The 121,896-nt window shown below is 40.0% G+C and overlaps 2 protein-coding genes across 2 annotated transcripts; both read right to left on the bottom strand.

Moving 5' to 3' along the window:
- Positions 1-722: 722 nt before the first annotated feature.
- On the bottom strand, positions 723-50,624 carry LOC126416174 (leucine-rich repeat-containing protein 1-like). The gene is made up of 5 exons (XM_050083747.1): positions 50,432-50,624; positions 50,134-50,347; positions 9,710-9,950; positions 6,296-6,486; positions 723-1,045 (listed from the first exon to the last, which is right to left on the bottom strand). Exons 1-5 carry the CDS (start codon positions 50,573-50,575, stop codon positions 786-788), a joined length of 1,050 nt encoding a protein of 349 aa, XP_049939704.1. The 5' UTR covers positions 50,576-50,624; the 3' UTR covers positions 723-785.
- A 7,740-nt stretch (positions 50,625-58,364) lies between these two features.
- LOC126416370 (cleft lip and palate transmembrane protein 1 homolog) lies at positions 58,365-104,093 on the bottom strand. Its single transcript, XM_050084051.1, has 11 exons — positions 103,930-104,093; positions 103,478-103,696; positions 89,646-89,804; positions 88,450-88,647; positions 69,247-69,364; positions 68,599-68,701; positions 65,903-66,135; positions 62,798-62,973; positions 61,850-62,096; positions 61,140-61,307; positions 58,365-60,681 (listed from the first exon to the last, which is right to left on the bottom strand). The coding sequence occupies exons 1-11, from the start codon at positions 104,038-104,040 to the stop codon at positions 60,497-60,499; spliced, it is 1,917 nt and encodes a 638-aa protein (XP_049940008.1). The 5' UTR covers positions 104,041-104,093; the 3' UTR covers positions 58,365-60,496.
- Between the last annotated feature and the right edge of the window lie 17,803 nt (positions 104,094-121,896).

Raw genomic sequence — 121,896 nt, 5'->3', positions numbered from 1 at the left:
CTCAGATATGTAAAACTGTATACTTAGCAAAATGAAAAAGAGTCACAGTTGGAATCTGTGAATTCATGCAAATACGTGGGTGGAAACATTTGAAGGGATATGAAATAGAGTTATCTCATAGTCTCATTAATAGATGAAGCAAGTGGCAGACTTCATGCCATTGGTAGAATACTGGGAAAATGCAATCAGCCTACAAATGAGATTGCTTACAAAATGTTTGTTTGACCTGTTCTAGAATGTTACACAAATGTGTAGGATCTATATGAAATAGGACTAAAGGGAGTATTGGATGTATACAAACAAGGCACTAAGTGCGACTAGTGTGTTTAACTCACAGAAGGAAGTTATGGAGATGCTGAAAAACCAGAATTATTGTATGAAAACATGCTTGCAAAGTGTCAAGATCCATTATTAAGTGACAAATCTCAGAATATATCACAATCTCTTACTTACCACTCCTGTAGGTGCTATGAGGAGAGTTAACTAATTACAATATGCATAGGGGTGTTTAAACAGTCATTGCTCCTGAACTCCATATGCAAATAATATAAACATAGTATTTCTCTCTGTATGACAACTCTGTATTCTTGAGAAATATAAGAATGTTATCATGATTTTAAACATGGCTGCAGCAGCAACTGTTAAAATTATTCACAATAAAGGATGACAGCCAAAAACAGTTGCAACTGTTTTTGGCTGTCATCCTTTATTGTGATGTTATCATGACTTTATTTATCTGTGAAATTCCTGTGCACAACACCAAATGTATCACCACTGTATTCATTTTAAAAGTGTTGTATGATGTTTCTTGAAAAGCAGTCACAATTTTTAGGATATCCTGTGTAAGTACAGCATTGAAAATTAAGTTCTGGGGTTAATATTGTGCTGCATGAGCGTGCACAGTATACACTACAGTGAAGCTCCATCACCAGCAAAGGCTCCACGTCACTGCACAGCCAGATTCGTGCTGCTCCAACTAGATAAACAGGGACACCACAGTGGGCACATAAGGCTGCAGGCTCTGAGAGTCTGGAACCCTCCACATCTGCAAATACAGGTGGATGACTTTACTTTTGGTGTAATGTGTCAGTAATATACTAAAATGTACTAATGAAAGGCAAGCAATAGGTCTACTTAAATCAAGAAAGACAACACCAGTTTCACAACTATCATTTAAAGAGGGGCAATTTATGAGTTTTTTGAAATGGATAGTTCTTTGCCTGAAATGGATTCTAACCCTTTCATTGTTGTGGGTGTGCATACATGCCCTGCTACTCCGTTCCCCAGGTGTGTGGATGTGAATACATACACTGCTTGTGTTTTCTTACAGTGCTATGGATACCTGTATGGATCCTGAGCCACTGACATCTCACTTCTGCAGATGACTTGCTTCTATATCATATATATAAAAAATTGAATTATTTATTGTGTAACATACACTTTCATATTTGCTATCATTTGCAAAAAGACCTTGTTTCGATATCTTGAATTGTTTATGAACTATAATGATTGTTATGACAATATGATTCGCAGTGAGCAAGGGATCCTGGACAGGATAAATGCTAGGGGGAAGAAGAACTGATTTCAGCTGTCACTACATCATACTGGAGAAAGAGCAGCAAAACTTGAAACTCTGAGCGCATTTGGCTGTTACAAAGGCTGAGTTAGCACAGTTGTGAGCTACAATTTGCAGTAATAGCAATTACATACACAACACAGTAAGTGTAGAGGCATGTGGACGGTGCAAGGCATGAGAAGTAAGATAAGTTTAGAAAGAAAATGGTTAAGAAGACCACAAATGTTGTAGTTCTAAGTAATAATTGTGGGAGAGAAATGCCATATCTGGTGCAGATGTCATTGGTTGATAATTACCAGGTCACTGGTATTCCAAGCCAAGCACTGGGCTCATCATTGTTACCTGTAATTTAGTTAATGAATGTCCTTAGGGTACTGGGAACAGTTTGGACCACAACCTCAAGCATGCTCTGAGGTTGACATCAAGTTCATTGCTTATGATGATCTTCACACTAATGTGAAATCATATCACTCTTTAAGTGGTACACAAAGCCCTGAATGAAGTTTTCTGTGCCATATGTCAAATGAAGTTGGACAGTCACTCGAAGCAGGAGGGTCAGGAGATGTGGTGTTTAAACAACATGGGTGTGACTAATGAGTCACCCCACATTTAAAAAGGAGACCATTCTTACTTGTGATCACAGATTTCACCAGATTTGTGGTATATGCAGTGCTGGGGCTGAACAGAAAGTAAGAAAATTAGAAACTCCAGATAGCTAAGCATTTAGAAAAAATTGCATTTTTGGCGCAGACCTGGCAAGGCATGTGCCGTTTATGTTTTCGTAGTTAACAGGTGGTGGTTGGCGCACCAGGAAGAGCACAGAATGGTAATCTGATTGTCATGAGTTGCAGTCATCTTGTAGAAATGTTTTTATTTTCAATTTTTATGTTACTTACAATGCAAATAGATCAAAATAATGCTCAATATATTGTATTTATTAATATTGTCATACAAGAAAAGCAAAGGAAAATTTGGGATTGCACATAAAATTCAAGAAAGGGATTGTAAGCCGTACATGAGAACTTCATATATAAAATTAGATACTTTTATTATTTTACAATGTAAGGTTTACACATACTGAGGGACATTCAGCATAAAAACTGGGAAAGCGATAATTTGCTTGGTATCTTGCACACATGTTAAACATCACGTTTTTAAAATTATATGGTTGATCTCAAGTTTCTATTCAACAATAAACTTGGTTTACATTTGTAAAAGATTCTCTCTCATCACACAGTTTGGCAGCAAATCATATTTATGTATCATTTCGTCAAATACTGGTGTGGATAGCTGGTGATGTACACTGCTCAACAAAAGTCTGGAATACTATTGTAAAATGTGGTCTAGATACTTAGAGGTCTCATTGACCTAGGCACTTCATGGATTATCCTCTAATATTGGACAGTGTTTACTACTGGCATACTTTGTAGCCATTTCCCAGTCTCATAAACTTACCACTGCCACAGCAGCACACTACGAGCAGTCCAGTGTCAACAACTTCATTCACTTTCTGTTCAGCACTGTGGTAACATGCCATGTACAGGCATACAACACTTTGACAGAGTCACGATAATGGCTTTTCAGCAGGTCATACACAGCAAGATGTTGCCAATCTGTTACATGTCACTCAAAGTGGTGTGTCTAAGGTGTGGAGTACAGAGAGATGGAAAATGTGAACAATAGATCTCACAGTGGTCTTCCTCGTGTGATAACACCAATGCAGGATCATTTCCTCCAAATGTTGGCCCACAGGCATCCAACATCAACTGCCAGAAATATTGGAAATGACTTCTCCCAGGCAATGGGAATTCATATCTCAGACCGAATAGGACATAGGTGATTGCAATGGGGTGGTCTTCATTCCAGAAGAGCATTGAAAAGTTTTGCACAGAACCCATGGAACCGGTGCAAAGGACCTGGGCTCTTGCACATCAACATTGGACCATTGCGGAACAGAGTAATGTCATGTTTTCTGACAAGAACAGGATTGGTTTGCGACCTGACACTATACGAGTTAAGAGTTTGGAGAAATGCTGGACAACACCAGGGACATTGATATGTTCGGGAAGTCCATTCATTCGCAGGTGGAAGCGTAATATTTTGGGTGGCAATAGTGATGGGACAGTGGATGCCTCTAATTCATGTTTGCAGCAAATCAACTGGCTCCCGATACCTCCAAAAGGTCCTACAAATGACTGTAATGCCCTACAGACATGAAGTTGGTGATAACTTCATCCTAGTTGATGACAATGCAAGACTGCAACATACTCCAACACTGTCTTGGTATCTTCAAACATGCAACATCAACTGAATGCATTGGCCAGCACAGTCCCCAGATATGAATGCAGTTGGGCATGTATGGGGCCTGTTGAAGGTGGCCGTTGCTCATTGACAATCTTCAGGACCTTACTGAAGCTGCCATTGAGGAGTGGGACCTCATACCCCAGGATAAACTTGATGGTCTCATCTAGAGCATGCCTCGCAGAGTGGAAGAACTCACCCATGTGCAGGGAGGAAATACTCACTACTACAGACTGTTAATCACCACCAGGAGAAAAAGATTTTCACTGTTTTTGTGTTAAAGATGTGTACTTTGAGAGAGCATGCTTTGTTTTGTAATGTTTTTTTGTAATTGTCCAAAATTGTTCTTGTTTTCAGAAGGAATTATGTTTATTTTGTTAATAAGGTGCTGTACAAACTTAAAAAGTCATTGGCGGCAAACTCTATGATTTTGCAAACTTTTGTTGAGGTGCATACAACAAAGTGTAAGAAGTGGCAGAAGTAAATCTGTGAAGATGGGATGTGAGTCATGCTTGGGTAGCTCAGTTGGTAGAGCACTTGCCCACAAAAGGCAAAGGTCCTGAGTTCGATTCTCGGTCCATCACACAGTTTTAATCTGCCAGGAAGTTTCATATCAGTGCACACTCCGCTGCAGAGTGAAAATCTCATTCTGGAAAGTGTATTTTGATGCAGTCTTCTTGGGATGTGATTCTTTTTCCTCTCTTGACAAGATAAGAGCAATTTTGAAGCATTTTCATCATATTCTTCAGATGAAGATAAAATTGGACATCACAGGACTGCCCGTTAGAAGATTACATTTGGGAGTGGGGGAATCACTTCAGTATTGCAGAATGGCAATCCTTCATCTTGAAATATCTCATCATGCAACTGTAACTTCGTTTGTCCTCCTCATGAGTCGGTTAACATAAGCAATTTGTTCTCCTGTACGTAATGTTTCACCACATCAAATATAATATGCTTAGCATTATCTAGGTTTGTTTGCAGTTTTCTCTCTCTCTCTCTCTTTTTTTAATTAGAGATTCCGTACAGAGTCAATCACACAATCCTCAGCTTACCATTCTGCACTCTTTCCACTCTGCAAGAGCACTCCCTGAAAACTACACTAACGTAAATCACTCATGTCTTGCACAACCAGTGCCAAAAACGTCATTTTTTCATGATGCTTGACCAGCTGGAGCTCTCACTTCTGTTGCTTGCTTTTCTAGCCAAATCCTGGATATATCATAAATTTGGACAAAGCCAGTGGCAAGTAGGCACGGTCTCCTTGTTAGTCATTTTATATATGGCAATAGTCTGCATTATAATGCCTCTGGCGAAAGCTTACTTCCACCCTCTGTTTTCCAAAAACATCTCATTTGATCAAAGCAGGGTCCATCCGGTCTGTGTGATTTCCAGTGGTTTTGCTGGGCGTTTTTTAGGGAAAAATTATTTGAAAAGGCAATGTTGCAAAGAGCATATAGTTACATTTCAGATAGCTACTAGCAGAGCAAAACACTTAAGTTTGGACAAAATTAAGAATTATGAAGAATACTCATTAAGTATATTCTCTCAGAATACAAAAAGTACCTTAAATAAAATTGATGACCTTGTAAAGTCACTAGTGGAAAAGAGAAAGATAGCTGGAATATCAGCAGACGTGTTATCCTTTTCATTACTGTGTTATTCTTGTCCTTAATCTACATAAATGATCTTCTAATGACTTGAAAGCACTCTTAAAACTAATATCAGCTGATGCCAAACTCTACCAAACCAACTCAGGTGACAGCTTCACAAGCCAACAACTGGTTCATTCCAAATGGCTTTAGTCTTAATATCATAAAGACAATACTGTAGAATTTCAAACAAATAAAATTACCTGTTGTTATCAGGAATAGGTATAATGGGCACACACTAAACAAAACACTTTGCATAAAACTCCTCAGAATCCAGCTGGATAACAAGCTGAAATGGAGTCAACACACAGAAGGACTGATCAAGGAGCTAGGTTCAGCATATTTTGTTATTAGAAGTATCTTTCATTATGTTAATTTGAAGACCAGGATGCTGCCTTATTCTGGATATTTTGACTCTCTGTTGTCCTACAGAATTTCCCTTCTGGTGCAACAGAGCTAAATTAAATAAAGTATTTATGCAGCAAACATGAACATAAGAATATTGCAGAAACTTCTTCAAGCATTTTTAAATTCACATTCTTTATGTACTTTAACCCTCAATAGTGTTAGTTGCTAATGAGTAATGAGATGACCATTCTAATGAAGAATAACAAGCATAAAATTTTGTAAGAACAATACAATGCAAAGCATGTTCATAATTTGTGATTTTGCATTGCCATTATTTTCTTGTACAACCGCATTGTATAGGACTAGTACATTACTTTTACTATTCAAGCTTTCATGCCATGCACACACTTTCTTCTACCTGTGAACACGCTGTGTAGTTTCCTAAGGCAAATTTCCTGGAGTGGTGGAGCCTGTGGATGGGAACACTGGCATCGACAGCAGCCCAGCATTGGAGCGGGCAGTGGCAAGCTCATACTTGCAAAGCTGCTGTTTTGCTGCTGTATTAGGAGTCTTGGTCCTTTCAGCACATAGCGCCATTCCTGGCAGCACCTGCCCAGAGAATATATTTTGACTATATTTTCACAAATACTACATAAAACACAGGTGAATGACACATGAAATAAAACATTAAATATAGACCTGTAGTGAAAATTTTACCAAGATTCAATAATATGAGATAAAAAAATATGACAAAATGCTAGCTTTTTGAAATCTGAGGCTCCTCCATTCAGTACAGAAAGAATAGTAGGAGGAAGCTAGACTGTTTAGGACTTAATGAAGCACCTCGGTCAGAACCCTGAGTCAGAAGAAATACAGGCTGTTACAAAAAGGTACAGCCAAACTTTCAGGAAACATTCCTCACACACAAATAAAGAAAAGATGTTATGTGGACATGTGTCCAGAAACACTTAATTTCCATGTTAGAGCTCATTTTAGTTTCATCAGTATGTACTGTACTTCCTCAATTCACCGCCAGTTGGCCCAGTTGAAGGAAGGTAATGTTGACTTCGGTGCTTGTGTTGACATGCGACTCATTGCTCTATACAGTTCTAGCATCAAACACATCAGTATGTAGCATCAACAGGTTAGTGTTCATCACGAACGTGGTTTTGCAGTCAGTGCAATGTTTACAAATGTGGAGTTGGCAGATGCCCACTTGATGTATGGATTAGCACGGGGCAATAGCCATGGCGCAGTATGTTTGTATCGAGACAAATTTCCAGAATGAAGGTGTCCCGACAGGAAGACGTTCGAAGCAATTGATTGGCGTCTTCGGGAGCACGGAACATTCCAGCCTATGACTCGCAACTGGGGAAGACCTAGAACAACGAGGACACCTGCAATGGGCGAGGCAATTCTTCGTGCAGTTGACGATAACCCTAATGTCAGCATCAGAGAAGTTGCTGCTGTACAAGGTAACGTTGACCATGTCACTGTATGGAGAGTGCTATGGGAGAACCAGTTGTTTCCGTACCATGTACAGTGTGTGCAGGCACTATCAGCAGCTGATTGGCCTCCACGGGTACACTTCTGCGAATGGTTCATCCAACAATGTGTCAATCCTCATTTTAGTGCAAATGTTCTCTTTACAGATGAGGCTTCATTCCAACGTGATCAAATTGTAAATTTTCACAATCAACATGTGAGGGCTGACAAGAATCCGCATGCAATTGTGCAATCACGTCATCAACACAGATTTTCTGTGAACGTTTGGACAGGCAGTGTTGGTGATGTCATGATTGGGCCCCATATTCTTCCACCTACACTCAATGGAACACGTTATCATGATTTCATACGGGACACTCTACCTGTGCTGCTAGAACATGTGCCTTTACAAGTACGACACAACATGTGGTTCATGCACGATGGAGCTCCTGCACATTTTAGTCGAAGTGTTCGTACGCTTCTCAACAACAGATTCGGTGACCGATGGGTTGGTAGAGGCGGACCAATTCCATGGCCTCCACGCTCTCCTGACCTCAACCCTCTTGACTTTCATTTATGGGGGCATTTGAAAGCTCTTGTCTACGCAACCCCGGTACCAGATGTAGAGACTCTCTGTGCTCGTATTGTGGATGGCTGTGATACAATACGCCATTCTCCAGGGCTGCATCGGTGCATCAGGGATTCCATGCAACTGAGGGTGTATGCATGTATCCTCGCTAACGGACGACATTTTGAACATTTCCTGTAACAAAGTGTTTGAAGTCACACTGTTACGTTCTGTTGCTGTGTGTTTCCATTCCATGATTAATGTGATTTGAAGAGAAGTAATAAAATGAGCTCTAACATGGAAAGTAAGCGTTTCCGGACACATGTCCACATAACATATTTTCTTTCTTTGTGTGTGAGGGATGTTTCCTGAAAGTTTGGCCATACCTTTTTGTAACACCCTGTATAGCAGAGCTATACAAGAAGGAAATCCTTGATGAATTTCTAACAACAGACGTAAATGAAACATTATACATATCCATAGTGCAGCTTATAAATCATAAATAAGACTGGAATAAAAAAGAACTAAAAGCATTTGTGACTATCAGTTGGATAGTGTCAGAGAAAATGAAAAGATGACACAAAAATAAGAAGATGGACTTGTAATAAAAAATTAATAAAAATGATTGCAGAAATAGGGGAGTGAAAGTGCAAATGTGATGACAACCTGCATGTAAATTGAGGCCTGATCCATGGCAGGAGATCGAGTTCTGGGATGCTGGAACACACAATCCAATTCACACACATTGTGTAGCTGGCATCAGAATCACAGGTATCCCATTATAGTTTTGTCTCTATTACAACATTGAGTATTAGCAGTATAGACGCACTATTCTTGTCCATTAATTGTTACTAATAGTTTAGTGGTCATCAAGCTGACAAAGAAAGCTGACACTCTGTTGTATGTCAGCTAACACGAGGCATAGGTATAATGAATAACACTCCTTTTGATGAGTTAAGCAGGTCTTCCTAGCAATGAGGCAGGAGTAATTAATGTTAAGAATGTGCTTAAGAAAAGTCTTGCAACTAGAGCAACAACAAGGGCATGAACCTAGTAGTAATATGAGGGATGAAAGTTGCAGTCTCCTAAAAATATATCTGTGTGTACTTTTAGACTACAGTTACTGAAAATATGGCACTACTTTGCATTGTATGTCTTCAGAAAGAGGTATGAGTGGATGTGTATCAATTGTCCTAGACAAAGAAGTTGTTAAAAATTTAGTGTAGTGTACATAATAAAAATTTACAGTTGTGTAGGTAATGGGGGTGATTTAACTGATAAAGATATTTCCTTGTTTTTGAAGGATACATTGAAAATGACTATATACACTGACACCGTTTCCCTTTTGTGAAAATTACACTTCTTAAAATTCACAAAAATTGGTGATGAACTGTGCTAACACTGATTTCCTTCTTATAGACATGCATTTAAGGGAGAAATATTGTGGATTACAACTTCAGATTGTAACTTTACATGCAAAGGAAGTTAAGTGTTTTGTTACATACAATAGTTTTAATATTAAAATTGAAATAAAATGAAATGTTTGACAAAATAATAAAGATTTTTAGGAGTTGAACCACAGTTAATACACACATGCAGTTTCCACTGATTGCTATATTTCTTACTCTCCCATGCCTTCAGATTTCCATGGCACATAATTACTTTTCATAGGAAAAGGGATATCTTTTCAAAAATGTCATTTTTGATCTTGAAGAAAAGACCTGGGACTTTTATCATAAAACTGTTAATAGCTGTCATGTTAATGAAGCCTCTATGTACCCATCCAATTTTATCCTTGGGAGAAGAGTCAGCATCTCTGCAGGCAAAAATGTGAGAGTCGTATTATTGCTGACATCCAGTTCACATCCAGCAGGAAGTGTTACCATTGGAAGCCACTTCAGAAAATTACTGGACACATTTAAGCACTGTAGTTGTGACAGTTGCCCAATACTATTAGGCAAATGTGATAAGTGGTTTCCATCAACAAGAAGGCAGCGAAGAGAGGTGAGTTGACCTAAATCTGAAACACGTAACCCCAAAATGATAAGCTGACAAATTCAAGTTAAATTGTACTTAATGAGATTAAAAAAAGTAGAAGGAAAGAGAATCTGGAATAAACAGTCAAAATGAAATTCGTTGGCCATTCACAGAGAAGAGATGCACACAAAACTGTACCATTCAACAGTTTAAAAGATTAGGAGACTCACCTCAGTTTTCATATGTTCAGAGAAGACATCAGAGCCTGCTTATGGCAGAAAATGTAAACTTACAAAACATATGTCAAAAGTGTGGGCTTACTGGCTAGAAAACAGCACAAGTGAAAAATTTATTAGACTCCACAAAGAAAGATACCTTTTTCTTTGCCCATTGTCCTCATCATTCTCCAAAATCTTTGGTACTGCAAAACAAGCTTTAAAAAGACTCTCCATTGATTTTGGTTGGCAGGGAGTCTTGTCAGTTGAGAAAGTTTCCAACACTTCTCTATAATTGGAAAGTGTTGTAGGATGATCTGCTAATCGCTGGGATAAGATGAGGAACACAAGGATCAAGGGAGAGAATGTTTGTAAACTACCCACATTAAATGTTTTGTGATCATCTGTCAACAATGTATTTGTGTTCAGCTTGGACAAAATCCCTCTGTAAAAAATTTGTGCAACATTATCTATTTCACCAGTGGAAATTTCATAATGTAGACTAATAGTGGACTAACAATCTTCAAATATTTTCTCTTATGTGCTCGTCATTGTCTTATGGCTAATTACAAGACAAGCCACTCTTACCATGCACTTCGTATAGTTTTCCTTAGATGCTCAGTGCCATATTGTTTCTTAATTCGATTCTGAAGACCCACAAAGGTCACACAATTCACAGTGAGTTTTCCCCATGCCACTGTTATTCTCCAACATCTTTGGTACTGCAAAACAAGCTTTTCAAAGCTTTACATGCAATTATATTAGAACAAATAAGCCCTCGGTCACAAATATTAAGTCAAAATTGACCAGGTTTCGACACTACTATGAGCGTCGTCTTCAGAATTAAACTAACTGTTCTAAAACATAATAGGTATATAAGACATTAATAAACTAAAGTGTGTACTGACTGGAAAGAGATGCAGTACTTACAAGTCTTAGATTTTTTTAGAATGTGACTTGTAAGTACTGCATCTCTTTCCAGTCAGTACACATTTTAGTTTATTAATGTCTTATATACCTATTATGTTTTAGAACAGTTAGTTTAATTCTGAAGACAACGCTCATAGTAGCGTCGAAACCTGGTCAATTTTTACTTAATATTTGTGACTGAGGGCTTATTTGTTGTAATATAATTCTGACACGGTCACTGAACCTTAGTAGCTATGTTCAAAGCTTTACATACAATCTGGTTGCCTAGGAGTTTTGTCAGTTGAGAACTACACTGTGCAACAATTACCACGTTCATGACAGCTCGCACCATCAGGGCATGAGGGCCGCCTTGCCTACTGGATGGTGCACGCTTGTGTGGCATCATCGACCCTCAAAGTGCCAAGGCTTGTACACTCAGCCTGGTTTGTAGGTTAAAAGTGACACTCTGGTCAGGCTCTCAGCAGATGTTTTGCTGTCATTTAGACTGGTTCATCCATGAGTTGTAGTGTGAAATGAATTTGTTCCAGCACATCAAAATTTCATCTTTATTACAGTAGCATTTTGATATTTGATATTTTTCTTTTTGTTCACAAAGGTAAGTTAATGATTTAATTTATTTGATAAAATCGATTTGTCAAGGACATACACAAGATTTTTTGCAGAGGTACCTGGGCCTTTTAATGAAATTGGGGGTGGGGGGAAGGGGCAGGGGAAGGGAGGGTGTGTCAAAACATTTCTGGCTATGCCCTTACCTGTTCTAGGTATTTTACAAAACACAGTGTCATTTCATGTTTGTATTTTCATTTCTGTGGATGTTTTCCAACAGTGAATAAACGAGTTCTTTGGGCATGTTCTGTTGTTATTGTTGTGCTCTTCAGTCCAGAGACTGGTTTGATGCAGCTCTCCATGCTACTCTATCCTATGCAAGCTTCTTCATATCCCAGTACCTACTGCAACCTACATCCTTCTGAATCCGTTTAGTATATTCATCTCTTGGTCTCCCTCTACAATTTTTACCCTCCATGCTGCCCTCTAATACTAAATTGGTGATCCCTTGATGCCTCAGAATATGCCCTACCAGCCGATCCCTTCTTCTGGTCAAGTTGTGCCACAAATTTCTCTTCTCTCCAATTCTATTCAATACCTCCTCATTAGTTATGTGGTCTACCCATCTAATCTTCAGCATTCTTCTGTAGCACCACATTTAGAAAGCTTCTATTCTCTTCTTGTCTAAACTATTTATCATCCACATTTCACTTACATACATGGCCACACTCCATTCAAACACTTTCAGAAACGATTTCCTGACACTTAAATCTATACTCGATGTTAACAAATTTCTCTTCTTCAGAAACGCTTTCCTTGCCATTGCCAGTCTACATTTTATATCCTCTCTACTTCGACCATCATCAGTTATTTTGCTCCCCAAATAGCAAAACTCATTTACTGCTTTAAGCGTCTCACTTCCTAATCTAATTTGCACAGAATTACCCTATTTAATTCGACTACATTCCATTATCCTCATTTTGCTTTTGTTGATGTTCATCTTATATCCTCCTTTCAAGACACTGTCCATTCCGTTCAGTTGCTCTTCCAGGTCCTTTGCTGTTTCTGACAGAATTACAATGTCATCAGCTAACCTCAAAGTTTTTATTTCTTCTCCATGGATTTTAATTCCTACTCCGAATTTTTCTTTTGTTTTCTTTACTGCTTGCGCCATATTCTGATTGAATAGTATCAAGCATAGGCTACAACCCTGTCTCACTCCCTTTCCAACCACTGCTTCCCTTTCATGCCCCTTGACTCTTATAACTGCCTTCTGGTTTCTGTACAAATTGTAAATAGCCTTTTGCTCCCTGTATTTTACCCTGCCACCTTCAGAATTTGAAACAGAGTATTCCAGTTAACATTGTCAAAAGCTTTCTCTAAGTCTACAAATGCTAGAAACGTAGGTTTACCTTTCCTTAATCTATCTTCTAAGATAAGTCGTAGGGTCAGTATTGCCTCACGTGTTCCAACATTTCTGTGGAATCCAAACTGATCTTCCCCGAGGTTGGCTTCTACCAGTTTTTCCATTTGTCTATAAAGAATTCTTGTTAGTATTTTGCAGCCGTGGATTATTAAACTGATAGTTCGGTAATTTTCACATCTGTCAGCACCTGCTTTCTTTGGGATTGGAATTATTATATTCTTCTTGAAGTGTGAGGGTATTTCACCCATCTCATACATCTTGCTCACTAGATGGTAGAGATTTGTTAGGCCTGGCTCTCCCAAGGCTTTCAGTAGTTCTAATGGAATATTGTCTACTCCCGCCATGTTTCGACTTAGGTCTTTCAGTGCTCTGTCAAACTCTTCATGCAGTATCATATCTCCTACTTAATCTTCATCTACATTCTCTTCCATTTCCATAATATTGTCCTCAAGAACATCGCCCCCCCCCCCCCTCCTCCCCCATTCTGTTATCAGAGTAAAAATTTGCTAAAAATAAATAAAACTGTTGTTATTTCTCCCATTAGCTGACCGATGTTCACTAATGAGATTTTGCTTTCCTTTGTAACTAAATAATGATCATGTTCTAATTTTTCTATAAATAATATTTCCTGGGGGCAATATTTAATATTTTTCTTCTTTTCCATTTTTTATATGTTGGCGAGTCCATTTATCAGGCCATCTGGAAGCAGAAAGAGAAATACCTACACTGCAGATGAAGTCATTAACTGCTTAGAGTATGAAAAATGGACAGATGATGAGCTAGAATTATTATAAGATGAATCGAATTCAGATGAGGATGAAGCAGAACCTGCTAACTTTCAAGGTGTACCCTGTGCTACAGACGTACCTGGTGCTACTGAAGTACCAGGTGCTAATCTGACAGCAGTGGCAGGGCCCAGTAATGAGGCTTCAAAACCTTGCACAGTTTCTCAACACCACCTGGTCCCCATATCACCCATTTGTCTTCCTGAAGACAAATGGAGTGAGGAACCACCAGATAATAGGAGGGAGATATCATTTACTGGTTCTCTAGGACTTTTGGAGACCCCCTTCCCTATCACACCAATATTATTTTTCTTCTTGTTAGTTACCCAATACTTGTTTAAATAGTGGAAGAGACAAATGCTTTTGCCTTGGAAGTGTTTTTCAACAGTGAAAATGAGCATGTTATATAATTTCTTGGAAAGATACCACCTTCGAAGAAATGAAAATGTTTTTGGGCATAATATTTTCATAGTGTTTGTGCAGATGAATAGGGTGAAGGATTATTGGAAAACACACTATCAATTTAGATTGTACATCACTAAATACTTACAGATGAGAAGCCTACATTTTGCCAGAAATTATTCTGGAACGCCATCTAACAAACAAATTGTGCCAGTGATAGATCATTTTGATAACAGCATGGAGAAAATCTGTTATCCATGGAAAAACCTCTTGACAGATGAGTCATGTTCCGTTGAAGAGGAAGTCTTAGGTTTTGCCAGTACAAACAGGGGAAGTGCCATAAATCTGAGATGAAACCATGCATGTTAGCTGATCCTAATGGGCTTATAAATTAACTCCAATTATACAGTGGTGCTGAGAACCCTTTATAGGAGGAAAGGATCACACTTCAAAAGTGGATATGGGGGGGGGGGGAAAAAAAAAGGATTCTGCACTGGTACTCGTGACTCCAATCGGGTGGGTGATCCACAAGAAATTGTTGCGATGAAATTGGAAAAAAGAAAGTCAGTTTCATGTTTCAAAGAATATGGCATATATGTTTGTAAATGGAAGGACAAATGGGAAATGCTGGCCATATCCAAGAAATTCAGAGGAAAAATGGTGGACACGAGAACTCACCTTGGAATCTCCATCAAAGATGATTGCCCAATGCGAAAAATATGTGAAAGGGATTGACAGTAGCAATGAAATGCTCGCCTGTTATCCCATTTCCCACAAGACATTGAAATGATATAAGAATGCTGGACTTCATGCATTTCATCTCATGTTGGAAAATGCGCACTATTTATACCTGAAGTGTGTCACAGAAAAAATCAATCTTCACGATTTCCAGCTGGCCATTGTTTCAAATTTGCTCCCAGAACAAGAAAATCCTGCAGTAAAAATTGCATGGACAGGAAGAAAACGAGAGTGGATAAATTTGGTTTTGCCCTCCCTATTTTATGGAGTACTATAAGCACTAGCCTTTTCATTGTTGTTATTACTTTTTTGTTTTGAAACTGTAGGAAAATCACATGTGCTATTTTATAATTCTGTTTCTTCATTATTATACGTCTATATAAATTATGTATATGTTGTCAGTACTTTATAATTCTTGTATATATTCATTCAGATTTTGAAATTCAGATTTTTGAATATAGATGTAATGTTCTATTTTTATGTATTTGCAGTTGTGTGGGTCCATATAACTATTCCCCTATATAATAAATATATTATTTCTATCAGTTATTATTTGACTCGAGTTTTCTAAAGTTCTTATGTGTCAACCTGAATAGAGAAGTATCTCATTAAAAGTAAAAATAAAAAGATTTTTTTGACACTTTTATATATATTTTATAAAAACATCAACAAAAAAGATCAAAATATGAAATATACCATTTAGAATATGAATGAAAACTGGAAAACAACAATTTTCAATATAGACGCATGTTCCCTGCTGGTTTGGTTACCATAATGTCACTGTTTATCCTGGCAGTGTGTACATGCTACTGTGGCATCATGTCAAAATTATATTGATATGGTGGTGTTTTTTTTCAGAGTATATGTTGCATTGTTGAGTCATTTAGTTTCAGTTCAAGTTGAAAAAAGTCAGGTCCAAATGGAAGTAAACTACTAGTAGACCATCAAGAAGGTGTTAAAGGACCACTTTTTCAAAACCCCATGATTGTCTCCCATTGTGATGCATAAGTTTGAAATTTGACTCAAAGGTATTTACAACCTTCCTCAGCAATGGTGCCAAAGCTTGGCACCCTGTGATGTTACACTCAAGCTTGGCAACACTTTAAACAGCAAGATGTCAACACATGGGAAAAAAAAGAAAAAAAATGTAAGGTGTAAGGTGGGTTCACCAAGGTTCTGCTCGATGGCACTGTAGATATGTTACATGATGAAAAGGTCATGACACCCCCTCTTACCCATATTTAACCCCTTCTTCTGCCTGTGCAAAGGAGGTCAGAAGCACGACATCCAGTGTTGAAATCATGAGGTCTTTTTAATGATTGGCCGAGGAAAACATTTCAGACACACTGCTGCAGAGGATCAAAACGACAAGGCCTTAGGGAATGGCACAAATTGTGTCAGTGAAACTACTATGCCCCTTGTGGTGCTGATTCCCACACACTTTGTGGTTGAAAGTGACAGTTGGTAGTGCGATGAGCAACAGGACAATGTTCTTGAAAGTTGTTGATACTGCTAATATCTCTTGGATACTTCAGCCCTTCCCTAAGGACATTTTGGGCTAACAACTGCTTAGTTCAGCAAGACTCTCAGTGGCACCTGCCCACATTAATTGAGAATTTTAAAAATGCATCTTTACAGAGAAAACCTGTGAAGTAGTCCTAGGCACCTGCAGGCAGGCAACTGACATTGGAGGGGTGTCAGAAGGTTCCTGCTGGGGAACATTCAAAACCATTTGACAAAATATGAACTGGATCTGAAGCAGAAAAGGGTACTTATGATTTGTCAGCCCTCCTGTTTCATGTCCTCTGTGGTATGATTCTGGAGTGGTGCAAGATTGTGTGAATGCCTCTGCGAAGGAGGCCAGAACCATGACATCTGGTGTTGAAATCATGAGGTCTTTTAATGGGTGGTCAAGGAAAACATTTCATACACACTGCTGTAAAGGATCAAAATGAATACAATACCAAAGGGTCCGTCTAAGAGCACCCAGTTTGGCAATTCGCTTGGTGGCACCCACTTACATTTATTGAGAATTTTAAAAATGCATCTTTACAGAGAAAACCTGTGAAGTAGCCCTAGGCACCTGCAGGCAGGCAACTGAAAAAATGCATCTTTACAGAGAAAACCTGTGAAGTAGCCCTAGGCACCTGCAGGCAGGCAACTGACATTGGAGGGGTGTCAGAAGGTTCCTGCCTGCAGGTTCCTAGGGCTACTTCACAGGTTTTCTCTGTAAAGGCGCATTTTTAAAATTCTCAACAAATGTAGGTGGGTGCCACCAAGCAAATTGCCAAACTGGGTGCTCTTAGACGGACCCTTTGGTATTGTATTCATTTTGATCCTTTACAGCAGTGTGTATGAAATGTTTTCCTTGACCACCCATTAAAAGACCTCATGATTTCAACACCAAATGTCATGGTTCTGGCCTCCTTCGCAGAGGCATTCACACAATCTTGCACCACTCCAGAATCATACCACAGAGGACATGAAACAGGAGGGCTGACAAATCATAAGTACCCTTTTCTGCTTCAGATCCAGTTCATATTTTGTCAAATGGTTTTGAATGTTCCCCAGCAGTGTCACCCAGTACACCAGAGCAAAAATTGTGGTCACACTGCACTCCAAAGGGGAGCAATCACATTCAATTGGGTTGCTGGCCCATGATGTTCTTAGAAAAGGGCTGAAGCATGCAGGAGGTGTCAGCAGTGTCAAAAACTGTCAAGAATATTATCCTGCTGCTGACCGCATTGCAAACTGATGTTTTCAACTGTGAAAAGTGTGGGAATTAACATCCCAAGGGAAGGAGTGGTTTTACTGATGCCCTTCATGCCATTTCCTAAGGCCTTTTTCTGAGTGGTGGTGTGTCTGAACTGTTTTCCTCAGCTACCTATAACAAAACTGCATGATTTCAGTGCTCGGTGTTGCAGTTCTGACTTCCATCACAGAGGCAGCAAAAACAATTCAAACAAATGTCACATATAATTACAAACTATGTAGGAAAGCTAATCCAGTGGCAATAGAGAGTTTTTGAAGCCTTATTAAGGAACAAGAGTGGCAGGATACTTGTAGTGCTGATAACATAGATGACAAATGTAATGTTTTCCTTGACACATTTCTCATGCTCTTTGAGAGTTGCTTTCCACTAGAACATTCTAAATGGGGTACTAGCAGTAAATGGCAGCCTGGGTGGCTGACTAGTGGGACAAAGATATCATGTAGAACAAAGCAGGAATTGTATCAAAATGTTAGAAGTAATCACAATCAAGCTACAGTAACCCATTACAAACAGTATTGTAAGGTGCTTAAAATTTTATTAGGAAGGCAAAGAGTATGTGGTACACAAATAGAATAGCTAATTCACAGGATAAAATTAAAACTATATGGTCAGTTGTGAAGGAAGTGTCTGGTCAGCAGCACAAGGTCGACAATATAAAGTCAGTTCATAGTAAAAATATTTCTGTTACTGATAAGTCAGATATATGTACAGTATTAAACTATCATTTTCTGATCATTACTGGTTAATTAAATAAAACTTAGTTTCTACAGGGAAACTCATAAATCTCTTGCAAAGTGCCTTTCCGAGACTGGTGTCTGAAATACTTCTCTGTGATACTGACAAGTCGGACATTGAGTCAATAATTAAATCACTGAAGACTAGGGACTCGTATGGACATGATGAAGTGCCTAGCAGAATACTAAAGTACTGTGCTGCACATTTTGGCCTTGTGCTTAGCCATATTTGTAATTTTTCCTTTAAGAATGGTCAGTTTCCCGAACAATTAAAATACTCAGTAGTAAAAAAAAGCACTCTGTCTTCAGACCACAAGTGGCTCATTGGGACCATCTGACCGCCGTGTCATCCTCAGCTGAGGAGTATGGTCAGCACACTGCTCTCCCGGTCGTTACGATGGTTTTCTCTGAGCGGAGCCACTACTATTTGGTGGAGTAGCTCTTCAATTGGCATCATGAGGCTGAGTGCACCCTGAAAAATGGCAACAGTGCATGGCAGCCCGGATGGTCACCCATCCAAGTGCCAGCCACACCCAACAGCACTTAACTTCGGGGATCTGACGGGAACGTGTGTATCCACTGCGGCAAGGCCGGTGCTGTACTCAGTAGTAAAGCCACGGTATAAAAAGGGAGAAAGGCATAAGGTAAACAATTTTAGACTTATTTCTATGGCATCGGTGTTTGCTAAAGTTATTGAAAAGGCTGTGCATGTAAGGGTAATTAATCATTTTATATCACATAATTTGCTATCAAATGTACAGTTCGGCTTCAGAAGTTATTTAACAACAGAAAATATTATATTCTCTTTTCTCTGTGAGATACTGGAGGGGTGAAACTAAAGGTTTTGAACTCTAGGCATATTTTTTGATTTAATTAAGGCATTTGATTGTGTTGATCACAAAATATTGCTCCAGAAGTTGGACCATTATGGAATACAGTGAGTAGCTCACAATTGGTTCACCTCTTACTTTAACAACAGACAGTAAAAGGTCATTATTCACAGTGTTCAGAATGGCTGTGATGTAGGGTCTGAGTGGGGTACAGTCAAATGGGGAGTGCCCCATGGATCAGTGTTGGGGCCACTCCTGTTCCTTATTTATATAAATGATATGCCCTCTAGTTTTACAGGTAATTCTAAAACATTTCTGTTTGCCAAAGACATTAGCTTGGTAGTAAAGGATGTTGTGTGCAACACTGGCTGTTTCAAATAGCACAGTTCATGACATAAGTTTGTGGCTTGTAGAAAATAGACTAATGCTAAATCACAGTAAGACTCTGTCTTTACAGTTTCTAACACACAATTCAACAAAACCTAGCATTTTAATTTCACAGAATGGGCATATTGTTATCCCAGAGCCAAGGTAGCCCCTGACGGCCAGCAACCTGTATTACACCACAGAGGATGAAGTTGTATATGTCCAAGGCATACCAAAAGCACCATGGTAAACACCAGTTATTTACATACAAGGTAATGGAAACAGACATTCCGAGCACTACTTCCTGCAGGGGGAGCTCGAGCCATGGCCTGCGGGAAGTATCACTACGCCAAAACCTGATTGGCCAGAGACAGCTATTTAGGGGCTAGAACCAGCCCTGAAGTTCAGTTCACTCCGGATGCCGACCTTGTGTACTTCGACCGCTGAAGATTACGTCTTCATCTCTGAATTGGACTCTTACTAGTGTGTATTACCACGAACCTTTGTGGAAAATTAGAAGTGAACTTTTGTTTGCCTTAATTAGGAGACTTTTACTGGCATTGTTATTGTTACCTTTCATTTGTTGTTCAGTCATCAGCCTTGTGAACTTACATCAGTAAAAGTTGTGTTTGTGAAAAATTGCATATTGTCAGTCACAACACAAGTGGCGACGAGTTGGTGCCTATGTGTGTCTTCCTCATGACGGAAGTTGTACTTCAGCAGCTGCTCCAAAGTGTGCATGACTTACTACAAGGTTTTCAACAGTTTTTCAAGAAATCTCAGGATACACATGAATGTTTATTTACGGAAGTCTTGCAAAACCGCCCGGTTCTGCCGCCCCTGCCATTTCCGGCTTTCAATGAGGATGCTGAAGACTGGGAAACATACAAGAAGTGGCTCCAGCAGCATTTTCAAATCCACCAGGTTGTCCAATAGGCTGCTCATCATTCCTACATTTTGTCCTGGAACCAGTCCAAAGTGTATGTGTTCTCTTGATGAAACTCCACCTTCAACCTCCAATTCTTCCAGATTTGTGAGGTTGTCGCAGCTTACTACCAATGAAGGTTCCAAGTGTTGGCTGCCAGTGTAGAATTTTACCAGTGTTGCAAGAAGGCTGGCCAATCCTATTGCCAGTGGGCACCAGAACTGCAAGGTCTCAGCTGGAAATGTCACTTCAACACACGAGTCTCCAAAGAATCCTACACAGACGAGATGGTCCATGACCACCTCATCCAGGCCACCCCTGAGGCGGCTTTCCTACTCTGGACCAGATCATTGATTTAGCATTCAAGTAAGAAGTCTCTATGGGGACCAACAAGCATTTGGAATCCTGGGCAGAAGTGGTGACCCTCAGCGACCACGATGCCTTGGAACCCATCACATTGCTGGCGGAGGTCGAAGTTGTTGCCGCCATCCATTCTGATGAGTGGCACCAACTATCCTGTTCTGCACAGCATCAATAGGGCAGTCGCCCTGTCCAGGACTTCATGCCCTCAGACGGCTCCGCAGGTCCAGCGCAGACCGTCGGTGCACAGAGGCCCCTGCGCTCTCACCAGTTCCGCCAGCCCCTCCGGCTGCCATCCTGCCAAGGATGCTTTAAGAACCATGCATGGGAAGACTGCCCTGACAGGTCAGTTCAGTCTGCTGATCTTGGCAGCCCCCTCCTCATCAGGGCAATGACCGTTGGGGGCCTATACCCATGGATATCAACCAGGTGCAGTTTTCAGGATCTTCCAAGCTGATGACCGATGCTGAGGTCAATGTTTGGTCGCTGCAGATGCAGGTGGATACCGGAGCAGCGGTCTCACTGATCATCTATTCCTCTAATGCAAAGATTTGGGCGACCCCCCTAGCGCCCACACCTCAGCGTCTCCTTACTTATAATAAGCAAGCGATCACCCTCTTGGGTCAGTTCATGACTTCCATCATGTATAAATCGGTTCGCTGAGAAGTTACCTTCCTTGTGGTCAACAATGCAGACACGGTGGATCTCTTCGGGTTGGAGGCCTTCCGGGCCTTGACTTTGCCATCGACAACAATTTTCATCTGGTGTCTTCCCAGGTTCTGTTCCCAGCAGTCAATACCTTGTGCACAGAATTCCAGGACCTCTTCTCGCCAGGCGTCGGCTGTGCTCAAGATTTTCATGCGTTGCTCCAGCTGAAACAGTCTCCCCGCCTGGAGTACTTCCAGGCCCAGCAGGTTCCCCACGCCCTTCAGCAGCCTCTTCAACAAGAAATGGACCACCTCACCATGGAGTGAGTCATCACTTCAGTCCATCACAGTTCGTGGGCAACACCCTAGGTCGTCCTCAAGAGACCAGATGGGCATCTTCGAGTTTGTGGCGACTTCAAGGCTACGGTTAACCCTCAGCTACAGGTTGAAGACTATCTTCTCCCGTGGCCCGAGGACCTGTTCTCCTAGCTCACAGGGGGACAATTTTTCTCGAAGATCAATCTTGCCGAGGCCTACCTCCAATTACGTTTAGATGAGCCTTCTACTCACTTGGCCGTCATCAACACACTGTTTGCACTGTTCCGGTTGAACTGCCTCATATATGGCATCGCTAGTGCACTGGCCAGCTTTCAGTATTACTTGGAACAGCTCTTTCAGAATGTGCCAGGTTGTATAAACTATCTTGACGACATCGTCATCACTGGCCGTAACGCGGATGATCATCTCAGTCATCTGCGACAATTGTTCCTGCACCTGCAGACTGTGAGCCTAAGGTGCAGCCTTGTCTCAGCCTGCTATATTCTACCTGGGTCACATCATTTCCCAGGATGGCATATCACCTACCTCCTCCCACACCACCGCTATAACGGCCCTTCCTCGTCCGCACGACATCCACTAATTGCAGTCTTTCCTGGGTAAAACTGCTTACTATCGAAAGTTCATTGCCTCTGCCGCCCACATTGTGGCGCCCCTCCATCACCTATCCCAAAAGAACGTGACTTTTCATTGGTCCCCAGCTTGTGAATCGGCTTTCCAAACCTTAAAGTGGAGGTTGCGCTCTGCTGCATGTCTCATGCCATATAACTCCTCTCTTCCTCTCCTCTTGGCTACAAACACCTCAGACTATGGCGTTGGGGCTGTCCTTTTGCACTGTCTCCTGGATGGATTGGAATGCCTGGTGGTGTACATATCTAAATACCTTACAGAGGCCCAATGCACATATTCCCAAATTGAGAAGGAGGCCCTAGCCATCGTGTTTGCCTGTACCAAATTCCTCCCATACCTTTACGGTATGTCTTTTCACTTAATCACTGATCATATGCCCCTCGTGGCCTTATTTTCCCCATCAACCCAGTTACCCATGAAGACTTCCCACCACCTGCAGTGATGGGCCCTATTCCTTTCACGTTTTAGGTACACCATCCATTTCCGGCCCACCTCCCAGCATGCCAACACCGATGCTATGTCTCGGCTCCCTTCGGCCAGGATTCAGCATTTGATTCGTCGGACCTTCTAATTTTTCAGGTCGATGACTACATACAGGATGCATTCTCAGTCACAACTGAGAGGGTGGCCGCAGCAACAACCGCAGATCCACTCCTCCAACTAGTGCGCTGCTATGTTCTCCGCAGCAGGTCAATGCTTCCTCCGCCTTGCACCCAGGCTGACCTCCGATTCTTCTTCTCCATCAACTGGTGGCCATCAATAGGGTGCTCCTCCATGCAAAAAATGACACCAAACCATGAGTGATTGTACCAACTTCCCTTCAGTCCTGGATTCTCCACGTCTTACATGAAGGTCACTGGGGTATTGCCCAGACGAAAACCCTCGCTCATCGACGAAAACCCTCGCACGTCACTATGTCTTCTGGGTAGGCATGACAGCAGACATGGAGCGCATGGTCTGGGGTTGTCAGCAGTGTACCCAGGCCCTTCCCGCACCACGCTGGTCCTTCCAATCCTGGCAGGCCCCCTCTCTGCCATGGGAACGCATCCATGTGGATATTGCAGGACCCTTCCTCGGCACTTACTGGTTACTTGTCACGGATGCCTACTCCCACTTCCCTTTCATTATCCGATGCTCCCCTATCACCACAGAGAATACCATCATGGTCCTATCAAAAATATTTTCTATTGAATGCCTTCTCGTCACCTTGGTATCAGACAACGGCCCACAATTCTGCAGTCAAGAGTTTGCCAAATTCTGCCACGATAATGGTATCCACCACGTCTTTACCCCTCCTTTCCATCCCCGCACTCGCACTTTTGGGTCCTGGCCCAGCTGGTTTCCAGGGCTCATTATCCGGCCCTGTGGTCGACAACTGTTTCACGTATGTCTGGATGACAGGGTGGTTTCGCGTCACTGCAACCAACTGCGTCCTCGTTTCCTCGAGCAGCTGCAGCCCCAAATGCCGGCTCCTCTCTCTCTCCCATCACTGGTCCCTTCCTTGGTGCCTCTGTTGATGCCCTCTCCTCAGCTGGTGGATGATCTTCCTGGAGATAGCCAGCAGATGCCGGCTGCTAGCCCCCCCTCCTTTCCATCCCCGCACTCGCACTTTTGGGCCCTGGCCCAGCTGGTTTCCAGGGCTCATTATCCGGCCCTGTGGTCGACAACTGTTTCACGTATGTCTGGATGACAGGGTGGTTTCGCATCACCGCAACCAACTGCGTCCTCATTTCCTCGAGCAGCTGCAGCCCCAAATGCCGGCTCCTCTCTCTCTCCCATCACTGGTCCCTTCCTTGGTGCCTCTGTTGATGCCCTCTCCTCAGCTGGTGGATGATCTTCCTGGAGATAGCCAGCAGATGCCGGCTGCTAGCCCCCCCTCCTTTCCATCCCCGCACTCGCACTTTTGGGCCCTGGCCCAGCTGGTTTCCAGGGCTCATTATCCGGCCCTGTGGTCGACAACTGTTTCACGTATGTCTGGATGACAGGGTGGTTTCGCATCACCGCAACCAACTGCGTCCTCATTTCCTCGAGCAGCTGCAGCCCCAAATGCCGGCTCCTCTCTCTCTCCCATCACTGGTCCCTTCCTTGGTGCCTCTGTTGATGCCCTCTCCTCAGCTGGTGGATGATCTTCCTGGAGATAGCCAGCAGATGCCGACTGCTAGCCCCACGCTGCCGCATACTCTGGACCCGGGACCTTCCCCAGAACCCACTTCCTAGCCCCTCTTCAGTGCCGCCTCGGTTGAACGACGTGCACGTCCTCATGCCGCTTGCCCAGCCCAACGTCGCGTCGCAACCGCTGTGGTGTCCCAGCTGCCTTGCATGGAAGGCGGCACCCTATTCTCCAGCGGCCGGGTTCCACTGCCTCCTTCAGGAGGACTTAGCTGCAGATCAGCCTACGGCACTGGGCTATATTGGTACTGTCTCCCCCATCGTTGCCCGTGCCACACCAGCTTTTCTGAGGCGGGAGAGGTGTTATGCCAGAGCCAAGGTAGCCACTGAGTGCCGGCAAACCATATGACACCACAGAGTATGCAGGAAGTATCAGTACACCAAAACCTGGTGGCTGGAGACAGCTATTTAGGGGCTACAGCCAGCCCAGAGTTCAGTTCACTCCAGATGCCAACCTCGTGTACTTCAACCGCTGAAAATTATGTCTTCATCTCTGAATTGGACTCTTACTAGTGTGTGTGTGTGTGTGTGTGTGTGTGTGTGTGTGTGTGTGTGTTACCACAAACATGTGTGGAAAATTAGATGTGGACTTTCGTTTGCCTCAATTAGGAGACTCTTACTGGCATCGTTATTGTTACCTTTCACTTGTTGTTCAGTCATAAACCTTGTGAACTTAACATCAATAAAAGTTATGCTTGTGAAAAATTGAAAATTGTCAGTGGCAACACATAAAATTCATGAAACTGAACAGTTCAAATTTCAAGGTTTCCAGATAGATAGTAAACTGTCATGGAAAACCCAAGTTCAGGATCTTGTTCAAAGACTTAATGCTGCCATTTTTACTACTTGAACAATATCTGAAGTGAACGTTCGATAAGAAAATTAGTCTACTTTGCTTATTTTCATTCGCTTATGTTGTATGGTATTATATTTTGGGGTAACTCTTCCTATTCTAAAAGGATTTTCTGGCTCAGAAACGTGCAGTTCGGGCAATAAATGGTGTAAGTTCGACACCATGCTGTTTGAAGTGTCGCCAAGCACAAGGATGCCATGCTTTTGCACCATTAGGAGGTAGGTTGTAGGTGCCTTTGAGCCAAATTTCAAACTTTAGTGTCACAATGGTAGTCAATTATGGGGTTTCATAAAACCGGTCATTTTATTATGTTGCACTGTGTAGCTACAGTACAAGAATATGCTAATCGATGCAGACAGTAATAAATTACTCTAAAAAGTTTTGAAGAAACTTCACGATTGGCATAGTTTGTCTTTCCTTGTCAGTGCCTCTTTTTCAGTACTCTTTTGATTACAGAAAATCAATGCAAAAGCCACCTGTGCAATGTAGGTACAAGTAGGATGTTATTTTCAGAGCAGTTCAGTAGTACTCGTAGATTCTCTGATCATGAACAGGATGATGTGATTTGTGTCCACTGTTCAGTCTGTGAACTTGTGTCAAAGGTTAGTTTCAAGCTTGTACTCTTAAAGCATTGTCACTTTACCACAAGAAGAGTTGCATACCAAATTCGAGGTTATTATAATTTAAACATTTTTGTGAGACATAAAATATGTCAGCTCTGCTTCCTAGTGGTCATTCTACATCAACATCAGCTGATAACTTGACGGCACTTGTGTGGCTATCCAGCTCACCTGACCTCCTTCCTGATAAGCATATAGTGAGCTGTTGTCGGCAGCTGGACAGACATGGATTGGGATAGTTCCCCCACTTCTTTTGTTCTCTCATGGGGGCCATCCATCAGAGCAAAAGAGGGTGCTAAATGTTACCGGAAATGAGTCAGCTGCTTATGAGTGTATCTTAATTTTGTTGCTAAAGATGTTAACCAAAATAACATGACATCTGAAATAGCCAAAGATTTGTATATCACAATTCTGAATGGCAGTCAATAGGACTTCAAACCATTCTGTACAAAGAGGCTTTTCCAGTTTCTTAACAAATACTGGAGAGTGTAAGTAGTCCTAATTGTTTTCCAGTACAGGACACAATGGTTTAGTAAAATTTAGAACACTTAGTGTGTAATGAACAGTGAAATTATATTATTTCATTCACTTGTTCATATAATCAGCTTTGGACATTTAAAACCATGTTGTGGGGTGTCTGTCATATTGGTAAATGCAGTGCCTAATTCGGACAATGCCTGCACCACAGAAAACTTCTTTCCTAATCTGTGTCTTGCATTCCTGCAGGATCTGCTTGCTTGGTTGATTTATACTATAACTTTCTCTCAGGAGCAAACTTGAGTTTGAGACCTGTCTCTCACAAGTAACCCTTGATCTTGTTTAGCCATAAGTTCTTAGAATGGCCATGTGGTTGACTTTCTCCTGGATCTTAATGAATTTTTTGCCACAGATCTGTTCTTATGTCTGGTAATGTACCCATATGACATAAAGTGTGATTCTCTTCCCTTACATTTTAATTTTTCATATGCTCCAGTCTTGTGATACCTGTCAACCAGTGCAACATTTTTGATCCAAGCAGTACTTGTTTATATCTTGTTGTTGGGGCCCATCATTCTGAACTGTACAGAGCCAGTGACAGACCTATCAACAGCCCCTTAAAATGAGTGGGTAATTTCTTGTCACAAAGCTCTGCAATGACTTGCCCCCATCTTAGCCAAGCAGCATTTACTCATAGTAGAATGTCTGGGAGTATCTCACCAGCTGAATTTGTATTAGAGCTGAGGTAATTAAATTATGCAGTGTTACTAAGTGGTTGGTTCTTATAATTATTGTGCTGTTAGTCTAAAGTCCATATTCAATGCTCTAATTTTTGTTGACTTTAAACTAAAGCCATTATTTCTGCTGCTGAGAGTCTGATTTTTACAGTTTTGAAGCACATCATTAGTATGTAATATCATCAGATGAAGGAATATCTCAATAGCTGCTGTCACTGCATACATACACTGAATGAATTTCTGGCTCACACTGAGGTGTTACCTATCATTTTAGGGGAAATGATAGGATACACTTTCTGTTATGAAAGATCATAAGAATATTTACTTTTTATTAATAGTCAAGTTTCAAACAGCATATTATGGGAAAATTTTCTATTAATATTTACAGGTACTATGAGGAATGCGGGGGCAGCTTATATACAGGACGAGATTAAGGTCATTGTGGCCATGGAAGAACAGCACTCACAATAACAATAGCAACAGCATAAAAGAAAAAACAAATGAAGTTTTTAAACAGTTGTTCTGATATTACTCATCTCTGATGTTTTGTTTTGTCAAACTGTATTTGTGTTGTGCAGTCTAATGAGACAAGACATTCGTAACTCAAGCAATTGTAATACATTGAAGAGCCAAAGAAACTGGTACACCTGCCTAATATTGTGTAGGGCCTCCGCGAGCACACAGAAGTGCCACAGCACGACATGGCATGGACTCGACTAATGTCTGAAGTAGTGCTGGAGGGAAATGACATCATGAATCCTGCAGGGCTGTCCATAAATCCATAAGAGTATGAGGGGTGGAGATCTCTTCTGAACAGCATGTTGCAAGGCATCCCAGATATGCTCAATAATCTCCACGTCTGGCAAGTTTGGTGGGCAGCAGAAGTGTTTAAGAAGAGTGTTCCTGGAGTCACTCTGTAGCAGTTCTGAACACATGGGGTGTTGCATTGTCCTGCTGGAATTTTCCAAGTCTGTCGGAATGCACAATGGACATGAATTGATGCAGGTGATCAGACAGGATGCTTATGTATGTGTCACCTGTCAGAGTCGTATCTAGATGTATCAGGGGTCCCATATCACTCCAATTGCACTTGCCTCACACCATTACAGAGCCTCCACCAGTATGAACAATTTCCTGCTCACATGCAGGTTCCATGGATTCATGAGGTTGTCTGCATACCCGTACACGTCCATCCACTTGAGACAATTTGAAACAAGACTTGTCCAACCAGGCAACATGTTTCCAGTCATCAACAGTCCAATGTTGGTTTTGACGGGCCCAGCTGAGGCGTAAAGCTTTGTGCCGCACAGTCATTAAGGGTATGCGAGTGGGCCTTCAGCTCCAAAAGCCCAAACTGATGATGTTTCATTGAATGATTCACATGCTGACACTTGTTGATGGCTCAGCATTGAAACTTGTGGAAGGATTGCACTTTTGTCATGCTGAATGATTCTCTTCAGTCGTCATTGGTCCCATTCTTGCAGGATCTTTTTCCAGCCACAGTGATGTCAGAGATTTGATATTTTGCTGGATTCCTGGTATTTGTGGTATACTTGGGAAAAGGTCATATGCGACAATCCCCACTTCATCACTACCTCACTTAAATCTTGATAACCTGCCATTGTAGCAGCAGTAACCAATCTAACAACTGCGCCAGACATGCAAGGGTGTTGCCAACTGCAGCACCGAATTCTGCCTGTTTACATATCTCTGTATTTGAATACACATGCCGATACCAGTTTCTTTGGTGCTTCAGTGTACAACTGTATTATAACAGGAAGTTACCTGTTGATGTATTAAGAAGTTTAATAGATTGATAATTAAAAGAAGAAATTTTCTTGGTCAGTACATAGATTTTCGAAGGATTCCAGCTTTCTTTCAGTCTCTAGCACTGAAGGTGCTGCAGAGCAAAAGAAGTCCACTAATAAGAAAAGAAGCACAGTTATTTGGATCTATTAGCTAGTCCAAAATGTAATTAACTCATGACATAGGCGACCACAGAAATTATAATACATTGTTGTTGTTGTTGTGGTCTTCAGTCCTGAGACTGGTTTGATGCAGCTCTCCATGCTACTCTATCCTGTGCAAGCTTCTTCATCTCCCAGTACCTACTGCAACCTACATCCTTCTGAATCTGCTTAGTGTATTCATCTCTTGGTCTCCCCCTATGATTTTTACCCTCCACGCTGCCCTCCAATACTAAATTGGTGATCCCTTGATGCCTCAGAACATGTCCTACCAACCGATCCCTTCTTCTGGTCAAGTTGTGCCACAAACTTCTCTTCTCCCCAATCCTATTCAATACTTCATCATTAGTTATGTGATCTACCCATCTAATCTTCAGCATTCTTCTGTAGCACCACATTTCAAAAGCTTCTATTCTCTTCTTGTCCAAACTATTTACCGTCCATGTTTCACTTCCATACATGGCTACACTCCATACAAATACTTTCAGAAATAACTTCCTGACACTTAAATCTATACTCAATGTTAACAAATTTCTCTTCTTCAGAAACACTTTCCTTGCCATTGCCAGTCTACATTTTACATCCTCTCTACTTCGTCCATCATCAGTTATTTTGCTCCCCAAATAGCAAAACTCCTTTACTACTTTAAGTGTCTCATTTCCTAATCTAATACCCTCAGCATCACCCGACTTAACTCGACTGCATTCCATTATCCTCGTTTTGCTTTTGTTGATGTTCATCTTATATCCTCCCTTCAAGACACCATCCATTCCGTTCAACTGCTCTTCCAAGTCCTTTGCTGTCTCTGACAGAATTACAATGTCATCGGCGAACCTCAAAGTTTTTATTTCTTCCCCATGGATTTTAATACCTACTCCAAATTTTTCTTTTGTTTCCTTTACTGCTTGTTCAATATACAGATTGAACAACATCGGGGAGAGGCTACAACCCTGTCTTACTCCCTTCCCAACCACTGCTTCCCTTTCATGTCCCTCGACTCTTATAACTGCCATCTGGTTTCTGTACAAATTGTAAATAGCCTTTCGCTCCCTGTATTTTACACCTGCCAGCTTTAGAATTTGAAAGAGAGTATTCCAGTCAACATTGTCAAAAGCTTTCTCTAAGTCTACAAATGCTAGAAACGTAGGTTTGCCTTTCCTTAATCTTTCTTCTAAGATAAGTCGTAAGGTCAGTATTGCCTCACGTGTTCCAATATTTCTACGGAATCCAAACTGATCTTCCCCGAGGTCGGCTTCTACTAGTTTTTCCATTCGTCTGTAAAGAATTCGTGTTAGTACTTTGCAGCTGTGGCTTATTAAACTGATGGTTCGGTAATTTTCACATCTGTCAACACCTGCTTTCTTTGGGATTGGGATTATTATATTCTTCTTGAAGTCTGAGGGTATTTCGCCTGTTTCGTACATCTTGCTCACCAGATGGTAGAGTTTTGTCAGGACTGGCTCTCCCAAGGCCGTCAGTAGTTCCAATGGAATTTTGTCTACTCCGGGGGCTTGTTTCGACTCAGGTCCTTCAGTGCTCTGTCAAACTCTTCACGCAGTATCATATCTCCCATTTCATCTTCATCTACATCCTCTTCCATTTCCATAATATTGTCCTCAAGTGCATCGCCCTTGTATAGACCCTCTATATACTCCTTCCACTTTTCTGCTTTCCCTTCTTTGCTTAGAACTGGGTTTCCATCTGAGCTCTTGATGTTCATACATGTGGTTCTCTTATCTCCAAACGTCTCTTTAATTTTCCTGTAGGCAGTATCTATCTTACCCCTAGTGAGATAAGCCTCTGCATCCTTACATTTGTCCTCTAGCCATCCCTGCTTAGCCTTTTTGCACTTCCTGTCGATCTCATTTTTGAGACGTTTGTATTCCTTTTTGCCTGCTTCATTTACTGCATTTTTATATTTTCTCCTTTCATCAATTAAATTCAATATTTTTTCTGTTACCCAAGGATTTCTACTAACCCTCTTCTTTTTACCTACTTGATCGTCTGCTGCCTTCACTACTTCATCCCTCAGAGCTACCCATTCTTCTTCTACTGTATTTCTTTCCCCCATTCCTTTCAATTGTTCCCTTATGCTCTCCCTGAAACTCTGTACAACCTCTGGTTCTTTCAGTTTATCCAGGTCCCATCTCCTTAAATTCCCACCTTTTTGCAGTTTCTTCAGTTTTAATCTACAGGTCATAACCAACAGATTGTGGTCAGAGTCCACATCTGCCCCTGGAAATGTCTTACAATTTAAAACCTGGTTCCTAAATCTCTGTCTTACCATTATATAATCTATCTGATACCTTTTAGTATCTCCAGGGTTCTTCCATGTATACAACCTTCTATCATGATTCTTAAGCCAAGTGTTAGCTATGATTAAGTTGTGCTCTGTGCAAAATTCTATCAGGCGGCTTCCTCTTTCATTTCTTAGCCCCAATCCATATTCACCTACTACGTTTCCTTCTCTCCCTTTTCCTACACTCGAATTCCAGTCACCCATGACTATTAAATTTTCGTCTCCCTTCACTATCTGAATAATTTCTTTTATTTCATCATACATTTCTTCAATTTCTTCGTCATCTGCAGAGCTAGTTGGCATATAAACTTGTACTACTGTAGTTGGTGTGGGCTTCGTATCTATCTTGGCCACAATAATGCGTTCACTATGCTGTTTGTAGTAGCTTACCCGCATTCCTATTTTCCTATTCATTATTAAACCTACTCCTGCATTACCCCTATTTGACTTTGTGTTTATAACCCTGTAGTCACCTGACCAGAAGTCTTGTTCCTCCTGCCACCGAACTTCACTAATTCCCACTATATCTAACTTTAACCTATCCATTTCCCTTTTTAAATTTTCTAACCTACCTGCCCGATTAAGGGATCTGACATTCCACGCTCCAATCCATAGAACGCCAGTTTTCTTTCTCCTGATAACGACATCCTCTTGAGTAGTCCCCGCCCGGAGATCCGAATGGGGGACTATTTTACCTCCGGAATATTTTACCCAAGAGGACGCCATCATCATTTAATCATACAGTAAAGCTGCATGCATACAATCCATTAATAAACCAAAAAGACATTTAAAAAAACCACGTCATTTTTGTGTCTTAGCGAAGGATGTGATATAGTCAAGCTAGAGATCAGTAAAAAGAGATTTTTTGAGAAATTTATGAAGAAGAAATTGGAGTAATATTCTGTTGTCCTTAAAAATGAGAGTCAACAGCTACAAATAAGTCACAGTGTGTACACTTTTAAAACACAGTGCTCGTGCTCATGAATCAACTAACAGTGTTTTTTATTACTACAGCTGCAGATTGCAACACGGAAGAAGTCTGATAAGTTCACAAGTTGGAAGAGCAACAATGTCAGTTTGTATGACCTGTGACTGTTACTGCTTTCGCCTTGGCACATCAGTAACAGCCTTCCATGCAGCCAAGCCACGATTGCCTGTCCTTCCCGCTTCGATGATGCATTCAAATATGCTGATAGGGTGTGAAAAGCAACAGGTTACCTTCGCACTAGCAGCTCGTCCCCATGATGCATGTGCCTACACAATTCAGACAAGACGTATCTGTGATGAACAATTTGTTTTTCTATTATTTTTTTGTGGAATAATAGCTCAACAATGAGCAATTTAATGATGAATGGATTTTTTAAATTAGTAGTGCAAGTTAGTGGTTTGGTATTGCTACAAGACTAAGGTAATACTTATTAGAAGCATAGTGCTGAATTTGCTGTATGCCTGTGATTACCCATAACATGGACAGTTTACCAGAAGTATTTAGAAAACTGGAAGAATTAATTGGTTGTCTAATTCAGACTCAAAAAATGAATTGAATGCAAAGATAGAATCTAGTAACAATACCCTAAGAGACGAAGTACGTACCAGACAAGAAATGACTAAATAAGAATTATCTGCTAGGTTAGAGGCTACTAAAAATGAACTGTCTGCTAGGCTAGATATGACAAACAACAACCTAAAAACTCATATCTCAGGAAAATAAAAATATTAATGCTAAGATTTCAGAATTGCAGATAGCCATAAGTACTTTAAAAGGAGAGTTACCTGCAGACATGAACAATCAGTGTGATTCAATACTTAATGAGGTCAGTTTGCAATTTCGTGAATTAAATAATGACAACTAACAAATGAAAGAATTTACAGAATAGTACTTTAACAACAGTTACGAGCAAATCTCAGACACCTAGGCAACTGAATGTACTGAAACAGACTAAGAATTTGAATGTAATCATGAGTCCCCACCCTGCTCTTACTAATTTCGAGGAATGAATAAATGAACTAGTTGAGCAGAAGCTGCAAGAAAGAATTAACTCAACTTTAAGCACATCTAACTCTGCCAGTGATTTAGTTAAAAATGAAGTGGAATTTCAAAAACTGTAAGGAACTGGAGAAAATAAAACAAAAATTAAGCAGACGCAGGTTAAAGATAATGGACTATCAGACGATTTAATTGAAGAACTTCAACTGGGAAATGAGACAAATTTGTCAAAACAGTTTGCTAAATTTGAATCAGTTGAAGTACCAGTACATCAGGCCTATTTTTTGAGTGTGTTCTCTTGATCCTTTCCAAATAAGTGGGAAGATTCTTAGAAAATAGATTTTGCACTTAGTTAACTGGTAGGTGCCATGGCTGAATGGAAGAACCACCCATCCAGAAGGGTTTAAGTCTTGAGATGATTTCCAGAAAAAATATAAAAAGAAATGTTGATCAAAAAGCACACAAGAAAAGTTAAACTGAAATTTCAGATATTTCTACCTTGTGCATACACTAAACAAACTGAGATGTGGTTGTCAATTGGTTCATTCAGAAACGTGCCCTGGGGTACATTTTCAATGCCACTGACAGGTAGGAATGATATTTAAGTACCGTAGATCCTCAGCAGATTCTGCAATCTGTGCTGATTTGGCGGACTGACAACTGCCAGGTTCTGAATTAACTGCTTTAGTCTTACCTATTTAGTTTTCCCTGTAGCAGATGCTTGGGCTCTTACCTTCCTATCATCTATGAATGAATTTTCCTTCTGCTGTCCTATCATAATGATATAAACCATGCATATGATGCAGAGAATTAGAATCATGGAAATGTTTATTCTGCCAAAACTGTTATGAACTTCCATAGACATAAAATTACATTAATTAGTAAGCAAATATTAATTACATTTACTCACCATCTTTGATTATAAGTACCTAGTTGCTCATTGATGTTTACAACATAATAAGTTGATCCTAATTTGAGTGGAGCATCAAGGTCGTTGTGTTAATGAGCAATATTAACAGATCAGGTGAAATCACACTACAAGGAGAAATTTCTTCAAATAGATGACCTGGGAAGGAGAGTGCACTTCTTTTTTGAAAGGTTTAGAGTAGTTTTTAAGAGTTGTATGGTGGGGCAAAAGGTTAGTTGACCCAAGGGAGGGAGGGCCTATACTGAGGTTAGGTGGATCCATAGAAGGGGTGACCTATTTCTTGCTGGGGGGAAAGATTTTGAGAGGAACAACACCACTGAAAAGATTGTAAGTGTCTGAGAAGTATCTTTCTACAGAAAAAGGTGTCTAAGCTGTTCTAACAGAAGTAAGGAGTGGTAATGAATTTTGTTTCCCCGTTGTGAAGAGTTCTCCAAACTAGTCAAGTATAGGAAGATTTACCTTGATTTTGCGGATTAGTGAAAGAGATGTGTCCGTATGTCCATGAATGTAAAAGCAGATGTCAGAGATTTGTGACTGATGATGCGGGGTTGTGATTATCTCACAATATGTAGCTCCCCAGATACAATAAGCAATGTTCATTTAAAAGGAATGTACATGACCCAAGTATAAGCTTGGGTAAATCACAGCAACTAGTCAGGGATTACTTCATTAAAAATAATGAGGCAACATACAAAAATAATGTAAGATTGAAAATTAAAACCAACATTATTTAATTTCTCTCATATGTGTAGTCTTGTGTATTGCAATTGTATTGATGTAACAATTAGTTAACCAAAATGAAATGGTACCTATCAACTGTTTAAATACATGGAAGCAAATAATGCATCTTACTACAAGAAGTAAAGTGGAGATATTCCACTAATAATCAGTAATAAGTATCTTATTTTACTTTATTTTTATTAGCTAAAATTATAAAAGAAGCATGAGAAAAATATAGTACATTAATAGAGGTTAAAATGACATTAACAGCATACTTGCACTCTGTAATGCCAATCACAAAACAAGGCAGATGCATAGAGATTAGCAGTCATTAACAAAAAGAAGAGCTTTGCTCTTTTGTGTTGAAAATATGTTAGAATTATTAAAAAAGATAAGGTGGTAACATTTATTTGTTATGTTAACTATGTGAAAGGAATTAGAAGTTGTTATGAGTTATTTAAAGAAAGTAACTCTCAACATCTTTCATCTCATTGGGGGCATACGAGATCTAACCCATCATTTTAAGGAAAATGATAGTTTACACAGTCTGTTCTTCTAAATGATGAAAGGTGAGTGTGATATTTATTTTTTTTTATTAATAATTAAGTTTCAGACAGCATATTGTGGGAGAAATGGTCTATTAATAAATGCAGGTAATATGTGGTACATACGTACAGTATATCTGCCAGATGTGACGACAAATTTGGCATCCCCATGAGCTGTGAGCCCAATTGTTGTTAGATGTCACGGATTGGAGGTGTTTTGTGGTTGTGGAAGAATGCTGCTCACAATAACAATAGTGATGTCATAGAAGAAAACAACAACAAAAAACTTTGTAAACAGTCATTCGCTGATGTTTCACTTTGTCAGACTGTATTCACACCAGCAGCCTTTTCAGAAGTTGCAGGGGCAACAGTCTGGATCATTGACTGATCTGGCCTTGTAACACTAACCAAAACGGCCTTGCTGTGCTGGTACTACGAACGGCTGAAAGCAAGGGGAAACTACAGCCGTGATTTTTCCCGAGGGCATGCAGCTTTACTGTGTGGTTAAATGATGATGGCGTCCTCTTGGGTAAAATATTCTGGAGGTAAAATAGTCCCCCATTCGGATCTCCGGGCGGGGACTACTCAAGAGGACGTCATTATCAGGAGAAAGAAAACTGGCGTTCCGGAGCATGGAATGTCAGATCCCTTAATCGGGCAGGTAGGTTAGAAAATTTTAAAAGGGAAATGGATAGGTTAAAGTTAGATATAGTGGGAATTAGTGAAGTTCGGTGGCAGGAGGAACAAGACTTTTGGTAAGGTGAATACAGGGTTATAAATACAAAATCAAATAGGGGTAATGCAGGAGTAGGTTTAATAATGAATAAAAAAATAGGAGTGTGGGTAAGCTACTACAAACAGCATAGTGAACGCATTATTGAGGCCAAGGTAGACACGAAGCCCAAGCCTACTACGGTAGTTCAAGTTTATATGCCAACTGGCTCTGCAGATGATGAAGAAATTGATGAAATGTATGATGAGATAAAAGAAATTATTCAGATAGTAAAGGGAGACAAAAATTTAATAGTCATGGGTGATCGGAATTCAAGAGTAGGAAAAGGGAAAGAAGGAAACATAGTGGGTGAATATGGATTGGGGGAGAGAAATGAAAGAGGAAATTGTCTGGTAGAGTTTTGCACAGAGCATAACTTAATCATAGTTAACACTTGGTTCAAGAATCATAAAAGAAGGTTGTATACATGGAAGAATCCTGGAGATACTAGAAGGTATCAGATGGATTATATAATGGTAAGACAGAGATTTAGGAACCAGGTTTTAAATTGTAAGACATTTCCTGGGGCAGATGTGGACCCTGACCACAATCTATTGGTTATGAACAGTAGATTAAAACTGAAGAAACTGCAAAAAGGTGGCAATTTAAGGAGATGGGACCTGGATAAACTGACTAAACCAGAGGTTGTACAGCGTTTCAGGGAGAGCATAAGGGAACAATTGGGAGGTATGGGGGAAAGAAATACAGTAGAAGAAGAATGGGTAACTCTGACGGATCAAGTAGTGAAGGCAGCAGAGGATCAAGTAGGTAAAAAGACAAGGGCTAGTAGAAATTCTTGGGTAACAGAAGAAATATTGAATTTAATTGATGAAAGGAGAAAATATAAAAACGCACTAAATGAAGCAGGCAAAAAGGAATACAAACATCTCAAAAATTAGATCGATAGGAAGTGCAAAATGGCTAAGCAGGGATGGCTAGAGGACAAATGTAAGGATGTAGAGGCTTATCTAACTAGGGGTAAGATAGATACTGCCTACAGGAAATTTAAAGAGACCTTTGGAGAAAAGAGAACCGCTTTTATGAATATCAAGAGCTTAGATGGAAACCCAGTTCTAAGCAAAGAAGGGAAAGCAGAAAGGTGGAAGGAGTATATAGAGGGTCTATACAGGGGTGATGTACTTGAGGACAATATTATGGAAGCGGAAGAGGATGTAGATGAAGATGAAATGGGAGATAGGATACTGCGTGAAGAGTTTGACAGAGCACTGAAAGACCTGAGTCGAAACAAGGCCCCGAGGGTAGACAACATTCCATTAGAACTACTGAAAAACTTGGGAGAGCCAGTCCTCACAAAACTCTACCATCTGGTGAGCAAGACATATGAGACAGGCAAAATACCCTCAGACTTCAAGAAGAATATAATAATCCCAATCCCAAAGAAAGCAGGTGTTGACAGATGTGAAAATTACCAAACTATCAGTTTAATTAGTCACAGCTGCAAAATACTAATGCGAATTCTTTACAGACGAATGGAAAAACTGGTAGAAGTCGACCTCGGGGAAGATCAGTTTGGATTCCGCAGAAATGTTGAAACACGTGAGGCAATACTGACCCTATGACTTGTCTTGGAAAATAGATTAAGGAAAGGCAAACCTATGTTTCTAGCATTTGTAGACTTACAGAAAGCTTTCGACAATGTTGACTGGAATACTCTCTTTCAAATTCTAAAGATGGCAGGGGTAAAATACAGGGAGCGAAAGGCTATTTACAATTTGTACAGAAATCAGATGGCAGTTATATGAGTCGAGGGGCATTAAAGGGAGGCAGCAGTTGGGAAGGGAGTGAGGCAGGGTTGTAGACTGTCTCCGATGTTATTCAATCTGTATATTGAGCAAGCAGTAAAGGAAACAAAAGAAAAATTCAGAGTAGGTACTAAAATCCATGGAGAAGAAATAAAAACGTTGAGGTTCGCCGATGACATTGTAATTCTGTCAGAGACAGCAAAGGACTTGGAAGAGCAGTTGAACGGAATGGATACTGTCTTGAAAGGAGGGTATAAAATGAACATCAACAAAAGCAAAACGAGGATAATGGAAAGTAATCGAATTAAGTCAGGTGATGCTGAGGGAATTACATTAGAAAATGAGACACTTAAAGTAGTAAAGAAGTTTTGATATTTGGGGAGCATAATAACTGACGATGGTCGAAGTAGAGAGGATATAAAATGTAGACTGGCAATGACAAGGAAAGCGTTTCTGAAGAAGAGAAATTTGTTAATATCGAATATAGATTTAAGTGTCAGGAAGTCGTTTCTGAAAGTATTTGTATGGAGTGTAGCCATGTATGTAAGTGAAACATGGGCAATAAACAGTTTGGACAAGAAGAGAATAGACGCTTTTGAAATGTGGTGCTACAGAAGAATGCTGAAGATTAAATGGGTAGATCACATAACTAATGAGGAAGTACTGACAGAATTGGGGAGAAGAGGAGTTTGTGGCACAACTTGACAAGAAGAAGGGACCGGTTGGTAGGACATGTTCTGAGGCATAAAGGGATCACAAATTTAGCACTGGAGGGCAGCATGGAGGATAAAAATCGTAGAGGGAGACCAAGAGATGAATACACTAAGCAGATTCAGAAGGATGTAGGTTGCAGTAAGTACTGGGAGATGAAGAAGCTTGCACAGGATAGATTAGCATGGAGAGCTGCATCAAACCAGTCTCAGGACTGAAGACAACAACAACAACAACATTCACACCATGCAATCTAATGACACAGGGCATTTGTAAACATATCTGATGGGCGTCATCTGCCATTGTGTAAAGAAACTTTAATAGATAATTGAAAGAAGAAATTTTCTTGGGCAGTATTTAGCTTGAGGATTCAGCTTTCTTTCAGCCTCTAGCACTGGAGACATTGCAGAGAAATAGAACAAAAGCACTGTTATTCAGATCTGATTAGCAGGTGTGAATCATAATTAATTCATGACATAGGCAACCACAAAAACTATATTATGTAACCTCATACTGACCAACTAAAAAGACAGATATCTACCAGATAAGGAGGTGAAATTCCAACTTTTCTGTGGACAGCATTCATTCATAATGATACAGTAGCCTGGAAATGTAGCCTTCTGGAACACTATGAGCATGAATTGCTTTCCAGATAGGATCATGATGGATGCTGTTAAATTTATGTTTTTTTACTTCCAGGAATTGTGGTATAATGACTGATTTTTATGTCAACATTTTTCTATTATCGTATGTGAGGCATGAACTGTATATGTTGTATTGTGGCCCTTAACAACACACTGGTTTGAGGAAATGTGGGAATGCTTTGTAGATGATGAATTCCTTCAAGAATTTTGGTTGTATGCATGAGAAAGTGGATTTTGAAGCAAGGAGTGGTGCTTACCCACATCTCCTTCACCTTTACAGGTATCTTAATCAATAATAGAGTTGAAGAGTACTGTAAGAATCCCAGGTCCTCTTCACCCTAGTATCTTCTCACATTCCAGATGATACATTATTTGGTCCCATCAGCTTCTGTTCTTCATCCTACTCATAGCAGCTCAAGCTGCAGTTCATTTAATGTGACTAGTGACTATGACAGCTAACGTTGTCTACTGCTCCTGGGGAAACTAGCAACAGTCTTCCCTCAGCGAGATCAGCTATCTGCAGCGAGCAATGGGCCACATGAGATGAGAGGTCAGTCACAGTGCTCAGAGAGCAGTGCATCTACAACTGTCTGTGGAAGTGTAGACTCAGTACCATTCCAGTTAATGAAATTGTTCACTACAAAAATGTTACTTAGAGATGAACAACACAAAAAACTGATTGAAAATGTCTTGAAGTTTCCTTCTTATTTTGGTATTGGTAGTCCAGTGTATAATGGCTATAACATGAAAGACAGTGCTTGGAAGAAAACTGAAATTCATCCAGAATTCAATTAAAAATGATATCATGTACACTCAGTGTCAGTGGTTTATTAACAATGAGGAGCAGAGTTCTATCAGTCACTATGCAGTCAGGAAGAACATTCCTAATTCATTCTTGTAATCCAATTATTCTGCCAATGTACTGGCCCTGCATGGATGTTAAAATAGTTTATAATTGAGTCATACAATGACAAACCTCAGAAATTGGGCAGACTACTATATGATTTTTGGCAGCTTAATTTGGTATGTTTCATAATAAGGTATGTTACTACTTTCCAGGGATGAAGCACTAAGGAGAATGTACAGACAACAAGCCAGAATGATTAAGTCATTTGTCATATTTGAGTTTATGGGAAATGGCATATGAAAAATGTGAAATATGTAAGAAACATGAAAAAGTGTTTTAAGAAACTCTACAAACATGATATGATGATAATTAAAGATAAGTATCTGATGATTGACAATAGCTGCTGGCTGAGAAAAAGGTTTCAGAATATTTTCATTCAGTCAAACTGACTTGCCTCCTACAAGAATAAGTGGTAAACAATGTCCGAATTTGACAGTTTAGAAGGAGCTGGAAACATTTTGCCACTTCTGAAAAGTGTCCTATATTACTTTTGTCAAAAATTTGGCTGAATGAATTACATCATGAATTACACCAGGAGAAGTTAAAGAATCACAAAAATTTGTCTGTTGCTTTCCATAAGATCAAACATCAATGAACAAGACTCTTATGTGCATCCAGGAATGCAGCAACACAACTGATAAACAAATATTGGTAAATGGAGAACAAGGAGCCACCATGGGCAGGGGAAAAACTTGAACATTTTTCATTGACGGATACAATAAATTCTACTTGTAATCAAATTTCTCAGCTGCATCTTCTGATCGTCAGATGAGGATGGCTGCAAAACCAAGAAGCACTAAAGTATTTCAATGTACTGACATCACACTTTGTACAGGTCTGCTGATGTAACTGTGGGATATTTTAATTACAAACACCAACTATCTAAATGACATGTTTCATTGCCATGAACAAAAATCAGAAAATTAGAATACATTTGCGGATGCAGCATGGAAGTTACATATTGAACAACTGCACTACTTTCAATAGGGTAGAACAGGTAAACTATATGGAATGTGACATAATAATTTGCTAATAATTATTAGTGAGTCATTACAGTGAAAGAAGGCAAGAGAAAATAGAGGAACATCAAAGATACCCATCAAAAGAGGCTAAAAAAGGGAAAAGAACCTTATCTTCAACTTCATGTCAAATATATGGTTTCCTTAAATTGCTTAAGGCTAATACTGAGATGGTTCCTTTGAAGAAAACACAGCCAAATTCCTACTCTATCCTCCCACAATCCAAGCTTGTGATCAGTTTCTGATGACATCTTTAACCCTAATCTTCCTTCCTTCTAGTCAGTGTACTAAGAAATGACCACTGGGTGATTGTGATATGGTATCATTTCTTGGAGAAGTAGATTGTAAATGATGGTAAAGTTATTCTACAGTGTTGCCTGTTTCCCCAACTTCCCCACTGTACAGTTAAACTGTTAATTTCAGTTTACTTCACAGAAGTATATCAAACATTCAGCATTATGATTTCTGCACTTTATGAGGAAAACTCTATATCACACCCCCTTCAGAATTAGTGGTAAGAGGGCCCACTGAACAGCCCGTCAAAAACTGAACACAGATCAACAGGAAGAAGGTGTACTGGACTGTGAAAAAAAAAGCAAAATATAAACAATGCATGGCCCAAGAACAGGAAGTGCAATATTGAGCAGCTGGGAGAAGAAATGACATTGTAGTTAATTGGTTACAATGATGGACTGCTACATGGGCGAACCGTGTTCAAACCTCCCCTGATACCTTATCAACACCTTATTTGTGTGACTGGTAAGTAAGATATGCCTTCTTGCATGATATAGGTGTCTGTATGCATGTGAATGTGATCACTCTTAAGGAAATGATGAAAGCATAATAGTTTGTCACATAAGTTGCAACAAATGAATGCAACAGTTTCACAATCACACGGTTTCTCTGTGCTCTGTCAAAACATATGTTTATAACATTTTTTTGTTGCTTTCATTTTGGAAGTCTTGACTTTTGAATTCCTTTGTTGTAACATAGTTCAACCTGTTTATTTGTTGTTTTCATTTCTGTGAGATGTTTATGTGGTATCTCACCTGCTCTCACTATTCATCACATTTACTTGTGGCAATGCCATATTCTTACCACATGATTCATATTTTATAATAAATGTACAGTATGACAACTGCCAAGACTACAGATAGAGAACAGACAGCTCATATGTTGTGGGGGGAAAAAAAAAAAGACAGTGGTACGAGGGAGTTTTGAACACAACTTGGCAGCTCGGCAATCCAACACTTTGACCACTTACCCATGACGCCATCACTGTTTAATGGTGCTTTTTATTGCACTTCTTGTTCTTGGACCATTCACTGTTTCTATTTTGCTTCTTCCTGTTTCCATGCGTGATCTGTGTTCAGTTTTTGACAGGCTATCCACAGGGCCATCTTACCACTAAATGTGAGGGGGATGTGATGGGGAGTTCCCTTGTTAGGAAGATAATGATTAAACCATTGCTATTGAGCATTCTTGGACAAAGAATGTGAATGTAATTGTTGATTCCCTTCTGTCTTCTAGCACAACATTAAAATTTTGGTGCTCTTGGAAATGAAATGAAAACAATGTCAGTGCAGATGATTTTTTATGTGGAAAATCATAACAGTTCTTTTGAAGTTTTAATCATCATCAACATATGTGTACCTTGCAAGTGATGATAACTGATTAAGTACCTCTACGAACTGCTCCTGGCTGAAGTGGAAAACACCACTCTACCGCATGCCACTGCACCTAGTGATTTCTGGCAATGAGTGCTGCATTAGCATGCTTAAATGAAATGCATTTACTCTATCAAAATGTTGGCTTCATTCAAAAACTGCAGTTGAGCACAGACCCACAAGGTTCAGAGTAAAAATAAATACAAAAATAGAAAGCAACAGATCCATCAAAAAGGAAAAAAGAAATGTAGGTTATGAGAATTATACAATGGGAGGGCTGTACCAGATTACACCAAACAACAAGTTCAGTGTATTAGAAAACAAATACTGCATAGAAGACAGGAGAAGTTATTTAGTAAAGGAAATAATTTGAATGGCAAATTATGTTGCAGGCACAAAGAAATCAAAGGAAAATCTCAAATGATACAAGGCTGGTATTAAAAAGGAGGCTAGGGTTTCAAGTAAATGACAATAAGTTCACAAGAGAATATGCTGAACCAAACAAAATTATTTATTAAACCAGCAGCAGCTGTGAAATGATGCAATAAAAATTTAGTAAGTGGAACAATTGAGAACAATAAAAGTATGAAGGAGGCAAAACAAAACTGTATGTTGGGTAAACTCCACATCTCATCAATTGAGTTTGCAAATAGCAAATTCCTACCAGCAGAGAGAAAATTTTACAAGTATTTCAGGATTTCTTTAAATGTTTGTATACTTTCAACAGGGGAATGGCAAATACATATGGTTAATCATGAACATAATGAAATTTGAGATATAATACCAGGTGTGGTTGTAAATCTACTACTTATATCACGCTCCCAGCCACCTTTTCATGTGTCTCCCATCATTACGAAAGCAAACTTCTTGCACCAAGTACACATTTAATCCTATAGGTTTTCTCAGGGATGGAGATACACATGCAGATAATGATGATGCAATCATTTAAAAACTGATAAAATAATCACCACGTTTTTACAACCCTTTTCATGCTAATGTATAGAAGAACACAATTAGTTTCAATGCCATATGCCAGTACAAAACTTTATATCCGACACCACTCATCGTACATGACCTTGAATCAATTATTATTATTATTATTACTATTATATGCAGTAAAGTAATCCTTGCACATAACATGTTCACAAGGTGTATAAAGCCATTCAAAGGATGGAAGATCAGGGTTTTAAAAGCTCATCCGTGATGAAGTCACTAGATGTGGATCACAAGTTCCAATCGGGAAAGGACGAACACAGAAATTGGTCAGACATTTCAAGGGAACCATTCTAGAAAACACCTTATGCGATTTGGAGAAGCAACAGAAAATCTAAATCTGGATGGTCAATAGTTATTTGACCTGTCATCCTCCAGAGTATGATTCCAGTGTCTTACCGCCTCACTTAGTAAAGACATTCAAGGTATGAAGAAACAGAAGGTGCTCCGACAGGATGGTTTTTCATTTGAAATTATTAGAGCTGAAGGAAACTACCTGCTATTATTCGCCTTCACAAGAAAATCTTGTGGAAGTTGCAAGACAATTAATTACATGTTTTCAAAATGTAGTATTAGATGTGTCTGAAAAAAAAAGCTTGCAAGCTGCTTGTATTAATAGAAAAAATTGCTTGTAAAAGCTATTAAATTGTAAGGCAGAATTGTGGGCTAGTACCTGTCTTCAGAAAATGAAACATCAGTACTCCTGGTAGACACATGAAAGAATACACTATCCGACCTTTTGGAACTATTAGTACCTTCCTCACGTTTGGAAGGTTTAAAAAGGAAGATTGGTTGGTTTTTAGAGTTAAAGTGAGCACGCTGCAAGGTCATCAGTCCCTTCATCGTATATGTATCAAACCAGGAATAATGCTCAGGAGGAGGATACAAAAGGCAAACCCTGGGAAGCCTGACTGTAAGCAGGATATAATGAGGCAGAGATAAAATCAAGAAGTAGGAGGGGTGGGTGGTGGGGGGGGGGGGGAGTGAGAGGGGGTAAGGTGGGTGAACTGCTCTGCCCAGAATGCAGTTGGAGGTCCCCAGAGCATGGTATGCAGTGGAAGACACACATTGCATCCCACCAGCACCACCTCACTGTCCATTGCCCCAAGAAAAGGAGCAGCACAGACAAGGTGATGAAAGTTTGGGAAAGATAAAACATTACAAATGGCAGACATAAAAGAACAAGGAGAATAAAAAGGTGGGAAGGGTAGGGGCCAGGTCAGACCAACAAGCAAGGGCCACCGTGGGCTCCCTGGGCCAGAGCAGTTGAGGGGTGCTCCTCCAAAACCTCAGGTGGTCAATGAGGCCAAAGTGCCCCATCTCACTGAGATGAGTAGAAAGCACCTTCTTGGGTGAAACGCAAAACTGGGTCAGCCATTTTGGCATCATCCACTAGCACCAGAAGTAATGTGTCAGGAAGTTTAAGAGATTGCCGCAAAGCAGACATATTTGGGTAGTCTATTATGATGTGGGCCACTGTCAAGCGGGCACTACAGCGACAGTAAGTTGAGTCCTCACATCGGAGAATGTCAGCCAAGTGTAGCCAACGTGTAGCTGACAAAGTATGGTGGATTCCCTGCGAGAAGCGCAAAATGGAAGACTGCCGTATGGTTGTGTTCTCCTTTATTACCCTCAGTTTTTTGGGTGAGTCCAGAGTGAACTATTCCGAGTTACAGGCATCCAACAGTTGATGGTGTAGAGTCAACCGAAGGTCCAGTTCTGAACCCCCCCCCCAATTCCAAAATCAGCATCCTGGTAACCAACTTTGCCAAGCAGTCATCTTGTTTATTCCCTGAAATCCCAACATGTTCAAGGATCCAAACAAAGTCAACTGGCCATCCAACTTGATGGATGCCAGAAAGAGGATCCTGGGTAGTTGTGACCGATGAGCGATGAGGGTAGCACTGGTCTACAGCTTGGAGCCCGCTCAGGGAGTTGCTGCAGATTAGAAGCATCTCGCCAGTGCAAGAATGAGCATGGCTAAGAACTCATTTGATGGCCACCAATTCAGTAGTGAAGACACTGTATCCATTCGGCAAGAACATAGTTCACTGCATCTTGCTTGTGTCTACACGAAACCAGTTCATCCATCAACTCTTGGGCCATCAGTGTGTACCACTTCCAAACCTGGAAATTTATGAAGGACAACCAGGAACAGGTGGCAAAACACCATGGGGGCAACTGAATCTTTTGGTCCAAAGCATAAATTTGGACAGGTCTGAGGTTGGGGTACATGCCACGGGTCATAAGCGATTGCCCTCTGACAATAAGTGACAATGGGGAAGTTCAAGTTCAGAGCAGAGACCCTGTAGTTGAACTGTGACTCCAGTTTTGGGTCTCTGTTGAGGAAGGTGAACCTCTCTGCTAGGAAAAAGGGCATGGTAGTCTGGATAATTATGGGAGCTGCGAACATGGGTGGCATAATTGAGTAGCTGTTGTTGGAGCCTGATCTATAGTGAAGGGATCCAAGCCTCTGTGAGTAGGCTGTTTACAGGGGTAGTTTGAAAGGTTCCTGTTGCAGATCAGATCACACAGTGGTGCATCAGGTCCAGAGACTGCAATGCTGAGCACGATGATGCCAAACCATATGCCAGATGCCAATAATCAAGACTTGACAGGATCATGCCTTTGTAAGGCTGCAGAAGTGTAGTGCGGTCTGCACCACGCCTAGTGTTACCGAGGCATCGAAGTGTCTTCAAGGCGTATATACAGACAAGAAAAAAATTCCTGGATTTTTTTCCAGTTAAAAATATACTTTCTGAGGTGAAAATAAACTTTTTTCCAGGTGAAAGTACATTTTTCTATGTTAGGTTATGATATACTTTCACTCGGAGCTGTAAAACTTACCAATCTTTGGAATGGTGAAGGATTTATACACTGACATAGAACATTCTGGCACTTTAGGAATGTTTTAGTATTACAAAAGTATAAATGGGAACTCCACCAATTACATGATGGTAGCTTCCGAAGCACTGAAATCAAGAGTGCAATGTGCTTTTGTCAGTCAATCATAGCTCATATCACATGATCTCACCAGCCAATGACAGCAGATATTTAGAGCACAGGAAACGTGAAGTGAGCTGATAGCAACATCATTGTTAAGTAAAGTGAACACACAAATAGAAAAATTTAATGGTTTAAATTAATATATAACCATAAGAAAAGCTAAGCTTTCGCATGTGATACCAATTGTCAAAATCTTTTTGCTGTTTTTTTCCTGAGGGTTTGATCAGACAGGATCCTAAGAGCATCATTCTAAATTTCAGCATTGACTATTATTGACGAGCACAATTATAAATTTCACTGCTGTGCACTATAAATTCTGTCAAACATTTCAACATTTCCCATAGCAAAGACAGTTACCTGTGGAATTGCTCGAGAACTTGCGTCACACCTTTTTTTAAATGTAATTATTCTTTTTGCCATCATTATTGCATAATTTGTAATCTATGAAAGAACTAAAATAAATATAGAAAACTAACCTTGAAACTTGGTCTTTTTTAGAGTGTATTACCATTTTAAGATGTATCTAACACGAATGTGCCAGTAAAATTTTAACTAATGGCGTAAATGCCTGATTTTCAGCGGATGAAATGTTTCTGAGTGACTTGTCCTCAGTGTTAAACGAGAGTTTAACATGCTATGATTTAAGAAATCCATTTTGCGGTCATATATTTCTGTATTGAATGAGTTCTTTTCTGCTTTAGAGACTGCTGGGACCATATGAGCACCAGTGGGGGAAAGTTTCATCCACTTCATATGCAAGTCATTCGTCACGGTTCCATCGATGGGCACATTCTCCTTGGCATATATTGAGAGGCTACTACCATCGAGGTACTTGATGAACTCATTTTCAAATACTGGAAGAGTATAGTCTGGATATTTGTGCATGGATAGTTACCCTGCCTCGAGATGTTTTATTCCCTGGAAACCATCAGATACACAGCTTGCAACTGTGACTGGGTGCCATGAACTTGGTTAGCCATTCAGTAATATAGTGGGATGCATATAGCTGAAGACTTAACTGCACAGAGATGTCTATAGAAGGCTTTTATCTGGCAGTGGGCAATATGTCTGGAAACTGGATACAACAAAAGCTCACGAACACTGTGACTAAAGTAAAATATGTGACAGAGATCTCAGAATCACAGTAGATCAAGAGTCATGGCAGACAAGGTAATGGATTTTCTTAATTTCTATCGTTCGACTAGGTTTTGGAAAAAGTCACCCAAGAATGGTGAGAGAGACTGAGCCAAATAGAAGGTGGTGATCAGTTCAGACTGGGTCCCAAATTAAAGCGTATATGCTGATTGTCCATCCTTTGCTGATGACATAGCTATCTTAAGCAGAAGTCAAAATAGAAAGCTCAGCCATCTAAAGGAAGCAGCTGAGACAGTTGGTCTACAAGTTTCCTTCAACTAAATGAAATACGTGAGAAACCTCTATAACAGACCAAAATGGAACAGTGACTATGGAAAGATTGCATGGGCCAAGGAATTCAATTATGTAGCTGATGTGATTCAGGAGAATAGGTTGCAGCAGGAAGCAATCAATGCTACAGTCTTAAAATTAGATTGGGCTATCATCTGACACAAAACTCTTCCCCGAGGCAGGACTTAATAGTTCCAAAAGCTAGCATAGTCTTTGTAATTTTGTATATGTCTACCAGCAGCATTTAACATTTCACCTTCTGAACATAAGTATTGACCAGCAATTCAGTATAAAATTCTTTGTTTTCTTGAGTGAATTTTCCTTTTGATAAAAAAACTACGAGTAGGCACTTTGCATTGGAGCAAAGTTAAGACAGGATATTGTGTTGATTATACCAGAAGGAGTGTATGCATCACAGACCTTAACTATGAGGACAAAGGAAGCCATCAGACATTGACAGAAAGGGAATGGTGGATAATGAGAACAAAAATGAGCAACGGAAGGTTTATGGATAGGCAAGATTAAGACCTAATGAAGAATTATACAGAAAGATAGAAGTAATAACATCACTAATTAAAAAGAGATGACTGCTATTGTATGGGCACATATGCAGACTTGACAATGACCAGCAGATCACAAGGATAAGTTACAACTAACAGAAATGAGATTGTTTCAAAATGCACAAAATATTTGCAACAAGCTGATATTTCAGAAAACACAGATGTGAACAATGTGACTTTAAGATAGATTGCACACAACTATAGGGAATTCAAAAAGACCAAGAATCTTGAACACTGAGAGGGCCTCTGTCAGATTAAAGGAAGTAGGTCACAACAGAGAGACTAAAGAAGTTATCAAAAAATGCAAAGAGAGATACAGCAAAAAACTGAAAATGTTTTTGAATGTCAATCCTATCCATAGAAGTGCAATATGGATAAAAATAAATATTCATAAGCACTTACTGACTCAGCTTTAAAACAGTATTTAGCATCCAAGCACTGAGGGGAAAAGAAAGAACATAGAAATATGAAAAAAAGCAGTAAGCACAATGCTGCTTATGTTAGCATGTATGTTTTCCTAAAATACTACAAGACATTAGCAACCGCTTAAAAAGTCTTGATAAGTTGTACGAAAATATGACTATCACAGGCAGTCACTCTTGCAGATATTCAGTAACAACACAAAAAGCAAAAATAAAAGTTCTACCCCCCCCCCCCCCCCATACACACACACACACACACACACACACACACACACACACACACAGACACAAAAAAAAAAAAAACCTGGTTGCACACAGGAAAGGTAGTAATTTACAATGTGTAAGGTACTGCTGACAAAACAGAATGAAAAGTAAATAAATTACCAACATACCTTTAGGCAAATATACAAGTCTATTCCTGGAGAGAGACAATTCTTGGAGGTTTCTTAATTTGCAAAGACTTTCTGGCAACACAGACAGGAAGTTGTGCGCAACATCAAGAACAGTCAAATTGCACAAATCACCTATTTCATGTGGTAGAAAGTTCAGCTTATTTTGAAACAGGTATAAACCAGTTAGCTGCTTCAGTGAACCTATCCAAGTGGGCTATTAAAAATAAAATTACTTTCAAGTGTCAAATATTAAATCAACAATTTCCAGAACTTCCATCTGTTTTTCTTTCATACTAACCAATGTAGTGATATGATTCTCTTTTAAATACAGATCTGTTATACATTCTGCACAGTGAAGTTCATCAGGAAATTTGTCAAAGTCTCTGTAATTCCAGTGCAGAATTGTTTTTTGATGTACTTCTCCAAGCAGCTGACAATCCATTAGAGTACTACCACAACATCTGTGACATTGAGGCAGATGCAAACAGGGCATTCTGCCAAGGAAAAAAAAAATTGTGTCGGCATCAAAATAGCTCCTTGCTCCTTCAGAAAAACCTTGGAAGAAACAGTTTGGTTCTGCTACTGATTTTCCATCTGATAAATTTTGAATCTTATATTTGTAATAAAAGTTAAATCTTGTAAAAACACGCCATCAAAAGTTATAATTGTTTGATGCATGGTGGAAACAACAGGATAACCAATTATTATTATTATTATTATTTTCAACAAGTGCAGAAGAAATACATGCTTCAGCTGAAGAATCACTGACTTTAATTTAGATAGTTCTTAACCAAATGAATCAGTCCACTACTCCACCTAAAACTGTTGATTTATAACAGGGATACTACAATCAAGGGAAATTGCACCAACTGACATGTCACAGATCTGAAGCAAATATAGACTACTACTCTGCTCAAGATTGTTTCAAAGAGATTCATTTCCAAAAGTAGAAATGAAACTACCGTTGCAAGCAATATCAGTTTATGTTGTGGTGCAAGCAAACTTAACAGGCGTGTTAAAGTGCCTTAGACACTTATTAATGAGGTGTTAACCATAAAAATTCAAATTATTGTAAATTTTTCTGAGCCTGATAGCTGCATAAAAAAGATGTTTTTAAATATACAAGAACTCTCTCCACCATGACAGACAATAGTAAAATGTGCACAGTGGAAAGAAAAGATGATCACGATTCAGATTATAGCACTTATGTTTTTTTTTTTTCTTGTTGTAAGATTGAGATGCCTAATAGGATTGAATTAAAAATAAATTTCTATGCAAGAAACCAGGTCAATATTAACAGTCTTCGCATAACATGGCATCTGTTGCAGAAGTATTATACAGCCTTTTCAAACTATTGTGTATTGTTGAGTTATCACATATACAAGGTATGTCCCAAAATTCATGAAATATATTTAAAAGAAAGATTTATTAATAATATCTGTACCAAGGGTTAATATTCTTCAAAGTACTGCCACAAGCAACCGCACATTTTTTCCACCAACTCTCCCATGCTCAGTACATGTCCTCAAAGGGAACCTCCTTTAAAACTGTTGTCACAGTCACTTTGATAGCATCAATGCTGTCAAAACGGTGTTCTTGACCTCAGGTAACAAAAGGAACTTGGCCAGAGCGAGGTCAGGACTGTAGGGAGGCTGAAACAGTGTTGTCTCGTTATGCTTCTCCAGGAACTCAAGTACACAGGGAGACGTTGCTAGGTGCATTTCTATGAAGCAGCAGACAGGTAGTGGCGATGTCTTTGGGTGTAGATGTCACTTTTCTACAATGTTTTGAATGTTCAGTTTCAGCTAACAGACAAACTCTCCTTCGACAATCAACATTCAACAACCCAAGAACAAGAGTCACATTTTCATCAGGTTGGTTTGTTGATTGCCATCCAGAGCTGGCCAGCGTCCACAATTGATATTATGAAAACTTCAACTGAAGAACAAAATAAATTACTTTGTTTTTTAAAGCATTATATTGTTATAAAACCATTGCAATCAGTTTCTGGTTTTGTTACAGGTCTCATCAGCGTTCAAATTCATAAAACACAAAATTGTAAGAATATTGTAATATCCCCATCAACAGACATTAACAACAACAACAACAACAACAACAACAGAGCAGACACTACAGTTAAACTTAGTCAGGTGCCAATAGCATGGTAGCAGACACGCATTGTCCGACTCTATGGCCACGAGAAAAGCATGCTGTGGCAGCTCTGTCTAGTACAACACACTGTATGCACACAGTGGTATCGTGCCTAGTTGCTACTTGGTATTGGACCATGCTTTGGACTCTGACATCCTGCCTTAAGTAATCTGTGCTTGTTCAGTGCTCCACTCATGACAATGTGGGCTTTGTTCATAGATTACAAGCACACATCAGGTGCAGATTCTTTAGTGGCGATGAGTTCTTACCCTGTTTTGTTAACAGTGTTGTGTTTGCCTTCAGCTCCTGCCTTACGGATGCAAAGTTAGTGAAACTGTGGCAGCAGCAGCAGCAGCAGCTGTCACTCCAACAGCAAGTTTGTGGCTCAGCAGTCTGCTCTCCTGCAGTTTGTCTCAGCAATAACAAACACCAAGTTAGTAAGAGATCACCCCCCCTTCGATGAGGTTTTGGGGAGCTGGGACACCTACTTCTGACTTGCACTGTCCAGTGTGTGATATTTCCAGAGAGTGGAAACGTGGTTTGCTCGTCTCCTAGTGGCTGTTTATATGAAGCAATCTGAAACTTGCAGCTACTCTTGGAACCTGACGAAGTGCCTTTCAGTGATCTCTCTGCTCTTAACTGAATACTATGGCCAGCAGACACACTTTGTTATTGGTACACTTCAGTGTAACCAGTGTCAAACAATATTGGACAAATGCTTGGGCAGCTGTCTTGCAGGATCTCGCACCCAAGTGCAGTTTTACACTCTAGAACAATAAAGTTTTGAATGCAGAATAGCTGATTTGGGATGTGGTCGTGCACCTTGTTCTTGACAGGGAGGTCAACACTAAAGCTTTTGGCTAGTCTGATCCTAGTCCTGTTGAAATATTTAAAACTGCTAAATGTTTCGAGGTTGATTTGGCAGCTCAGCATGCTTTTACAAATGCCGTTCACATTTCTCAGTTTGTTAGTAGTCATCTTAAGTAGCAGTCAGCTGATGTTCTGTCTCATTATCTGCTGATTTTGCTTCCAAGACTCACAAGAGTTGACAGGCATCCAGATTATTGGCATCTTGTGTGAGCCACTTCAGTATGTTGCTCAGTCTGCCCTACCTCAATGCTAAAGATCATAACACGATCCCTCCTTTCAATGATCATATGCACATGGAGATGGCAGATATTAAGCTAACCAATTGTACGAGTGTTGACTGAAAAGTAATGCCTCCACCTTTGTCACTCTTCAACAGTTGGTAGCATTGGTATGCAGCAGGTTGGGTTGGGTTGTTTGGGGAAGGAGACCAGACAGCGAGGTCATTGGTCTCATCGGATTAGGGAAGGATGGGGAAGGAAGTTGGCCGTGCCCTTTCAGAGGAACCATCCCGGCATTTGCCTGGAGTGATTTAGGAAAATCACGGAAAACCTAAATCAGGATGGCCGGACGCGGGATTGAACCGTCGTCCTCCGCCATTGTGAGTCCAGTGTCTAACCACTGCAAAACCTCGCTCGGTATGCAGCAGGTACTGACTTGTTCTGTAGCCTCTTTTCTACAGCTCCAGTTGGCAGAAAGCCTTAGCATTGAACGGTTGTGTTGTTACAGTATAAAGTATGGAACCCTGCACAGATGGTCGGCTGATGTGATTTAAGCAACATGCAGTCATGGAATTCTTGACAGGAGAAGGTGTCACCCCAAAGGAGGTTCATCAGAGAATGAAAGCAGTTTATGGTGATTGTGTTGATGTGAGTACTGCAAGCTGTTGGGCAAGTAAGTTTAAAGATGTTGAGGCAGGAACATCTGACCTGCGTGACAAACAAGGAGTTGGATGTCCTGCGATAGCAACCACTGGGTTTCACAAGCGAAATGTTGACAGACTGATTTACTCCTGAAATGAAAGTGCACAGACTTTAAATTTGCCAGGAACTCCTCTCGTGTTACAAGAATGAAGACACACAGCACTCTCATTAACACAATCAACATAAACTGCTTTCATTCTCTGATGAATTTCCTTTGGGGTGACACCTTCTGCTGTCAAGAATTCAATGACTGCACGTTGTTTAAACTGTATTGACCGCCCGTCTGCACAGGGTTCCATACTTTACACTGTAACAACACAACCGTTCAATTCTAAGGCTTCCTGCCAACTGGAGCTGTAGAGAAGAGGCTACGGAACAAACCAGTACATGCCGCATACCAATGCTGCCAACTGTTGAAGAGCGACAAAGGTAGAGACATTACTTTTCAGTAAACCCTTGTTGATAGTAAAGCAACTCCACTTAGTAGCGGAAAGGCATCAGGACCAGATGACATATCTATAATATTCTACAAAAATAAAGCGAAAGAACTTGTTTCCCTTCTAGCAACAGTTTATCATAGATTGCTGGAGCAACGAAAGGTACCTAGTGACTGAAAACAAAGGATTGTAGAACAGATGTACAAAATTCCAGGCCTATGTTGTTGACATCAATCAGTTACAGGATTATGGAACATGTTTTATGCTTAATAACTATGCCTTTTTGGAGAACTAAAATCATCTCTATAAAAAGTCAACATGGCTTTTGCAAACACAACCTTGCGAAACTCAGCTCACTCTACTCCTCCTCGAGATCCATAGCTCTGTAGACAACAGTGCTATAGCTCTGTAGACAACAGTGCTAAGGCTGATGCCACATTCCTTGACTTCTGGAAGGCACTTGACACGGCCCTGCACTAGTATTTGGTGGAGGAGGGGGGGAAGCAAACTTACCGAGTATTGGACCAGATTTGCAAATGGAGATTTTCTTGCAGACAGAACTCAACAGGTCACACTTGAAAGTACAAAATGGACACATTTAAAGGCAATTTATGGAGTACCTCAAGGATATGACATTGTATATGAATGATCTGGTAGAAAATGTCTGAAACTCTTTAAGATAGTTCGCAGATGCTGCAGTTCTCTATAACAAAGTAGCAACGTGAGTAGACAGTACTGATTTGCAGAATGACCTGCAGAGGATTGATAAATGATGCAGGCTCTGGCAGTTGACTCTGAACATCAATAAGTTTAACATATTTCACATACATAGGAAAAGAAAGCCACTACAGTACAACTACACTATTGATGAGAGGCTGCTGAAAACTGTACCTACATTAAAATATCTAGGAGTAACTACCCACAGTGACTTAAGTGGAATGGCCATATAACACAAATTGTAGGAAAAGCAGATGCCAGAATGAGAATCACATAGAAAGAATCTTAAGGAAATGTAACTGATCCACAAAGTAAGTGGCTTATGAGACACCCGTTCGACTGATTCTTGCATACTGTTTGGCGATCTGGGACCCTTGTCAAATACGAGTTATACGAAAGACACAAGACCTAATAAAACCCAGCACATTTTCTTATGGGTTCATTTAATAGGTGCAAGAGCATTACAGAGATACTCAAGAAACTGCAGGGATATGTTACAAAGGAGGCAATATGCATCATAGGGAGAATTACAATTGAAATTTCAAGGATTTAATATCCCCAACAACATACATTAGCAATAACGAAGATACTGCTTGGTCTGACCCACTGATGGCCATAAGGTAAGCAAGCTGCTGTGGCTGAGTCTAGTATCATTCACTGTGTGCGCTCAGTTATATCATGACTAGTTGCTATTTGGTACTGGACTGTGCTTTGGAACTGTATATTTGTCTTGGAAGTTCCCAGTGGCATTTTTCAAAGATAACAAGCACGTATCAAGTGCAGATTCTTTGAAAATCGTTGAGTGTACACAACAGTCTGACAAGCATTACTAAAGAACTGACCTTGTGTAATAAACATTGTGTTTTTCCAAGACATCGTTCTGTGGATTTATGCTTGTGTGAATGTTGGTATAGTTCTCCTCTGTGGATACTCAGTAAACAGTTATATAAAGAAGTTACTCAGACCCCTCTCTTCAAATCCTGTGAATAGAGGTACATAAACAATCCCCTATAATGGACAATTGTGGCTTAAGCCAGAGAAGAGTATACATCACTCTGATGATACGGTGTTCCACTAAAAGGGCAAAACAAAAACTGTTGATAATTTTTAGAAAAAGCCATACCTCCAGCACACAAGTCAGCCAATGTGTACACACAATGTGAAAATTAATCAGCCCATGCACTACTGAAACAAGCTGCTGCCAGAAGGAGAATAAATAACTTTAGGAATGTGGAACAAATTATATTACAAAAAAATTTGCAGGACACTACTACATGCGGCTTACAATAAACAATTTTAATTAGACTACATTGTCAGGCCTGATGGAATAATGGAACAGTCAGTCACATTAAAGTGACCAGCTGTCAAAAGCCTGAATAACCACCTTCTGCAGTGCGGACCACTGAAAGAACAAGCATGAAGCAAGTCAATGAGGACCTGGAAGGTACAGACAGGGATGTGCACCCGTGCCAACTCCAGTGCTGGGGCCAGCTGCACTAGATTTCTCAGTTGACGATCCACGGCACATATGGCCTGATAGAGGTGGTGTCTCACATTCTCAATTGGGTTTGAATCTGGGGAGTTTGATGGCCAGGGGAATACAGTCAACTCATCCTGGTGCTCTTCAAACCACACACGCATGCTGCAAGCTTGGAAACAGGTCGCACTGTCCTGCTGATACATACCATCGCGCCCAGGAAAAACAGACTACATGCAGTGGTGGACATACTCCAGAAGGATAGATGCATACTTGTATCCATCCATTGCGCCTTCCAGAATGACGAGATCACCCAAGGAATGCACAAAAATGTTCCCCAGACCATAACATACTTCTCTGCCCTGGACCCCTCCAACAATTGTTGCAGGGTGTTTGCTTTCAGCTGTTTCACCAATGGCCATCTGTCTGATGGAGCATAAAATTTTATTCATCTGGAAAGGCCATCTGCCACCTCACAGCAGATGTCCTGCTGCAGTATTAGCGTGTGAATTCCATCCTTCACTGCCACAGAACAGCAGTCAGAATGAGTGCATGAGCCAGCCACCTGTTGTGGAGGCTAATACGCAGCACCACTGACTGGATGCTTGTTGAGGAGACACTGCTGGTAGCCCTGGGTTCACCCAGGCAGTCGGTTGCTCAACAGTTTCATGTCAATTCATATATACATATCCCTGCAGCTGTTGTTCATCTGTCATCTATGGCCCATGGGCACCACAGTTATCTTGGCACTGGTTTTGGATACCGCCATTTTGACAAGCATGATATACTTTAAACACAGCGGCATGTGATCTGTTTACAAATTATGCAGTTTTGGAAATGCTTCCACTCTTGGTCCAAACACTAGTGATCATGCCCTTTTGAATGCCAGATAAATCACTCCATTTCTGCATTGCAACAATGACTGCACTGCACTGCACTGCTAGTGCTGCCATCTGCCATTTGTAAGTGGTTATTACACATTGCTGTGTAATACAGGGGGTGGTCACATTAATATGGTTGGATTCTGTATAATGTGCATTGCTGCTATCATCAGATAACCTGATGCTGAGGGGCACAACATGGGTGCTCGAGTTAAACGTGTTAACAATCCCTACCCCCCCTTCCCCATTTCTCAATCCATGTCAAACTCTCTATTCATTGCTATACAGGTGGAGATAAAACAGGTTCGCAGTTTCAGCTAGTCGAACATGTCTAACTCTGAGAAGCAGTTACCTACATCCACAAAGTTTTTGAGGCTGTACCTCACAGTTGATGACAAAAGTCTGGCACAAAAATTTAGCCTCATAGTACAGCCTAAACCAAGAAAACTGATTTTCACCGAGAAAGTTAACACCAGCCAAGACAGTCTGCCATAAATTTAATGCTGCCCTTTCTGCAGCTACTGCACTTGCACATAGTTGTGGTTTCTACAATATGACAATTTCTCACCTTTATATAACGTCCTTCAGTAACAGACTTTTATATAATATTATGTTTCACTCTTCTGCCTACGACTACAATACACTTTAAAATAAAACTATGTGCTCGACAGGAATATCACTTCAAAATTCAATAATATGGACTATCACTGCTGCTAGTCAAAGCGACAGGGGAGAGAGTATTGCAGAAATTAAATAAAACCCCCAGAAGATTAAAATATAACATGAAGCAGAATTTATTTTTCACTTCTGCTATAAACAGACCAATAAATATATCTATTTTACACAGTTTGACAGACAACATATGAATTTACAATTAACATAATTTGACAGTTCTGTTTTTTTTTAATATGTAAATTTTTACAAATCAGGAAACCATTAGGCAAATGTACTTGCATACCTATTGCCTGATTATATCTTTGGTAAAAACAGCAATGAATAAAATGACAAATGCACAATGTTCTGAAATTCACAAAAAAGCACAGCTAAATAATATTCACAATGAAACGTATGTGATATTCAACGCAATTTGTAGGAATTATACAAGTATATATACCACTGCACAAACACACAAAAACTTTCATGCTTCACCATTTTAAATATAATATATTCCTCATGCAGTCACTTAATACTGGGGAAATAATCTGGACAAAACGTCCAGGTTATAACAACTATATTAAAATAGTCTGCACCAATATGTGCAGTAACAATTTGCAACATACTACACTGTTTGTTGCTGTATGAAGCACTATCTGCACGGCCCACTCTCAGAACACAAAGTCGCAGTATCATTACTGCACTTTACATTGAAACATATAAAAGTGCTTCTATAATTATTTCATTTGTGGCACATTTGTAATAGGAACACTGCCATTCCACAAAACTCAGAGAACACATTTCTTAACAGATGGTCATTGCTATCAAACAGCCTCTGTTGTACAAAGGTTTAAAGCAATCCATATTCTTATAAGGCAGTTCTATTTGCATGGCAATGAATAAAAACAAAACAAAAAGGATTATCACTGCTACATTATACAAGGACACGAGGTTCATTTGGTAGTGGAGGAATTAGATTATGGCTTCCCACAAAGGAGTGATAACATTAAAATACCAAATCTGAATGTATGTTGTGTAGACAATGGTTTCTGTGAATGCTACACTATTTTTCTATTTCAGTCCCCTGGTATCTTTCTTGTAGTTAAAAAGATGTACTTACAATCAGATGAACTTTTAGCCAAAAGACACTACTCACTTACTGATTATCTTTTAAGACTACCCACTTATAAGAAATGAGAACAGACTGGAGAAATTACAAAAATAACACCCTTCAGCACACTGTTACTGTATTTTGTTGCAGTAATAAACAGTACAGCAACTACTTGCAACTTATATTTCATAAACACTATCTGAGACTACTCTTCACTCCACTGTGATACCAACTTAAACACATCCACACAGAATATGTAATGAATCCATACATGATGGTGCAAGCTTTGTCATGTATGAAGAAGGTACTCATCGCAATCTGTAACAAAATTTTCAAATTCAGTGGTAGCACTTGTTGCTTCCCTTTTCTACAATAATTCTTCCATCACTCTGCAATTTTCTCCCATGGAAAAGTGAGATTCATCTCTAAAAATAAGGTGGAGAAGATGGAGATCAGCAAACTGTTCTTAAAATCAAATTTACCACACTACTGAATTCAAAGCCAACTGCCCACAGTCCATAAATGCAATTCCCCCCCCCCCCTTTCCCCTTCTCCTAACATTCTATGACTTTTTTACTAACAACAGTAAAAGAGGTTTTTGGAATGTTGAAAAATGTGTATATGTGCACGTATACAGTATTCTAAATATAAACCTAAAACCAATTTTATTTCCACAAATAATCAAAAACATATTTGTAATACACAGCTGCTTTTGTATTTAAAAGCATAATATACTTTAAATTGACAAGCTTACTTTCTTTTATTATAAAGACAAAAAATTATATGAACTAATTTTCTTATTCTCAGACAGACAATTTTTCAACTGTGTGGACAGGATGCCAAATAATTTGACAAAATTAATTGAAAATACATAGTGACTCGCAATATAATGCCTCACTCCCCCTCCCCCTCCCTTTGGGCAATTCAGAAATAGTTAGTTAAATCATTACATGATCACTGTAACAAACACTAAAAACTGTGGGTATAACCGAATGAATAAAAGTTATAATTCAAATATTGCCGTACATTACTGCCATTAATTCTGGTCAATCCTCCCATAAAACATATGCTCTCCGAGCTGACGTGCCACCAAATTTGAAAAACAGACATTCTGTGTATTTTATATTGCATTTAACCACTGTTTACTAATCTTTCTTCTTCTGTGAAGGATCCTTCATCTCCTGAGCAGTAGCAGCTATAGCTGCAGGTACGCCATTTGCTTGCGAAGATGCAGCAGCTTCCATCTCGGCTGAGAAGCCAAATTCATTTACCCGCGTAGGGTCAGTCTTATAAATCCAGCGCTGGTACAAGAATATGCAGAAGACAATATCTGTAACGTATCAAAAATTACTTACATAATTACTTCCAACACCAGTGATCAAAACATATTAACAAATATCTGATTCTACAAACAATAATAATTACTAATTTCAACAGTATATACCAAGTTACTGCATTCCTTACACTTGTCATTACGAGACATTAAAATATCGAAATACATCATTATGGATAATACCGTAGGGTAACAAAGCAGTACGAGGAATGATTTACATATTTCAATTCTGAACTCATTCATTAAAAACTGTTAATTGCACATGATCTGGACACACACACACACACACACACACACACACACACACACACAGGTTTAACAACTCTTCACAAATAATGTGTCGATTCAGTCTTTACATTCAACAGGATAAGATATTTGCGTACACATAAAAATACAGGTTCATTGTATAAGTACGGCAGCATGTTAAGTATTATTTATAAGTATACAGTACGTACCATCTCTGAAACAACCTAATCTGTACAATGTTGGCATTTTGATGACAAATGCGAAAATGTCATCAATAAATGTGTTAAGGAACTTGTATGACAACATTCTCCAAGGTAAATGTGCAACAGACTTCAATTTATAATTGATAAACAGTTGAGGAGTCATCATAATGAAACCTGTCAACAAGTATTTGACAAGTTAAAATCTAATGCAGTATTAAATAAATCTAAAAATTTCACAAAATGTATATTTGCAAAATGCAAACAGGAGTATCAAAGATGTGATAAATACAAAAAACAGTTTTTTTTTTTAAGTCTAAGTATTTAGTTGATCAATGATATGTATTTGGGACACTTCTCAGTAGAAATGATGATTTAGTTTACAAGTATTACTCAGCAGTCTACAGACAATGCAATGCGAACTACATACAATAAATCAATCAAAAAATTTACAATAAAAACAACTCAGGAAAACTATGTAGCTATTGCATTGAAAGTTTGAAATTTTGACAATCATCATAACTACAGCTGACATGAACCAAGACCGTGCTCAATAACTATCCAATTGTAGATTGTCTACCAGGCTATTGAGAAGCGGGGCTGGTTTTCCTTATGCCTTCTATGGTTTTCATATATTTAGGAAGTATGTAAAACTCAATTTAATTAATGTTCTTCACAATAAATTACCATTTGTATGCAGCAAAAAAAAACTATCTTACCAAATGTGAGAAGGAATCCATACAACATGTTGAGGACAAAGGAATACCATCCTTTATGTTCCTGATACAGCAAAGAATAAACAGCATATCCAAATAACAAAGGGTACAAAGCCCATGAAAGGTATTTGAATGCCATCATATCGTACTCTTTTGTACTAGATTCAACATATGAGCCTTTATCCGTAAACGAAATTCGTGGAATAACACCAAATATTCTAGACTCTCTGTTTATGTTTATGTCCATGACCTGAAAGCACGATAAAGCTATTATAAAAAATTTAATGAAACATAAAAGTTCTTATTAGGACAGTCAGCACAACATACATACAGGCAGTATTTATGATTATCTGAATCCAACAATGTAAATGTTTTATGCCTAAATAGTAGGGAATGAATTAATTCGTTTTGTTGTACTGTGATGCTGCAGCAGCTATTTCATCTTTTTGCAACAAGAACAGATACAAATTTGGCGCCATTTCTAGATTGTATAAGAAAGAAAGAAATGGTACTCCACACCTAAGCAAAAAAATTAACTTCAGCTTTGCTTAAGCGGACTGAAATGCAAACAAAAAGTGAGAAAGACAGTTCAAAGAGGTCACTGTTTCAGTGAAAAGGAATGGGCAGTGCATTTAAATTATTCAAGCATTACACTTAAAATCAGCTGTGAGCTGAAGAGGAAATAAAGCAAGCAGTATATTATGTAATGTTGAATAAAAAAAATTGACTATCCTGATCATTGATGGACATACAAGACTTTTTTTTTACATTTTGAATCTCTTACAGGCACAACATTTTCATGACTATCAAATATATTTTAACAAACCTACAGAAGCCTGGACAAGTACACTAGAGCCTGCTAGAAAATATGTTTTGACATATTGTTTTCAGATCAGGTCTAAAAATTTTGCACCATGTATGCTTACATTTCTTCAGTATAACAAGTCTCACCTTATGTATTTTCCAGACCTCTATTCCAAGCCCAACAAAGCAACTTAATTTCACAACAGTGTTTGTGTCATTATCCAGAACATACAGCAGGACAATCAGAGACTGAAATACATTGAAGAATACTGATCGAACTGAGAGTCCTTCCAAAGACTTCCTGTTGTTCCAGAACTGAATATCTGAAAGAGACAGGTACTTGCATTAAAGTCATGTTCAGAACAACAGTAGTCCTGTGTGGCAGATTAAACGAGCAAATAGAATAGATAAATACAGAGCAATTCATAATTTTGTCTTGTGACATATAATTGTATAAAAATACTTTAAATAACAAGTACATTAAAAACTTAAATTTGAGATGACATCTTGAGAAAATGACAACTTTATCTACGTGGCAGAAATTTCAAAGTAAATGGTTGTCAACAAGTCAATTGTACTACCAGTTACAAATAAAAACTGGAAGAATGACCACTGTTTATAAAACTCAGAATACTCTGTTCATGTCATATGTAGCTCTGTACTGAGCCCACAAAACCCTCCAATTAAAAAACAAATTCCAATCACCTACTTACTATTTCATCTATGGTAAATTACTTTAAAAGCTTGGCCCCAAGTGAGCACTCAATTGTACTGTTAAGAATTTATACTAAATTCAACTCCACAATTAATTTCCAATGGTTTTCTTCTCCATTGTAGGGGAACTTGACTCAATATACACCCTGCAACACAGCCTGCTCAACACACAAATCTATAAGAAACTGCAGCCTGGCAACTAGGCAGATGCAAGTGGTTATCTACCCACCAGGCAGCCCTATTTCACTGCATTCACAACTTGTTCTGTCACCTGCTCAAAGCTTTTCTCATCAATAGTACACGACATTTCAATCACCTAAACACGACACTTCAGTGGGAGGATACACTGATTATTAATGGGTGCAATAAAATTATTGCGTTCATTGACAAAATGCCTAACAAAGGCAGAGAGATACAGAAAACTTTACCTTCTGTTTAAAAAACGTCTTTCTTCTCTATAATTATTTACAGACATTGCTTAGTGTCTTATCAACAAAACTGTGGGCAATTTCATGATAGTTTTGAGACAGGGTTTCATGACTCGGGTAGTCTACAAAATAAGATGAAATTGTGTAACAGTCAGTTCTCAGTTGCACCAGATACTGTAGGCTTTGGATAGACAATTAGAAATGACTAATTTACAAAACTGTCACCCAATATTATTGTCTGCATTGTCGACTGTCCACGCATGAGCCACCTGCCTGTTCCTGCACGCAGGCACTCAGTTGAAGCCCATGATGCTGTAGGCTTCAGCCCAGTAAGGCAGACTGCCGATGTGTAAGCTGTTTGCCCACCCTAGCCTGCTGGCATCCATCTGCGGGCACTCAAGTTGTAGCTGATGGCTCTAAGACACCCATCTATGCTAAACATCTCAACCATATGATTTAATAATTCTCTCCTGCCTGTTTAACAGCTTTTTTACTTATTTAATTACAAACTATGTCTAACTGCAGAATAAATACTGAGTAGTCTTTGCACAATGCACTGATAAGTGGTAAGTTGCGAATACAAAGGAACAAGAATGGACTGAGCAAGAGAAAAAGCAAACATGGCTCCTAATAGGTCAACAGACATGGAGAGATGTAGACAGGCAATGGACTATGCATAGAATTGTTCAAGCCTCTTTCTACACACAGTACGCATACACTCTTTAACTATTTCAAATGGGGCACACTATTACGGTATAAGGCATCATCAGTGGCCTACGGGTTGCGTGGACAATTTCGTACATATTACGCTCCTCTTGCATTTTTGGTGTTGTTCTTCTTAACACCAATTTGCGTTTTTTTTCCCCATTCCACAACACTATGCACTGAACGCATGTTTTAAAACAAGCGTTCAGTGCATAGTGTAGTGGAATGGGGAAAAAAACTGCAAATTGGCGTTCATAAGAAGAAGAACAACACCAAAAATGCAAGAGGAGCGTAATATGTACGAAAGTGTCCACGCAACCTGTAGGCCACTGATGATGCCTTGCAGAAAATAAAGGCGAAACGCTTATGGCACTAAAATTGTGTTTTATTCAGCTGCTGTCAGACGGTACATAAGTAAAAATTATTAATATACCGTAATATTACACGCAACTGAGGAAGACAGGACTATAAAAGTTGAAGATGGGGCACACTACATAAAAGAATGTAGTATCCTGTGACCTACACTATCAATGAGTCACAACCAGAATTAAGTGAACTCCTGCAAATATCTGGATGTAACAATTTGTACTGATATGAACTTGAATGGTGACATAAGCTCAATCACAGGTAAAGTAGGCGATAGATTTAAGTTCATTGGTAGGATACAAGAAAAATATAGTTAGTCTACAAAGGCGATTGATTACAAAATACACATGTACTCCATCCTGGCATACCGCTCACATGTGTGAGCCCCACACCGAACAGGATCCACAAGCAATTTTGAATGTATACAAAGGAGGGTACCACGAATGCAGCAGCTTTATTTAACAAATGGGAATGTGTCGCATAAAGAACATCAATCCCACGAAAGTATACTTGCAACATGTCAATAACTATTATGAGAAATCTAGGAATATATCACAAACCCTTCTGTAGCACTCCAGTAGGGACTGTGAAGACAAGATTAGACTAACTGCACTGTGCACACAGGTATTTAAGCCATCACTCTTTTAACACTCCATATGCTCACGGAATGGGAAGAACCTTCAAATGTGGTACAACGAAGTATCCTCAGTCATGCACTTCATAGCGGTTTGTGGAGTATAGAGAGGCAACAGTGTATTATCGGTCGTAACAATAATGTTAAAAACTTCCAATTAAAGTAAAAGTTCTATCAACTTTTCAAGATTTGACAGCCCCAATTCTGCACTTATTCCCATAAAAAAAGTCACAGCTTTCAAGCTCCTGGTCAGAGACACAAAAGCCAGAGTGTCAGTCCTACTCCTTTGGATGCCACTGTCATCTACAAATTACAATTAATCATGGCAATTCTGTTTTGTTACATATCACCAGTCACTTGTAGAGTGTATTAATTACAACAGACTCAATGAGTGGGTGAACTAACCATTTTTGAAAGCCAACAGTTCAAAGACACTGTGCAGGATTGACACAATAACAGTAAGAGCCAACAAATAAGGTGATGTCTCCAGAAGAGCCTCTTTCAAGGAATCCTGGTCCTCATCATCCTCGTCAGCTTCAGTTAGCATTGACGGCCAGCGATTGCGCATTGCCTGTGATGAGTATAACTGCCATTTGAAAAGTGACAGTGGCTGCAAGGTTAACTGTAAAGGCAGTACTCTGAAACATTAAAGAGAATATACATGAAAAATTATTACTCACACACACACACACACACACACACACACACACACACACACACACAAATTAACTTACAACATTTCACTTTGTTGGTTTTTCTGCCATCTAAATCTACACCTAAATTCTGTTGCAAATCATTGTATAGAGTATATCTGACAAACCTTTACTGCATCATGCATAAAGCTTTTTTGAAGGTCACACAGTATGGGAAGCAACCCCTCATAGGCTTCCAAGACTGCTGTATAGCTTTCTTTGTACAGGTGCCATAAAAGCCGAGTGCAAGAGAATGCAGTATATTCCTAGATTGTTCTCAAAATGCATGTGAAAAATTCATGAATCTATACACTTTTCTCTGAGACAAAGTCTATTAGAACACTCAGTGTCAATATTCATCCACTACAGCTTTTGTCAAATGACTATCACCCTCATTTCCTCATCGCCTCCTATGATAGCACGGAAGACATCCAGAGAGTGCACACTAGTCGTAAGCTTCAGTTTACTCACTATTTAACCAGGTCTGCTAACTAGCCATACTCCAATCAAATCACCACTCCCTTCGTTTCTCCAACTAGGGTCAAAGTTGCTTGTCACTCCCTACAGTACTGCCCGAAACAACCAGGGAGGAACTTATTAGACAGACTCTCTAAGTTACTTGTCACCTGATCAGATCTGCTGACCAGATCTACTACAAAATGATTGGAGGTATGAAGAAAGGAAATGTTCCTGGAAATTATGAAATGTTCCTGGAAATTATGAAATTTCAGTAGCAATTATTAAAGCTGAAGGCAAAATAATGCAAAAGAAACACTCAAAATTAATTACAGAATGGCTGTGGAAGAAGACACTTCTCAAAACTGGAGGACTACTGTAACTATTCATCTTCACAATATACACCAATCAACTTCCTCTCCATATTATACTAAGTATTCACTGAAACAATCATAAAAATTTGTGCTTAAGTAACAGAACAAGTCAGGAGTGGAAATAGTTCAAGGCACCACCACCTAGATGATAGAGCCTGACAGCTAAGGAAAGACATCATGTGCCTTAGGCTATGCCACAAGTATTAACTCAATCTCCAGTGAAGTCACTGACTAACATTGCAACTGATTAATACCAGACTAAATTTCACTATGATGGTTTCACCCGATACAAATTATTATGTGTATTTTTACCACTAAAAGTTTATTTCTACGGTTTCTTTCCTTCAAATCTACACGTAAAATTGTGTCTTAGCATGTAAGTTCTACTTGTGCTTGAATAGTTTTATCATAAAGTCTTACAGTACATTATCAGAGCAAATGAAATTATAAAATCTAATCTTGCAATTATAAATAATTACTAAAATTCCACTAAAACTTTGAACAAGTGGAGGACTACGGCAATAGGGGAGTTACAAAACAATTCTGAAGGGTGATACTTGTTGCTGCATGGTAACAAATACCAATAAACCAAAGCTGTTAGAACTACGAGAACAGTCAAATGATCCACAAATGTCTGAACCCCATGAACAGTTTGCCCGTTATGAAGAAAACTGCTAAATAACTTTAAATATTTATACTTTTGAAAACAATAAGAAATAACTTGGAATGCCTCTCCCCCCCCCCCCCACACACACACACACTGGTTAGCATGTCTGCCTGCTCGCATGGGAGGTGTGCACAGCATAAAATGACAAGGAGGAGCTGAATAGGAGAGGGAGATAGAACACGGTGGGGGGGAAGTAGATTTAAGGTAACACCAAAATCGGATCAAGACTAAAAATAATGTTTGACTAACACATGGAAAATAAAATTTTACAAATTAATAACAAAGTCTTAGAACAAGTTGATCAGCTTGTGGATTTAAAGAAGGTGTAATACAAAAACTGGATGGACAGGACAGGAAATAAACAGAAGAATAAAATGCCCAGGGAGTGCCTCTAATTACCAAAAAGTGGTTTCTAAAAATATATTCCAACTTATGATAGTGGTATATAGGCTTTAAATTCAAAAAATTTTGAGGGCAGTTCAGTGAACAATGAAGAGGTGCATGTTTGAATTACCAAGAGAAGGAAACAAATTTATACAAGACAACAATCAAATCTAGCAGGTAAACTGTACTGGAACACAATATTACAACTGTAATAAATATGACAGATGTGCAGACATGTAGCCAGATGAATAGCTGGTTGCTGGATCAAGAATGTTTTATGTGGATTCCAACAGACAAGTCAATGCTATGAATACAATGTGACTTCCAAATTGAACCAAGAAAATTCTAGACATGCTAGCAAACTACAACCAAATTTTAGTCCATTATTAGACCTCTTGACACACAACACACTACCAAACAACTTAGTTAATTTAATTTCGGACTTCTTATAAATAGCGGCTTGAAAGTAAAATATATCTAAACCTTTTACTTAAGCACAAAAAAAGTCCAGGAAGGACGGGTACTTACTTTGTTGACTGGTTTACTGGCTGATAATCTCTTAACAAGTTCCAGAACTCATTCAAAAATATTACCGGTTTGTAATATTCACCACCAGGAAGAAATTCGATATCTGAAATTTATGATATGATAGTTTTTGAGAAAACCACAAACTCTTATGATTGCACAGTAAGAAATTTTACACACACATTATCACATTAATGACCACTATATGAAAGTAAAAACTTCAATCAACATCTCCTGCGGATTATCTGGAAAGCTATTTCTGTCTGGAGTTCTATTACAGTATTCATATTGGACTAAGAAACAATAGCAGTACACAAGTGTGTTAAAGAAATGCAGATGTCACAAAGTTTAGTACGCAACTCCACCACAGATGTGGTATAAACTGTCAAGAACTAGCACCCATCTTCCGTCAAGGTCAGTACACTCAAAGACTGTGAAGACCATTTCACACATGAAACAATAATTTGCTAAGACTGGATAATGAGGAGGAAAATCAGAGGACATAGCCTGATCCTCCTATCATTCCCTAGACCGAACAGAATAATGCACTTAGCTTTTGAGTCTGAATTCTGATTACCTAACAGGAACTACTTGAGCAAAAATCTGTAGAATATTTTATTTGCAACTTTTTCTAACACAGCATTTACTTACATTCATCAAGAGGCGGTGGAACAGATCCTTGGATCCAGCTGGTTTGATCTGTTACTACATTCACAGTCAAATTTGGATGCCAGTGTGATATTATTTCCTCTTTCATTGTCTCTGCTTTCTGTTGGAGTAAAAATGTGGGTATTATGAACTTTAAAACAAAAATTTTCGTAGTAAATAGATAAAGAATATTTAAGAAGTTATCATGAACAATTTTCAAATTTTGGCTCCCAAATGAAAATTTTAGTGCATATAGTGTACAAGCTAGAAGCAGTAGTGGAAATATATATAAAATCTGAGCCTCATACAGCTACATGAACAAACAGGACAATTAAAAATCCTTTGAATGGTGACCAGTAGTGGTTGAAAATAAGCAGATTAAAGCATTTGGCGTGAAACTACCGTGCACTACCTTGCTGGAAACAACTACTCCAAAATTGTTCATTGACAGTTTCAAAAAAGTTGCATGGTACATCAAAGGGAATTTTGAAACTTGTCTCTTATCCTGTCAGGAGCTTCAGTCAACTTTCATAAACACTTACCACTACCTGAGCCCTGTATCCAATCCGTAATTTTCAGCCGCCATACCTTTACCACCACCACAGTGAGCAGAACAGATTAAGTGCACTATTTTGGCACTCAATAACACAGACAGCATAGGACAAGCTGTGTTCCCTGGAACTAATAGCACTAATGCCCCTCGAGAAATGGAGTCTGCTTTATCAGACAGTAACTTTTAAAATGTTCAGTGCTTACTTTGTGACTTTGCTGATGTTTTGTGTGAACAAACATGTAAGTGAAAGCTGTAGTGAGAAAATAGTGTTACGGCTTTTAGTTTCTCATTTAAACAATACAAGCTACAACAAATTGTTCACTATGTTTCATTAATCTAGGTACACAGGAAGTTCTAAGCTGATCCTCCATTATCTGAAATCCCAGTTTCACACAGGCACTGAAATAATTCGAAAGAAGCAGAAGTCCTCAAAAATGTCATATGATGTCCAATAACTTTCTAAACTGACTACCACTGATGCACATCTATGTCTACACTCTGCAAACGACTGAAGTGCATGACAGAGGGTACATACCATTGTATCAGTTATTAGGGCCTCTTCCCATGGGAAGAATGGTTGATTGCAGTATGAACAGATGCATTTAAACGATCTAATCATTTCCCCTGATCCCTACGTGAGTGACACACAGCAGTTTTAGTACATTCCTAGGGTCAACAGTGGGTTCTTGAAACTTTGTAAGCAGGCTTTCTCAGGATAGTTTACTTCTATCTTCAAGAGTCTGCCAGTTGTTTCTTCAGCATCTCTGACACACTGCCATGGGTCAAACAAACCTGTGACCATTTGTGCTGCCCTTAAGTATACCACCTACTTCAGCCACAACTGAGCCTATGTGATCATTCCATTTCATATCCCCACGAAGTGTTACACCAAGGTATTAGGAGTTGGCTGATCACAGCTGTGACCCATAGATATTATAGTCATAGGATACTGTGTTTTTCATTCTGTGAAGGGCACAATTTTACATTTCTGAACATTTAAACCAAGTTGCCAATCTCTGCACCACTTTGAAATCTTATTCATATACAGCACGAATAGCAAGGGTCCCAACACATTTCCCTGGTGCACACCTGAATTTACGCCTACGTCTGACGATGAATCTTCATACAAGATAACTTCATACAAGATAACATGCTGCGGCCTCCCTATCAAAAAATCCTCAATCAAGTCAAGTTATGCTTACGCCAATTCAATCAATGGGGATGTCTTTATTCCAGCTTCTTTCCTCACTTCCTCATCCTTTAACTTGTCTATTTTGGTCTTCTGGATGGTGGACCTAAGAAATTTCATCTCTGATGCTTGCAGCCTTGACAATTCTCTTTTTGTGAGGGTACATGTTTCAATACCACAGGTCAATATTGGTATGAAATAGCTATTAAACATCATCAGTTTGGCCAGTTTTGGAATAAAGTCATCCCATAAAAGTGATCTTACTTGTTGGTACAATTCAGATCCTTTTTGTACTATGTTGGTGATTTCATTTCTGACCAAATTATCACTGGAGATTACACTTCCAAGGTAAGGAAAACTGTCCACACACTCTAGTTGGTCGTCTTTGTTTTACACTTGCTGGTTGTCCTTCTCTGTTGACTGCCACCACCACCATATTGGTCTTGCTGATAGTTCTCAGTCTCTTTTCTATGACCTATTTTCAGACAACAGGGTTATTCCTCCACAGTTGGTGGGTTTCCACCTGCTATCTTTCTTAAACAGGGGAATTATTACACACTTGCTCCAATCCACAGATATTTTGTTATCTGCCCATATGACATTGAGTACTCGGTGCAGCCACTGTATGCCTTTGATACCTGCTGCCTTTATCATGTCTGTGTTCACTTCACCTGCACCTGAAGATTTTCCTTTAGGCATAGATTTTAAGGCTGCCTCTGTTTCTGCCCAGGTGATGGGAGTTTCCACATTGTAAGTGTGGATTTCCAGTTCTGCATTTGGTTCTTCAACTGATTTATTTAATAGTTGGTCAAAATGGTTTTCAGGACTTCTCTCATGTCACTTTCTGTCCTAACCAGGTTTCCATTTTCATCTTCAAGTGCTTTTACAGTATTCATTGGTTTCCTTTTGCCTCTGATAACGCTGTACAACAGTTTCTTACTGCCTCTACTGTCCTCCAATTTCTGAGTGAATATTTTCCATGCCTTGGTCTCTTCTTATGCAACTGTTCTTTTAACTTCCAGTTTCTTGATTTGGTACATTTGTTCGAGGTTTCTGATCTTCGCCTCATATCTAGTAAGTTCTGGTTTATTTTTCTTCTGATCCCTCTCTTTCCCCGATTACTGCTCTCACACTTTCATTCCACAAATGTGTTTCCTTCTCCATTGTCGTCATACTTTTATTTCCACAAACTTTGGTGGCTTCATTTAAAAAATGTGTACTTTAGTCAGGTCCATTCTGCCTCTCCATTTTTCCTTTCATCTCTTGGTAACAGGGATTTTATGTGGTTCTGATATACAGCTCTCTTCTCTGTCTTCTGGAGTTCCCATACTTTGATTTTTGGCATTTTCTTGTTCTGTACTCTTGGCACATGGAAGATTCTCAGGTTCGCTACTAATAGATGGTGATCACTGTCAAGGCTCTCACTAAGGATTACTCTGACATCAGTTACCATTCTACTCCTATCTTCATCTGTGATGACAATCAATTACAGTCTTTTGTAATCCATCCCAATCATATCGTGTTATCTTATGGCTCTCTCTCTTCTACCATATCCATGGGGTCCCATAACATTCTCATATTCTGTTCTATCTGTCTCAATATGTGCATTTTGGTCTCCTATAACGATCACTCTCTCACAGAGTCAAATGCTTTTCTTGACTTCTAAAAAAGCACTGAGTCAAATGCTTTTTAGAAATCAAGAAATAGTACATCTACCTGACTGGCTTGATCTAAAGCTTTCAGTACGCCTCGTTAGAAGAGTGAGAGTTGGGTTTCAGACATGACCAATGTTTTCAGAATCATGCTGGTTGGCATGGAGTACATCATTCTATTCGAGATACCACATTTTGTTTGAGCTTCGAATACGATCTAACATTCTACAACAAAACGACATCAAGAACACTGGTTTTGCAGACCACTTCTACTACCCTTCTTGTAGACAGGTTTGGCTCTGCTTTTTTCCAAGAACTGTTGGTAGAAGAGGGGCTGACTCTGCCACAAATTCAGTATAGAAGCTGATACGGATCCCACTGGACCCTACATATTTGTTAAATTGTAATGTTTCGCTGTTTCTGAAGAACACTGCACTTATACCACTTATACCACTTATCTTTTCTGTGTGGCACGAGGATTAAATTGGGGCAATTCTCCGGGGTTTTCCTGTGTTAAAAACTTTGAAAACAGAGTTAAGTATTTCAGCTTTTGCTTTGCTTCCCTCAATTACGGTTCCTCTCTCATTCACAAGTGACTGTATATTAAATCTGGTGCCACTAACAGTCTTTACACATTACCAGAATTTCTTTGGACTTTGTGAAATGTCATTTGACAATGTTCTGCTACAGTACTCACTGAAGGCTTCATGCACTGCACCCTTGAAAGCCAAACACATTTCATTCAGCATCTCTCTAGCTATAGCCCCATGTTTTCGTTTTACACATACTACGCAGTAATCTCTGCTTCTTCAGAAGATTCTTTACAATGACTATGTACCATGGAGGGTCCCTCCCATTATCGACTATTCTATGGGGAACACATCTACCTAGTGAATGGTCAGCTGTTCTTTTAAACTCGAGCCTAGTTCCACTATATATTCCTGCCCTGCGCTGAAAGTTTCAAGTTTGTCACTGAGATGGACAACCAATTTTATTTAGTTTACTGAACATATACATATTTCTGCTTGTTTTAGTTGCCCTTTGCATTTTGGTATTCATTGCTGCTATTAGAACCTTATGGTCACTGATACCAGTTTCATGTGGACATTCTCATAGAGGGCAAGTCTATTTGCTGCCATTAGATCCACTACATTTGCATCCTGAGAGGTGTTCTATCTGTTCTAAGTAGTTTTCAGAGAATGCATTTAGTAATGTTTTACAGCGTATCTTACCACACTCATTACTAACAAAACTGTAATTTTTCCAACTGATAGTACGATGATTCAAGTCTCCACTGATGATTACAGTACGACTGGGAAACTTATGGACAAGTAAACTGAGATTTTCTGTAAAATTTTGGTTAGATCTGGCGAGTAATTGAAGGATCCAGTTGTTTTATGCCCACCCCTAATACTATGAGGGAAGAGAGAAGATCAGAAAGTAACGCACAATGATTTCATTAGCAAATAGTTTAATAGGAAAACAACAGTCACAAATGAACTTGTATCATTTACATAATTTTCTACATAGTCACCAACTTTTTTGAACGCATTTCTCCAATCGTGGTACCAGTTTCAATATGCCCCATTTGTAGATCCATTTGGCTGGAATATAGCCATCTGTGGACTGCTGATTTCAGTTCTGCATATGTCACAGGCAGGCGCGGCTCGTAATTAAAGGCTCTGAGGCGGAGCCGTCCCAAAATATATGTTAAAGTAAATTTTGCAAGAACGTATTACATAATTTAAATTATCAGGACGAATTTCGCATATTTCCCATTCCGATTAAAATAATGACGGTCAACGTTTTTGGAACTGTTTGTATCGATAGATGTTTTCCAAACGGTTAGTAGTGTTTAGGCTGCGCCTTGGAATGTCCGTAAGCTGCATGTAGTAGCGGTTTGGGGGCGTGGCTTCTACATAGTACTGCTCTTTAAGGGCAACCCGAAGGCTCAGAGCTTGCAGCCTAAGGGTGTCATACCAACCACCACACGTTTTTCACGCTCCACTATATGTAATAAAGGAATGTTGAGTGGCCGAAACTTCGCTATCCAATCTCTGTCTCTGCACATCTCTACTACGCTTCGATGAGTCATTAATTGACATTTAGTATTATTGTTTTGATAATGTTTTACATAGTTGTTTTGTTTCTGCCATTGGCTATTTTATCCACATTTAGAGTAAGTTTGCAAATATCCCACCAGAGTGCACTGGACTATAGTAACATAACAGTACTGCCATCTAGCGAGAGTTTCATAAGTGATTAGAGGACAAAGCGCGCGAAATTTGTCCCATTACTTTACTTTCCTTGCTTGCTGATGCTGACTGCTTTTGTTGATACTGTGTGATATAAGCAAGTTTCTTTTTCGGAGTGTATTTTGCAAGATTTTAGCGAGTTTTACTTGCTGCGACATACCGCGAGTGTGAAACCAGCGCAATATGAATTCAGTGTGCAATTTAATAGGTAAAAACTTGGCGCACCCAGACCCGATCTAACGATCAATCAAGAACAGAAACAGTGCAAGTCTAGGCAAGGATACAAACGCAGTTATAATAGAGCAATGTATGATACAGCTGAGTGGTTGTGAAGTGAAAATACATTTTCCTGTTTCACCTGTCTTCTTACAAATAGTACTGATAGTGCCTGGACTGAAACTGGTATCACTGATTTAAAGAATTTTCACGCAAAGGTGAAAAAACATAATTCCAGTGAAAAACATTTAAATTGTTTCATTGAGTTTTCAATGCTAGGGAAACTGGACATTATGTGCCAATTAGACAGTGCTTATCGCCGTAATATAAAGATATACAATGAAAATGTATCAAAAAATCGGAATATTCTGGGTAAACTCAGACTGTTAAAATTTTGCGGCAAATTCGAGCTTGCCTTAAGGGGACACGACGAAACAGAAGATTCCAAAAACCCAGGAATTTTTCGAGGATTAGTCAGTCTTGCGGCAGAATTGGACTGCGTCTTGAAGCAGCACATTGAGAAATCAGAAAACCGTGTTTTCTTAGGCCTATCGAAGACAATTCAAAATGAACTCCTGGAATCAATTTATGAGGTATGTCTCAATCTCATCAGGAGTGAACTGTCGAAGGCAAAGTTTCTCGCAATAGAAGTTGATGAAACTACCGACTGTGCAAATTTGTCACAATTGGTCCTAATAATTCGCTATGAGCTACTGGGACAAATAAATGAAAGATTTATTTCTTTTGTATGCCAAAAAAGTCACAGTGTAGAAGATGCAACTGCAGCTGTTCTCTACGAGCTAGAGAAAATGAATGTACATGAAACACTTGAAAAACTGATAGCTCAGTGTTACGACGGTCCCCCTGTTATGAGTGGCCATAAAAGTGGAGTTCAAACTAGAATTAGAGAAATGTACAGGAAGGCTCACTTTATTCACTGTTATGCCCATCAGTTAAATTTAATTGTTGAACGTTGTGTGATGGGCAATAAACAAGTATGGATCTTCTTTAGCAATTTGGAAGGAATTTCCACCTTTTTTTCCTGGTCTTCTAGCCATACAGCCATTCTTGACGAAGTAGTGAAGAAGCGTATTCCTACCTGTCCTCAGTCCATCAAATGGAATTTTAAATTACGGAATGTAACCACTGTGTACAAATACCAAAAGGAAATTGTTGAGTCCCTAGAAAGAATTATTGATGATGATGCCAGTGATTACAAGACAATAAACAAGGCCACAGGACTGAAGGGTTTCCTGCAAGATGAAGATTTCCTCTTTTGGTTAAATTTTTTTAATACAGTCATGCCTCATTGTGACATTCTCTTTAACCAACTGCAGCAGAGGAATATTGATGCAGTGAAAACTGTTGAATATGTATCGCACTTTTCAGATTCTGTCCAGCAAATTAGGGCCTCACTTGAAACTGACGATCACTGGGAACAGGTAGAACCAACTGCAAAATGGGAACGTTTCACAGAATCAAGAATAGTGTGTGCACGAAATGTTTGTGACGTCATCACAACTCAGATCAGAGAAAGATTCACTTTCAATGATCACTTATCGATTGTACAGCTGTTTGATCCATCGCTGTCTGCAAAACATCAAACGATTTTTCCGGAAAAAAGAGCGTAAAATAGCTGTTAATTTGTTCAATTTACAGTCTTCAGATCTACGTCATGAGCTGAACGTGTTGTACAGCTGAAAAGATTTTATGAGGGCGTCAGGTGCTTTGACCTAGTTGAACTTTCTTTACGATAACAATCTGGCTAAAGCTTTTCCTGAAAGTGTAAAACTTCTGCAAATAATAGTAACCTTCCCTATGATGACCGGAGAGGCAGAACACTGCCTTTCTATGTTAAAGCGAGTGAAAACATTCATGCGCAACACTATGAATGAGGACAGACTGTGCGCTTGCAATGTGTTCCCTAGAAAAAGAATTACTGAATCGGCCAAATTTCAATGAAATGGTCATAGACCATTTTGCTGCGCAGAAGGGGAGACGAGCTGACTTCATCTATAAACAAATGAATTGAGGTAAGCAAAAGTGCATTCATAATTGATAAGTAATTTCTTTAAGTCCTACTTAGCCTATTACGTGAAGTGAGTAAAAAAGGGTAGTGTCATGTCTTAGTTGTTTATGTCAGACTAATCTGTAGCGTAACCCGAGGTCTACGTTGGCTCCGATCGATAAATGCTGCAGCCTTCCCCAGTACAGAAATCACGAGCCGCACCTGGTCACAGGTGTTGGCTGACTAGGAATTTCTTCACAGGACCAAACAGATGCAAGTCTGATGGTGCAAGTCCTGAACTTTATGGTGGATGCAGGAGCACCAACATGGGGGTGAGCATTGTCATGAACTTTGGCATTGTCAGCATTAATATTGTGGTGCTTGTCACGAAGGGCATGACAACAAAGTATTAATGTAGGCTGCAGCATTCTTAGTGGTCCTATGTTCAGCAAAGTCCACCAATAAAACAACAGGGATACCTCAGAACACTGCTGCAAGCACTTTCCTAACAGACTGAGTCACATTGAATTTTTTTTGTATTGTGGAAGCAGCATGTTTCCACTCCACAGAGGCCCGCTAGGTTTTGGGTACCCACGACTTGTCACCAGTGACAATTCTTTTCAGAAAGACATGTCCTTCTGTGGCATAACACATTCAGTCCGCCAAGCTTGTCACCATTCACTGGCCCTGGCCCGTGTGGTTGTCTGTCGGGTTCTTAGGCACCAAGCAAGCACTAACTTTCTGAAATTTCTATGTGTCATGAACAACATCATACACCACACAATAAGAAACGAAGAACTGCTGCGATAAGGTTCGCAGTTATACAAGGTGGTGAATCATAATTGTAGCCTCAATAGCTCCGACATTCTGCAGGTTTGCAGCTGTTACTAGCCACCCAGAGCATGGCAAATCACTAAGGTCCACACGGTCCTCTTGAAAGGAGGCAAACCACCTGGAGACATTACTACAGTTCACAGAGTCATCCCCATACACACCACCCATGTCCCCCTGAATTTCACTTTGTTTATGACCTTCAGCTCTCAAATATCTAACTACACTTCGCAGCTCTTCACTAGTTGATGACAATAACGTGTGTCATGTTTGTTTCGTAGTTAACACTTCTCTCACTAGAGCTGCACATGAAAAGAAAATACCATCTGTGGAACAAACTTCAAACTATGTCGTCATGAAATTTCAAAATTACACCTGCAATATCTGGGAGAAAAAAAATTATTGTGCATTACTTTCAGATCCCTATTAAGTCTCACCCAAACAATCTCACATGCAGCTTCAGTTCCTATCTTTGTTTATATTGTCACGTGGAAGAAGGTGCAAGTAGATGAATGATGAACACTAACTTCACTTAACAAAGGTTTATTCAGCACTTCCACATACAAGAGCATGGAGCAAACTGCCTCCGGCCAGAACACACACTATATACCTGGGTGGCAGGATCCTTGTAGGACTTCATTCGAAGGACGTGGACCGTACCTCTAATCTTTCGTTGTCTTACATCAGGGTTGAAATCTTCAACTTCATAAGTAACATTAGACAACTGTCTTACAACCTTACAAGGTCCAAATTAGCGCCTGAGGAGCTTCTCGCGGCAGACCAATCTTCTGAACAAGAGTGAAGATTCTGACGAGGTCACCAGGCTGGTAGTCGCATCATACCTTCGACAATCATTTTCTTGAGCCTGCCGCGTGCGGAGTCGAGCTAACTGTCAAGCTTCCTCAGATCTGGTTAACACCTGGACGATGTAGTCATCTACATCATCAGGATGTAACGGAAACACTGGGTCCATTGTTGTAGTTGCCTCACACCCACGCATCAGGAAAAATGGCATAAATCCTGTGGTGCCTTGTTAGGCAGAGTTGTAGGCAAACGTCACAAAAGGTAGCACCTCATCCCAGTTACTCTGCTCAACAATGACGAACATAGATAGCATGTTGGCCAAGGTCTCATTAAGGCGTTCAGTAAGCCCGTTAGTTTCAGATGGTAGGCAGCCATGTGATGAGTAATGTTGCACCGACGTTTTATATCCATCACAACATTCAATTGAAAAACTTTCCCTCGATCCGTAATTAATGAACTTGGGGCACCATGTTTTAACACGTCTTCTACGATGAATTTGGCTACCTCGAATGCTTCGGCTGTTTAGGAATCACTGATAGCCACCTCTTTCCAAATGGATCAAAGTTTTTCTTGCAAAGTAATCCATTAACTACCTTAAATTGTCCTTTCATATCCTCTGGCCGATTTAAAGCAAGCATAACTTGAGATATCTTGGCGTTGTCCTGCTCAGCAGAGAGATCCTGGCGTGCAGCGAGACAGTCACTATCTTCATCCAAGTCTTGATGGTCTTGCACAGGGTTTCTCGAGAGAGAGTTGGCATCTTTGTGTTTTCTTCCACTTTTGTACACTATGGTAATGTCATACTCTTGAGGACATAGTGCCCACCTGCCGAGTCGTTCTGTTGGATCCTTAAGACCTGCCAACCAACAAAGTGAGTGATGGTCTGTAACAACTGTGAATGGCCTTCCGAAATTTGCACATGGCCCAGATCACAACAGGACAGTCCCTCTCTGTAGCTGAGTAGTTTCTCTCAGCTTTTGTAAGTGTCCTAGAAACATAGGCTATAACCTTCTCTTTTCCATCCAAAATCTGCACCAGAACAGCACTGATCCCATACCTGCTGGCATCTGTGTGTAGTTCTATAGGTGCTCTCTCATCATACAGACAAAATACACGTCAGTCGTCAGAGCTTTTTGCAGCACATCGAAAGACACTTGTTGAGCACCACCTTAGATAAATTTAGCATCAGCTTTTAACAACTCTTGGAGTGGCCTGTCTTTGATACAGAAGTCTTTGATACACCGACGTACTAAGAACATAATCTGATGGAACTTCTCGCATCTCTAATACATGTAGGAATAGGAAATTCCATTATGGATCTCACCTTTTCTGGGTCTGACCCCACACCTTCGTTTGGCCCAAGATGTCCAAGTATTTTGATTTCTTTTGCTCCAAAGAGACACTTTCTTGAATTAAGTTTCAGTCCACCTTGTTGGAGACACTTAAGAATAGCCCTCAGTCTTTTTGTGTGTTCATCAAATTTCTCTGAGAACACTATAATGTCATATAAATATCGCCCACTTCAGGTGACAGAAGATTATCCATCATCCGTTCAAAAGTTGCTGGTGCATTACACAAACCAAACGGCATTACCTTAAACTCATACAGGTCCTCAGGGGTGATTAATGCAGTTTTCTCACGATCAGCCTCATCTACTTCGATTTGCCAGTATCCTGAGTACATGCCCATGGTTGAGAAAAACTTAGCCCCCTTCAGACAATAGTGTATCGTCAATTTGTGGAAGAGGGTAAATGTCCTTCTTAGTTATCTTATTAAGCTTCCTGTAATCAACACAAAATTGCCAACTGCCATCCTTCTTCCTGATGGGGACCACTGGTGACGTACATGGGCTCTGCGAAGGCTGAATGATGTCATTCTTCATCATTTTCTCTACCTCGTCGTGAATTATTCGACGTTCCATTGCTGACACGCTGTATGCTCTTTGGCTTACTGGTTGATGGTCTCCAGTGCTAATCCGATGCTTCACAGTCTATTTGTCTAATTTGCTCTTCACCTGTGGATTGAAGCATTCAGAGAACTCTTGAAGAATGGCAAGTAGCTTCTTCTGTTGTTCCTTAGTGACATCTGGTGATAGTTGAGCTAGAAGATCTTGTCTCATAGTGGTAGCGCTAATTTTGCCCACAGACTCGGCATGGGAGGTTTCTATGATGCTCCGGTGTTCTTCAATTAATGGCTCAGCATTTGCTACACCCATGTGTCTTTTAAGGATCTGCAGTTCTTGGCAACAGTTAACTATTCACAATTCACTGAATCCATTCTTAAACAAGACAATAGAGGCCGGGATGACCAAGTTATTCTTCAGTATGCTTCTCTTACATTCCACTAAAAGATCTATGGGTTGATGCATGGCATGACACATGACAGTTACCTTTCTAGCGCTGACTGCAGGAATGATCACTTCATCCAGCATACACTGTCCCCACACACTACTCGGGTGTTCATCTTCCTGTCCATAATATCTCATCTCGTCTAGCATAATCTTCGAGCAACCACAATCTATAACTGACTGAGAAGCTTTCAAAAAGTCCCATCCGAGAATGACATCACGACTACACTCTTGTAAGATGACAAATTCTAAGGGCTGTGTATGGCCACTTATACCCACATGAATGGTACATCTTCCTGTAGCTTTTACATATTTCCCATTAGCCACCTTCAGCAGAGATGTTTTGTTGTCGACGAATATGTTTTTCTGCAACTGGCGACAGTACTTCTCCGAAATGACTGAATATGGTGCTCCAGAGTCCACAAGGGCTTGGGCTGGTCAACCATCCATGACGATATCAATGTAGTTTCCTATCATTTTTGTAGTGATCAATGGCGGAGGAGTTTTCTCTTCAGTGGCCTTACCTCCAAGGAAGGTCACACCCTTTAGTTTTCCAGGTTGCGGTGGTTAAGTGATTGGCTGGAGCTTCTAAACAGCAATGGAGACTTTGAAATGTTGGGGAGTGTAATCCAGCGGATAGCTTGCGACGACGGTGACCTATGTCCCTTATGACCTCTTTAAGCGTCTCTGTTTTTTGCTTGCCGTGCAATCCAAGTGCCCTCAACTTCCTCTCTCACTATCTGATGAAGAAGACTTGTGAAATCAGTTGCTTCCTCCATCACAGACATCAATACGACATTTGGAAGCCCTTCAAACTACTTGCGTGTAATTCTTTTTTGATGCATTGTCTTGATATACTGGCACCATTTTATGAAGTCATCTGCTGTTGAAACCTCCATCAGGAGCAGGGCTTGATACATGTTCTCAGCACCACCCCTCATGAGATGTGCAACGTTATCTTCCTCCTCCATTCTAGGATCCACTATTTTACACAGCTCCAAGACGTCTTTAATGTCAGATGCTGTAGTTTCTCCTGGACGCTGTGCCCTGCGCTTTAATTTATCTTCAGCCGTGCACTTCAGTCGTGTATCGCCGAAATACTTGTGCAGTTCCACCTGGAATACTTCCTAGCTTGTGAACTACTACTTCTTGTTCTCATACCATTGCTTGGCAGTCCCCTCCAAGTAGAAAAATACATTAGCCAAACACACGGTGTCATCCCATTTGTTAAATTTGGCTATACACTCATATACCTTCAGCCACTTGTTTGGATCTTGGCCATCATCACCAGAGGACCCAGAAGGATGTCTAATGTGGTGGCACACAGTTGCTGTCATCGTAACGCCGTAGTCTTCTGTCTTCGGTAGATCGCGATCTGTTGAATATGGTTCGAACTCTGGTTTCTCGCGATGTAAACGGCTGCACTGTTGTGTCCTGATGAGAGCCACTGTGTCGTCGATAATGTGTAGTATCACAAATTCCACTACCCAGCGCCTCCACTAGAATAATGTCACATAGAAGAAGGTGTAATCAGATGAACGACGAACACCAACTTCACTTAACGAAGGTTTATTCAGCGCTTGCACATAAAAGAGCACGAAGCAAACTGCCTCTTGCCAGAACTCTTACAGTACATATACAGCTACAGAACATTCCAGTACGGCGATTCTTGGCATTTGTGGATACTTCTAGAATGTACTCAAACCGAATATAGAAATTAAAATGGTATAGTCCACGAGAGTTTTGAACTTGCAACCCTCCATTCAACTGTTTAGTGTCATAACCACTACACCATGGTACTACTCATATGAGTTTCTTATATACTATGACAAATACACCACCTCCTTTTCCCATTAGCCTACACTTTTGAAAAACACTTAAATTTTTTGCAAAAATCTCACTGCCGTCAATTTCAAGTTTCAACCAGCTTTCTGCATCTAGTTTTTTGAGAGCTTCAGTGGTTTTCAGGAGAGCTTCAAACTCTGGCAATTTGTTGCAAATGGTTTGGCAGTTGACAACTAGAATTTTAATACTCTCACCTGTAGGGAGCAACTCTTTTTGATATAATACTCCTACAGCTGTCATCATCTGGACTGGATGGTGTCACCTCATTAAAAAAAAATTAAAAAGAAAAGACTCTTGTGTGCAATCTACAAAGTCAGTTAACTGGGTAGCAACCTCTGATGGGTAGCGCACACAGCCTTGATGACAGGCACAGTTTGTTGCAACATACACTGTAATTTGCTGTTGGTTGCATCCTGCTCACTTAATGACTGCCAGAATAGCCTCTTCAGTATATCAAACGAGGCCCCCAGGCATACACAGTATGTGCACCTGCTGTTCCTTATGTCCCTTACTGCAATTTCCCGAAGGGGTACCATTATTCGCTGTAAGTTTGAACTGCCAACAATTAATATACCTCTACCACTTTGCAGTTGCCTCCTCTTGACACTGGGCAAAGCAGGTGTTCTCAAAATGGGTGACTTTAGTCCCACTGGTTCAGTTTCATGAAAAACAGCACGTCAAATTTGTTGGATAGAGGAATCTATATAAGACCCTGAGTCCCCCCCTGGTCCCTGTATACCCTGTATAGGACACCTAGATCTACCATTGACAAGCCACTTGCAGTTAAGTTATCTCAACACACCGATTTGCAGCAGCTACCATTTGTTTGACAGTAGTTGGGCGATATCCAGCTGCTTACAAATATCAACTAACTTCTCCCATGTTCGAGAACAGCATTAACTGTGGGACAGTATCATGGCTCCTGCAATGTATTACAAAGCAGTGAACAAATAACTAAGTCTACTCATCATCTTTTAATCTGTTGAGCTAAAAAGCTGCTAATTCCCTACAAGAATTGAAGCAAATACACAAAATGGGATTGCTATTAAGGCAACACAAAAACCTGTGGTAAAAATTACAGGTTTCCTAAAATGTTTTGAGATTAATTAAAGTTGTTAGCAAACTTTAAAAACAAAATTAATTTACGATAACTGTAGATGACATCTAGGGCTGCTCCTCTTTGAGGAAAAACTAGATGTAACACTATGTTAGTTACAATATCAGCTGTATTAACTAGTTTACAAATGCTGATGTAATACTACGAACGCCCAGGACAATGGGTACCTTCGGAAAATTCTCAAAAAAGTATGTTTACTTGCATTGGTATTCACTGAAATTTGGAATGGTCTATTCTATGGCAATAACTGAATTGCCAATGCTCATTTGCTACAAATTAAGTTATCCATAACTCTTGTCATCTACGAAAATTCTCAAAAATATAGCTCTGTAGGCATGTGGAAATTCTCAAAATAACGTATTTCTCACTTTACTATACAAGGAAATTAGAGAACAATTTCAAGAGCAAAAGTAAGTTTAACCTTACAATTGACAATTACAGTACGATTTTATCAGGGTACTCGCAAATGTTCAAAATTTCACAATGTATCACAATACAAACAACTACTCATACAATCAATGGAAGATTGCGCAGAAGCATAGTGAATGGTAAAATAAGCAAATCAATAATTTCAAATCAGCTCACAAATCTAGCACATGCGATGTTTCACAAAGGAAAATTCCCAGGTTGGCATTTACATATAAAAAAAACTTGCAAATTGCAAAGACTTTTTACTTAAATGATTCTGTGACAATTTCTACACTGGCATGCAAAAAATGAACACTGCAGTATCAGTTTATCTCAGTAATAATCGTGAAAACATGCCGCACCAACAAAGACCATCATCTGCCTGGAGCAGCTAACTTTGACAAGAAGTGTGCACTGAGGCGAGTCTGCTCAATACATTTGAGCAGCTCGCAGGAACATAATGGCAAGCGCCATCACGGTGTATTTTGCGACAGGCTGCTACTGATCCCTCCTGTGAGGTGCACAATGCAATACACTTATTTGTAATTCTAAATTCACTCAACAGATGACAAGGCAAAGCTTACTGGTAAGCTCTAGTGTCCGTCTGTTGTGGAAACATAAAGGTAAGTGACAGAAAATGGCAGCTAGTAAAAACAACCTGTGTACTACTACTGAGATTATGGTAAGATTGAACATGACACTGTACTTAGTATGTTTCATGAAAATAATTGCAAGTGCATGTACATACCATTATGTTCCTGAAGTACGTGAATTTTGAGGTTATATTAGAATCATTGCTTTTGGTTAAGTGATGTGTGTATGCACATTTTTCAGGCACATTATTAGATTTAATAATATTAATGGTAACAATAATAGCAATTTTTGTTGTTATACATATTAATAGCAAATCAGATGGTATTGCCCAAAACAATGAACAGTGTATTGCTGCACAAACAAGTTACGAAGGGGCACTCAAAGAGACGAAGAGGTCGTCTCGGAAAAGGCTGAAGTTTGATTCTCAGTGCAAAATTAAACAGCAGAGGAGTAATTTCGGCGACGAATGTTTCGTGTAAGGAGAAACTGTAAGTAAAAAAAGTGAGAGACCTAATTGTCAGTGCCCTCTTAAGTGTTTTGAAAAAGTAGGAGATTCAAATGTGATGAAAACATTCAAAACATTTTGGGAAATAGGTGATTTTAACGTTCAAAATGCATTTTTAGTTGGTGCAATGAAATGTAATGTTGCCCTACATTGTCAAAAAGTAGCTGGTGAATATCTGAGAAATTTTACTATTTCCTAGCATGCAGAAGTTGACGGCAGTGATATTAAAGTTTGCAAGAAAGCTTTTCTTGCCAATCATGGTCTGCATCATAATCATGGTCTGCATCATAATCACGGTAGCATGGAAAATATACAGAAGAATATCTCATCTGGATTGAGCATGTCACCTCAGGAGACACATGGCAAGCATTCCATGTGTCCACATGCTTACTCTGAAACAAGTTTTAACCACGGCAGGGAACACATCGACAAAATATCGAAATACTACTAGTGTCACTACAGATGCTCAAACAATGGTGGCAGATTGTACCTGGGCACAGACTCAACAATCGCCTCCTGTTACGATCACTACACGAATGTCTTCTACAAGTAGAGATCCTGTACCTGCAGAAAAGTACAGGCAGATTTTCACTGAAGAATATAACATAGGAGTAAAGCCACCAAAGAATGATAGGTGTAAGACTTTTGACACGCTAAAACTTAAAATTGAGAGTACTGTTGACCCCCAGCTGAAAGCAAGTCTCAAGTGTCAGTTGGAATTACATCAACGTCGCGCAGAGGCTGAGATGGCTAACACTGGAATCCAGACAAAATGACAGAAGCAGACAGTAATCTTCATGTTGTGACTTTTAATTTGCAGTACTCTCTCCCAGTTCCTTAGTGAATATGTGGGCCAGCTTTTTACAAAAGGAAAATTTGGTTAGGGAACCTGAATGTTTTTGACTGTGGCAAGAACAAAGGGCACTCCCCCTTGTGGAATGAGACTACTACTGCCCGTGGATCAGAGGAAATTTTAAGCTGCCTTTTACATGACTTTGATGAAGACAACATAAAAGGAGAGACTCATTGTGATATCTGATAACTGCTGTGGCCAAAATAAGAACTGGAACATGGTTCAGTTTTGGAAGTATCTAATTTCAACTAGACGATTTCATGTGATTGAAAATCACTTCCCCGTTAGTGGGTACACAATATTGCCCTCTGAAAGAGATTTCGCAACAACTGAAAATTATGTTCACCGGCAAGTACAAGATGTGTACAGTCCAGATAAGTGGTTGGATATGATCCAAAGTACACTAAGACAAATCCATTTTTGTGTACGATATGCAAAGAGAGCATTTCTTTCAAATAGGCCACTAGAAATAAGCATTTGTCTTAAGAAAGCAGACAGCTGATGGTTGAGATGTCAACCTAAGAAATGTGGGAGGGGACCTCAGAATTTCTGTCATCTTTATCCATAAAGCGAGACATTCTGTCATGACATCTGGCACGAAATAAGTTTCAGAAAACGTGGAAGGCAATGCCCTCTTTCTATCCTTCAACTTAAATACAATGGGCCAAGACTTACTGAAAAGAAGAAGTTTGACATCCTGTTGCTCTTAAATTACATACCTCCAGTCCAGCGTGGATTTTTCCTGTCACTAAATCTAACTATTTCAGACAGAGAACACTTCAGTGATGAGAGAGATGAATGACAATGCAGTTTGAGTAAAGTGTTGAATAGTTACTGTAAGTTTTCATAAGTAATTTTCTATCACCATGTATTTTTAATGATGTGTGGTTGGTAAAACAAAATCACATCTATACGAACATAATGTAATACTTTTTGTATATTTCATTTGTTTTAGTCTGTTCTCAGTTTTATTTATGTCTGCGTAGAAGAAGACATATGTTAAACGCACTACAGAATAAAAGCAATGTTTGAAAAAAAATTATTCAAATTTGTAGGTAAATTCTTGAAACTGATTTTGGTGCTTACCATTGTGTGCCCCGAGCCACTCATTTGTGTATTTCACTATATAAATTTATGTCTATGAATGAATGAAAATAGATTATTTTCCATCTGTTGTTCATTACTTCAGACTTACTGGTTTCATGCGATGACATCCATTTTCATATCATTTCTCGTAGTAAAAGAGTTAAGAGAAATGATCTGAAGATGGGCAACACTGTCTGAAACAGGTCAGTTTGAAATTATAAAAACAGTGAATGAAAGAGCGAAAATAAGTCTATCTTCAACTGATAATGTTGTCAATAACTCCATGTTGGCAAGTACATCCATATTTGATGAATTATTGAGTTTGTATGTTATGACTGCCATACCAATGTGCACTTTCTTGGGTCTCGGCCAAGCAATGCACATCTCATGGCAGAACTGTTGATGAAGGCTAGTTAGCAAATTCTCCTCCCTGCTATAGCATCATATCAAGGATCTTGCACAAGAGTAATAAAATGAGAATAAGAGACTTGGCATTTAACAGAAAAAAGATATGACTACTTAAACAATGGAAAGTCCAGGATGGAACAACAACCTGAAAAAGATAGATTGCTACTCACCATATTGAGCTGTGATCAAGTTGTAGATGGGCACAATGAATACACTGCTTAACATTTAAGCTTTCAGACACTGAAGCCCCCCAGCAGCCAGAACCAGTAGCCGTGTGTGTGTGTGTGTGTGTGTGTGTGTGTGTGTGTGTGTGTGCGTGTGCGTGTGCGTGTGCGTGTGCGTGTGCGTGTGCGTGTGCGTGTGCGTGTGCGTGTGCGTGTGCGTGTGCGTGCCCACGGTTTCGAAAGGACGACTTCTTTGTCTGAAACCTTAAATGTTTTAGCAGTCTTCACTGTACCTATCTGCAGCTCACCACCACTTCTGTGTGGTGAGTACCAACTATGCTTTTCTAAAGGTTAGATTTCGACTCCCTTACCTTTACTTCTTCTGGTGTGGCTGCTGTCTCTCCCGTTAATAAATTGTGAGTCTTCGTATAGCGCAACTTCTTGAACTTGTTCAACATTTTTCTATTATATGCAACTTGAGCTCTAGCCTTGTTAGAATCTGGGTTTGGTGGCTTTCCATGTCTTGTAAGAAATACGTGAAGATACAAGGATCCATTATTCCTTACATTCTTTAAAAAAGAAGAGAAAACATAGCATTTATTGTAAGGTATGAACATGGTTCATGTTTTGAATGAAAATGAAAATATCTAATTAGAAAAATAGTGCTACACACAGAAGCATGGATACTTTAGATTCTGAGACTTTTTTTTTTAGAAAATACAAAATATATTGAACCAACATCTGTTTAGTATTTTTTTATCTTTCAATCAACAGATCAATTACACCTTTAGTAAGTGCTCTTTACATCTGTAGTATGACCGTGTGCTTCCAGGTGTTCTGCATAGCATATAATGGAAACAACTGAGCAAACAACCCAGAAGCACATTATTAGTCAATCATGCCAAGAAAACCTGAGAGATCACACCTGTAGTATGAATTCTATGACTATTTTTCCAGATCACAGTAACAAAACCAATTATTTTCTGATCAATAAAAACTATGATAAAGTACACAAATAAAAAATGCTTAACTAGTAACAGTGCTCTTCGAGCACAGCTACTGCTCTAGTAGCAAAAAGGCCACTTACAATGTGCCACAAGAAATAGCACATTGTCTATTAAAACAACCTGTTCAGCGTACACCCACAAACATTATCTACCCTCTCAACATACATGGGTACATTAATTTACATGATCTGGTATCTTCTTTCGGTAAATATTATTTTGTTGATAAGTGAAAGTTTTATAAGTTGATGCAGTTGTTTACACACATATCAGCGATTCTGACATCAGCAAATTATGTCTATTTTCTGAATGTGTATCTTAACTCTTACTTTCACAAATTTGTTCTTGCTTCATCCAGCAATTTCTATTTGTTCACGTATAAAAAAAAATAAAAATAAAAAAACAGGTGACACTGATCAGACCTGCTTCACTTCTGCAACTGATTATGTAAAATACAAAACAAGATGTTCAACAGTGGGCAGTAAACAGCCTAGATCAGGAGAAGAAATCACCAAATTTATTACTACACAGCTACAAGAAAATTGCACAAGATATTTCATTACCTCTGATGCAATAAGCTCAGTATTGTGAACGTATGTACCATCTCCATTGGGACCTGAATACCAATCTCCATATACTAAGCCCTCCTTCTTCCAAATCAGTGCATCTGGTTCATCAAACTCTTTGAATGTTTCTTGCTCTGAGACATAGACATAAAGGTCCTGAAAAATGGAAAGAGTTAAGTAAGAAAAGAGCATGATCAAGTTCTGCATATGAACAGTTTGAAACAAAATGAAAATTCTTTAAAAACTTTTCCAGGTACATGATTGTCATCTTGTTTTTTATAAAACCAATGCTTTGTCCATTATTGCAACTGGCCTTCATCAGGGTAATTTAATTACTCCTGGGCCACAACAGTGTTCAGATATTATATACTGTATTTACCTGATAAGACGAGGTTTTTTCCCAAATTCGTCATTTGAAAAATAAAGGGTCATCTTATATTCGCAGACTAAACTATTTCTACTGAGGTCAATGTTTCTAGGCTGTTTAATAGATTAATACAGAGATTGTCTTACATTTGCAAATAAGGCTCTGGCTATTGAGATTGCATACAAATTATTTTGAAGACTTTCATTCGAACAGAATTCACAACTTCCCTATATGCCGAAGCACATCATATAGTATCAACCTTGCTCAAACAATCACATGACATTTGGCATGTGGCCCTAGTGCAAGGTATAGTCGAGATACTGAAATAGCCTCTAACAAGCATCTTGCTTAAAAATTGACAATTTTGTGAAACACAAGACGAAATACCATTAAATTTTATCAACATACAAACTTTTGTTGTATTTGAATAGGTTTGTAATGCCATATCCATACGTTTATGCTGCTTTTTACATAAAAATAACATTCAGGGGCAACAATTTTGTCCTTCAAAACTCATTATTTGAGTCTGAACCCAAGTCAATATTTTATTTGATTATGAGACACTAATGACATACCAAGTGATTTGTAATTGATAAATTTGGTCTCTCTTCATGTATTAGAATACCAGGGGAAAACGTCACCAGCTTTTAATCAGCTTTAGAACAAAGTAGTGACATTTTGATGAAATTAGAAAGAAAATTAATCCACATTTGAATTTCTAACACATGAAATAAATCACATTAAACCAAGAGTCATTTTAATCACAAGAATAAATTACAGCGGAAAGACCCATTGGAGAGAGAGTACCAAAAGACATCCCTAGATTGCGGGATGAGGAAAAGTTCAAGAATTGGACTGAATTGTGATTGCTATCTTTTATTTGTGTATTTTTTGTTGTTGCATATAGCCCACATCCTGGAATATATTGCCATCCAAGTTTCACTATTACTCAAGTACAGTGATGGCAGCTTGGCCGAGAGCTTTGATTACAGCAGGAAAGGGAGTTATGAGTTGACAGCACATTTCGTCATGCTGCCAGCCGCGAGATATAAATACGTGTAATAAAAAATGAATAAATTGCTCTTACTGTCATTCTCTTTACATTGTACAAAATATGAAATTAATACAATTTAAATTTTACCCATTTGAAAATCTGAAATTATTTATTGTTTTTATTTCTTTCTAACAGCAATTAGCTCTATTTGTCTTTCCACATCATCATACAAAGCATCCATCACAAAGGCAGTGGCAAAAGGCTGACACAGAAACAAGCATGGGGTTTCTCCTCTTCGTCCTGATCCATGTCTAATGGTGTAAATAAAACTCATATGCAAAAGTCTTTCATGAAACCACATTAAAAAGATACTTGTGTTCTGATGTGAGACTTATTAATGATAATCATTATAAAAGTATTACAAATAAAACTTTAAACACAATATTGGTTAAACAGAGAACAACAGGCACAAAACCTACAGCTTGTTGCCAACAAGATCACCCCTCAGCTCAGTGACACTCTGGGTGAGAAAGAGGGTGGTGTCGTCGTGTTATGGAGCATCTTGAGAGGAATGTTTTACTGTCTTGACAGCAAGTTGTACCAATCTAAGACTACACACCTAGTATGGATTAACATATTTCACACAGAACTAACAATGATTTTCCAAAGCTCATTATAGACACAGCAGACTTCAAAAAGAGTTGCTTATTACAAATAAACGACAGTGAAATTAAATTAAAGTGTTTGCAATACAATGCAAACAGAAGGAAGGCTATTACCAGAATCACTATAATCAGATCATGATTGTCATTAAGGTTGTGATTTAGTATATTTTCCCACCCTTCCAAACACTGCAAAGTATATTACTGGCGGTCATGACCCAACACGCTGACATGAAAATCTTGCTTGCTGTACTAACACTACATGACATGATAAATAACTTTGAATATATTCCATGTTTTCTGCTTTGTTTCGACAATGACTGAGCAGGAATATGATGCACTTTTTGCAGAAATCTGTATAAAAATCACGTTAAAGGCCATGGTAATGTCAAAGAAAATGTCTGGCAGAGATAACACGGAATCATTAATGACAGAAAAACATTGTACTGAGAAAACAGGATCTCTGTTGGGACAGCAAAAATGAATGGAAGAAGCGGGGAAACAAATTACTTTTTAATGCTGCTAGCTTCATAGTTCCCAGTCACTAAATGAGACAGTGATTTTTTCAACACAGTTTGAAATGTCATTAAACTAATATCCCTGAGTGCAATGTGATGTATACAGTTCGCAGAAGCCAAGTTGTAACCAAATCATCACAAATCCTTTCACATGAGAAATTAATAGTAATCTGATGTGTCTTACATTCAAAAGGAACTGATGAATAGAGGTGCATGCTTATCAAGGACTTTCTTAGGCTTTACACGGATTTCTTTATTGATTTCAGGCTCATTTCTTTCGAAACTAGGCACAATTTTTATATTCTTTGCCATTAGCTGCTATTTATTCTGGTAAAAGACTTTTTGGCCTTTTCCTTGCTTCTTTGTCTTGCATGTATCTTATCAAGATTCTCTTTCTTGGCTGCAACATTTAGTCCTCTAGCATGTCTGACACTTTCTTCATTATGTGTACATCTTAACTCACAGCTAGCATATGTTCCACTACATTTAGCATGAAACTCAATTCCTGTTCAATTTCAGCTAGCACTTCTGTATCATTAATGTGTCATATTGTGCTAATTTTCAGTTCTTCAATTCACTTTTCAATGAAGAAACAAATATAAGTGCTGACAATTAACTTGTCTTACAAGTTTACTTGTTTTGACTTCTACAAATCTACCAGTGCATACTATTCTAATTTGCTCTACAACTTCCTGCCTAAAAAAAGAAAAACATTTATTTCATACCAGATTACAAAACACCTTTATATATTTACAGCTTTGAAATATGGCATCCTTTGCATTTTGAATGTGCTTCTCCAATCTATGTACACAATACACAGTGTGTTTATGTACATGCCAGGTGATTACAGTAAACAAAAGACCATCACTTTTTTAATCAAATCTAAGAGGAGGTGCTAGGTCTGATAAAGTAAATTTGACAAAAGACAATATTTGACAAAAGTTCCCTATTACATTATGTCCAATATGTGACAAAGCAACTATGTTAAAGAAATCTGATCGTGTAACACCGACCTAACACTGAAAGTACTGTCTTCACTCCTCCCCCAACAATTCTTTGAAAAGCGCATAAATAAAAAATGTGATTGGATGTTGGTAGTGGAGAGGAAGGGGCCGATTTTGTTTTCAGATTGTAATTTAATACTGAAATTTAATGGCTAACGCTGATATATCAAGCGGGAGATGCTTTCACGTTCTGGTATTTGCTGTGACCCCGTATGCAACACTTGGATACGTGCTGTAGCACTGGGCTGTCAGCACGCTACACTTAAAATAGTCTGCTTATGGCAGCTACACGGACTGGCCACCAGAAGCCGCATGTGGTGGGTCACAAGATCAGTGCACACCAGCATGACATTCACCAGACCACCTACAGAGCCCTCCTCCATACAAAGACAGCACATCTGGTAGTCCTCCTCAGATTGTGTTCTACTGCTTACTGTACTGTTTCTACATTTGTCATTTACTTCAATATAGATCAATAAACTTCTGTTGGAAATACGAAAGCGTCCGATCTAACCCGTCGGCTTTGACCCATGACGTCACAAATATAGCAGAAACGACAATTCCAATATGGCGGATATAGAAACGTTGCATACGTATCACAAAGACGAAAACACATAGAAAAACAACACACGCAAAGGTTTCACAAGAACAATCTGCTAACATTGATAGCAAACAAAGATAATAATAAACAAGTGGTACTCAAGGCCAGGCAAGGGGGGGGGGGGGGGGGGCTGCGCCCCCCCCCCCCCCGACCCCCCCGCCAAAAAAAAACTCCCAACCTAACCTCGTATTCAGGGCTACGCAACAGATCAATGTGTAGGTCAATCAAAAGATAAAAAAAAGAAACAAATAAAAAAAAAGAAAAAAACAATATTGATTCATTAGACATAACGAGTAGCGACAAAACATATAGACCATAAAGATTGAACAATCTAATGGCAAACTGATAAAAGCCTTATAGACGACGTTAAAACAAAAAGTACAGTATAAAGGTAAACTATATATTACAGGCCCTAAAACTCCTACTAAGATAACGTCAACGAGGCAACATCTACAAACACGCCACACTCACAAACCAAACTCCGCGCCGTAATGACGTCACACACCACAACACCCTTACGTCACGGGTCAAAGCCGACGCGTGAGATCGGATGTTTCTGTTGACCCCTTCTGTTCATAGTGGCCGCACTATTGGTCATGTCTAGCATTATTACACAATTGGCGACAAGTATGGTATTCACTTCCATGTGTTCAGTTTATTGGTTGTTCCTTTGGTTTCTCTGTCCATAGAGGCAGTACTCAAAACTCTCCTCAAGCACAGCAGGCTCATACAGTTGCTATCACTAACTTGTCTGCCACAAGGACTACACAAACTATCCCACTGTGCACCCACCACTGTTCCCCCATACAACAACTTGTACGAAGACTGGAAGACTTATGAGAAGTGGCATCAGCATCACCTCCACACCTTTCGTGTCACTGACGCAATATGTGGAAGGCTTTGCTCCTTTCTTGGATTTCTCCTTGTGTCTACCAGCTGTCTTGCCAGTTAGGCCCACTCCAGGAACCTGCATCACTTTCATTCGAAGAAATGTGTTGGTTTTTGTCAAATTATCACCGTAAAGGACTCATGTCATTGCAATGCCTGTAGAGTTCTATCACTGTCATGAACAGTTCCACCAGTCCTACTGGGCCTGGGCGGCCGAACTCCATGGCCTCAGTTGCAAATGTCAGTTTGCTACTGATGCCCATGATTCCTATGCTAATTCTGCTGATTCTATAATCCGTGACACCATCCTTCAGTTGTCTCCTGACAAGGTGCATCAACTTGGGCTACAGTTTATGAAGAAAGTCTTTGGCTTAAGCGGTAAATATTGTTCAATCTTTCATGATATCTCATATTGCTGGTGATCAAATTGAGCCTTTGTGTGATGTCACTTCAGTGCTGCAGTAGATCCTGCTCCTGATCATTGGGCGTCAGTTCTCAGATTTGGGGAGTGGGGGGGATGGACAGCTTAAGAATAACAATAACTGATTACTGAAGTGCAAGGGAGAGATAAAGTGCTCAGACTATAAGTGGACATGGGTGTAGCTGTGACACTGTTGAACTCTCAAACACATGTGGACTCATGATCTCTAGCATTGTCTCTGGTTACTTGATGTTTTGTGAGTTACAAAAAGCAGCGTATACCAATTTTGGGGCAATTTACAGCTCCCACTGTATAAATCTACGGTTTGTTCCTTGACTTTCCTGGTAGCGCACCTCGTTTCCAACCAGATCCCTTTCCAGCAGTTAGATTCTTGGTGATTGAGTTTTTCTCTTTTTTCAGATGGATTAGGTTGTGCAACTTAATTTTACAGCCTACATTACCCTGAAACCTATGGCCGCCGCACTTTTCCTGTATCTGCCCTATTCCAATGGCCTCAACAGATCACGTGAAATCAGAATTCAGGCTGACATCATTGGGGGTCATACAGCCTACTACAGCAAGTGAGTGGTCTACTGCCCTCGTGACTGTTATAAAAATGAATGGTCAGCTTCATGTCTGTGGTGACAAAAGTTCCTATTAACGCTCAATCTATCAAATCTATCACTGACACCTACCCTTTGCCCTGTCAGGATCAGTTACTGGCCAAACTTGCACAGCTCCAGTTTTCCTTTAAAACTGTTTCATCTAAAGCCTATTTACAGGTTCCACTGGATGAGGATTCAAAATGACTCCTCAGGTAGTACCAATCCCAGTGTCTCCTGTACAAAGTGATTTTTCGGTGGTTTTTTTTTTTTTTTTTTTGGGATAACGTGCCACTTTGTCTTTTTCAATCATCCATTGTAGTTCTAGGGTTTGAGGTTTCTCAGAATAGTGCAAAACCTTTATGTCATCACTTTGCACTGTCACAGCTCTGCCTCACCCTTCCAATGTCAGAGAAAGCATTTATAGGGAAAACTGTCTACTATCAAAAATTCATTCCGGATGCAGCCACGTTTGGCTATCCTCTTCTTGACGAATTGCTCCACAACAACAGTCTTTCAGTGGTCACTGGCCTGTGAGCGTGTGTTCATGCTTTTAAAATGTAAACCACATTCTGCTCCTTCCATCCTGGCCACCTCTGTCTTGGCTACAGACACTTCTCAATACGACCTCTGAGCCAGGCTTTTCTTCCACATTGCTGTGAGGACGGTTCGGAATGTCCTATAGCTTACATGTCAAAAATGGTCAAGTCTGCTTGGCAGTGCTACTCTGAAGTGGAAAAGGAAGTGCTTGCTATCAACTATGCCTTCAGGAAGTTTCATGTATTCTTGCACCAGTCTAATTTCTGCCTCATTACGGACCACATGCACTTGGCTTCATTGTTTAATCCTTCTGCTTCATTGCCCGACAAATCAATACATCACCCCCAACCTTGGGTCTTGTTTCTGTCTCACTATAACTATGAAATACATTTTGGCCTACCATGCAGCATGATCAGGATGAGCTCCTTCGTTTTCAATTAGATGTTGAGGCGCAACATACAGTGTATGAGTTTCCTATTACAGGCTCTCAGATCGTTGCTGTTGTTGCTGCTGCTAATCTGATTTGCATCAAGCTGTTCACCTCTTTCAACATGGTTGGCCAGACAGGCCTCCAGGTAGGCTTTCTGATGCCTTACATAACTATTTTGCCCCCCTGCGTCACTGCCTTTTGGTGTTTGATGGTGTTGTCCTCTTAGTTAAAGATGGGCTGTTGCCCAGGGTTGTGATATCAGGTGCCCTACAGCCTCACCTCCTCCATCTCTGACAACCAGAAGGATCTCTCGTATAAAGTCATTGACCCACTGACAAGTGTTTTGGCCTGTGTGGCTTGTCGTCGCCTGCTGTCAGGGTGTTACACAACAGGCAGTGCCCTCTCTGTGGTCCGCACTGCAGAGTTCATGGGAATGCATCCGTGTCGATTTTTTGGGACTATTTCTCAATAGTTGTCGATGCTTTCTCTAAATTTCTGTGTGTTACCTGCTGTTGTTCCACGTCGGTCCTCTAAAAACTATTTTTGTACTGAAAGATTGTCTTACTTGGTCAGGATGTGTAACAGCCTACATATTCAAGGTTCAAATGGAGAAGTACGTAATGGAATCTTTCACAGATGACACCTTGACACATTTCTTGAATTTTTATACTGGCGAGGGACCGAGTCCAGCTGAGATGCTCTACGGTCGCCAGCCAGGTATGCTTCTGCACTTGCTCATGCCAACCCACCACCATCCGTGTAGTCCTCGTCGCAATTCGCTCCTCGCTCCACGGTCTGTGCTTGGCCATCGCCCAAAGTGGATTCTGGCCATGGCCTGCGGCTGCTGCTTCTGTATGGTGGGCACCAACGAGGGACTGGTGGAACACCACTGCTGCCTGTGTATGGAGCACACCAGTGAGGGGCTGATGGTGCACCACAGTAATCAGCTGCCTCCTTGCGCCGAGGCAAGGGTTGCAGCTCCACTGCCTTTGCCTCCCTCAGTACCTATCCCATCCTCGAAGTATGTCCCTATGGCGGGCCAGACCCACCCCCCTTGTGGATGTCTCTCTCTCCTGCCTCACCTCCTGGTTCGGGCGCCCTGATACATGCTGCAGGCCTTTTCTGGGGTGCTTTGATACTACTTGCGCATCCACCACTGGCTGGGCTGGCACCACCAGATCCGTCATCACAGGTGTTCCCAGGACTCCCCCCCCCCCCCCCTCTTCTTTGGAAGACCCCAGCAAGTCTTTGTTGTTGCCTCAATAGATTGGTTTAATGACAACTTAGCAAAAATTTTCTGCAACACGGTCAGTGACTCCCTGCACTTAGGAGAAGAACAATACAAAGGTGTTCTACTTACTGATTTGTCAATCCTGTTCTTTGCGAATATGATTTTTAATGATGGGTTCTCCCTTGCAAACATTAACTTTGAAAGATGCACCACAGCTTCTGCAGGTCCACCATAATGTTGTCTGAATCACAGATTCAGTAAGGCTCTCGACTGACATACGTGATGCCGAATTATTCTGCTGAGGGTGGTGGAAAAGATACCCACCAGTGCTAGTGGACTTCCATTTGGTGACATGTTCACTTCTACATCAAGAGACAAAAGCACACTTTTCTATTTCCACCGTAAACCATTTCTGTGACTAGTGGGCTGGTTGGGTGCTAATGGACTAAACAGCAAGGTCATCAGTACCTTGGTCAAGGGGTTGTTTGTATGGAGCTAGTGACATTTACCAGAAATGTGACTGGATGGCGAAGGTAAATAGGAGTGGCAATATCAAAGTACTGAAGACAACACTGATGACAGAGCTGAGAAATAATTTACAAATGAGTAAGAGTATATGGTATGGATTGGGCCAGTACATAGGTCAGGGCAGATGAAGGGCCACCTAGGGCTCACCTGTGGAGGGAGAAACCCTACACGCATCCGACTGCCCGCCAATCTGGTTACACTTTGATGATGAAGCCTGAGTATAGTTCGGGGCTCAATGCTGTGTTCAAAAGACTGCACCTGAGTACAGCTCAGACAGCAATCTTCTTGGCACATGAAATAACTATTGCTCAGAAACTGGACTCATTCCTTATGAGAACACTGTGCGGATGTGTCACAACCTGTCCCTTGACAGGTGCTGCCTTCCGTTGCCAATTTCTAGGATTATTTTGAAAGAAATATCAGTGATTGTAAAAGCTGTTGTCGTAAATGACTGAACCAATATGATTACATTGACAAATTTGTGCTTGAACTTGTTAAGCTTTGCAAATTTTTCGTAATTCTGCTACAAACACATATTTTTGAGTGAGCAAGAAATTTTGAAAGCTCAAGAGAAAGATACTGGTCAATAACTTATCTCACTTTTTTTTGAGAAGGATGATTAAACTTCCTGTCTCATTACTTTAAGATTTTTTATCCATCATCAAAGAAACATAGTAAAAATCACCATTTTAGATTTTTTACCTATCAAAGAACTATGAAAAATATTTAATCTTTTTTTTGTTTTGTATTACACTTGAAGATATGTCAATTACATGTGTGTCAGTAACACTTTAAATAATGGCATAAACAGCCAGTTTTCTAGGTCTGACATTCTTCCAAGTGGCTGATCTTCAAATGGTTAAGGATGAAGATAGTTACAGAGATACATAACAGGAAAAGTCAGAGGATTAAAAATGTAATGGACTTCAATTGGACTTTCAACAGAGACAATGCAGCACATTTGTGTTCCCCAGAGCTCTGCATGTGACTGAAGCTGCCTCTCCTGCAGACCTCCCACCCCAGATTCATTATAGTCTGCAATATTAAAGAGGGGGACCAGCAACCACTATTCAACAGAGGGAAGTCACATCTAAAAGCAATTAAAACAGAATAAAATATGTATGACAGAGGGAGCTGCTAAAGGAGATAGGGTTGAGGGACATCAAACCCGAACCACATGTGTCACTGCCCCAAAGGTAGTTTAAAATATTATATCTAAGAATAAAAACCACTTTCACGGAGACAACAGAACCAATTCAATTGTCGAATCACCCACTAATATTAGATGCAAAGAATACAGCAGAACTTGCTTAGCATGGAGAGCCAGAAGAAGAGTGCATTTCATCATGATAAGACCTGCTATCCAGAAGGCTTGCAACTGCAATGTGGGAGTGGCTCACTACATAAAATACAACTATGGGTTAATGTTGTATGGTCAATGTGGAGGTGACATAGGATGGTGGATTCCTTCCATGAGTAACAGGAGGAAGAGCGCCATGCTGCAGTAGCCTTCTTGATAATACACAGTTTATTAGAAGGATCAGCAGACCAGCAGATGATCCATCACTGAGTGAGCGGAGGCCTCTATTTACACCTGGGATTGTCAAAGCAAATGTAGGAGCAATTAATCACTTCTCTAGCCAAACAGTCTGTCAGTATGTTCCTTGGGACATTCACATGATTTGGAATGCACAGAACAACTGAGCAGGCATTATGACTAAGGTGTGAGAAAGTCACGAACAGCTAATATTACCAGGTGGCAAGAGTAACATCTATTAATAGCCTGGAGACTGCTCACAAGTCACTAAAAGTTAAAATGCAGTTGACAGGGGTCTGTTTGATAAACAGAAGGGCTCTATTAATTGCTGTTCTACCATAAGAACATTAAACCTTCCCAGAAACAAATATTGTTCCTGACTGGTTGTTGTTGTCTTCAGTCCTGAGACTGGTTTGATACAGCTCTCCATGCTACTCTATCCTGTGCAAGCTTCTTCATCTCCCAGTACCTACTGCAGCCTACATCCTTCTGAATCTGCTTAGTGTATTCATCTCTTGGTCTCCCTCTATGATTTTTACCCTCCACGCTGCCCTCCAGTACCAAACTGGTGATCCCTTGATGCCTCAGAACATGTACTACCAACCGATCCCTTCTTCTGGTCAAGTTGTGCCACAAACTCCTCTTCTCCCCAATTCTATTCAATACCTCCTCATTAGTTATGTGATCTACCCATCTAATCTTCAGCATTCTTCTGTAGCACCACATTTCAAAAGCTTCTATTCTCTTCTTGTCCAAACTATTTATCGTCCATGTTTCACTTACATACATGGCTACACTCCCTACAAATACCTTCAGAAATGCCTTCCTGACACTTAAATCAATACTTGATGCTAATAAATTTCTCTTCTGCAGAAACGCTTTCCTTGCCATTGCCAGTCTACATTTTATATCCTCTCTACTTCGACCTTCATCAGTTATTTTGCTCCCCAAATAGCAAAACTCCTTTACTAATCTAAGTGTCTCATTTCCTAATCTAATACCCTCAGCATCACCCAATTTAATTCGACTACATTCCATTATCCTTGTTTTGCTTTTGTTGATGTTCATCTTATATCCTCCTTTCAAGACACTATCCATTCTGTTCAACTGCTCTTCCAAGTCCTTTGCTGTCTCTAACAGAATTACAATGAACAATTAACAAGCAGAATGTTGAGTCTCGTTCACAGTCTGGTTGACTAAACCCGATCACAGAGAGGCACAATGTTCTCCATCCCTTCTGTACCTTGCTTCCTGCTCAGACTATCATTACCAAAGGTGTGGTTGACAATCATTTAAATAACACTGTGATTGAAGATGATACATCATTCAGCATAGTGTCTCATCACAAACCATTCAGGCTTTCCTAAAAATTATCAATTTATGATTTTGCTTACCTCCAATATAAAAAGTTATGCGAGCCCACTACTTTTTCTGATTGCTTCCCCCCATAAACATTGAAATATATACAGGTGTCTATCCTTAGTCGAGTGCCTCCCATGCTATATGTCAGGACATGTAATGTCAGGACATGTAATGTCAGGACATGTAATGTCAGGACATGTAATGTCAGGACATGTAATGTCAGGACATGTAATGTCAGGACATGTAATGTCAGGACATGTAATGTCAGGACATGTAATGTCAGGACATGTAATGTCAGGACATGTAATGTCAGGACATGTAATGTCAGGACATGTAATGTCAGGACATGTAATGTCAGGACATGTAATGTCAGGACATGTAATGTCAGGACATGTAATGTCAGGACATGTAATGTCAGGACATGTAATGTCAGGACATGTAATGTCAGGACATGTAATGTCAGGACATGTAATGTCAGGACATGTAATGTCAGGACATGTAATGTCAGGACATGTAGGCATTGGGGTCCATGAGGTACAGAACTTCACCACTTCCACTTTATACCATGAAACAGTTTTAACACACGTATCACACCAACCCCTCATAACTTTGTTTGTCGCCCTAACACCATATAAGTACGGACATATCAAAAGTCCATTGCAAGTTGAGGAAGACACTTGCTCTGCATCCAAAACCACGACCATGCTAGTTACACAGTGTAAGGCATGCAGCTCTCCAGCAACCCTTGTGTGTGGTGGGGGACAGCGGGTCAGCTTGGGAGGAGGCAATCTGATACTGGTGTGTGTGTGTGTGTGTGTGTGTGTGTGTGTGTGTGTGTGTGTGTGTGTGTGTGTGTGTGTTGGTGGTGGTGGTGGTGGTTGTTGTTGCTGCAATGATGGGAGGGCGGAGGCACTCCGACACCAGTTGTTTGTCAGCAGTCCAAGATAGAGCGCACATAAGTCTGATGTGTGCTAGCATCTAGCCCTTACAGATATAGTTTTAATATACAGCTTTTCTTATGGTCTGACAATTTTGGAGCTACCCCCAGTTATGTTTATTCTAAATAAACAGATTTACCCAACCTCAAAAACATCTTTCAGGGCATTACATACAACGTTTGCTACACTAGTGTCATCTAGCTTTCAATACAGTTTTGATCCACTTATTGGGAACATATTGTTTTGAAACCAATGGTGCAAGTCATATGAAAACATAACTATGGTTGTCACAGTAATGCCAAAGCATCTAGCTCATGCCTTCCATATGACTCAATATCTGAGGTCCACAATCTGTTCTAACAACAATGTTGCTGATTTTAACCTGCCCAGCAAGCCACAATAACAACCTCAGATCCCCAGTTCTGTTATTGCCAATTCAGATGTGAACCAAACACTGCAATTGATTGAACCCTGTGGTCTTGTCACTACTGGGACCATTTCTTAAACATGTTAACCTACTCCCATGGATTTTCACAATGTATCACAAAAAAGTACAAACCAAATGAATGTAATGATTTGCTCACATGTAATAGATCAAGAAAATCTGTTTAGTGGTATTCTGTCCAATTTTATATCTTCTAGATGACCTATTTAAAAGGCAGCATGTTCACAGGAAAAACTTTTGTGAAGAAAGGATTATAGGCAATGAAAGAGGAACAACGATTGCTCAAGTGTTCAAGAACTCTCCCAGTTACTTATCTAATAATTCTCCACTGTGGAAATCAAGGTGCTGGAAGAATGTAGCAAGCACGCACGCGCGCGCACACACACACACACACACACACACACACACACACACACACACGCACGCACACAGAGAGAGAGAGAACACTAGAGTTAGAGTTGAGCCCTCAAGGTAGGAAACAATACTAGCAATCAAGGTTTGCCAATACAGTGATAGGTTGGTTGCAACAGCTGATAAAATGTTTGGGATATCAATAGTCACTGTCTCTATTAATGCCCACAACTGACTCTCATGGAACGGGAGGATGGGCTTGACGTACCACTGGATCTCAGCGTTTTATTATGGGTTGTTTGCAAAATATACATTGGCACAAAGGAGTTAGTTGCTTTGCAGTTAAAATCATGCAACTGAGTTATGACTAATGATGCTATTCTGGGTAGTTCTGCAGTATGCAAACTTACCATAATAGTTCCGTTCTCAAACAAATTAACTGCCGGTCTACGGCTAGTAGAAACCCCCGCTGGAGCATTAGGATCTGGTGTCTGCGCAGGAGCTCGAAAAAATGAGGTTATGAAATATATGATAAGTGCCCTAATAATCAGCGATTTAATAATGGCGAAAAAGGACTCCCATCTTGTTGGCTGATATCTCTCCCGTTCCTGGTTCACACGCGCATTAAACTGAAACAAAAGCAAGTATTTAGTGTTCACAGTACAAAAATACACCAACCATGGCGTGCCAGTTATTTATTTTATGTATAACACACACACACACACACACACACACACAAATCAAGAGCTTCTGGTTTATTTTCACGACGAGTCACATGCTTTCAGGTGTGCAAATGACACTGAAATCTAGTTCACAACATCACAGTATATTACACACACGAACAATTGCAAAATATACTTACGTCGTTTTGTCCCTCTGTCTGAGCATTATCTACAATTTCCCCGTTTGCATTCACCAATACATTACTAGCCACATTCTCAACTTCACCACCAGCAACAACTCCATCAGCCATGATTATCGAGCTCACTACAAATGAATAAACCTTGACGACAGCCTGACGCAGAGATTGTTGTGTTACATAGCATTCATCTGAGGTGAACGTGCAAAGTTCATGATCATGACTCATCGGAACGGAGGTAGGATAAAAAGCTTTAAATTAAAAGTATCACCTAATAATTAATCAGAAATATATATATTAATAAATTTATATATAATGTATACCAGTGGAGAACACTAGTGTCGCCTCAACTAAATTTCTAGTTCCTTAAAGTAGGGGCGAATCAAATGACCTCGGTAGTTTTTCGGCTTTCGTATGTCAACCTGCCATACATCCACCTAATGAGTAAGCATTTTGATTAAAAAACTATGCGTACTAACATCTGACATTTACAAACATAAATTAGTAAATGCAAGTGCGTAACAAGCTTTGGGCAGAGGATACTGTTTGTTTCAATGAGTTAAAATTTGAATTCGTCGATTTGTTCACAACGGCCTGAACGGAAGCTCCCGAGTTCTGGATCGGCTGACGGCGGTAGAAGTCAGAAATCGACCACGAGTGTTTTGTGTCCGGACGCTGCCAACATTGGCGATCTTACAATACCTTTGCGTACTGTAGTCAAGAAGTCATTGTCGTGCCATAGCCATAGCAAATCAGTAAGCATAACAGTGGCGTATTTTCTCGCAACGCCTCACACGCCCCTCAGATGTCAAAGTGCGGGGAGACGGTGGATGGGACGTGCTTGCTCCGCTCCACCTACGACACATGCTCAGAAGCTAGACACAGCGCTGAATGCCTCATGTCGATTAATCACGGGATGCCTGAAGCCTACAAACCGTGATCTCCTTTATATGAGTTCTGGAATAGCCCCCCCACAGATCAGACGGCAAACGTTGGCGATGGCCGAACGAAGCAGGCAGTGCGAAGATAGAAGACATCCCCTGTACGCACATCAGCCAGCGGAGGCAAGACTTAAATCTAGGAAAGACTTCATAAAAGTTGAACGTCCACTAACCGAAAGTCAGTCTACAACTAGAGAATCAATGTGGAAACAGAAATTGGATAAAGGCAGTCTGAAAAGTTGGAACATTAAAGAAAAACTTCCTGCTGGATCACAATTGGAATGGAGAGTCTGGAACAGCCTAAATAGACTTAGATGTCAAATGGGAAGATCACAGGAAACCTGATCAAGTGGGGATACGCCGAAGAAGAGCCCTGCCAATGTGGAGGAAAACAAACCATGACACACCTGCTGACCTGTCCATCTTTGCTGGCCCCATGCACTTTCCAAGACCTGTGGTTGGCCAACGACGCTGCAGTGAAGTGTGCCGAACACTGGAGAGAGATATGAGCCTTGCTTTAGACAATAATGACGACTTACAATATGTGAAGATCATGAATGTACATATGAATGAATAACTATCATTTACTTGTATTTGTAATCTAGTGTATATAGCGTATTAATTAATTACAGATGTAGCTCAGACACGATTAAATAAATAAATAAACCTGCGAATTAGTTCAGAAAGTTCAAACTACAGATGCCCTCCCACACCATCGCACCAGAAAAAAAAAACAGCCCCGCCAGAGAGACAGCTGAATTAATTCAGTACCAGATTGAAGAAAGACAGGAAATGTAATGGTCATTGAACAGTAGCAAGTATACCTAGAGATTATTGTCTTGATTATTTCCAAACTATTTCGTCATTTAACGGAAAATTAACAATGGTTGCCCCCGCCCACTTCCACCTCTCTCTCTCACTCTCTCTCTCTCTCTCTCTATCTATCTCTCTCTCTCTCTCTCTCTCTCTCTCTCTCTCCCTGAATGTGCAGGTCATAGATACGTTCTTGATGCCTTCACTCATCTTACTGTCACCAGACTGTCCAGTTCCAAGAAATAAAACCACATACATGTTAAGACTGGTGGCTATTATCAAGGTCGGAACCAGTTATATGTAAAATAAAATGATTATTGTTTCTGTTACAGTTAAAAACAATCTTCACTAGCGTGACTCCCACACATGAATACAAGGCGCCCCACTCATGTGACAACTAGAAAAATGCAGAACCAGCAAATACATTAGATTACATTAGATAAGTACTTTAAATTGTTCCGAAGATAATATTAAAGGCCAGTCAACACGCAACGCTCTGTCTGCTCAGATATCTATGCATGTGTTACAGTGGAAGTGGAATATCAGGGAAGGTAAACCTTCCCTAATGAATGTACACTATCACTAAAATGATCAGTGAGAGCTTACCATAAACTGAAAAAAACACATCTACTAATGAAGGTGTACCATCACTATACTCGGCTAGGCAAAATACAGTAGCATATTATCCACTAGCGAAGGTATACCATCACTGCTCCCGAGTTATTAACGCTGCGTCCAACAATGACACCACGCATCAGCATGAGTGTAATTGTCGTCTGCTCGTTATTGTTATGTTATACAGCAGTGCAGTTATGGTACACAGTAGTGCAGTTATGATTCACATCAGTGCAGCTATGGCTGAATCAGTGAACTTCTACGAACATCTTAGAGTGAAATGGGGAAATCTCAGTTATAATTCTTTCTTCATGGACAGAGAAAGGTACGAGTCACTTATCAGAAAGGCTAAATCACTAAAATCTGGAAGGCAATGACTACAAGTTCTTAAAGAGATATGAAGTGCTGGAAATGAATGGAGTACGCAAGTTAATACAGCCTGTAACTGAAGACTGTAAGACTAAATACTGTGTTTATGATGAAGAACTGTATGATATCCTGCATGACACTCATGTAATGACTGGGCATGGTGGGCATGACCGAATGATGAAATGCTTGAAGTCAAAGTTCTGCAATATAACATACAGAGATATACAAATTTATTGTAGTTTGTGTGAGCCTTGTTTACAAAAGCAAAAAGGTCAGAAAAAAGGAATAGTAGTGAAGCCAATACTATTCAAGAAGCTAAATTCCAGATGTCAAGTTGATCTCATTGACTTCCAATCGCAACAAGGTGGAGATTGCAAATTCGTAATGGTTTATGAGGACCGCCTCACTAAATTCGTTGTTCTCAGGCCACTGAAGTCCAAAACAGCTGAAGAGGTATGTGATAACATTACTGACATTATCATCTTGGGGTTGACATTTTTACATTGTTAGGCATCCCCTCAATACTGCAGTCTGACAATGGTAGAGAGTTCATCAACAAAATAATGAGCAGCTTACCTGAACTATGGACCAATTTTAAGATTGTACTCGGTAAACCCAGACACAGTCAGAGCCAAGGCAGCATAGACATAGAAAATATGCTAACGACATGGACACAGGAGCACAACACCATGGAGTGGAGGTGTGCATTAAGATTTGTGCAGCTAATAAAGAATAGCGCTATACATTTTGGAATTAAAAAATCTCTGTACCAAGCGATGTTTGGCTGCCTTCCTAAACGTGGTTCGTCTTCAACAAGTTTACCTCCTGAGGCACCGATGAATCTTCACTCTGAGGATGAACTTGAAAATGTAATTAATCAAGTGAATGTTAGCAGTGAGACAGGGACCGAAACGTTGCAGCATAACGATCAAAGTAAATCTCTATTGCAAGAGGATAACGTACCAACAGGAACAGAGGTTGAGACCAGAGAGAAAGAAAATATTCCTGACAGTAACGACAACTGCCCGACTGATTTAGACGAGACAATTCGTGCTATTGAAAAACGCAGAACTGAAGCATAGAAGTGCTTAGAAGAACAAGTACAAAAAAATGCGGCAGTGTTCAGATCGCTGCTTTCCAACAGTGGAAAAGGCCCGTACTGTGAGAGGTCCAGTTCCCGACTTCGATAGAGGAAGAGATGCTAGGTCAATCTTGGGTGTCGTCCTCGAGACAATGACTGATGGCTTCTAATGCATCGGGATGAGAGATGGTGTACTGAGCCAACTATAAGCAATTTGATCCATGTGATGTGCTTTGCTCATGGTGTACATCGCCTTGCTAAAGAAGTATGTTCCACGTTTGTGAATGTAAATAAACTGATTTCATCCATAAAGAAAGTGTTTTTAAAGGCCTCTGCTCGCATCAAGACCTATAAAGAAAAACTACCAAATTTGCCTTTCCCTCCCAAACCAGTGGTAGCTCGTTGGGGTATGTGGGTCGAAGCTATGTTGTTTTACAATGAACATTCAAAGGCCATTAGAGGGGTAGTAAACGACTTTGATAGTGCAGAGGCTTTGGCAGTTTGCCAGTGCAAGGAAGCTTTTAATGATTCCAGTATTAAAAAAGACGTTGCTGTGATTGGTACTCATTTTTCCCCAGATACCTGCAACTATTAAAAAGCTTGAAACTCAAAGTTTGGCGTTGAATTAATCTATTCAGTTAATGTAAAATTTTTCTAGTGAACTCTTCATTGCTGGAGGTATTCCCAAGAAAAGTTTGAAAACATTTTAAACAATAACTCAGGCTCTAAACCTTGTGCTAAATCGATAGTTTTATTAATAGGACAGGTACAGTTTTACCAGAAACAATGAATGTCAGCATATCACCCAAATTCAAATACTACTGAGTTACCTCAGTTGTTGTAGAACGATCCTTTTCTGCTTATAAAAACGTTTTGAGTGCTCGAAGACACAATCTTATTACCTTACATCTGGAACAGAAATTGGTTGCTTATGTTTACAAGAGTAGAGAAATGTAAAATAAATTGTAAATGATGCTTTGGTCCAATAATATTAATTAAAAGTTAATGTTGTTCAAAAAAATTCGTGATTGTATGTTGTTTTTTAAATAAAGCATTACGGAGTTTTTGAGCGTGCCCCTCTGCGTGCGAAATATTTCGAAGTAGGTCCTGTGCATATCGATTGTTTCGCTGCGACACACTCGCATCCCATCTGCTTGTTACCGACAACAGTAGCAAAGAAGGAACGATTCTTGAAATACTGTATGCATCCCTATTTTGCAAATTTTTAGAAAATAGTCCCCGAATGGCGCCCTTCCTAACCCGTACCAGAAAGTATTCAGAAAATGATATCAGCTTTCTAAATGACCGATTTTTCGCGTGGCTGGCGTTCTTTCTCGTAATTGATACGCACAGGTTAGACTTTGAAATATAGTGCACGCAGTAGTTACCATGTTTTTTCATTGTTTGCCCTTGCATATTTCAACACTTTTCATGCATTTTTAAGCATTTTCATGCATATTTTAAGGTTTTTATAATGCATATAATCTGGTCTCCAGTTACGACGGTGAAGCTGGGTTCACACACGTAAGAAAAGTGTCACAGCTAGTGGCATACTGCAGTAGCTTGAGAGAACTCTCTCTATTCACTAGTGCAACTTAAGAGATGCAATTTTTGTAATGCTACAAAACGTTCAATTCGGCTTTACTTTATTACACCACTTTTCTTCCACCACTGGCCCCTGGTGGCTATATTTCAAAACACTAACGTTCTGCCACACTGTCACAGCTGTTGTAGAGCAATTGCTGCTGTACTCCATTCGATTTTAGTGTGTTTTCATTTCATTACTGAAAAAATTAAAAACAACGGTTGGCGGTACATTTTCGTAGCTTCTGCAGAACAACAACCTATGTTTTAATTTTCTGTAAATTTGTGTGTGTGTGTGTGTGTGTGTGTGTGTGTGTGTGTGCAACATTTGCAAACCAATGATATACAGCTATCCCACAATTTTGAAAGATTTTTAGATGAGTAAATAAATGAAGTTAATATGCAGTCAAAAAAGAGAGTTGTATAAACTTTGTGATTTGTGAGGCAAAGCACTGTATAAATCGTGAATTGTTCGTAGGAAATAGCCCCCAAGTATGATGTGGTAGCTGTTAAACTAAAAATTAGTTATTCGATATGCCTTCATCAACCAGTAAGTAGCCTACAATAAGGTTCTAAAATCTTACAAAAGTAAGGCGTCTGCAGACGATATCTACACGCCAGGTGGTGGTTAGTTTGCCATAGCAGACGACATTTTCACCTTAGAATGTTATTACTTTTGCAACTGCGTTTGTGGTCCCTGTCTTGTATCTGTGCGAAATCTATTTTCGAATCTACCATTTAACTCTTGTCACAGCACTAATGACATAACCTGCATTATAACGTTCATATACACCCATAAATTTCGATTTATGCCATATTGAAAGTTGTGCAACAACACAGAATTTGTGGCGTCCTGTGTGCACGGTAGCTCACGGTGCTACCACAGAAAGCCACAAGCTGTAGCCCACGTTAGATACGTGTGTGGGTTCGGCTTATAACATTAATACCCATCCATGCAATTTCAGTTAACACCATACGGAAAGCTGTGCTGCTACATAGAATTTGTGGCATCCTGTGTGAATGGCAGGTCGTAGTGTCACTACAGAATAGGGATGGGCTTAAACTGCGATTTACCAATATCACTGATTTCTGTGAATGCTGCTTTTCGATAACGAATTAACAACTTGTATCTCTCTGCTCTCCACCAATGCTATTTCTGCCACTTCTATGATTTTTGCGATTTATCACCGTAGATGATGTAGATGTTACATTGTTATTAGTCGCATGTAAGAAGTGAACTGTGTCAATAAAACCAAGAAACATGTTCTCGCTTGTAAAGGTGATTACTTGTCAGGACCTAAGGTTAACCTTCCAGTATCCCAACTCACAAAAACTTATGTAAGATGGTATTGTTAATATTTGTGACGATTCTTCCTCAGTTGTCACATAATATACGAAAGTTATGCTTGATTTCAGAAAAAATTTCCTCTCAGCAAAACAGTCAGTAGTAAGTATGTTTTATATTTGTTCTCCCTTTGGCTTTAATTTTGTATTAAGGAATAAGAGAGAAAGTATTAAAACTGTGTACTGAGACATAACACAAGTTACCACACAGTAAGAGTTGACAGTTAGAATACAGATTCTCACCACATTGTAATATTCACAGGTATCTGAACCACGTTTTCAGTCACTCAGTATAGTGGTAATTCAAAACATCATAGAGAGCAGAATTGGAGAAGATTTCACAGTCTTTAGACCGTCTTCGTCAGAAGTGAGCTTAGTTTCTAAGTGAGGTCGTTTATGCAAAATGTGAAATCTCCCCCCAATCAGATGTTTTCATTACTGGAAATATTAGCAATTGAGACATTACATGATATGAAAGGGATCATAAGTAAATGTGGAATATGCTGTGAGTGAATAATGAACATCTCCTTCTCCCCTCTTTTAAAGCCATCCCATACCACAACATCTTCAACCATGTAGTTATTGATAAATATTTGCTAGAATGCGATATTTGTCCATCTTTTCCTCCCACCCTGAAACATTGGTTGTGATAACAGACTGACCTGTAGTATCTTGTTTAGGTTGAAAGTCGCATGTTATAAGGTTGACAGTGTGCAAGTGAAAACATTATTGACAGTACTGACATTAGAGTTAAAAGTTGACATAGGGAATAGTTTTAATGCAATATTTTAAAATACACACAAAACGTTAACAGTGTATTGTACTGTCAGAAAAAAATAATCTGTCTTGTGAATATAGTTACTAAACATTTGCTAAAAATTACATAGTAGACCCCAGATTGCATTTTTAGTAGTTTGTGTATGATAATTGGTAATATGCATCAAAATAGTCATTGGAGCCTTGCCCATTATCTAGTGTATTCTGAAATTACCCTGCAGCTTTAGTTTTTTTAAATAAGTGTGTTTAAATACTTCACGAAAATCCAGATTACACTGTAGGTATGTCTACTAGCACAACCTTTTTTATTTTATTGTATTTTTTTCTATTTCAACCATCTCACCCCATATGGGTGGGAGGTGGGCTGTCAGAGGTTCAATTCTCTGCCCTTCAGCCAAGCGAGTTACAAATATTGTAACGAGAACATACAAACAAAATTTGTGGCTGTTTTCTATTTTCAAGTAAAAATCAAAGACAAATAGTTAAAAAACGGAAAGATATACATTTTGAAAACATATCACAGGAGGGTAAAAATATTCTGATAAAACACTGAAGCACTGCACGTTCACTGAATATCTGAAGGACCTGTACAAGGGGTATAAGTATTACTGGAGGAGAGAGCGAGTTCCATAGGTTTGAGGAGCGTGGATAGAAAGAAAGGGGTCTGATAGGTAGGAAAGAAGAATGGAGATGAAAGGTAGGAATTGAGGTGTATAGTGAGAAATACAGTTGGTGGGAAAGACAGAGGGTGAGGAGTAGTGTGTTGTGTGCTTATTGTGTGCTTAGGGCATTATTTTCAGTAGGAAAGGAATGGGGATAGATGGGGGGGAGCCCTGATGAGGAATGGGATAGGTGGGGAACAGCTAAAATTGGTAGGATGGATAAATATTGTGGTGAATCTCATTTTCTGGGAGAGGAAGTTGGTTAAAGTTACATTGGGTATGATGTGGAGTGTTTGTAGGTGTAGGGACATAGGGATATGTTTGTGATGGTGTGGCAGCATATTAGGTTTGGTGAAGAGAGGGGAGACAATGGGGTGATTGGAACCTAGTTTGCAAACAGTATAGGAGGTGTAGAAGTGTTCAATGTGGGTGAGAAGGGATGGGACTTTGATGAGATCGTAGTGGATCCAGGTGTGGAAGGTAAACGGATGTGGAAAGCAAGGCAGAGTGCATGATGTTTGAGGATTTGGAGGAACTTATAGAACTTTGGTGCATGCAATATTTGAACAGCAGAGGATGGTCCATATCAGGAATTTTTAAGTGTGGAGAGCAGTAGAGGGGTGTAATCCCCAAATTTGGTCTGTTGGTAGTTTTAGTATGTTGTTGGATAGTTAGTAGATGAGGTTAGTCCAAGATACTTTAGTGTGTTAGTTAGCTGGATAGGATGGTCATAAATGGGATGGTAGAAGTCATTGAGGAAGAAGGAGATGGTGCTTCACCCTAGAATTATTGCCTGGGTTTTGGAGGGGTTGATTTTGAGGAGCCACTGGTTAACCCAGGAGGTAAATTGTTGAGGCGGGTTTGGAGGGATCGTTGGGACTTCAGGAATGAAGGGTAGAGAGTGAGGAAAGTGGTGTCATCAGCATACTGAAGGCAGTGGACTGGGGGGGGGGGGGGGGGGGGTGGGCAAATTGGCAGTGCAGAGGAGATAAAGAGGAGGAGAGAGAATGGAGCCTTGGGGCACTCCTGCAGAGCGATGGAAGGTACAGGAATTGGTATTGTTAACAGTGACAGAGGGTGGGCTATTAGATAGGAAGGTGGCAATAAGGTAGACATAGTTAACTGGAAGTGCATATGTCAGAAATTTGAAAATGAGACTGGATTGTCATACATGATCATAGGCTTTCTCTAGGACTAGCAAAACCTTTATTTGGCATTCACATTCGTTTGCTGCACCAATTCTGAAACAAGTATAAAATTTTTCTTAGAGTAAATTAGCTTCTAGGTTCATTTCTTGGACAATAAGGAAGTTATACATCCATACTGTGAGATACAATGGTCTAGGAACGAATTACGAACATCGTTCAACTGAAAGCACATTGTACTGAATGTTAACTGCGGTTTTTAGTTGTTACTTGCGACTTCTAGTTGCAACACATTCTAATACATACAGTCATGACACTCACTGGAGAAAAAGTTTTTACCATTTGACAGCTAAAGTGACATTATCGCTCCAAGTGGTGAGGAAGCAGGCAGCCATTTGCATTGTAAGGACACTTTGTTTTTAATTATTTATGTACTTAATTAATGACATAGTGGTTATATATTTGCATACCATGGATTAGTAAAGTACCAAGAGTCATGAATTATCGGGAAATAAATGTAAAAAGAGCGGAATCTCACTGATTCGATGACATAAGCTACAACTTATTCGAACATATTCGAAAGTTCGAATATGTATATAATTGCAGCTCGCTCCACTGAGAACAAAACAATATAAACACATATTTCATGCATAAGGAGCACATACTAGTGTTGTTGCCTGTTCTTATCACGATAGGTACTTTTATTGATATTTAAAATTTTTTTGTGGAGTCTGATGATTTGCCCATTCTTGGTACTTTTATTGACATTTAAATTTTTTTTTGTGATTTGCCCATTCTTACACATGACTCGAGTTTCTAATACATGAATGTTTTTGTAAGTGTAATTACCTTTACTTCAAAAAGGAATATGTTGAAGATTCTTGCCATTGGTGATTCAGATGCAGCAACAATTCTGGAATCTTTTGTATGTCAGTCCTTCTGATTGAAGCTTTGAGTGACTTCAGCCATTCAGTTATGTAATTAAATGTCACACCTGCAGCCATCCCTTCGATGTTATTTATTATATAGCTACCAGTTTCCGTGATCTAGCACATCTTCATGCTGTAATTTACGCAAAGGGGGTGTGCTCTATTGTATACAAGATTTCATCAGTGGCCAACATCTATGAACTGTACATAATGTGAAGGACAATCAAACAATTTAAAATTGAGGATGGTAAACTTTTATGAAAATTGGGTTAAAGTCCAAATCTGCAATAGCTGTTCATTGTATGTGCACTGTATGTCGACCAGTTTCATACCCAGGAGGTATATCTTCCGGTCATATAAAACTAATACCTCATGTGCTATGAATTCCAAGGTACAAATGGGCACAAAAACATGTCACTCCTCAGTAAAACTCTGGATGAAATGGTAGATGGGCATTCGATCCGAAGCATTCCCATCTATTGTTTTCGTGGCACATGAAATATTAGTTTTATATGACCTGAAGATATATCTCCAGGGTATGAAACCAGTCGTCATACAGTGAAAAGGCAATAAACAACTGTTGCTGATTTGGACTTTCACTCAGTTTTAATTTAGACTAATTTACCATGTCTGATTTTAAATTGTTTCAGTGTTCTTCACATTATTTACAAGTTGATGTTGCAGACACAAAGTTTTTGTTATAGTAGTCTATGGAAACCAGTTCACAGATATTGGGAACTGATGGAATCTTGTGTACGATTGGCGTTCACTCCCCCAGCATCATTTATGGCCTGAAGATAATGTATTGAATCACTGTAACAGTTAGCTATCGAAAGGATGGCTGCAGGTATTCCATTTTATTAAAATTGTGGACTTGGTTTCATCTGTGTTGGAAAATAAACTTATTCCTTTGGCACTTTTCTATCATGCCTCTATAGTTTTCCCTTCAGTTACAGGTGTTTTGGCAGATTTGGCACGATGGACAGTGCAGGTATTACATTCCATACAGGTTTCCTACGTTCCACATTCACAGATTTGGCAGAAAGTGTAGAGCACAAAACATTGCATTGTTGGGTAGATATATGGCGTCTTTCTGCAAAGGATCAGGTCTTCTGGTTCTTACTGGCAAATTTTGGCTATTAAAGGAAAACGACATCCTTCGGTAAATATCTATGCGCTAAAACAGAATCTAAAATAAAGTGACTTGTAAGGTACCGTTTTATCCCTCCCAAAGTCATTAGGTAATTAGAGAATGACAAATGTGGTGCCTTTTGTTTAGTTATTGTCGATTTTTACGGCACTGCCTACGCTATCTATTGTAATAACGATGTTACAAATCGATATAAACTACAGTATTCATGTGATTCCTCAGGCTTTCTCAGCGATCTGTTGGCATGTTGAATAATCGGGATCTCTGCCAGGTGTTCGTGTCGTTCTCACACGATATTTCGACGGCATAACTCGCTGTCTTCTTCAGTTGCTACCCAAGAATCGTCCTTGGGTGGCGAGAGTCCAATATTTATGCCTGGATGCTCCGTAAACTGTCCGCGCCGTGTCAAGTGCTCTTTCCGCGGTCCGCGCCCGCCAGGCACTTCAAACGGTCCTCTCTGGTCGCCGGTGTTCCGACTGCCGTCCGCTTCCGGCTCGGCCGCCCTCTGGAGTCACTCTCGTTATCTGAGGTGTGTCAAATCCGACCTGTAATGTCTATCTAGTGTTCTCTATCATGTCTGTTTCCTCGGTCTGCACTTCTGTTTTTTTCGAAATCTTGAAGTGTCCTACGTTGAGTTTTCAGAAGCTCAAGAACTGGATCCCAGGCGGTGCTGAGTTGGTATCCAGTGTCACAGTTGATGAGATTTTCTTTGACCTCTATCTCGATGGATTGTTTTATGTCAGTGTCCCAGTATCTTGGGGTCTATGCAGTAATCTTGGTGTCACTGCAGCTAACCGAGTGACGAAGTTCTAGACTGTGCTTCAGTATAGCTGATTTTGTTGTCTGTCTGAGTCTGGTGTGCCTCTGGTGTTTTTTACACCTGATGTCCACAGTCCTGGTGGTCTGATCGATATATGACATCCCACATTGGTAAATACCTGGCTTGCATAACCTCAGGCGAGATGACAAAGGTATCATCCACATGACTCACTTCATCTTGTGGGAGAGAAGTTGGGTGGGGCTTTCCTCGACTTCTTCAGACATGTACTAACCTCAACGTACTTCCTACATTGAGGTCAATTTTATGTGTGAATGGAAAGGGACGGGGGGATGGGGGTGGGAGCGATGAGTAGCCCTGTATCACCAGTGGTGGCGAACCTCTTTATGAAAAGGTTTGAAGAGGAGGCACTTACATCAACCACATATCAGCCACCCAAGTGCTTCTTCAGGTATTTTTATGATACCTTTGTCATCTGGCTACATGGTAGGGAGAAGCTAGATGATTTTCTGGAACATCTGAACTCAAGCCATCTCAGTATAAAATTCATGATGGAACTGGAGAAGGATGGACAACTCCCAATCCTGGATGTACTAGTCAAGTGGAAGGCAGATGGCACATTTGAGTACAGTGTGTATCACAGACCTACTTACACTGGCTTATACCGGCGAGCTGATAGCTGGCACCATTGGGCACAGAAGAACGGAATGCTCAAAACTCTAGTTTGGCTACGGAAATAGAACACTTATAATCGGTGCTCAGCAAAAATGGGTTTTCCTCTAGAGACATCCAGGAGGCTCTTCAACCTGCCAGTCAGCCACAGGATCCTGAAGAAGAACCAGAAGCAGTGACAAAGATGGCATACCTGTCCTATGCTGGACCAATCTCTGCCATGATCAGCAGAATTCTCATGAAACGTGTCATGGATTGCGTATTCTGCCGACCCACTAAAATTGGGACGATGATGGGGAATGTAAAGGATGACCTGGGGCTACGCAAGCCAGGTATTTACAACATCCCAGGCCAGTGTGGTATGTCATACATCGGCCAGATCACGAAGGCTGTGGACATCAGGTTTAAAGAACACCACAGGCACACCACACTCAGACAGGCAACAAAATCAGCCACAGTGGAGCACAGTCTAGAACTTGACCTCTCGATTAACTACAAGGACACCAAGATTACCGAACAGACCCCAAGATACTGGGACAGTGTCATAAAAGAATCCATCGAGATAAAGGTCCCGGAGAATCTCATCAATTTTGGCACTGGATTCCAGCTCAGCTCTGAGCTTGAGCTTCTGAAAACTCAATGTAGGACACTGCGAGATTTTGGAAAGAAACGGAAGTGCAGACCGAGAAAACAGTCATGAGACGGAGCACCAGACATACAGGTCTGATTTGACTCACCTCAGATGACGACCACAACCCCAGAGGATGGTCAAGCTGGGAGCAGACGGCTGTTGAACACCAGCGGCCAGAGAACACCTTTGGAGCCGCTCCTGGGGGCGCAGACCGCGACGGAACATCCGACACGGACCATGTACGGAAGGCCCAGCAAGAAACAGAAGTGGAGACCAAGTAAACAGCCACGTGACGGAGCACCAGACATTACACATTGGCTTTGAAACACCACAGATGATAACCTTTTTTTGCCGTATCGTGGTGTGTAGCTTTGACGAATCCAAGTGTATTTGTGTGTCGCTTGTATTTGTTTTGCTCTGGGATTCGTTTTTATTTACAAATCGTTGGAATTTGAGGCTGTGGTAGGAGCAATCAGGGCTTTCGGCTCCCAACCATCCTCAACTGACGAGGCGTGGGAAAGGGGTGTGAGGTACTGTGCTGTGGGTGCTGTGGATGCCATTGCCCACTGCTTGGTTTCACTTTGTTGCACCAGTCAGCAGCCAGGTGTGCGTTTTGCTCACTGTTACCTGGACAGCCGGCGTTGTCGTACTGACAGCTGTCGGCAAGGCGCTGTTTGTCCCACATGGGGGAGGCACATTGCTGGTAACGGACGTCATACAAGCATAGGCATAGGGCTGGTCTGCACCTATGCTCTCCTTTTTCATTGCTGTTTAGTTTCTTGTAGTTTTCTAAGATTTATAGATCTCAATCTATCTGATTTAGTGTGACCGAACAGTCAACAGAGGGGGCAGGGGAGGGCTAGACTAACTACACTTTTGCTCTATACTAACACAGATCCTTAACATTAGTTTTGACACACTGGTGTGCATGGTACAACTGAATTTACCCTAAATCAACATCAGGTGACACTTTCAGTAATTGTTGATGTATCCTTTTGGGAAAAGCAGATATACAGTCATGGGAAAACTTTGCTTTTGCACACTTTGGTTTATCTACACTTCCAGGATGGAACTTGTTGCTGGACAATTTTTGATTTTACATATTATACAACTATCTGTTTATGGTTCTTTAATAACTTAATCTATTGGATTTTGAATAATGAGGCATGGCACCCTCTGTCTATGCCATGTCCTAGGTCTTACTATACTTATGTCTCTTAACTGTCTACAGTTATTTCGCATGATTTCTAGTTTTTTATACAGTGCATTTACACTGCACTGGTGTAGAAGGCTGTGTTGTCCGCAAATTGGGCAATTCTGGCATGCGACGACAGGGAATGTCATTTGTGTAAATGTTGAACAAGATGGGTTATAAAATAGACCCCTGGGGGATGACAGCCCTCAGGGGCTTTATTGAGGAGCGTTTTCCATCTACCTCAATGAGGAATGTCCGATCTGTCAGAAAGCTGTCTGTCAGTTTTGTGTACACATCGGGGATAGTGGTGTGGTGTTTGATTTTGAAAACTAAATTCTCATGTCATACCTTGTCATCAGCCTTTTCCCTATTCGAGGAAAACTGCTGCTGTTGAGTTTGTGAAGTTGAAGTTGCGTGTTGTGTGTTCAATGAGTTGTAGGATTTGTAGCTCTACAGAGATTTTCTGGAACCCGAATTATACCTGTCTAATAGTTTCGTCGTTTGTGAGACATTTATTGCCGGCCAGAGTGGCCGGGTGGTTCCAGGTGCTACAGTCTGGAACCGCGCGACCGCTACAGTCGCAGGTTCGAATCCTACCTCGGGCATGGATATGTGTGATGTCCTTAGGTTAGTTAGGTTTAAGTAGTTCTAAGTTCTAGGGGACTGATGACCTTGGAATTTAAGTCCCATAGTGCTCAGAGCCATTTGAACCATTTGAGACATTTATCGATTCTGAAACTTCCTGGCAGACCGAGACTCGAACTCGGGACCTTTGCCTTTCGCGGGCAAGTGCTCTACCATCTGAGCTACCGAAGCACGACTCACGCTCGGTCCTCACAGCTTTACTTCTGCCAGTATCTCGTCTCCTACCTTCCAAACTTTACAGAAGCTCTCCTGCGAACCTTGCAGAACTAGCACTCCTGAAAGAAAGGATATTGCGGAGACATGGCTTAGCCACAGCCTGGGGGATGTTTCCAGAATGAGATTTTCACTCTGCAGCGAAGTGTGCGCTGATATGAAACTTCCTGGCAGATTAAAACTGTTTTAATCTTTCTCTTTACAAATTTCCCTACCTTTTTCAAGTCCTTGAAAGCTTGTTGTGCCCTTTCTACAGCTTCAGCTACATGAGGCTCATCCGATTCTGATTGAGGCAACAGGTCAAATCTATTTTTAAGATTTATAACAAAGCCGTCTGATGCTCTCCTTTGCCTGTTCACCCTACTACATGTTGCCACTTCCCACCTTTGTTCACCCTTCTCCCTCTTTAACCTGTCCAGATCTTCCCTTGCCTTGTCCAAGCCAGCTTGAAGAGCTGCAATTTCCCCTTCCTGTTCTAGTATTTTCCTATCTCTACTGCAAATCCTACAATACCACTGGTGAGCCTCATTTATGTCCCCATTTCCCACGCCACTACATTCGCCCCAATGAAAGAAACTACAGCACCCATCGCACCACACACCGGAACTAACGATCCTATGGCATGTCACACACTTCTCACTCATGCTAAAAACAGAAATCTTATAAACTAATTTAAGTACTGACTAAAATGTAAACAAAGGACCCTAGAAACTATTCATGGAGATATAAATAAATTGAAAGAGTACTGAATAAAAAAAACTGGTGGTTATATATAAGTTTAAGTCACTGTTTACTTACGATACACATGTGTGAAATTAAGCCTGAAAACCGTGCTATAGGTGCGAGAAGGAAAATAAACTTCTTACTCCGTTCAATCTTCTTTAACACTTCACTAACACTTCCACTAATGTAACAACACTTATATTATATTTATACTGTGGTGTGCATACTGTAAGACCTTCGGTACACACATCATCAGATTATTTGACTTGTCACTCTAACGAAGTAGGGGAGTGCAGCAATATGTCTCGTGGTCTTATCGTGGCGTGTTTATCTTCTGCCGTTAGGTCAGACGATAGAAATGCCACTTGTACGCTTAGAGTAGCAGATTGACGGTGACCAACTTTAAACAGAACTTGATTAATTTTCACACACATTTCTTAAAATAATAAAAAGCATAGAAATAACTTAACTTGGTTCTGGATGCTATTTACAATTGACAATCTGAAGTTCCTTTGGTCTTGGTACGTTAATCTTATTATCACATATCTCTGATACTCGACAAAAGTGTCTATACATTCATCTTCATGGCTGTGTAAAGGAATATGGTAATCTTATTAGGTGCAGACTGAAACTTGACTACAGACTAATGCAGACTGACTAATCGGAGGTCTGTACATTCGTTATAATACCTCGAGCGTTCAGGTACCACCGCGCAAGTGTGATCCGCGAGGAGAAAAGGTTCTACGTTAGCAGCAATCTCATTGGCTGCGTTACATATTTATACGCGGATCGGCGAAAGCAGAATTTGGTCTGTCTCTAAGATAGCGCCATCTCGTAGTGCGGAGACGGACGAACGCTGCGCCTGCGCTGTTGTGCTTAGGGGGGCGCGCTCTATTGGGAAAGTTGTGTACGCACTGACTTCGTGGAACTATGTACACAACATATACCAACTGGAAACGTTTACCTATAAGTTTAATTCACTGCTTACTTAACGATTCGGGCGCGTGTAATTAGACCTAGGATTCATGCTACAGGCGCGATAAGAAAAATACGCTTCTTACCCCATTTTATCTTATTTTATACTTCACTAACACTTCCTCAAATTTAACAACACTTAGATTATATTTATAACAACTGTAAACGTTTAAAAGAGCTTAATAACAACGCTTTTATAATTATTTAGTGCAGCAAATACTCGAAGAGTCCGCGTCGGCGCAGTGTTGCCAACATGTTGAGTATGTTCATCTCCCTCCACGCATGCGGGTCTCTACTTCTCTGCCACAGCCTTCTGTGCCTGTTTTTCTAGCACTGGAGTTCCCGCAGTAGCGAGGGCAGTTCAGATTCGCGTCGGTTCGACAGAACCGTCGTTATTTCGTTGCGTTTAACAGCCGCCTGTATCTTTGTTGTGAGGTATTCGACAGCATCGTCCAGCTTTTCCTCTGATAAAAGGTCCTGTGTAGGGTCAGTTGTGTCTGTTAGGACTCTGCGATATTGTTCCCATCCATCTGGATGTCTTTGATCGGAAATTTTGGGAGGGATTTTATCCTGCGGAACCTGACAAGTACAGGTTTGTAATCATATGTTATGTCCTGGTTCGTGTCTAGCGTGACGTCATCTCCGATGTTTTTGGTCAGCAGCATGTTCAGGACATGCGGTCTGTGCGCTGCCGCGATCGGAATGTTTGTCGCGTCGTCAGGGCCATG

The sequence above is a fragment of the Schistocerca serialis genome, chromosome 8 (genome assembly GCF_023864345.2).
Source record: "Schistocerca serialis cubense isolate TAMUIC-IGC-003099 chromosome 8, iqSchSeri2.2, whole genome shotgun sequence".
NCBI classification, from domain to species: domain Eukaryota; kingdom Metazoa; phylum Arthropoda; class Insecta; order Orthoptera; family Acrididae; genus Schistocerca; species Schistocerca serialis.
This window is presented reverse-complemented; position numbering and strand designations above follow the sequence as displayed.

Bases quoted from the DNA above. Each gene is read 5' to 3' on its own strand.
- LOC126416174 (XM_050083747.1), bottom strand. From the start codon at position 50,575: ATGGATTGTCAGCTGCTTGGAGAAGTACATCAAAAAACAATTCTGCAC. The intron at 50,348-50,431 runs GTTAGTATGAAA...TATTTTTAATAG, and splicing joins AGAATCATATCACTACATTG to CCCACTTGGATAGGTTCACT. The intron at 9,951-50,133 runs GTATGTTGGTAA...TACGTGTTTCAG, and splicing joins ACTTGTATATTTGCCTAAAG to ATTTAGGTCAACTCACCTCT.
- LOC126416370 (XM_050084051.1), bottom strand. From the start codon at position 104,040: ATGGCTGATGGAGTTGTTGCTGGTGGTGAAGTTGAGAATGTGGCTAGT. The intron at 88,648-89,645 runs GTAATGAAATAT...TCTTTTTTAAAG, and splicing joins CTGAGCTTATTGCATCAGAG to AATGTAAGGAATAATGGATC. The intron at 69,365-88,449 runs GTAAGGGAGTCG...TTACTCCAACAG, and splicing joins CCACACCAGAAGAAGTAAAG to AAAGCAGAGACAATGAAAGA.